The following is a 144179-nucleotide window of genomic DNA, read 5'->3' as shown; positions in this document are numbered from 1 at the left end:
CAACATTGGTTCTGTGAAGGCTGGATACTCCAGTGTAGGAGAATGTGAGGATGGGGAGGTGGGAGTGGTTATATGAGTTGGGGAGCACCCTCATAGAAGCAGGGGTGAGGGGTGTGTGATAGGGGGTTTTCAGAGGGGAAACCAGGAAGGTGGATAACATTTGAAATGTTAATAAATAAAATAATGAGTAAAAATTTAAAAAAAAGAAAAGCCTACTGAAAGCATTATACTGAATGGAGAAAAACTAAAAGTATTTATTTTAAAATGAGGAGTGATACAAAACTATTCACTGTTCCCTGACTTATAAAATTATTTTAAAGCTAGGCAGTGGTGGCACTATAATTACAGCACTCAGAGACAGAGATGGCCAGTTTCTGAGTTCTAGGAAAGCCAGGGCTACACAGAGAAACCGTGTCTTGATGTTCCCCTGACCCCCAAAAAGAAAAGAAAATTACTTTAGAATGCATTGTATAATCTAATCTAATCTCAACCTGAACCAGTATGAAATTTAAAAAAAGAAAAGTCTATCAAAGGGATCCAGTTATAACCCAAGAAATCTAAATCAGCATCCAATAGACATGACTTCCCACCAATATTTACTGCAGTTAGATTTGTGCTAGCCAAGGTAAGAAATAAGCCTCAGTTCTCACCACCTCAAAGGTGTGTGTGTGTGTGTGTGTGTGTGTGTGTGTACTAATGAATAAATAAAAAGAAACCAACTTCACTAAGCTAAGTATTTATAACAGTGTCTAACAATGTTTAAACTCTTTGGAGCAAGAAGACAATAGCTTACTTGATATAAACAATGACTGGAAAGATCAAGCATGGTGGTGCAAACTATAATCCCAGCCCTTGGGAAGCAGAGGCAGAAGGATCGGGGTTCCAGGCCTGCATCAGCTATGTAGGAAGCTATATATGGCTATTTGAGACACTGTCAGAAATAAAATCAAAACAAAACAAAGAAACACCTTCTACTATTCAAGACACTATTCTATTAAGAAAGAGGCTAGCAAACAGAACACGAGAAGGGGAAATAGTGTTTAATGAGCCTATACATAAACAGAAGTCATTAACGATAGCAAACATTGTACAACAATGGCAGAAATTACATGACTCAGGGACAAACAATTGTGGGACTGTGAAAGGATAGCTTGGTTTCTGGTGGAGCACTGGCTAGAGATGGCCAGAGACCCTGCAAGGGATGGCATACATTTTACCACACTCCCAGACCCCAGGTTCCTAACACAAGGCAAAAGACCTCCATTGACCCATGCCTTTCAGTCACATAGGGCAATGCACCTACCAGCCCCTCCACAGGTAAAGGGCATGACTACAGGCCTCAGCCTCAAGAGATTTCCATATTAATGAGATACCTGAAGGTCAGAGGGTGTAGCCAGTTAAGCATTCCTTCACAGACTGTCCTCCCTCCTCCTTCCCTATTTAACTCAGGTCTGCTCTGAGTTTCCGGGAGTACAGCCAGATTCATCTACTTTCTTTTATGACAATAAACCCTTTAAAAGCATGTACTTCCTTGTGTCTTTGGGGCCTCCACATGGGGAACTGTGGAGAAGGCCTTTAACTAATGAGCTCTTGCCGCTGCCAAATCTCCTACCTGAGGACCTCTCTATGTTCCCACCATGGAGGCCACCAATTCAACCAAGCTAGCCGAGCCTTGATCCAGCCAAGCGAGTGCTGCACCCAAGAGTCCTAACCTGCAGGGCTCTGTCAGGGGCTTTCCTCCCCCTTGTTCCTCTCAACTGCAGGCCAGCCCTATTCTCTGTTCTTCCGAGGCCCTCAGAGGTATCTGGGGGCCCAAAGACAGAGGCCACTGGTCTCTGGGTCAGCCATTGGCCGGGAGACCCTCTCTCAGAAGCCCTGCCCCCATGGGACCTCAGAATGAGATCTCCCTAGCCCAGGCAGAGCATGATGGGTGATGGGGACAGAACTCAACAGGTTTCATAAGGGAATACTACTATCAACGGGGCTAGAGACAGTTCTTATGACATTTTGGCAAAGGATGTGGCTGTTTTCTGCTTGTGTTTGGGAGTGTATGCCGGTGCTCACGAGGCCAGAAGAGGACACTTCACTTGGAGCCAGTGTTATTGGCATTTGTGAGATACCTGTCTTAATTTTATTTAATTTTTCCTATTGCTGTGATAAAAACACCACAACTGAGGCAAGTTATAAAAGAAGGCAATTAATTGAACTTGTGGTTTCAGAGGGCTGGTAGTCCATGGTGGTGAAGCAAAGGCATCATGGTAAGAACAGCTGAGAGATCCCTCCCTCCCTCCCTCCCTTCCTCCCTCCCTCCCTCCCTCCCTCCCTTCCTTCCTTCCTTCCTTCCTTCCTTCCTTCCTTCCTTCCTTCCTTCCTTCCTTCCTTCCTGAGACAGGGTTTCTCTCGGTAGCCCTGAGTGTTCTCAAACTCACTCTGTAGACTAGGCTGGCATCAAACTCAGATATTCATCCACCTGCCTCTGCCTCCGAAATGCTGAGGTTACAGGTGTACACCACTACTGCTGGAAGAAACCCCACAACACTGTTTGTCAGTAGGAGGTATATCAAGTCACACCTCCCATCTTCCAGTCCTTCCCAAACTGTCCCATGAACTGGAGACCAATTATCCAAAGATATGGGAATATGGGGGCTCTTCTCATTCAAACTACCACATCCTACTTCCTGGCCTCAATAGGCTTGTGGTCATCTCATAATGTAAATACATTCAGCCCAAATTCAAAAGTTTTCATAGTCTTTTACATTCTCAAAAGTGTCTTCTGAGACTCAAGGCTATCTGTTACTTAACTGTAGTCTCTGTTAAATAAAGAAACAAATTACATACTTCCAACATACAATGGTACAAAATATACATTACTGATCCCAAAGGGAAGAATGAGGGTATAGTGAGGAAATACTGGATAGAAGCAAGACTGAAACCCAGCAGGGAAATCTCCAAATCCTGTAGCCCTGTGGCTAGTGTCAGAGACTTAGACGACCAGCTCCTTTGGCTTTGCTCTCCACAACACACTTCTCTCGCTAGGGCTGGCTTCACTCTTCTTGGCAGATATTCCATGGCTCTGGCACCTCTAACATCTATCCAGGCTTCACTTCCACAGCTCCACATCATGGTCCCCCAGGGCCTCGATGCAGGCACTCCCTTGCCATATACTTGCCTTTGTGGTTCTCCTTAACCTCATAGGAAGCTCCAAATCCCTTTACTTGTTACTGTAAAACCAGAACTGTATGGACCACATTGTCACACTAAGCAGTAGAGAACAAGAGTCCTTGCCTTGAATAAGGTGGGAGGTGAGGACCAACACCAGAGGTTGTCCTTCAATTGATATGTGCATGCCTACACTCACACATACACCAAGATTAAAAGAAAAGTTAAGGAAAAAAAAAATCACCTAATGGTCAAGTATAGGAAATACCAGGAGTGGCCACAGCCTATGTATTCACTGGTAGGATGATACCATGTATATACACATATTGTCATTTAAAGTATTATTGTATTAAAATTTTAAGATTTTTTTCAGCACTGGGGATTCAAACCACATCTTCCTTCATGCTAGGCAAGTCTCCTTTCAGCTATATCTCAGGAATACCCCACACCCCAGCTTCCCCCCAACCTTCTCCCCCATGTCACCCAAACAGCCTCATTCTGTCTATTCAGGATCCAACCAAGAACATCACCATTTTACATTCAAATGATAAAATGAATTCTAAGATGGTTTTTATAAAACTGGTTCATTATATTATCAACATTTTAAAAAGGAAACAAGAGATACACATAGGAGAAACAGTTTGATTTACCCATAGTTCATAGGAACCCACATTTAAGTTAGATTAACTTTGTTCCTGAGCTTTAAAACCATCTCACTGGGGCTGGAGAGATGGCTCAGTGGTTAAGAACACTGGCTACTCTTTCAGAGAACATGGGTTCAATTTCCAACACCCACATGGCAGCTCATAACTGTCTGCAACTCCTGTTCCAGGGTATTCAACACCCTCACACAGTCATACATGCAGTCGAAATACCTAACCCTAACCCAATGTACATAAAATAAAAATAAACAAATTATAAAAACAATTCTCACTGTTCTGATTTGTCCCATGGTAGATCATTGACATGGACTGAAAGTTAAGCAGATAGGAAATTGAATTGTGAAACCTGCAAAAACCTTTACTGCTTCTGTAAGATGCTAGGGAGCAGAGCCTTAGTTTACTGGAGACCCCCTGAGAAAACCACATGGAGATGAGAGATCGATGGAAAATGCGAGAGGAAATTTTAATGTTCCAGCATGCTGGGGTCATCCTGCATCCCAAAAGTAGAGGTGACCCCACACAGCTTGTTCAGCGAACATTCATACAGTCTCTAGGGGAAACTCGCATCAGAGGAAATCTTTGATCTCTTGGATGCTCTGATGAAGCCAGCAACTGTGAGTACTATTCATTGCCCAGGACACCAGAAGGAAAGAGACTCAGTGGCCTGAGGCAAATAACCAGGCAGATCAAGTGGCTCGAGAAGTGGCTATGCAGGAGCCTATCTAGGTTATGGGCCTGCAAGAGACACCCGCTGGGGAATGGAACTAGATTAAGAGATGGCCTCACTTAAAACACATGGAAGAAGAAAGGACTCAGCTTGCTAGCCACTCTACCAACTATTACCTACAGTATAAAGGGCAATGGTGCATACAAGAAGGAAGAACTATGCTCCCCAGAAAGCAAGCAAAAGACTTACTAGGCCAAAGGCACAGATGGACTCATTTGAGAGATAAGTGCATCCAAGCAGTCAAGGGATCTAAGATGTATAATGGACCTCAGGTTTTGTGCCAGGGAGATAGTAGAACAGTGTAAGGTATGCCAGCAGGTAAATTTTTGTTTCTAAAGTAAGTCAGGAATTGGCAGAGATATTGGGGACTAATTGGAAGCTCCATTGTTCATACTGTCCCCAAAGCTCAGGGCAGGTAGAGAGAATGAACAGAACCCTAAAAAAGACATTAACTAAATTGCCCTTGGAAACTGGAGCTGGCTGGGTGGTGCCCCTTGTCCTGGCCCTATTCTGAGCCCAGAACACCCCTCCTGTGTAGATCCCCCACTCCCTTGACCCCAGTTCTTGACTCACCTCCAGAAATGACTTTTCAGACTGACAAGGATCTATGGTAAGCTTTCCAGATCAGCCACCAGGAACTGTGGCCTACACTTAGTGCCCTGTATAACGCAGGTGCCCCAGAGGTTCCACACAAGTGAGCAAAGTGGAAAGGGCCATTCCTGGTGCTGTTGACCACCCCAACCTCCATTGAAGTAGAAGGAGTAACTGCCTGAGTTCACATAACTCAGACCAGCACCTGCACCTGATGCCAACTGGAGAGCAGCCAGACACCTGAGCAACCCCCTCAAGCTCAAGATCACCTGCTGTTCTGCAAGGACAAAGAAACCATTAAATAGCTATGGTGTATCTTCCTTCCCATGCTAAGCCTCAGCATCCCCCCACAACCCTACCAAAGTGACTTGGCAAGTACTCTCAGCCACTGGAAATGTGACTTGGTCCACTACAGTGGAAGGCCACATTGTGCCTGGTGGCCAGACCTTGTCTTTGATCTCTGTAAGTTAGCAGCAGGCCTTGACTCTGGGATATCCTCACCCTAGAGACACAGGGGTGGAGATTACCCAAATGTCAGGGACAAGGGACTTTTGAATCTAAATCGTGTTCCAGAAGCAGCCTTAGAGGGTTGGGCTAAGGGTGTGTGCATCCAAAGATGAGAAGTGTCCTTCAAGAAACTCTATACATGTGTGCTCCCGAGATGAGAGAAGCCAGCAGCAGGCCCATCAGTGTATGTGTGTAAAGGGACAGCTACTTTTTCTATGCTACCAAAGGGTGTAGAAAATTGAGAAGTACATACTGGAGACCATCCAGGGGGTGGGAGAAAGATAGAAAGATAGTTAATGATTCAATGGCAAAGGTACTGAAGGGACTAGCCGAGAGAGAGAGAGAGAGAGAGAGAGAGAGAGAGAGAGAGAGAGAGAGAGAGAGAGAGAACAAGCCCAGAGATGGTTTGAGTCTTGGTTTAACAACTAACTCCCCTTGGTTTACTACCTTAATTTCTACATTGTTAGAACCCCTGATAATTTTGTCCTGCCTCTGACTTTTGGCCCTTGCATTTTAAATCCGCTTAGTTGCTTTTATTAAAGATTGTATAGGTGCAGTACATTTGATGGTCCTGAGACAAAGATATCAAGAGCTAGGTACAGAGGACCAGAGATATAAGCTGCATAACTACCCAATAGCTTCAGGATTGAAGTATGCACAAAGAGAAAAGGGGGGAATGAAGAGGAACTTTGGAACACTTGTTCCCCACCCCACCTCCATGGGAGAGGCTAATTAACATTCTTTAGTCAGAGGACACTTGCTGGATTAACAGTCAGAGGAGGAAGGGAGAGGCTGATTAACATCCTCAGACCACATGGAAGGGAACCCACCTGTGGGTGGGGAAGGCCCAGAGCATGTAGACACATTCTACAGGAAGGACCACCCCTTGCCACCTACAGACAAGGAAGGTCATTGCCGCCTCATTCCCTAAAGACCAATCAGTTTTAAAAAGTCACACTGTTCTGCCAATCACATTGTGCCTAATGTCTGCTACCCATAGAGACTGTATAAATGTCCACTGAACAAGGTGTGTGTGGGGCCTCTTCTTTTGGGATGCAGGATGGCCCCAGCATGCTGGAACGTTAAAAATTTCTCTTGCATTTTGCAAAAATCTCTCATCTCCATGTGGTTCACTCAGGGGGTCTCCAGTAAACTAAGGCTTGGCTCACTAGAGTCTTACACTTCCCCACCCCAAATGTGAACAGGCTCAATTATAACCATTAATTGAAAGTAGGTTCTAACCTGTGATCTCTCCCCTACATCATTTCTTTGTAAAAAGTTATGTGTGTGTCTTAGTACTTATGAGACTACATGCTGAAAGACCCCCATGGAGGGGAGATCCTCACTCAAGTCTTGGGGTATCGCGGCCACCCAATAACTCACAAGACACAAAACTCGATGCAAGTGCAAGAGGTTTATTTCAGGATCAGAATCAGCATGCTGAGGCCGAGACTCCAAGGAGTGTCGACCCTGAGGCAGGGGAGTACAGGGTATTTAAAGGAAAAAAAAACACAAACCCGGGGAGGGGTGAGGGGGAAACCAAGGAAGAATATTATAAAAATAGCAAAAATTACCAGCCTATACCATAAAAATAATGGTAAGTCCCATTATCCAGGGCGTGTGTGTATGTGTGTATGTGTGTGTGTGTGTGTGTGTGTGTGTGTGTGTGTGTGAGAGAGAGAGAGAGAGAGAGAGAGAGAGAGAGAGAGAGAAACATCCTTTACATATTTTTCAAGAATTTAACCTTGTTCAACTATATATTTTGTAGTCAGCCAGTTCCTGGACCGACCCAGCTGACCTGTATTCTTGGTTCTGCCGCTTTGTGGTCAGCTAGGTTCCTGGAACCTAGCTGGCCTGGCTTCATTCTATCTGCTAGGGGTCTCAAAAATTTTTCATTCCTTTCATTCCCTACTTTCTCCCTCCTGGAATGTGTCTCTGTGCTTTGGGCCTTCCCCACCTGCAGGTGAGTTCTCTTCCCTGAGGTCTGAGGAATGTTAATCAGCCTCTCCCTTCCTCTCCTGAATGTTAATCCAGCAAGTGTCCTCTGACTCAGGAATAATGTTCTCTTCCTGGAATGCAGAATGTATCCCAGGGCAGTGAATTCTAAGACCTAAAAATCTCACATTTTTAGTGGTGGCACATGCCTGTAATCCCAGCACTTAGGAGGCAGAGGCAGGTGGATTTCTGAGATCGAGGCCAGCCTGGTCTACAGAGTGAGTTCCAGGATAGCCAGAGCTGCACAGAGAAACCCTGTCTCAAAAAACCAAAAAGAATCTCACATTTAGTTCTGCTTTCTTTGTGGAACTAGTGAACTGACTGGTCTACATTTTTGGCTCAGGTCTAGGGTTCATAAAAACTTTCCACACTTTTCATAAGTTTTCTATATCTTTCATTGCCACACATATACTTGTGCCCATGGAGGGAGGAAGGCATCCTCTAGTGCAGGAGTTATAAGTGGTTGTGAGTTGCCTGACATGAGTGCTGGCAACTGAACTCAGATCCTCTGGAAGAGTGGTGAGTACTTTTAACTCTTGAGCTATTTCTCACATAGTTTCCGATATCAGATGTGTGGTGTTTGTAGTCTCTCACAGAGTCCTTACCTTCCTTGTTTTTAATTTACTTACATAGGTATGATGTGCATGTGAATATACATTTATGTGAATGTGGGTCCACTATGGAGGTCAGAGGATGTACTCAGATATTGGTCCTAACTTTTCAATTTGTTTGAGACAAGAGTTTCTTCTTTCTGTTGCTCACTGCTCTAGTATGTGCTAGCTGGCCTGTGAGTGAGTATCAGGGATTGACCTGTCTCTGTCTCCCATCGTGTGGTAGTACTGCAGAGGTTACAGAAGTGTAATTGACACTGTGTGAATTACGCTCTGCTTTCATGTGTTGTGGTAAATATCATTTTAGGGTTTCTGTTCCACCTTAGATCATTTAGTTCCCAAATAAAAGACACAAAACCTGTGTCAAGGCCCACATTGCCTGGCTTGGGGGCCACTGTGTTCCAGCCCGAGCTGCTGCTCTGGTCCATGGATCAGGGTCTAGCAAGAGAGAGAGTGGGGATGGAGGGGAAGAGACTCGAAGAATGGAGACAAGACAGAGGTTCTGATCAAGTCTCCTAGTCTCCTTTATTGAAAGGAAATCCTGGGTATTTATACGCTTTGCCATGTGCCTTGTAGGTTTGGATATCACGTGTGCCTTGCAGCTGGGGGCACTAAACAGCAAAACAAGATATGTGGGATAAACAAGATATTTATCAGAGTGTGCTCAGCCGTTGTAGGCTGTTGAAAAACAAGTCTCTTGTCAGGGTATATGGCTCAAGATGTCTGCAAAGATGATAGCCGCTTTCTGCTAGGAGTCAGCTCCCAACAAACCTTCATATTTATAATAAGCTTTAAAGCACTAGAGTTGGGCAGATGTCAACCCTCTAAGCTATTTTGTTGACTTTCCTGTCAATAACCTAGAGATATCACTTGCCGATCCTCCTTTAACTGGCTGACCCGCATGGCCATGTGCTCACAACCCACCTACCCCATGGCACCTTATTCCTTCTCTTTCCTTCCCTTGTGGTCTCTCCTCAGATCCAAGCCCAGAAACTGAAGCCCTCTCTTCTGCCCAGATACCGGATTTAGGCATCTTTATTAACCAATCACAGATATCCCTGGGGGGCAAGGTTTATACAACAAAAGCTGATATATGTGACAATCTGCTTGCCTTTGAGCAAACAGATCTTGGGGGCCAGTATTTAGCATTTGAATACACGAAGCCGCAGACCAATCTTCCACATCTGTGTAGGTACTGGGGATTCAAACTCAGGGCCTCACATTTGCATGGCTGCTGCTTTACTCACTGAGGCATCTTCTATGGTTGCTTTTTGGTTTCATTTGCTTTTTTTTTTTTTGAAACAGCATGTGGCTGTGGCATGTCAGCTCAGGCTGTCCTGAATTCTGACCTTCCTGCCTCCATCTGTTTACTGCAGGTATATATATATATATATATATATATATATATATAGTCCAAGAGATCTACGATGGGGGAGGTTCCCAGGACTCAATGTGGGTGACCTTAGCTGAAATGCCCAACAGTGGGGAGATGGAACCTGAAGAGACCACCTCCAGTAGACAGACAGGGCCCCCAGTGAACAGATGGGGACACTAACCCACCTTCAAAAATTTTGCTCCCAAATTGTTCCTGTCTAAAAGAAATCCAGGGACAAAAATGGAACACTGAATGAATAACCAATCAGTGATCGGCCCAACTTGGAATCCATCCCATGGGTGGGCACCAAACTCTGACACTATTACTGATGCCATGTTGTGCTTGCAGACAGGAGCTTAGCATGGCTGTCCTCTGAGAGGCTTAGCAGCTGACTGTGACAGATGCAGATACTCACAGCCAAGCATTGGATTGAGGTCCAGACACCTATGGAAGAGTTGGGAGGATTGAAGGAACTGAAGGGGATGACAACCCCATAGGAAGATCAAGTGTGTCAACTAACCTAGACCTCTAGGAGCTCCCAGAAACTAAGGCACCAAATAAAGAGGATACACAGGCTAGTCCAAGGCCCCTGGCAAATATGTAGCTGAGGACTGCCTTGTCTGGCCTCATGGGGAGAGGATGCTCCTAATTCTGTAGAGACATGATGCCCCAGGGATGGGTGATGCCCAAGGTGGGTACCCTCTCAGAGGCAAAGAGGATGGCAGGTGGAGGGGGAAGAATTTTGTGAGGAGGACTTGGAAGGGGCAACACTTGAGATGTAAATAAATAAAATAATAAAATAATTTTAATATGTATGGTTGTTTTGCCTGGGGCCTGCAGAATCCAGAAGAGAGTGCTGGACCCCCTGGAACTGCAGATAACTGTGATGTGGGGGTGGGATTTAGACGCAGGTGCTCTGGAATAATAGCCCATTCTTAGAAGGGGGAACAAAATACTCACAGGAAGAAATAGACAGGAAGAAATAGAAAGAGAGAGTGTAGAGCAGAGACTGAAGAAAAGGCCATCCAAAGACTGCCCCACCTGGGGATCCATCCTATGTAGTCACCAAACCAGGACGCTATTGTGGATGCTGAGAAGTGCTTGCTGAGAGGAGCCTGATAAGGCTGTCCCCTGAGAGGCTCTGCCAGAGCCTGACAAATACAGAGGTGGATGTGAGCACAGGGTTCCTGATGGAGGAGTTGGAGAAGGGACTGAAGGAGCTGAGGGCGTTTACAGCTCCATGGGGGGAGCAACAGTATCAACCAGCCAGACTCCCCTGCAACTCCCGGGGACTGGACCACCAAACAAAGAGTACACATGGAGGGACCCATGGCTCCTGCTGCAAATATGGCAGAGGATGGCCTTGTTGGACATCAGTGGCTCTTGGGCCTGAGGGTGTTCCATGCTTCAGTGTTGGGGAATTCCAAGGTGGGAAGATGGGAGTGGGTAGGTGGGTGGGAGAGCACCCTCATAGAGGCAGGGGGCAGGGGGCAGGGGGCAGGGGGCAGGGATAGGGGTTTCCAAAGGGGAGACCTGGAAAGAGGAAAACACTTGAAATGTAAATAAAGGAAAATATCTAATACAAAAGGAATCAGTTACACACACACACACACACACACACACACACACACACACACAGAGAAATACTAAGTACTAAAGATCTATGTTCACAACTACAGTGTAGCCAGGCACGTGTCTCACCATGTTTGATATCAGTATAGTATGGGTGACATTTCATGTTTAGTACCAAGTGATACCTCTAAAACAAATCCTTCAGAAATTTAAGAATGACTTTCAAGCAGGCTTGGGCCTGCTATCCTTGAAATAAGAGTGAATTACAGGCTAACCTGGGTTCAGAGTAAGATATTGTCTCAAAAACCAAAACAGATTAAAAGGGAAAAAGTGATTTTAATGACAAAACACATGGTCACTTATGGTTACAGACAGATTTAGAAGCATAATTCATTAGCTATTAGTCCACAAACAGTAAGGTCCCTGCAGCCTCTGGTAAAAAGGCACTTAAACTCTGTATGCGAGTAAAGCACAGTGAGAAACAAAAGTGACAACACAAGCCTGAACTGAAATTAACACGAGGAGAGGTGTAAACACTATTTGTAAGCACGTGACAATGACTTGACACTAAAGGTAAGTATCAGCAGCCATATATGCTATCTAACCTATGATTATGGTATATGCTATCTAACCTATGATTATGGTACGATATTTGCAGGTATCTTTTAATTTTTGGTAATCTGTAAATTGGTCAAAATAGTTCAGAACTTTCAGAGCTCTAATGTGCGAAGTCTTCAAGAAAGCATATATCAAAGTGTAAAACATCAAATATAAAATGCCATCTGACCTGAGAAATCAACTGGCCTTCACTGTGAGGTGCTAGGGTTGAAGTAGCACAGCTATGCCTTGTCATTTCCTGAAATGATTCACTCAACAGGGCCCTATCCTCACCAAAGGACTACCCTCCGCATATGTTCATGAGGTACAGCTGGGAGACGTAAAATGCAGCAGGTATGACATAATTGGAGGAAGTAGGTCATTGGGAAAAACGTGAAATGGTCTATTGGTTCCTTCTTATAATGCACACTAGTTTCTAGTGTCCACAAAATGATATAAACACCTGTACTTGATGACTTTCTTGCCATAATGAACTGTGAGCCAAATGAAGAAATTCTCCCCTGCTTAATCTGTTTCAAGTATTTGGCATTAACAATGAGAAGAATAGAAAAGATACAGCATAAACATCAAAGATAAAGCCCAGCATGGTGGCACACGTCTTTACTCCCAGCACTTGGGAAGCAGAAACAGATAGATCTTGAAGTTTGATGCCAGCCTGGTCTAAGGAACCAGTTCCAGGATAGCCAGGGCTACACAGAAACTCTGTCTCAAAAGAAAATCCAACAAAACAAAAACAAGACAAAACCAAAAATATCAAAGATAAAAAGTTCCCACAGGATGCTAACAGAGAAAGCCTAAAAATAAAACTTCATTTTTCAACAGCTCATTAGTAACATTACTTTAAAAACATATTAGGAATATATTTCATTTGAATCCAACACAAAAACAGAAGAAATGGACATGACCTGTAAAGACACAACCCTTTAAATTCATGCCTTACTGCTTAAAGACACTTAGACACTTATAGGTTACCTGAAAATTTATTTACAAGAGTCAAAATTAGAAGTAAACTTTCTAGATATTTATCTTCTGAATTATTGACCAGTTAATGTTTATTCACGGTGATCTTAAAAAGAATTAATGAATTTTGTTACTTAAGGGATTTTCATAAAGCTTTGTAAACTGTTTTGATAACTTTGTTATAACTTTTGATACTGGGGACTTTCTCAGAGGTTAGCCAACTGCAGACTTCTATCTACATCCATTTAAGGTATGCATCTCTATTGACATCATGTGGGGTCTTCTCACTATGGTATGAACTATTATGTTAGTGAATGCCATCAAGATGAGTAGAGGCATTCCTACAGACAACATGGCCCTGGTTCTCTGCCTATGCACTGTCATGTTAAGAATGCCTTTCCATGGTCTACACTTAGGGATTTCTTCTACTGTGAGTCTTCTCATGTATTTTAAGGGAACTGGACCGGGTAAAAGCTTTCCCACATTGCTTGCAAATGAAAGGTTTCTCACCAGTGTGGATTTGTTCATGTCTTTGACAATCACTTAAAGTATAAAAGGATTTCCCACACTGTTTACATACAAAAGGTTTCTCTCCACTGTGAATCCTTTCATGACGTCGAAGGGAACTGTGACCAGTGAAGGCTTTCCCACATTGCTTACACTTATATGGTTTTTCTCCAGTGTGAATCCGTTCATGTATTTTAAACTTACTAAAAGAAATAAAACCCTTCCCACACTGCTCACATACATAGGGCTTTTCACCACTGTGAATCCTTTCATGATTTCGAAGGGCACTGGGATTAGTAAAGGCTTTCCCACAATTCTTACATACATAGGGTTTCTCACCGGTGTGAATTTGTTCATGTCTTTGACAGCCACTCAAAGAAGAGAAACCTTTCCCACAATGCTTACATACATAGGGTTTTTCTCCACTGTGAATTCTTTCATGGCGTCGGAGTGAACTATGACCAGTGAAGGGCTTACCACATAGTTTACATACACAGAGTTTCTCTCCAGAATGAGTCCATTCATGTTTTCGAAAGTTACTGGAAGAAATAAAACCTTTCCCACATTGTTTACATATATAGGGTTTCTCCCCACAGTGAATCCTTTCATGGCATCGGAGGGAGGTATGACGCGTGAAGGCTTTCCCACACTGCTTACATACATAGGGCTTCTCTCCACTGTGAATCCTTTCATGGCATCGGAGGGAACTGTCAACACTAAAGACTTTTCCACACTTCTTACATTTATAAGGTTTCTCTCCAGTGTGAGTCCTTCCATGTATTCGAAGGGTACTGGAAGAATTGAAACCTTTCCCACATTGCAAACATACATGGGGCTTCTCACCACTGTGAATCCTCTCATGATATCGAAGAGAACTGAGAGTAGTAAAGGCTTTATCACACAGCTTACATGCATAGGGCTTCTCTCCAGTGTGACAACGTTTATGTGTTTGAATGGAATTGTAATAACTGAAGGCTTTTCCACATTGCTTACATACATAGGGTTTTTCACCAGTGTGACATCGTTTATGTGTCTGAAAGGAATAGTAGTAAGTGAAGGCTTTCCCACACTGTGTGCACACATAAGGTTTTTCTCCAGTATGAGTTCTTTCATGGTCTTGAAAGTTTGTCAAATAACTGAAAGCCTTCCCACAGATATTACATCTGTATGGTTTCTCTCCGGTATGAGTACGTTCATGTCTTCGAATGTTACTCAGAAAAGAAAAGGATTTCCCACATTGTGTACATAAATAGGGTTTCTCTCCAGTGTGAGTTCTTTCATGTTCTTGAAAGTTAGTTAAACAAGTGAAGGCTTTGTTACATATATTACATCTGTAAGGTTTCTCTCCAGTGTGAGTTCGTTCGTGCCTTCTAATGTTACTCAAAAAGGAAAAGGTTTTCCCACATTGTTTACATGCATAGGGTTTCTTTCCAGTGTGGATCTTTTCAACATACTGAAGGAAATCAGGATAAGCCAAGGCATTATAATGCTGCTTATCTGTACATATTTCTTCTCTAGTTTCATCATTCACATGTATTTGAATGTAATCATTACTTTTGAAGATTTTCTCACATGGGTTAAACACATAGGATCTCTGTCTAGTGGCACTGTCTTCATGCTTCAGAAAGCATTCTGGATAAATGAAGGCTTTCTCACATTCTCCAAATTTACAGAGGTTCTCTCCATGTAGTTCATATTCATGAGGTTTGTGTGTAGTCTGAAGAGGCATAGATACACTAAGAGATGAATGACTAATGAGTATGCTGTCCTTGTACACATGGTTTTCACAAAGCATTGTTCTATGAGACATTTTCTTGTTCACAATGGTGTTTGGAGTCTGTTTGAAGATTTCTTTACATTCACTACCTTTGCTATGTTCCAACAGTCTTTCCACAACTTCATTTCTGTTTAAAATAAAGAAAAAGAAAAAGTAAAGTATACTAATAGAGTTATAAATTTCCTACCAGCAGAATTCCTGAGAATTTTTGAATATGATTGAAGGTTCTACAGGATGTGGAGACAGGTAATATTAAGGTACTATATTCACATAGGATTTCCTTTTCTGTTAACGTTTGTTTATTTACTATTTGTGTGTGCACATGCTATGGTGGGCATATGGAAGTAGAATGACAGCTTTGAGGAGTTGGTTCTCTTCTTCTACTATATGAGTCCCAAGGACTGAACTCAGGTCAGACTTGGCAGTGAATGCTTTTACCTGATGAATCATTTTGTAGCCTAATCATATTTTTTAGGTCAATCTCTTGCTATGATACATGGGCTACCTTCAAATTCAACTTCTAATAGCTGGGTTCATATTTGCTTCTATATCCAAGTACTTGAGTATTCCTCACGCAAAATATTAAAGCAAAAACTATTTTCTATGTTAAATTTTTTTTGTATACATAAAGTATCTTGAAGGCTGTTCTCAGAACAAACATAAAATTCCTTTATATTTTCTCTATATTCCATACTTAAAGCTTGAAGGAAGGTACACACATTATTTTTTATTAACTTTATGCTTGGATACAACTTTGTGTATATAAAACCATCAGAAAGTATCACTTGCATCTCATGTCAATATTGTAAATATTTCCAGTTCTATATGCACTTTATTGGAAAGAAATGTTTTAAATTACATCACCTTGAAGTTGGGCTTATTTGGATAGTTGTCTTAATTTTAAAAACTACTGGAAAAGAAAACAAAACAAAAAACAAAAACAAAAAAACCCTACTGGTCATTACCGGATCCTTGAGCTACATCATCATGAATTGGTAAATTACCTTTGAGTTCTTCTAGAATATCTATGGTCATCATCTATGTTCTGGTCTTCTTGTGTTTTTCCTAGAATATAGACCCAGAGAAATCTGATTTAGTCATAACAGAAAAAAAACCAAAAAACAAAAAACAACCCAGATTCTACATAGACTCATGGTATAGCATGACTATGCCTGATAAAACCACCTAATTTACCTTCCCATATTACAAATCAGGAAGCAACATTTTGAGCAAGACAGACTTATAATCTGATTGACCAAGTAAAAATATGATCTTGATCATACCTACAGCAGCCAGGTTCCTGAAGGTTTCCTCCATTACATCTTTGTGTAGCTCCTTCTGGGAAGAATCTAGTAAAGCCCATTCCTCCACCGTGAAGTTGACAGCCACGTCTTCAAAGGTCACAGAGCCCTAAAATAGCCAAGGTATTTTCAGAAGAAAAGATGAGACTCACAACACTGAGAATCTGTGAGTGTTCTCTAAATGTTCAATATATATCCCAGCCATCACACCCCATCTTACATTCATAACTGTACTCTCTAACACAAAAATCCTCAAGTTATCTTTGAATCAACACAACAACAACAACAACATATACCAACTATGCTGCTGGAACTTACAATTTCTACTAGTGCACAAGTCTTCACCATTTTCCCCACAAAAATACTACTACAGAGCAGACAAGTGTTAACACCGGCTGCCTTAAAATTGCATGTTTTTAGAATAGATTACGAGGGTGAGTGTCTTTATCCAATACTAGTTCATAAGGCCATAATGTTCTGCCTCATCACAGACACAAAGCAATGGAGCCAAGAGACAACAGAATGAATTATCTGAACCATGACACAAAATAAACCTTTCAACTTTGTATAAGTTACTTTTCTCAATACTGTGACTATGTAGCAATTCATGAGAAGTAAGATTTACTTTGGATCATGTCTTGAAAGGGTAGAGCCTATCACTGGGGGGAAGGTCATGGAAGAATTCATGGGGATAGGACCATGCAGCAGGGAGTTCAAATCAGTGAAGATCAGAAACAGAGCAGGGAATGCTGGTTTCCACTTGAATTCTTCCTTTTTCCTTCTGTATTCAGCCTGGGATCCCAGATCATGTTTATATATAATGGTTAGTGTTGAACAACAGGTGTTGGCACACCTGTAGGGATTTATCTTGATTATGTTAACTGACGTGAGATGATTCATTTTAATTGTCAATGAGACCATCCCCTGGGCAGGGGATTCTGGACTGAATGAAATTGAGAAAATGAGCAGGATACAGCAAGCATTCACTACGTTCTTCTTCTGACTTCAGATGTAATATGACCAGCTGCTTCAAGTTCCTGCTCTCTTCACTTCTCCAACAGGAAGAATTGTATCTTGAATTGTGAATTAAACCCTTCCGTTCTTGTATTACTTCATCAGGGTACTTCATGATAGCAACCTGAAAAGAAACTGAGACTGGTACCACACAGATTCAGAGTGGGTATTCCTTCCTTATATACCTTTCTGCAAACACTGTCAGAGACACTCCTCTGTGGTATGTTTCCTAGATGATTTCAAATTATGTCACCCTAACTAGGAGACTAACCATCACAAAAACCTTCAGTTGCTTTTCCCTGGTATATTGTAATAGGAATGCAAAGCTACTTAACATACTCCACTATCTAAAATAACATTAACAGACTGGTTAAGACTAGATCATGGTTGGTGCCTGGTTAATTATAATTAAAGGGACTTCCTGTGGCAGCTGATGGGAACAGATACAGAGACTTGAAGCCAAATATCAGGCAGACAGCCCAAATTGGGGATCTTCATTTCCAAGTTAAGTGAACCCCATGGAAGAGGGGCAGGAAGAATTGTAGGAGCCAGAGGGGTTGAGGATACCAGGAGAACAACACAGCCCACAGGATCAACTAAGCAGGGCTCATAGAGGCTCACAGAGACTAAAGCAGCAATCACAAAGCCTGCATGGGCTCCTCTGCATATAGTTGTTATCTTGTTGGTTTGTGAGACCCCTAACAGTGGGAGCAGGTGTGTCTCTGAGTCTTGCCAGCTCTTGGGACCCATTTCCTCCTACTGGGTTGCCTCATCCAGCCTTGACATGATGAGAATTTGTGCCTAGTCTTACTGTATCTTGCTTTTTATACTGTGTTTGGTTGACGTCCCTGGGAAGCCAGCTCCTGGAGGAGAAATGGCTATGAGAGAGAGGGAAGGTGGGAAGGGGAGAGGGAAGAGTGGAGGGATGTATAAGGAAAGAAAAAAAGTTCATGGAAGGGTCTAGGAGAAGGCTCAGTGTATAAAGCATCCCCTGTGTAAGCTGGAGTTTGAACTGCCAGAATTCAAGGAAAGCCAGGGATGGTAAGGCATATTCATAATGTTAACTGTGGAATCTTACAAAATCAAAAATAAAGTTTAAATGCTTTCTTACTTGAAACAGGTAGAATCAGGGCATAATAACAATAAAATCAAATAAAAAACCCAAAGTCCAGCAGTGCAAAACAAATCTTGTGGTTCAGTGTCCAAGGTCTAGGAATGCCTACGACTAGATGGCAGGCGGAGCCAGGAGAATCCCTGGAAACTGATGGGCCAGTTAGCCTGGGATATGCAGTAGTGAACAACAAACACTGTCCTTTGACTTCTATCTTAGTCAGGGTTTCTATTTCTGCACAAAACACCATGACCAAGAAGCAAGCTGGGGAGGAAAGGGTTTATTTAGCTTATATTTCTGCATTGCTGTTCATTACCAAAGGAAGTCAGGACTGGAACTCACACAGGACAGGAACTTGGAGGAACTTGGAGGAGCTGATGCAGAGGCCATGGAGGGGTGCTGCTTACCGGACTGCTTCCCCTGGCTTGCTTAGCTTGCTTTCTTATAGAATCTAGGAATACCAGATGAGGGATGGCACCACCCACAATGGGCCCTCCCCACTTGACCACTAATTGAGAAAATGCCTTATAGCTGGAGCTCATGGAGGCATTTCCTGAAAGGGCGGCTCTTTTCTCTGTGATAACTCTAGCTTGTGTCAAGTGGACACACAAACCATCCAGTACAACTCCCAAACACAATTGTATGTGAGCATGCAGTGTGTGCACACACATGTACACACATGCACACACACAAACACACACACACACACACACACACACACACAGAGAGAGAGAGAGAGAGAGAGAGAGAGAGAGAGATCACAGAAAAAGTTAACTGTATTTAACTGGCTCAGATGTAAGCAAACAGTTGATTTATCACATAGATGGCATTGTACAATGATGTCATAAATCTCAATCACTTTAATATAGAATAAAACCTCCCTGACATTTGGGAAGATGTCTTGTATTTCCTCTTTCCACCAGCAGGTATCAAGCTATCCATTAAAATAGAAAAAAAAAAAAAAAAAAAAAAAACCAACAACTTTAATATTTTGAGATCACAGTTAAGTTTTGAATTTTAGACCATAAGAAATTGATGCAGCCATTTAAATCTATGAATGTGGCCTTATGCTTCACAGGAGGCATAGTCAGCCCTAGTCTGATTCTGTACAGGATGAAACGAGGCAACCAACAAAAGACAGTGGCTGTGGTTGACAGCTCAGAAAATCAGAGTTGACAGACTTAAGAGACTATGGAGAAAAACAACGCAGGAGAAGCAGAAGAAGCAGAAGAAGCAGAAGAAGCAGAAGATGCAGAAGATGCAGAATTCCCCACCCTGACGTCTGACGCACCAGGACTTGTAGAAGGAGGTTCTTCTCTGTAGCGGTTAGATGAAAGAGAAAACTACAGCCCAGCGAAGAAAGGTGCGGGGTGCAGGTAAACAACACAGACAGCTGATCACAGGGAACACTTAACCAAAATGATATTATAATCCTAAACATATGCAACAGACTCTGGTGCTCCCAATTTTATAAAAAGCACAGCAGAGGCTGGTTCCCAGAACTCACACGGTGGCTCACAACCACCCCTAACTTCAGTTCCAGGGAACGCCCTCTTCTGACCTTCACAGGCATCAGTCATGCATGGAATGTATACATACATGCAGACTATACGCTCATATGTGTGTGTGTGTATCTTAAAAAAACATACTAGTGGAATTAAAGACACAGATTATTACTAATCCAGTATTAGGTAATTTTAATACCTGACTGTCTCCAATTGACAGGTTATCTGGATAAGAAATAGAGAAACATCAATATTCCACCCAAATATCAAAGAATATACATTCTATATAACTGTCCCTAAGCTTAGAGTCCATGTTACCACATAGGCACAGCTCATAAAATATATCACTCCAGAATCTGAGTAGAGGGACTCTTGCTGGACAAGAGATCTCATTTGGGGATCTCCACATACCGTTTTTCCTCCTTACATTTCCCTTTTGATAAATAGCACCGACTACAGGCCATCTCACAATGCCTTCTCTTCTTCAGGAACCTTTCTCCTTGTTCTTACAATATCTATCCATTTTTTAAAACCAATTACTCAGCAGGGTACAAACTAACTAAAGGCCCACTTTTACCTCAAAACAATGACCTCATCGATAAAACGAAATCCTTACTAAGCAATGTTTCTGCAAGTTTCTCTCCTTTTTTCCAGTATCCCAGAGATGCTAGCACATCTTATAGTTGGGGCTTCCCCATCTATTGCAATTCTTCTTTGAAACAGTCATGTCCTACCTCGCCCTTAGTTCTACTTTAAGTCACTGCCCACATCATTTCTAGGACAAGACATTTGTTATTTCTCCCGCCCCAATTACATGTGTATGAGGATACCCTCTTTTAATGAGTTTGTCAAACCGTAAATATCTAAACATTTAGGGACGTTTAGGCCTAAGAAGTACTGGAATGGGGGTGGGAGAAGCAAAAATCATGATTTTTGATGTTGTTTCTAAAGACCATCGGAGGCTCTCAGGAACCTGGGTACTGGTGGATCCCTGGCCCCAGAGCCTGAGGCCCCTTGGCTCTCTGCACCGCGCACTCAGGAGTCCCAGGTGCAGACCTGCAGCTACGAAGGTGAAGAGGACGCCGGGGTCCAGCCACTCCGGGAGCAGAGGGGCCGAGGGCTCCCCCGCAGCCCTGCCCACCCGCCTCGTTCTCCTGGGGCTCACCATGCCTGCGCCCAGGGCCTCCAGCGGCCCTGCGGTGGCTCCTGGGCTCGCCTGTCTCGCGGCCGTGGAGAATCAGTCACCCCCGGCTCTCTCAGCTGACTTGACAGCACCGCGCCGGAAGAGAGCGGGCGGCAGAGGCACTTCCGCTTTGCCCGCAGGCGCTCCTGATGGGACCGCGCACGCCCCCAGCGCAGCGCGGCTCTCGGCACTACGTCTGCGCCCGCGCTTCCTTGCGGCCCCTCAAAACTGTTCCTGCTAAAGTGTCACATGGCTAGGGAGGTCCCCTTGTGCCAGTACAGATCTGCGGTGCGAAGGCACCAGAACAAAAGATGGCTGGGGAAGGACTTCCGCCCGCCCGTACCCAGGTTCCGACAGCTCTCGTCCACCCAAGGCCTTCACCGATGCCCCTGGGGTTGGCGAGCCCACAGCTACAGAGGCTGAGCGACTCCTACTACCTCAGCTGCCACGACAATGCAATCCTGCGACCATCCTGGCTCAGGGGGAAAGGATGGTGGTTGAGGAACTTCCTCTCTGCTCTCTGTCCTCATTGGACAGCTCACATCGCTTTCTGCCTTTTGATGAGTGTCCACATATTGAGTAACAGAATAAGTGATTCTTTTGCTCCCCGACTGAGGAGAACCAAAATGACAAATCCCAACTATAATCCTTTCTAGCTAGGTTTCTTTTCTTGTCGAAGACCAGCCCAGTTTGATAGATAAATGTCATTAAAGCGGAAATCTCCTGGCTTTCCCGAGAAACAATCCGTTTCTATCTGTACTCTAAAGACCTTTCTGGTTGCCGATTTCTGGAGATGACCTAGTGTCTCACAGAGACAGCCCTCTACCTCAGAGAAACAGAAAGTGTTTACCACCTGCTCCAGGGATTCTTTCAGAGACATCCATTCAGGCAAAGGCAGGACACACACACACACACACACACACACACACACACACACGTTGCTGGAGAAAAATTTTAGGCTGAATTAGTATGAAGCAAGACTAAAGTTTAAAAAGATTTTTAATATAGATTAAACAGTAGCATTACGAAAGGCGTAATGGGCCTGGAGAGACGGTATGACGATTAAGAGCACTGGCTGATCTTACGGAGGACCTGGGTTCATTTCCCAGCTCACACAGAATGTATCAAGTCCAATTCCAGGGGCTCTTAACACCTTCTGGCCTCTGAGAAAGCAGGCAGGTATGTGGTACACAGACACATATACAGGCAAAATACTCATAAGTATAATATAAAAAAATCTGCCTTCCTATTAGGGTTCTCAGCTCACAGAACTTATGGAATATCTCTCTATATTAAGGGAATCTATTGTAATGACTTACAGTCTGTAGTCTAATTAACCCAACAATGGGCACCTGTGAATGGGAAGTCCATGAATCTAGCAGTTGCTCAGTCCCACTAGGCTAGTTGTTTCAGCTGGTCTTCTGTATAAGCTGGAATTCTGAAGAAGTAGGTGCCAACAGATGTGCTGGCATCTGTAAGTAAGTGTAAGCAGACAAAGAAGAGTGAGTCAGCCTTCTTTCAATGTCCTTTTGCAGGACTCCAGCAGAAGGTGTGGCCCAGATCAAACGTGTGTACTACCATGCCTGGATTTGGAAATTGCTTTGTCCCAGGCTGACCTTGAACTCAGAGATCTGCTTGCCTCAGTTTTCTGGGACTAAACATGTGTGTTACCTTGCTTGGGCCTAAGCTTTTCATGGACACTATGGCTCAAGATCTCCATGTCAAGATCCAGGTTAGAAGCTTGAGTCTTTAGCTTCAAGATCTGGATCATAGGTGTGTTCTCCATTTCTGGATTGTAGTTCCCTTTGCCCACTGGGTTCTCAGTTTATTTTATACTTCCCTTCATGTACCTGCAAATTTTGTGATTTCCCTTTCTTTAGAGCTGAATAGAATTTCCATTGTGTTTATATACCACGTTATCCACTCATAAATTGATAGACATTTGGTTGCTTCTATTATGAATAGAACAGCAATGAACATACCTGAACGGATTCTATGGAGCAGGATGTAGAGTCTTTTGGGCGTATGCCCAGGAGTGGTATAGCTGGATCATTTTCTTCACAAGATTTTGATCTCTAGTATACTAAGATACAAATGTATTAAATGAGACTATTTTTACAGTAATTCTTCCCCAGTTGTCAGTTTTCTGACATGTTCCCATTTCCATATGAATGTCATAGCTGATTTATGATCTGCCCAATTTAATGAAAGTTATTCCTTCTTGTACTCTGCTTCCTCAGCAGGACTTATGACCTCTGCTAACCTGAGGGTTTCCTTCAAAAGTACTTCCAGATTAAGAGCCTTGCTGAGTGACCCACTACTACAATTGGAGTGTCTTACTGCTCCACAAACACCCCTAAGAACAAGTGCTGTGAATACAAAGAACAGGACATGTAGGTTAAAGCAATCCCCAAGAGGCTGTCAAAAGCCAGACATGTGACTCCTTCCTGGAGGCACTGACTTTGCTCCGTGCTGGCACACTGATCATCCGGACACTTCATGCACTGCTTCATGTCTGATGCAGGTACCAACACCATTTCAGCATGTTTCTATTGACAGTACACTTCAAATAAATATTTTGGTTCAGGAGGAGCTGAGAGTTCGACATCTTCACCTGGAGGCTGCTACAGAATACTGGCTTCCAGGTAGCTAGGATGAGGGTCTTGAATCCTTTGTCCACAAGTGACACACCTACTCCAACAAGGCCACACCTCTCTACCAGGGCCATATCTTCTACTAGTGCCACTCCCTGGGACAAAAATCTTACTAACTCCTTAAAAAACAAGTATATTTACAATATAAGTACAAGTAAAACATTATCTATTAAGCTTCACCTCTACTTAGTAGCATTCAAGATACACAAGGTACTCTGCATGCTACCAGAACAGAAATGTAAACATGGTTATCCCAAAGCTACAGACACTTCGAACTAAAATAGTGACTTGCCTGTAGGATATTCTGGTTCAGTATTGGAACAAATGTTATGGAAATTATTATATTTCCTGATTATATTTAAGACACACTCCATACCTGAAACTCATACCTGAAACTGCTAAAGCAGCCACAATCTTAAGATTAGATATTTCTTGAGCCAAGACAAAAACCCAATACTATTACCATGTTAAAGTACCCTATCAATAAAATGACTCTCATACCTATATATCTACATTTCAATCAGCTCTCACTAGAAAAGCATCATCTTCTGGCAGAATGTGGAAACTAACACAGAGACCCCAAACTGGAAAGTGTACAAAGAAGGTGGGAGCCCAATTTTAAATGGGATGACTTCTTCAAGTCTCTCCCTCAAGACTCCATTTTCTCTATAGAAAAGGAAACAGAGATTCTAAGAGCAGAGGTGATAGATTACTCTAAGGGTACAGGGCCTTCCAGACATAATAGCATATCAAGAAACATTTTCCAACCAAGTCGCCAGGAAAAAGAAAAGAAAAGAATAACATAGAATCTGTGAGGCAATACTGAGAAATCAATAGGATTCAAATAATGGATTACTCAGCAAATGATGGTAGAGGTCAATACATTCATTTTAGTGTATTCAGAGGACGTGAGATAGATCCACGAAGGACAGCACCCTGTGCACCAACCTGTTTTCCCTTTATTTATGCGAGCAGAGGTCAATATGCATGTACCAATTCAAGTATTTTATGTGAGTAATTTCTGCAGTTAAATGAATATAAATGTCCTCCACTTCAGAAGACAGATGTGATATTTGGCTGACACTGATATTAGATGTATGGTAAAAGCTATTCTGACTGGAATGTGTCAGGTCTACAACTGAGGATTCACTGGCATTCACTGTGTTTTGGTGAACAGGTTCTCTCTGTGTGAGGAGAACAATTCCCTCTCAGGCATTTACCAGATAGTACAATTCAAAAGACTTGAACCTTGATCAAGGAGAATCCATGTAAGGCATGTCTGTGTGGCCACAGTATCCTGAAACTGACCCATTTTCCTGTTTAGCGATTAGGCAGGTAGCAGGCTAATAGCACGACAATCGATATATCCACAACAAATGTAATCCCCAATGAAATTCAAGTGAGATTTGTTCAGAGGTAAGTGGCATAGCAATGGTGCAGCAGCATGAACAGAAGATGACCGTTGGAGAGATGACCATTTATGGAGTCTGGTTTCTGTATTCTGTAAAGTTATGAAGGAAAGCCAGCACAGCAATGTTAGAAAGTGTCCAAGAAACACCAAGGACCCAGATGTGAAACAATGCAGCTGCAAGGCCAGGGTTTCCACAGAGGTCAATGTGTTGCATTGTTGAGGCAGTAGCCCTGTCTCCCTGTGTACAAAAGTCAGATGCTTCTTAAGCTCATGTCACTGCTTTCTCAAGACTTGCCTCTTTCCTGAGGAAAGTTGTCAGTGTCCTCAGCCTGTGCTAAGCCAACCTTATCAATCAGGACACTGTTCAGGATTCATTTTCATCTCTCAGCTGCTGCCTGGTCCACTGCTTTGTAGCTTCCCAGCACAGATGTGCCCTTCTTGCCTTTGGCTGTTGGCAGGTACTGCGTCCATCTTTCTGGTTTGCTCTCTCTTCAGAGCACTATACTAGAAAATGTATAAATAGACATAAAATATGCAATGTTATATTTTTACTTATTCACTGTATCTCTCTCTCTCTGCCCCTTTCCAGTCACCACATTCCACAATATTTTCCCCTCACCTTCACCTTTGATTGGGTGGGGAGCCCCTTGCTATCCCCCCACTCTGGCATATCAAGTCTCTGTGAGGCTAGGTGCATCCTCTCCCACTCAGACCAGACAAGGGAGCCCAGCTAGAAGAACATAGCACACAGACAAGCAGCAGCTTTTTGGACAGGCCCTGCTCCAGTTGTTCAGGACCCACATGAAGATCAAGCTGCACATCTGTTATACATGGACTGGGAGGCTTAACTCCAGCCTCTGTATGTTCTTTGGTTGGTGGTTGAGATTCTGAGAAGCAGAAGTGTCCAGGTTAGTTAACTCAGCTGGTCTTCCCATGGAGTTCTAGTCCCCTTAAGGGCTGCAATCTTTCCTCTGATTCTTCCATAGGCGTCCCCAAGCTCCACCTACTGTTTAGCTGTGGGTGTCTGCATCTGTCTGCATCATCTGGCAGGTGAAGTCTTTCAGAGGACAGCCATGCTACATACCTGTCTGCAAGTATAACAGAGTTGTCCTGAATTGTCAGGGAGTGGTGCTTGCCTATGGGATGGGTCTCAGGTTTGACTAGTTATTGGTTGGTCATTCCCCCAGTCTTTACCCTCAATCCCTGATTTTTTTCTTCCAGGTTGTTTATATGGCAGATTACTTTGATGAAGTTTTGTAAACTGAACCATCTCCACATCCCTGGGATGAGGCCTACTTGATCATGATGGGTGGTGGTTTTGATGTGATCCTGCATTCAGTCTGCAAGTACTTTATCGAGTTGTTTTGTGGAGACTTCAATACCTCAGTTCATAGAGCAGTGGACTGGAGTTGACAAATATGTTTCTTTTTTTAATTTTTATTTTTTATTAGATATTTTATTTACACTTCAGATGCCATCCCCTTTCCCCATTCTCCCCCTTAGAAAACCCCTATCCCATGTCCCCTTTTCCTTTTTGCATTTATACATTTTTTTAAAAAAAATGTTAATCACAGGTTTTATAAGTTTGGTATTGTTCAATCAGAGGTGTAACCCACTGAGCAACCTAGATATAACAACTATCTTTGACTGGTGGAGATACTTGAACATCTGCCTCCCTGTCTCCCCCCTCTTTCTCTCTTTCATCACCTAGCTTCTCCTCTCTTTCTTCTTCTCCTCTTCTTACTCCTTTTCTTCACTCAGTACTCCTCCTACCTTAGCTCCTCCTACACATCACCCTTCCTGTTAAAATGAAACTTTTCTCTCAAAATACAATTAGAGCATAATTATGCCCATTTGTACCCGTGAGGTACAAGATAGTCCTAATACCCAGTCCATCCTTTTGTTGACTAACCTGCACCTCTGTCATCTATCCTAACTAAAACATTTAGTTCTGAACCTGGCTTTAGGATGAATGTCAGCTGACGACCATCCACTCAAATCATTTCTCTCAAGGTAAATAGCTATAAGTTTTCAACCCCTTCAGAAATCCAGAATGACTGAGTTAACTATAATTGTGGGAAGCACAAAGCATAGCTTCTAAAACTTAGCCAATTTATAGAGACCTCTGAACACCTGAACACTCACTCTACTTCAAAACGTTGGAGCATCTGTTCTTCTGCCTTCTGGCCCAGGAAAAGTAGTGGTTTTGTGGGAATAGAGAGGATTAGCTAGGGATTAATTGCATAGCCATAACCTATTAGTAGAAATCTGTATAATTAATATCAAGATGAAGATATAAATTCTTAAATGGCACCAATTTACTTTGATTACAAATTTTAAGGTTTTCATTGGCATGAGCTTCTTAGTGATATAAGAGTGAGATGAATATTGTTACTCTCATAGGCATTGTACCAGTATAACACATTTAGGAATACAAAGCTTAGACCCAGTTCTTTAACTTTTTTTTTAAACTGATTTGAGATGGTCAGTCTGTGAGTTAAGGGACTATAGCAAATTCATGGCTTGGAGTTTATTATAAGGGTGTTCTCTATGTTTTATTTAGAAATAGTTGATTGGAGTTAACAGGCAACAGTCCAGATTACCTTACATGGACAAATATATTTTATACATAGTTTTATAAAGTTATCACTTACATATAACATATGTATATATGCTGAGCATGTAGGTCAGTGGTGGAGCACTTGTCATCTACAAGTGCTAGAGCACATGTGAGACTATAAAGGAACTGAGAACTGGGAACCTTCTTATTCCTGTTGGAACTGTAAATATGAAATAGTAGAGCCTCGAGCACCTGAATGTGCATAGAAGTTATAAAAGACAAAAGAGAGAAACCCAAAACAACACAGCGTGATGAATGGGTAACCAAAGTGGGGTGTATTAATACAGTGTACTAGTATCTAGATATGGAAAGAGGTATTGATACTATCCTATAACACAAATAAAGATTACAAACATTAAACTCTGGGAAAGAATCCAAACACCAAAAAAGGGGATATTTCTATATTAGATGATTTCATTTCTATTAAATACCCAGAAGGAGCAGGGTGGCGATTCCTCATAACTTTAATCCCAGCACTCAGGAAGCAGAGGCATGTATGTCTCCATGAGTTTGAGAACATTCTGGTTTCCAGAGCTAGGTTCAGGACATCAAAGGCTATACACACACACACACACACACACACACACACACACACACACACACACAAACTCTCTCTCACACACACTTTCTTGAAAATAAATCAAACAAACAAAAATTACCTAAACCAAAACCCAACAATCAATCAAACAGCAGCAACAACAAAAACCAAAAGAATAAGAAATCTAAAGCAGAAGTTAGATTGGGTTACAGCCTATTTACTCATTAACCAAAGGACCCACAGAAACCCCTACATATCACAGGCTACTGTGAAAGCTATTGGTGCTCTACACAACCTGATTTTAAGGTCCTATTGTTGAAGGTAACACTTCTGTCATCAAAGAGAGTTAGGTTGAGCTGACTAACAACTTGATAGGGGGTAGGGTCTGGAGGAATAAAGAGTAGCTTCTAAAGACCACAGAGTATCTTCTCAAAGACAAAAATGTTTTCTAAAACAAATAATATGATGGGTGCGTAATTTCAATGTCATACTAAGAAAGCACTACTAGATTGTATAGCAGATTGTGTACTTTTCAAGAATGAACTTAGTACATAAGTGTACTACCAACCTGTAAACCTATTATTATTGAAAGATTATATTTATTTCATGTGTATGTGTGTTTTGCCTACATGTAAGTGTGTACTCTGTATATGTCTGGGCTTGTGATGATACAAGAGGGTTCTGGATCTCCTATAATTAGTTTTGAAGATGGTTGTGGTCTGCCTTGTAGGTGTTATTATAAGTTGCAGGGATTGTAGTTGACGGATATTGAGGCTTACCTTTGTCCTCCAGTAGCATACACGTCACCTTCCAGTATTACGAACTCTGGTTAGTAAGCTGAAGAGTCAAGACAGACCCCAGCTCAACCTATTCCACTGTGATGACAGAAATGTTACCTTCAGAAATCAGTCTTTAACATCACATTATGTAGACCAACCAATAGTCTTGTCGCTAGCCTGTGATAGTTGAAGCTTCCTGTAGGACCCTTGGTTAATGTCTCAATGGGTTGTAACCTATTCCTGTTACTGGAGGTGTAACTTGGTGGCACAATCTAGTTGGAACCTTGTCTCCTGTTAGTTTTTGACTCCATATGGATTCCTTGCATGTGCACGTGCACACACACACACACACACACACACACACACACACACACACTCACACACAGAGGAAGCTTCTAGAATAGCTGATTTCTATATACTTTTCCAAAGGGCTTTTAGTGTTTGTTGTCCCTCCTTTTATTTCCTCCTTTACCTAGGCCTGCATGCCATGGTTGTGTGAGTGCTTGTATAACCAAAAGAAACTGAGCCTCTGCCTTATCAGATATGAATGCATGGGCCCATACCAATGGGCTGCCAGCATGGATGACCTGGATACAACGGAGACACTCATCAACTCCAGTCAACACCATCTTGAGGAATATAATAGGATAAATATAATAGGGCAGGTAATGGGGCCTAAAACAGGCGATGGAGGTGGAAGGGTGTACGCTATGCCTCTACCTGTCTCTCCCAATTACCTCTTATTAAACCCTCCTATTCTAGCTTTTCTTTATCTCTTCATAACACTATACACTACTTCCTCTTCCTTGGAAGATATTCTTCTCCCCACTGGTTTCTTACCAGGTAGGAATCCACTGTGGTTACTCAGATTATAGTTCTCATATAAGATCCTTAAAAACTAACATCCTTGGGCTGGTAAGATGGCTCAGCAGTTAAGAGCACTGCTGCTCTTCAGGATATCATGAGTTCAAATCCCAGCAACCACATGGAGACTCACAACCATCTGTAATGACATCTGATGCCCTCATATGGGTGTCTGAACAAAGCTACAATGTACTTTGGGCAGGAGAAAGCAGGGCTGGAGTGAGCAGGGCTTGGAGCAAGCAGGGGCATAGTGAGTGAGGCAGGAGCAAGAGGGACAAGGGAAGGATTAAAAAACCCAAACATCCTTAAAGAGAACACATAAAATATTTGTGGTATTGGGTCTAGGTTTACTAACTCAGGATGATTTATTTTTTTGCTTCATCAGACTGGTCTTAGAGCTACATTTTGCCAGGGCTACACAGCTGCAAATAACCTGAACCATCCCCTAAGTCCCCTCAGTATTCCCTTTGAATGCAGGCCATTCAGGTAAATCTATTGCAGAGTCAAACATGACAGAGATTTGCCAAGGCACCGAGGATGGTGGTCAACTGCCACTGCAGTCTGAGGCCAGCATTCTTAGAGCAGAAGCATAGAACCATTGTGTGCTCAGAGCCACCATTGTGTGCTCACAGCGTGTCACAGGTGGTGCCAGGACAACTGTACTGCTAGGTGCTGAAGCATAGTTCAATAGCCACTGAACTGGCAGGACGTACCTGTGTTTCACTAGTAAAAATTTGGTATTTTTTTGAACAAACTTTTTCAGTTGAATTTGGGAGGCAGCAATCAGCTAAAAGGTAGAGAAGGGAGGGAAAGGAGGGCCTGGGGGGGCCCTAGGCCTCAATAATGGAGGAAGACCTCAATTACAATGGGCAGACAACAACATTGCCCAGAAGGCGACGCTGGTACACCCGCCTGTGGAGTTCTTGTCTGGGCTGTAGTTGCATGAAACATCAGAAAAAGAAGAAATTTGTCGTGTACCACAATGGATATGACCCAGTCGGTCCACTGCAACGAGCAGCCACTGTGGGTGACCTGGATACACTGGAGAGATTAATCCACTCCAATGAACATCATGTGGATGAATCTGATAGGAGGGGCAGGTAATGGGGCTTGAAATTGGTGAGGGGGGATTGGTATACAGGGGTGGGAATTGTCAGGGACAATCAGGGCCAAGTGAGGAGAAAAATCAACTGTCAGGGCTCAATCCTAATAGTCATGCTTAGGTTCCTTTTCATTGTATTCCCGCTTAATGCTCTAAGCGTATGAGACCTGCACACCATGGAACAGCATCTCCCAGGCCTTAATGAAACTACATCAATTTATTATGACATTTACACTGAAATTTAGTAGACAGAAACACACACACACACACACACACACATACACAGGCGTTTTTGCCTATATGCAGTTTTGATACATCATGTGTGATAGAATCTGGTGCTTGATGCCCTGGAACTGGAGCTATACACAGTTGTGAGCTGCCATGTTGGAGCTAGGAATCAAAACTCAGTGCTCTACAAACAAAACTAGAGCTGTTATCAGCCAAGCCACAAGTCTAGATTTCTCTTAATATAGAGGCCATTAACACTAATGTACAACACTGGAAAATTAATCATAAGATAAATGATAGCTGGATTTGCTAACTCGGGATTTTTTCCATCAGTCCAGTCCCTTTGTGTGTGCGTTTGTGTGTGTGCGTGTTTTTTGAACATTTTATTTACTTACATTTCAAATGTTATCCCCCTTTTCAGTTTCCCTACCAGGAACCCCTATATTATCTCCCCCTACACTGCTACTATAAGGGTGCTCCCCGACCCACCCACCGTCTACTGCCTACCTGCCCTTACGTTCCCCTACCCTGGAGCATCAAGCCTTCACAGGACCAAAGGCCGCTCCTCTCACTGAAGCCCAACAAGGCCGTCCTCTGCTACATATTCAGCTAGAGACATGGGTCCCTCCATGTGTACTCTTTGGTTGGTGGAATAGTCCCTGGGAGTTCTGGGGTGTCTGGTTGGTTGCTGTTGTTGTTCTTCCTATGGGGTTGCACATCCCTTCAGCTCCTCCAGTCATTTCTCTAACTCCTCCATTAGGGACCCCAGGCTCAGTCCAATGGTTGGCTGTTAACATCCTCCTCTGTATTTGTCATGCTCTGGCAGAGCCCCTCAGGAGACAACTTTATTAGGCTTCTGTCAGCAAGCAGTTCTTGGCCCCCAAAATAGTGTCTGGGTTTGGTGACTTTATATGGGATGGGTCCCCCGGTGGGGCAGTCTCTGGATGGCCTTTGCTTCTGTCTCTGCTGAGCATATACCCAAATGATGCTCCAACATATAACAAGGACACATAATATGTTCATAGAATCCTTATTTATAATAGCCAGAAGCCAGAAATAACTCAGATGTCCTTCAGCAGAGAAATGGATACAGAAAATGTGGTACTTTTAAACAATGAACTACTACTTAGCTATTAAAATCAATGACTTGATGAAATCCTTAGGCAAATGGATGGAACTAGAAAGTATCATCCTGAGTGAGGTAACCCAGTCACATAAGAATACACATGCCATGCACTCACCGATAAGTGCATATTAGCTCAAAAGCTCAGAATACACAAGGTACAATTCAAAGACCACGTGAAACTCAGGAAGGAGGAAGACCAAAGTGTGAATGCTTAGGTCCTCCTTAGAAAGGGGAACAAAATACTTCTGGGAGGAAATACCATCAAGCTATTCTTGGGGTCACATGTTCCCAGGGCTACAGAGCTACTAAGTACCTGAACCATCACCTAATTCCTCTCACTATTCACTTTGAAGGCCATACAGGTAGATCTACTGAACAGTTGAAAATGACAGTGCTTTGCAGATGGACCAAGGAGGGTGGGCTCCTGGCCCTGGAGACTGAGGCAGGCATGCACAGAGCATAAGCATAGGGTCCAGCTGCTAAGCCAGCACCATTGTGTGCTCACAGCATGTCACTGTGGTGGTGCCAGCACAGCTGTACTGCTAGGTGCTGAAGCACAGTTCAGTTCATACTGAACTGGCAGGACTCTCCTGTGTTTCACTGGCAAGACTTGCCTTTTTCTTCTGCAAACTCTTATTGTAGAACTTGGGAGGCAGCGATCAGCTAAAGGGGAGGGAAGAGAGGGAAATGTCTTAGGTGGCCCTAGGCCCTAATAATGCAGAACAATCTCAATTACAATGACCAGTCAATACAAGTCCCCAAAAGGTGATGCTGGTACACCTGCCTGTGGCATTCATGTCTGGGCTTTAGAAGCATGCATCATCAGAAAAAGAAGAAATTTCCCCTCTACCTGATCGGTTATTACCCCATGCGTTCACTACAATGAGTGGCCAATGTGGGTGACCATGATATAATGCAGAGATTAATCCAGTCCAGTCAACATCATGTGGATGAATATGATAGGAGGGGCAGGTAATGGGGCATGAAATTGCTTGAGGGGCATGTGCAGAGGGGGTGAAAAATGTTAGGGGCACTCAGGGCCAAGCAGGGAGAGAAATCAGCTTCCAGGGCTACATCCTTAGAAAGGAAAGAGGTCATACTTAGACTCACTTTAACTGGGGACCCCTGTGTTTTATATTGTGAAATGGTCTTAAGCATATGAGACCTGCACATCCTGGAACAGCAGCACCTGGGCCTTAATGAAACTTCATCATTTTATTATTATGTTTACACTGAAATTTTGTACACACACACACACACACACACACACACACACACACAAAGGACTTTTGTCTATGTGTATTTTCTGTGCACCATGTGTGATAGAACCTGGTGCTACATTCTCTGGAACTGGAGTTATAGACAGTTGTGAGCTGCCATGTGGTTCCTGGGAATGGAGTCATGAAGCTCATAGAAATCCCAAGTAGTAACTAGTAAGAGCCAGATATTAGAGTAGGATTTAAATTCAAACTGAGATCAATTTACTGGGAACTCTTCTAGGAGTCAGACAGACTGCTTTGTGCAGGGATGAAGGTAGTGATAGAACACCTCCCTTAAATGGGGACAGCCATGCACTATTTCCCTAGCACACACAGCAAATGAACATTTGAGTAGACAGAAATAAATAAGGAAATTCTGGTTACTTTCTTACATCAGAAGGAAATTATCTTCATACTATGTAGTAGTTAAAGGTGATGGGCTTCTTATTTAGCATTCAAAAATGTCCCTAAATGTCCTTTCCATTGCAGGACATCCATACACTATGCATGTGCCCACAACCATCCTGAAGCAGTGATACTGTTACTAGAAAACGAATCCAATATTAACATCCAGGATGATGAAGGCAGCACACCCCTGATCAAGGTAACTATTGGCCATCTGTTTTGACATGTAATGGATTAGAGTGTGTCCTTGTTTGGTTTCTGTTGCTGTGATAAAACACTGACCAAAACCAACTCAGGAAAGGAAATGGTTATTTGGCTTACATTTACACATCACACTTCATTCTCAAGGGGAGCCAAGGCAGGAGCTCCAATCAGGAACCAGAGGGAAGAACTAAATCCCAAGATCACAGGAGAATGCAGCTTGTCCATGGCTTTTACCAAGGCTTGCTCAGCTTTTTTTTAAAAACAAGTGAGAACTTTCTTCCCAGGTGTGCCCCACCCCTAAGATCCTAGGCTTTCCTACTTCTATCTGAATTATATAAAAAAAAGATACTCCACATAGTTGGCCAGAGGCCATCTGCTTGAGGCAATTCCTCAAGTGAGGATCTTTTCAGGTGTGTTAAGCCTATGTCAAATTGGCAAAAAGAACAAAACCTAACCAGCTAACCAATCTCTGCACTGTAGCAGCCAACCAGCACAGACCTGAATTTTTAGAATATCTAGGTGTGTTGGCAGAATCCTTAAATTCTACCACTTGTAAAGAGATATGATGGGGAGATTATCTAATTAGGCAAGCCTGGAGTCCTTAAGAAGACCTTGTGTCAAAATAGAGGGATAATATGCATAACTGAAGCTCTATGTTTGATTGAAGGGAACCTATTAAGTGCAATGGTAGACATATCTGTCTTGACTCTTTTGAATTGAACATGTATTTCTTTGCTCAATTTCCACAGGCTACCCAGCAAGAAAATGTGGATTGTGTTTCTTTATTGCTCAGCCACAATGCTGATCCAAACCTGATAGATGTCAACGGAAATACAGCTTTCCACCACGCTGTATCCAGGGGTAACATACCAATTGTAAAAATGTTCCTTGAGCACAACGTAGATTTTGAAGCCAAAAATCGGGTAAAGATCTTTCAACTTCGTTCCCAATACACTTTTAGCAGTGACATTCAGACCTATTTTCTACATGCAGAAGCTCAAGCATTCTCACTAAGTATCTTCAGAGGAATGCTATTTTCTTTAAATAGGGTTTTTCATAAATTTTGGTACTTAGTTCAAAAAAAAAAACAAAACAAAACAAAACAAAAAAAACATAGCACAGCATATTTTGTCTCAGAATTGGAGTTGATTTTAAAATTCAAAAATAAAGTATTTAGGACCACATGGGCACACACACACACACATCATATATACACAGACAATACAAAGAAATTCATTGCAAGTTAAATGATTGTAAAATAAATTAAAATGTCTTGCAGCAAAGAAGGTACTGATGTGGGTTTTGCTCAGGGATGAGGGTAGACAGGAAAACGAGAGAGGTGATAGGCAAATTAGGAAATTTGATCATTGGAGAAACTATGCAAAAAGCATTATTTAATTTTTAAAAGGTGTTGGTGTCCATAGGAGATGCTGTTGAGATTGTGAGATAATTCTTAGTTTAGAAAAGAAATGTATTTGAAATACAGATTGAGAAACTCTGCTCCAGACACCTCTTGAGCACACTCCTTCAACAGGGGCCTACCAAACTGTACTCTCTGTCTCAGGGCTGTGGCAATGGAGGCCCTACTCCATGGATCTAAGATGACTGGAGCCATTGAGTGTTTGGGGAGAGTTCTGGAAGGGAGTGGTGTTCATAGACAATGTTGGGCAGGGAAAAGGTGTGTCAAAGGGAAGAAGACAGCAGTGTGTGAGAAAGTGACAGGTGTTGTAGCATAAATGGTCTCTTGTGACTCTTTCCAGTGTGTATTTATGTTCACAAAATCTGTGATGAACTTTCAGTTGAGAAACAAGTCGTTTTGTAAAATGTGATATTTTTTTTCTTTACAGTTTGGCATAACACCTGTGGAACTTGCAGCTTTTAACAATAAACCTGAAATGGTAAAATTTTTAGAAACAAATTATGCAAATGCATGTGCAATGTTAAACAGGTACTGTTTCTTCTCTTCTTCAATCTTAGTGCTGTTCTTGAGGGTGACAATTTTGTAAGTCGGGAATATTAAAATGATAGGAAGATTGCGAGAAACTCAGAGGCATGTAGTTAGAAAGCTTAGCACACATGAAGTGTGAGCTGGAGAAGAGACTGTTTGACCACAACCAAAGAACAGCATGCCCCAGGGATCTCTAGTTGAGTAGTTCACCTCATGCACCATCAACCAAGCCAAAGGACAAACTAGATCAATTGTTGCTTCACTGAGGTATTTTTGCTTGTGACAGTGTTTGTCACTGAATTAAGGGTCATAGGTGTCATTGGCAAGTGGTCTAACATGGATAAACACCCACTGTTTCTATGTCTGAAATTGTATAACCTAGGACCCCAAAGATGACAGCATAAGACATTTTTAAGAATTATACCATACATAATCCCAGGCAACAAATAGTGTTTCCTAATGGTCTGAGTTTTGAAATGTCTAACTCAGCAGAAAACTACCTTTCGCTGGGAGAAAGATGGTCTCTAAACTGTCCTTATACAAGTACCCAGCAACTTTGGTGATTCTACAGTTCAAGATATTTTTCTTCCACATTCAAATGGAGCTTTCAAAGTGGATGTACTTAGTTCATTTCTTTCCACAGAGTCTGGTACTTTAGCATTATAAATCTTGTTTTGAATTCTGTGAATGTTTATCTCTGAAAAAGGTTGTTCTTACAATGCCATATGCCCTTTCCATAGGAAATACACTTGTTTATGCTGAACGTTTCTGTTTAGTACACATCTGTATCTGTTTCTGTTGAGCCATTATTTCTATCTTAAAGCACATAGCTCTGTGCTTTATGGCGAGCCTTGCTAGAGATAGCTCACTCTATTTCAAATCTTTAATTCTTTTTGCAAAAATTTAATTTAATTTTTTTCTTATTTCTGTTACATCTAGCTCACTGAACCTCTCCTGGTCACCCCATTCTACAGTCTTTCCCTGTCCCTTCTACAATACACCTCTGAGCAGTTGGGGACCCCCTATGTATCCACACCCTGGCACTTCAAGTCTCTGCAAGGGTAGGCACTCCCTCTCTCTCAGAGGATGGACAAGGCAAAGCCGCTAGGATATATCCTATGTACAAGCAACAGTTTTTTTAAATAGCCCCCATCCCAGTTGATTGGGACCCATATGAAGACCTAGCTGCACATCTGCTACATACATGCAGGGAGGTGTCTATCCATCCCATGTTTGTTCTTTGGTTGGTAGTTCAGGCTCACAGAGCCCCCAAAGGTCCTGGTTATTTGATTCTGTTGGTCGTCCTCTGGAGTTCCTAGCTCCTCCAGGCCTGGAATTCTTCCTCCTAGTCTTCCAGAAGAGTCAAGAGCTGTTCCACCCTGAGCCTGCCCAATCTTGTCTTTAAAGGTTTGCCTTGTGTGTGTGTGTGTGTGTGTGTGTGTGTGAGAGAGAGAGAGAGAGAGAGAGAGAGAGAGAGAGAGAGAGAGAGAGAGAGAGAGATAGGGGGGGAGAGACCATAGTCAATTGCTGAAAACTGAACTCAACATTGTTTGTCTAGTTCTGTTGGCCCATGCATTTCATCCCAGAACTTGGGAAGTAGAAGATACACAGATCTCTGTGAATTAAAGCCAACATGGTCCATAGAGTGGTTTTCAGTCCACCATGGCTAGAGTGAGATCCTGTTTCAAAAAATATTGTTTGTAAACATCTAAATTAAGATACAGTAGGGAATCATATATAAAGTACTTAAAACACTAGCTAAATGTTTTTCTTATGAAGAGCAAAATAATGATAACTTTAAAACCTTTGCTTCAGGACAAGTAAGAAAAGAAGAGAGAAGAGAAGACTGACACATGTCAGGTTCAAAAATGGTAAGGTTTTTATAGTGAATATAAATGTAGTATACAGTAGCTGGCCCTATTACCCTAAATAAGAGTACAGATTTTAGCTCCTCTCCCACTGAGACCAGACAGGCAAATCGCAGAAAGGAATCCAAATGCAGGCAACAGAGTGTGAAACAGTCCTCACTTCATTTTTAGGGAAACCACATGAGGAACATTCTGCATATCTGCTACATATGGGGAGGGGGGTCTATGTGTAGCCCATGCATGCACTTTGATTGGTGGTTCAATCTCTGTGTGCCCTCATGGGCCCAGATTCGTTGATTCTTTAGGTTTTCTTGTGGTGTCCCTGACCCCTCAACCACACTGTCCTCCTTTGAGTTCAGTGTCCTTCCCCCAACTCTTCCAAAGAGTCCCCAAATGCCTCCTGATGTTTGGCTGTGGGTGTGTACATCTGTTTCCAGCCTCTGCTGGATGAAGCCTCTCAGAAGAGTTATCCTAGGCTCCTGTCTGCAAGCATAGCACATTATCATTGATGATGTCAAAGACTGGCTCTCTCCCACAGGGTAGGTCTCAAGTTGGGCCAGTTATTGGGTGGCTATTCCCTTCATCTCCGTTCCATTTTAATCCCTGAATATCTTGTAGGTAGGATGTTTTTGTGAGAGCATGGGTATCCTCCTCCTTCCGCTGGAAGTCCCTCCTAGCTAGAGGAGATGACCACTTCAGGTTCCATATCACGTGCTGCTAGTAGACTCAGCTAGACTCACCAATAGAGATTCCTGAGAGTCCCCATGGACTCTGGTCTTTGTCTCATCACAGAAATGCCTCCCATGTGGTATCTCTTCTCCCTGCTCTCACCGTACACCTGTTCCCCACCTCAGTTCCTCTAACCATCCTCCACAAATTTCCCTCCCTAAATCGACCCCTGATGTCTATTTTATTTTCCCTTCTGAGTGAGATTCAAGCATCTTACTTCAGGCCCTCATTATTTACCTTTTTTAGGTCTGTGGATTTTAGCATGATTATTCTATACTTTATGCCAAAAAAACCACTCACTTCTTTTTTTTTCTTAATGTGCATATTCCTTTTCTTTTTTATTTATTTATTTTTTATTTTATATTTTATTTACATTTAAGATGCCATCCCCTTTCCCCATTTTTCCTCCCTAGAACACCCCTGTTCCATGCCCCCCTTTCCTTTTTGCTTTTATACGATTTTTTAAAAATGTTAATCAAAGGATTTATAAGTTTGGTAATGCTCAATCAGAAGCGTAACCCAATACCCAACCTAGATATAAAAATTATCTTTGACTGGTGGAGACATGTGAACAACTGCCTCCATGCCCCCTCTCTCTTTCTCTCTCTCATCACCTAGCTTCTCCTCTTCTTCATCTTCTCTCCTTGTTCCATCTCTTCCTCTCAGTACTCCTTCCCACTTAGCTCCTCCTACATATCACTCTTCCTGTTAAAGTAGAACTTTTCTCTCAAAATACAATTAGAGCATACTTATTACTAATTGTACCAGTGAGGTACAAGATAGTCCTAATACCCAGTCCATCATTCTGTTGACTAACCAGAACCTCTGTCATCTCTTCTAACTAAAACACTTACTTTTGATCCTGGCTTTTTGAAAGCACTCACTTCTAAGTGAGTGTACACCATGCCTGTATTTCTGGATTTGGAAAACCTCACTCAGGATCATATTTTCAAATCCCATCCATGGATCTGCAAATTTCACGGATTCCTTGTTGTTAAGGATAAGGTATCCACTGCTCTGAGTGCAGTGGCTCCTCTAGGATGTCTCGGGATATGTTGTCTGTCGCTCTGAGTTCAGTGATTCCTCTGCCCCTCTGGGTTCAGTGGACCCTCTAGAATGTCTTGGGATCTGGTGTTCACACAGGAGCAGACCAGGCAGGGGTCTGCTCCAGACCTCAGATCCGAGAGAGGGGCAGAAGAAAGGTGGTATTCCGCAGGGGTGGGGTTTGGGTGTCTGCTGGAATCTGAGCACTCCCGAACGCAGCTATGGGTAGGGCAGTGTGGGGGTGTTCTTACCTATAGCTCTGGGTTCAGTGGACCCTCTAGGATGTCTCAGGAGGGATCCGGTGTTCACACAGGAGCAGCCCAGGTGGGGGAGGGGGGATCTGTGCCAGGCCTCAGATCCGGCAGAGGGGTGGAAGGGGACATCACATTTTGTTAATCCATTGTTTTCAGTTGAAGGCCATCTAGGTTGTTTTTTGTTTCTGGCTATTACAAATAAAGGTTTTATGAACACAGTTATGCAAGTGTCTTCGGGGTGGTTTGGTAGAGCATCTTTAGGGCGTATGCCCAGGAGTGGACTAGCTGTGTCTTGAGGTAGAACTATTCCTAATTTTCAGGAAAAAAAAACCTGCCAAATTACTTTTCAAAAGGGATTGTAAAAGTGTGCCCTCTCACCAGCAATGAAAGAGTGTTCCCCTTGCTTAGTATGCTTGCCAGCATGTGCTGTCACTTGAGTTTTCTATTTTAGCCATTGTGACTGGTGTAAGATGGTATCTTTGAGTCCTTCTGACATTCATTACACTGATGACTAAAGACTGCACATTTAGGTGTTTTTCAACCTCCTGGGATTCCTCCATTGAGAATTGTCTGTTTAGCTCTTTACCCCATTTTTAAATCGGTTTATGAGTGCCTAACTTCTTGGGTTCTTTATATATTTTAGACATTAGTTCTCTGTCAAGTGTGCTGTTGGTGGGTATCTTTTCCCAAAATGTAGGCTTCCGTTTTATCCTATTGACTGTGTTCTTTGACTTGCAGAAGGTTTTCAGTTTCATGAGTCCCCTTTCTTCAATTTTTGATCTTAGAGCCTAAGACATTGGGTGTTCTGCTTATGAAATTGTCTACTGTACCAAAGTATCCAGGCTATTTCCCACCTTCTCTTCTAGTAAATTTAGTCTGTCCTGTTTATGTTGAGGTCTTTGGTGCATGTGAACTTGAGTTTTGTGCAAGGTGATAACTATGGCTCTATTTGCATTCATCCTCATGTAGACATCCAGTTAGACTTGCACCATTTGTTGAGGATGTTTTCTTTCTTTTTTTATTATTGTATGCTTTTACCTTCTTTGTCAGAATCAAGTGTTAGTGGGTATGTGAGTTCATGTCTGGGTCTTTGATTTGATTCCAGGCATCAACTTGTTTGTTCCCATACTAATACCATGCGGTCTTTACCATGATTGCTCTGTGGTACGTTTGAGATGAGGGATAGTGATACATTCAGAAATTATTTTATTATTTAAGGTATTTTTAGCTATTCTGCATTTTGTTTTTGATAGGAAGCTAAGAATTGCTGTTTCAAGTTCTGTACATAATTGTGTTGGAATTTTGATGGGAAATGCATTGAATCTGAAAAGGATTTTTGTAAGATGGCCATGTTCACCATGTTAATCCTGTCCATCCATGAGCATGGGATCTTTCCATCTTCAGATGTCTTCTTCAATTTCTTTTTCAGAGACTTGAAGCTTTTGATAGACAGGTCTTTCAGTAGCTTGGTTAGAGTTATATTGGGGTATTTTGTATTATCTGTGGCTATTGTGAAGGGTTTTGTTTCACTAAATGTTTTCTTGTCCCATTTATCTTTTATATAAGGGAGGGCTACTGATATTTTTGCGTTAATATTTTATCCAGCCATTTTGCTGGAGGTGTTTATCCCCTTTGGTGTAGGAGTTCTTTGGTCGATTCTTTGAGGTCTCTTATGTAGGCGGCCAGTCTTGTTTAGCTTCTGATTTTAAGTTTCTCTTCATTTAAGTGGTTGTTGGCCATTGGCTTGTCGTATATTGGCTTTATTTTGTTGAGGTATGCAAATGTTAGCACCAATGTCTCCAAGACTTTTAACATGAAGAGGTGTTTGATTTTATCAAAGGCTTTTTCAGCTTGCAATGTGACAAACATGTGAATTTTCTCTCACAACCGCTACCACTGCCACCTGCATTCTTTCCCATTCATTCTCATGGCCATCAGGACATCTTCCCTGCACCTCCACACACCTGATACTGAAACACCCCATTTCCATAGCCATCCCCACTCCCACCTAGTTCCCTCCCTCCATCTGCCTCGTATGACTATTTTAGTCTTTGTTCTTAGTCACAATCAAACAACCTTGCCTTGGTTCTTACCTCTTGTTTATCTTCCTCTGGTCTCTGGAGGATAGTATGGTCATCCTGTACTTTATTGCCAATATGCATTTGTGAGTGAGTACATGCCATCCTTCTTTTCTGAATCTGGGTTACTTCTCAAGTTCTATCAAATAGACTTCAAAATTCATTATGTCTTTGTTTTAATAGGTGAATAAAATTCCATTGTATACATATACCAGGTTGTCTCTTTTCATTTTTAAATAATAATTTTATTTTTAAAATTATATATGTATACGTGACCCTCAAGGCCACAGGAAGACATTCTCCTAGAATTGGAGTTGGAGTTTTGCAGACAGTACTGATAACTGAACTGTAGTCCTCTGGAAGAGCACCAATGTGCCTAACTGTAGAGCTATGTCTCAGGTTTATGCATTCTTCTTTTTTAATTGAATTCAAAGTTTTTTTTTTTACTTACTCCCTTCAAATCCAGCTCACTGCCTGTCTCCCAGTCACTCCCCTCTCACAATGCTTCCCCCATAGCCCACTCCCCTTTTGTTCTGCAAGGGTAGGGCCAGTCTGTGTATCTCCCCAAACATTCACTTCACATGTCTTCCAGGCTAGGTGCTTCCTTTCCCATTGAGTCCAGACAAGTCAGCCCACTTAGTACATCATATCCTATAGACAGACAATAGCTTTTGGGATAGCCCTCGCTCCAGTTCTTCAGGACCCACACAAAGACCAAGCTTCATATATGCCGCATGGGTACTGGAAGGACTAGGCCCAACCCATGTATGTTCTTTGGTTGGTGGTTCATATCCTGAGAGCTTCGAGGGTCCTTGTTAATTTATTCTGTTGGTTTTCCTGTGGAGTTGCTATCCCATTTTGGGTCCTCAATCGTTTCTCTTATTCTTCCATATAAATCTCCAAGTTGACTCCACTGTTTGGCTGTGTGTATCAGTATCTGTCCAAGTGAGCAACTGGGTGGAGCCACTCAGAGGACAACTCTGCAAACATAACAGAATATCAATAATGTCATGGACTGATGCTTGCTCATGACATGGATCTTGATTTGTGCTGCTTATGGTTGCTCATTCCCTCAGTCTCTGCTTCATCTCTTGTGCCTGAATGTTTTTTGTAGACAAAATAAATTTTGGGTCCATATCCCCAATGTGGTGAGTCACAGCTAAGGTCATCCCAATTGTTTCTTGGGTGCCTTGGGTGGATTTTTCTGATTAGTATGCAGTATCCTTCCTCATTTCTTTTGCTTACTTTTAGTTGAAAGTCTATTTTCTTAGGTATTAGAATGGTTACTCCAGCTTGGATCTTAAGGCCATTTGATTTTTAATCCTTTTGACAGCCCTTTATTCTGTGATAGTGTTTATCTTTGTTGCTGACATGTGTGTTTATATGCAACAGATTGATGAATCCTGTTTATACATCCACTCTGTTAGACTGTGTCTTTTTATTTGGTAAGTGAATCCATTGATGTTGAGATGTATCAGTGATTAATGATTGTTTGTTCTTGTTGTTTTGTTGTTGTTTGTTGTTGTTGTTGTGTGTTTCTCTTCTGTAGGTTTTGCTGTGGGATGATTAACTTCTTGGGTTTTCTTCAGTGTAGTTACTCTCCTTGTGTTGGAGTTTTGAATCTAGTGTCCTCTGTAGTGACACATTAGTAGAAAGGTATTGTTTCCATTTGGTTTTGTCATGGAATATCTTTTAGTCTCCATCTATATTGAATGGAAATGCTGCTGGGTATAGTAGCCTGGGCTGACAGTTGTAGTCTCTTAAGGTCTGGAAAACATCTCTCCAACCCTTTTGGCTTTTAAGTCTCTGTTGAGAAGTTTGGTGTAATTGAGATTGGTCCTCCTTTATATGTTTTGTGTCGCTTGCCTTTTTCTCCTTATGGCTTTTTGATATTCTTCCTTTCTTCTGTATAGTTGGTGTTTTGATTATTTTGTGGCTGGAAAATTTCATATTCTGGGGTAATAATCTCTTGGTTGTACTATAAACTTCTTTAGGCATCTTTCTCTTTAGGTTAGGGAAGTTTTCTTCTGGGATGTTGTTGAAGATACCTTCTGAGCCTTTTATCTGGGAATATTTTCCTTGTATTACTATTTTTCTTAGGTTTGGTCTTTTCATAGTATCCCAAATTTCCTGGATGGTTTGTGTCTCAAGTATCTTGGATGATTTGTGTTAGAAACTTTGGATTGCACATTTTTGACTGATGTATGAATTTCCTCGATTGTACCTACTGTGCCTGAGAGTGTCTCTTTTATCTATTGACTTCTGATGGTGATACTTGCATATGTATTTCCCTTTCTCTTTTCTTGATTTTCCATCTCCATATTACACTGCCTTTTGTTGATTGTATTCTTGTTCTTGCCATTAGCCATCCCGTTGTCTCTGGTGTTGGTTGGCCTTCTCAACCTTGGTAGTAGCAGGGAAATTTGTCTGAAATCCTCTTTCTTGGTTGAGTCTTAATTTGGTTAACACATCAGGGTGATTGCGGCCTCATAAAATGGTTTTGGTAATGTTACTTCTGTTAAGAGTTAGAAAGAATCACAAGAAGTTGTTTTTGAACCAGTTGATTATCCTGGTGAGGATTGTGCTCTCTATCAGTCTGAGAGAGTTCATTTAGGATCATCACAATTGTGTATGGGTATTTATTTTTAGGCATTAATGTTTAATAAATTACTGCCATCTTTGATTTGAAATATACAGGGAATAGAATAGTTCTACATGAAGTAATTTGCTACAAATGAATATTTACTCTAGAATAGTCTCTAGCTTGTTCTCATAGAAATTGATGCTAACAATGAGTCTGATCATTATTATATGTAATGTTTTTCTATACTTGTAATAAAAGATATTTTGTTTTTATTCTCAGAAGACATTGTTTTTAAAGATCAGAGGCCTTTGTCCTGGTAAGTTTTAATAATACATTAATACTAGGTAAATTCAAAGATAAGAAGCAAATTCTAGTTGGGAGTACTTTGAGACCTGTGTCTTACATGTCCCACAGGATTATGAATGTATGTTTAGCACGCTCAGGGTAGTCCATATGAACATGAACATTTATACTCACCCACCATTTCCAAGAACCAACTCGCCAGTTTGGATAAAGAGCCTGCTGGGATTAACTATGCACATTGATGTCCATCTAAGGTTCTTTGGCTTTTCAAAGCCTTACTGAATTCAATTTGTGAACTTGTAGTTATCATTTCAGATACTTTTCTTGTCTGAGAGCTTGCATAATTTGGGATGATTCTCAGTTATCAGTCATTTCTACAGGATGCCAACAAATTTCTTTCCTCCTTTGACACCAGCTGTACATGTAAAGGACCTTTTTGTCAGGTGCAGCATCTTCCATAGATGTTGAGAGACACCCATGTCTTTCAGAATGCTCCATCTATCAATGATCTATTCCCATGATCTGTTTTCAACAGTATTGAATCTTTTGACTCCCAATAGATTATCTGAATACACAGAGCTAAATGACACTCTGACTATTATTTAACTCTCTATCAAAGGGGCTTTTGTCTTTCACATGAGATGGCCATGAACATAGAGGTGAAGGTCCATCCATTCCTTTCCAGGAAGCTAGGTTAGACAATGGTGTGGTAGAAAATTAAAAGTTGTATTTCAAGCTAATTCTGTGCTCCTTAGGATTAATGACTTCCACAAGAGAGGACAGCTATATTGTCCTCTTTATTTGGGCCGTGTATCAACAAAATATTTTCTAAACATTATTAAATTGCTTTTTGATTCCATGTTTGAAAATACCACAAATCCCCAAAACCAATATCAAAAGTAAAGTTTCAAAAATTTTCAGTACACAAAACTGTTCAAAGACTTCTTGCAAAATACACATGTTAACTTCTCTTTGGAATTCTAAACAGTTCCACAGAAACCTGCAAATGTCCACTAAGTTTTATTATTCTTTGCTCTTATTATTTTATTGAGTTCATAGAAATGCTTGTTTGGCATAGAAACGGGCAGATTGTTGTTTCAAGATTCATTCATGCATGAGTTCTGATGGAGAAGTTTGAACATTACAAAATCTATGGTGGGTTTTTAAGAGTTCTAGCAGTAACAGAAATCTATTTGATAATCCACAAATGGACCTCTAGGGTGGTAACACCATCATTAGTGAAATATGCACAAAGTAACAAAGTATCATGAGATAGGCTGATGTGCTGCTACAGGGGCACAGACTGACACTGAGTCTGTAGATAAAAACCATCAGTCAGTACAGCCTCTAAAACAAAGGATGAAGTGGTACTAGTGTCTTTACATGTGTGAGTGTGTGTGTGTGTGTGTGTGTGTGTGTGTGTGTATCTGTGTATGGTTTTGTTGGTCTAAGTTTTGTGGGCTAAATTCTCCTTCTTTCAAATGAGAAAAAATGGTAAGGAAAGTGTCCCTAAACAAAATCAATAGTTTGAAGAACAAATTAATAGATTTTTTTATAATTTATGATGTAATATAAATTAGGAAATTAAACAATATAGAATTCAAAGCGTTTGATTGATGTTTTTTCTGAATATGAAAATAACACTCTTAAAATACACCGCAGTGCAGTAAGATCACCAGGACGGCTAAAATCTATCTTGAAAAAACCTTTCCAGTATGAGACAGGTAAGATTAAGAGTGAGTACTCTATTGATTCTACATATTCTATTATAAAAAGAGGTTTATTCTTGCTAGAATAGTCACTAAGGAAATCAAATACGCATGTAGTTATATCCTTTCTTAATTTGCTTCCAAACATTTTTAGGATTCAGATTTAATTAAGGAATTATTTCTAAGAAATTTCCAATTCAAATTATATCACCTGAAAGATCTTTGTTTCTTTAAAATGAACTGCTGATGCATGTAGTGTGTTTTTATAAATGAAAAGATTTTTAACCTATTCCACAATATGTTTCCTCTCGAATCACATAACAGCAATTTGACTTTGTTATAAATTGGATTTTTATTTAGGTCTTTATAATCAATATATCATATTATTGGCTACATGTCACTATATGGGCCAGTGTCCATAAATTGTGATCATGTTTAAAAACAACAAAAATACAGTGTTCAATGACTTTCATTATGTTTTGAGAACTAAATATCAGGGCAATCTGGATTTTTTTTCCTTCATAGAATTTCTCAGTTTCAACTTATTTGATAATTCATGTATTATCTCATGGTTATTAAATCTTTCATTTAATGTGAATATCTTGAAATAATAAATAACTGGCTCACTCAGAAACTTTTAAAAATAATGAATGATGTCTGAGTTTTGTAGGGAGCGCAGGGGAATGAAAACTGCCATTCTAAGCATTCTGTGCAAGCAGCCTCCATATGGGCTACTCTGACAGCACCTTTTCCCTGTAGTTCTATTAATTACCAAAGATATAATGATGCTTGATTTATATGCTACAAGACATAATTTGCAGAAACAACTGCCACAGTAGAAAGAAAGTTGAGAGAAATCACGTCATTTTTTAGTACACAGCTTGGATGCATCTTATATTCAGTCTGAATATGATGCTTACAGTGGGAGAGACACCACAGAGTTTATGCTTTCAGCAGCTCTCACCACAGCATCTGACACCTACTTTACCTTTGGAAAGCACAAGGCAGAGAATAGTGTAGAGGAGTCTAAAGGACCCTCTTCTCATAAGCATGAGGTGAAATAGTATTATTTTTAATGGGGTGAGTTTCTTTTAAATTATTTCAGCAGTGGAGTTTTCTTTGTGGTGATGAGGATTGACAGGGGCCTCACACATGTCTAGCATAAGGTCTACCATAGAGCCACTTTCTCAAGCCCATTTCCTCCATGCTTCTCTCCTTAGAGTCATTTTCAGTTTGCATAACTACCAAGAGGGTCTTTCCAGTAGCTATTGCCATAGGAGGCAAGGGAAGTTGATGCTGAACTTCTTTGTACTGCACATGAGCTAGGGACCAATGCTAGAACTGAGGGTCTTTAGCCTCTTCCTAAGAAGATCTTGAGTAGAATAACGCACTGGTCTCTCTAGAGCTTTGTCACACTGGCAGCTGGAAATTCTTTGTAAAGGTCTTTGGGTCTCCTGTGTTTGGCTGTGTTGCAATGACAGTCACCATAGACTGAGCTTCCCTGTGCTAGGAATGAATCTTCTTCTTCAGTGAAGTAAGTTCAAGTCAACACTTGGAGAAGCCCCTTTCACTTCTGTATGAGATGAGTATGCTCACTTAGAGTTCTGCCAGCATCCCTAGGGCAGAGACTACAAGCAGCCATGGCAACAAGATGCTATCCTGTTAATAATTCACTATGGTATAACAATTCAGGCTAAGTTGACCCTTCTTGTGTCTGATAGTGCTCAGAATCATAGATATCTTGCCCGACAATTAATATAAGTAGTAACTTTTGATAAAATTTTCTCTTCCTAGTTTAACAATTCAAGGAAGTGGAAAGGAAGAGTTCCCCATATATGTATTGCTTACCAATCGATATTCACTTTAAAGGCTTTTCATAAATGGTGTCACAGCATATAGGGGCACAAAATAGTAGCCTCATCCCACTATAATCATGTTTCCTACAACTGTTGTTTAATGACAGATTCGCCTCCCTCATTAAAAGCTAGTGAGAAAATTACAAGAAGAACAGCAGTGAGGTAAGAATGTGTGCATTTCCAATACATTAATCTGTAGAAAATATAACCTTTGACACTGTCTTTGCCTCTGTCTAAGACAATGCCAGCTTCTTTATTTCTTCTACAATCATGAGCTGAATAATTATTTACAGAGCAAACCATGTTGAAATTAGTGAGTACCTCTCTCATACAGCATGAAATGCTGAAAAGAATCCAAGCCAGGAAGATGATCCAATGGATAAAATGCTTGCCATGCATGTGTGAGAATGGGAGTTTGGATGTTCAAAGTCCACATGAGGTCTGATGGTCTCATGTGCTACTGTATCCTGGGGCACTTATACTGAGACAGGAGGTGGTGACAGAGAATCCCCTGAAGTTTACTGGATAGTTAGCCTGGGGATTGCATTCATGAACAAGAGATCCATCCACAAAACTAAGATTGAAAGAAGACTGCATGTTTTTATTCTAAAGGCTCCCTGACAAACCTACCATTGTCATTCCTAGGTCTACAAAAGGGGACAATGTCAGCTACACCTCATTTTCCAAGGTAAAGTGCTTCTTTCTGAATCTAATGTTCTTATGAATTTTGTCATAATTCATCAGTAGTCTAACTGTCCTAGTTTTATCTGGAAAGGTGGCTCAGAGGAACCCATATTGTCGATGTGGAACTTTTTATAAATTGCAGGTAAACAGTCAGTCCTTGTGGGATATGGTGGCCCAATATGAGAATGGACTTAAAAGCCATACTTGGCAGAAGACTGACTGTAGTCCTCACGTAATAGAAGATGTATGACAAATTATTGTTTGCAGAAATAAATACACATTAGAGTGATTTAAAACCATGGCTGTGATAGTAAACCAGAATACCTTTTAATAAGTCCAGATATTTCAATGACCCAGGAATCTCCTAAGTGCCTTCACCCTCAGCAAAATGCACATCATTTTTATCTACCCTCAGACGCTCCTATTTCTGAGAGAATCTCCTTGGTTTCTCACTTTCGTTTGTATTTAGACTGAGAAAAAATTGTGGGTATTTAGCAATTTGTAATATGTTGATCATATTTGCCTTATGAAGAGATTAGAACTTTTTCTATTTGATTCTTATATGGGTATGTTGAAAGCCCTTCACCTAGTTAAACAATAAGTGTCTTTCCCCAATTAGCCTGCATTTCTAGAAGCAGAGATGCAATTACTATATAGTTCCATTTAAGTTCTTCTTTTTGTATTTTAAAATAGTATGCACTTCTATTTTTGTGCCACATTCCAAACACTTAAAATATTGTAGTGTTTTACTTAGATTCTTCTGTATTCAGTATGAAGATACTTTATCACTGTGAGCTGCTGGAGGTTAGGAAACCTGTTTCTGTATAACCTGTAGCCCTTGAGTGAGGGGCTGTGTGAATGAAAATTGGTATTTTAATGATTTCTGAATGTGGCTCAATGTACCAATGTGTTTCTATACAGCAGTTTTTCCGGTACCAAGACGTGGATAGCACTAACAGTTTCATTGGCATTTATTTATAAATGGAATAATGTGCATTTTGTGGAGCCATGCCTAACTTCCCCCTGGAGGAACCCACAAAGTTCCCAGCCACCCAACCCACAACTGGATGGACACCCTGCACATCCAGCCACAACTACCCACAACCTGGAGGAACCCAGAGCATTCCCAGCCAACTACCTATAGCCTGGCCTGAGGAACCCTGCCTTCTCCAGTCACAATTACCCACAGTGGAGCAGTCTCTGGACCGCCCCTCCTTCAGTTTCTGTCTCATAAGTTGTCTCCATATTTACTCCCATGAATATTTTGTTACTCCTTCTAAGAAGAAGCGAAGCACCCACACTTTGGCCTTTAAAGAAGGCAGAGAGAGAGAGAGAGAGAGAGAGAGAGAGAGAGAGAGAGAGAGAGAGATTAAAATTTTCCATTATCAGAAAGCAAACTCAAATGTTTGTTTCTTTTAAGCCTAGTTATATTTGGTTTCCACATTAATTTTACCTACAATATGTGATGAACCTGAGTAATCTTTTTTCTAGAGAGAACTGAGCAAGGAGGTAGAACTCAGGTACTTTTAATAAGCAGAAATTCACTTGGCAATCATCTTTATTTCAGTGAAAAGTTATTAGAATTTTTGAACCTAATATTCCTGATACAAACACATTTTACCCTAAAGAGGATTTTTATGATGAAATAAAACTTACATTGTAATGGTGATGATGAATATGGTAACCATGGTGATGATGAGTATGGTAACCATGGATTATTTACTGTTGGCTTGAAAAAAAAGCAACTTCTTTTATATGCTAATGATTAGAATACAATCCACAATATCATTACAGCATTGAGATATGCCAGGTAAAGGTAGTTTTTGTTCTTCAAAGGAATAAATTGTGTGATTGAAATAAAATAGAACTTATTTTCTGATGTTAACTTTGTGGAAATGGCACCAGTCTACTGAAATCTTAAAGCCCATCCCAGCGACACATATCCTACAAAAAGGCCACAACTCCTAATCCTTTCCAAAATAGTTCAGCCATCTGGAGAGCAAGCATTACATGAGCCTATGGGGCTGTTGTCATTCAAGTCGCCACAGAGGTGCTGGATCAGGTCATTGGATACATCCTCTAGGTGTAACAATAGTTATGGTGTTGCAGGATATTTGATCATGCTGTGCACCCTGAGATTGTGTAGTTTACTCAGTAAACTCGTTTCTAGTTACTGTGTGGCTCAGCCTTTGCACAGAACTCAAATAATTCTAGCCAGAATACAGACACTTCCTTAGTAAACACCTTTCATACTAAACAACCAAGGTAAAGGTGGTTTGTGCAATGAAGCACCTTGTCTGAAAGTGATTTCTAATTACATGGCAGAGAAAGTGATGAACCAGAGAAAGATTTGATAGAATAAGCTATGCCCAACTGTCTCATGAAGAAAAAGAAAAGGGATGCGACTTGTGGGGTAGAGCACAGACAGAGAGACAGAGAGAGACAGAGAAACAGAGAGAGACAGTGAATCAAAGAGAGAGACAGAGCGAAGAAGAAGGAAGAGGAGGAGCAGGATGAAGAGGAAGAGGAAAAGGAGAAAGAGGAGGATGAAAAGGGGAGGAGGAAAAGGAGGAGGAGGAGGAAGACAAGAAAGAGGAGGAAGAGAATGAGAAGGAGGAAGAAGGGGAAGAGGAGGCTTATTTACCAGGAGAGTTTTAGAAAGACATATTGAAGAGAGAGCAAGCAAGACACAGGTCAAGGCAGAATGAATCAGACAATAAAACATTGCTACTTCGTTTGAGGCCGAACAGAGCAAAACATCAGAGGCCAAGAGAGAATCCAGACTGAGTCAGCATGGAGAGGAGCCTGGAGTCAGAACACCTGAGTTGAACCAGTCAGTCAGAGATGGAAAGAACTAGATATAATGGTGTGCTTACTCAGCAATAAGTATTCTAGGCCTACGCTAAGTTCACAGAGGCTGGAAGCTTCCAGGACCAGACCCTGGTTAGCACTCGGATGCTGCAAGCCTTGGAGATTACAATTACACCTAGTGAATAAAAGTCACTTTAACATAGAGTTGATCAGGGAGCTTTTGGAAGGCATATACAGAATCCATACATGGAACTCAGCATTTTCCCTCTGCTATGGAGAGTGGCATGCTTTGTTCCTACATTTCAAAATTCACCTTGACTGTTCTGACATCCCAGGTACCTAATGGGCAACAGTGAAAGGCCATTCATTGGGAAGGGTTGATGTAGTGCAGGAGAGAGATTCATTTTGTTCTCAAAGCACCTCACTGTCCCCTTCTCTTAATCTGGCTGGAATTCGAAATTCAGGTCACAAAGACAGGAGAGGATACATTTTTCCATTTGTTTTTATATCTTTCCATTTTACAGAGAGTGACAGTGTCAGGTAGCAAAGAGCAGAAGAAAGGAAACATGAACCTAAGCAGGTCCCCATGAAAGAATTACAGAGACTCTGAGCCTTTTACGCCCGTAAAAGAAGCAGAGGTTACTGAATATCAGTGAGTGCACTTAGTGATAAAGTTGGTCTGAATACAGAAACATTTTGGGGACTATAAATCAAGATTCTGACATTAGCAGACAGATGATAAAATGAATAAAATCAGTGAAATTTTAAATCAAAAGTAACATTGCCAATTTTCTTTGTAAGTTGAAGATATTAAACCAGATATTTTCCTTCACATGCAGCAGGATCATGGAAATTCTGGACGTGAGGCTCCGGCTGCCATTGATCCAGTTCCTTCCACCACTGCTGCTGACAGTGGGGCTCCCGATGCCATTGATACAACATTTTCCACCTCTGCTGATGAAGAATCCACTCTTGTTCGTGACCTAGATGACAAGCTGGCCCATAGTCAGGAGGCTGAGGTTTTTTTCGATGCTTCAGAGTCAATCGCTCACTCTGACCATTGCAGGACCATTGTCAGAGCTCCAGATGTTCTTCTGGCACCAAGGATGCTGCTGCTGCTGCTAATGCCCTTGATTATTAGTAACACCAGCCCATGGTTTCTGATGTTCCTCTTAGCGGTGGTTACATGGATGCGAAATCCATTTCAACAAATGTGGCATGAAGAAAATGGCCATGGACCTCCAACTAACAAAACAGATGAACCAGGTAAGTTAGACCACAGCAGTTGCTTAAAATAGACAAACTTTATTTTAGATAGAAATCTAGATCTCCTTGGTACTAATAATCATAATTAATACATTTCATGCTAATATAGGGATATTTAAGTGTTACCTAGAACCAAAAAAATGTTTCCTTTTTTCTACTTATTGCACATACTTCACATAGTGTAAGAAAACCAGCTGAGACCAACACAACTGACCAAGTAAAGTTGGTTGGTACATGGTTGTCTCTCATTCTGAAATGAGGAAATTTTTTTCACTCCCAGTGTTTTCCACCTTGTGTTTTCTGAATGACCAAGCATAGAAATCTTTCTGTTCAACATTAGTGTCTATCTATCTCTGTTTTTCTGAACTCTGACTTGTGAGGATAGCTTCAGCCTAGAAACAAACATTCCAAAAGAAGGCACATCTGAGAATAAAATTAACAAAACAAGCCTCCACCTTCTCACTGTTTCTCATTGCATTGATCCTGATGATTATGGCACTGATGCTGCTGATGCTGACCCTGACAATACCGCCAATGATGAGCTGATGATACTATTGATAATTCTTGCTTTTCTCCTAGTTGCTGCTGCAGCTGACCAGTACAGCCTTAAGAAGGGGTCAAGACCCACAGTGTAAGAAAGAATTTCATGATATATATAAATTTTAAAGTAAAATGTTTTATTTGATAATAAACCAAAATAAAAATTTATTGTTGTGTTGGAGTCTCAGTTGTGCCACGTGATGTTTTCTGGAATAAATTTTTCATTTATTTTTATTTTTTCCTATTTACTTTACATTTTGTGTACTGCTCCCTCCCAGTCAGCCTCTCCTTCAATCCTTCCCCCTTGTTAACTTTCTGGTGTCCTCTGAGTGGTTGGGGCCACCTGGTTATCTCCCCACACTCAAATATGAAGTCTCTGAGGCTAGGTGCTTCCACTCCCACTGAGTCCAGAAAAAGCAGTCCAGCCAGAAGATACCCCACATACAGGCAACAGCTTTGAGATCGTATCTGCTTCAGTCCTTTGGGTCCCATAGGAGGACCAAGCTGCAGATCTGTGTGCATGGAGGCTTAGCACTAGCCTGTGTGTGTTCTTTGGTTGGTTGTTCAGTCTCTGAGAGCCCACAGATTCCATGTCAGTTGATTCTGTTGTTCTTTGAAGTTTCTTTCCCTTTAGGGACTGCCATTCTTCATATTCTTCCATAAGAGTCTCCAAGGTCCATCCAATGTTAAGCTGGGGTGTCTACATCTATCTAAGTCAGCTCCTGGGTGGATACTCTCATAGGACAGCATGTGCTAGACTCCTGTCTGCAAGCAAAAGGGTGTATGATTAACAGTGCTGTGGATTGATATTTGTCCATGGGATGGGTCTCCAGTTGAGCTGGTTGTTGGTTGGCCATTCCCACAGTCTCCACTCCATTCCTTGTTTCAGAATTGCCTGTAGACAGGAAAACTTTTGGGTTGAAAGTTTTGTGAGTGGGTTGGTGTCACTGTTGCTTCATTGGGGTTCCTGCCTAGCCAGAAAAGGCAGCCTCCCCAGGCTCCATATCCACAATGCTGTGAGTCATAGCTAAGCACACTCACATTGATTCTTGTGTGCCTCCCCTCTCCCAGCTCTCTGTCTCTTCCTGAAGTTGTGCCCTCCCTTACCACCCCATCAGTTGCAGATTTCCATTCATCATCATGACTCCTGCCTCTCCCCACACTGAATCCTAAAACCCCCTTCTCCCTTTTTATCTCCTTTCCCACCCAGTTCCCTCCATCAATCTGCCTTCCATGACCATTCCATAGAATCAAACATCCTTTCTTGTGCCCATCTTCCTGTCTAGCCTTCTTGGGTCTTTGGAAGGTAGCATGGACATCCTGTATTTTATGGGACACATTCTGAGAGGGGAGAGGTCATTCATCGACTCTTTTTCACTAAGCCACTGGATTATATTCCTGCTTTAGGCTCCTGAGTATATGTGATGTACATAACTTAAGAAAGCAGCTCCTAGGCCTTCTATAAAAAAAGCAAAACAAAAGCTTCTGTTAGTTTATCAATACTTTTCCATTGTCTCTTTTAAAGCACTCTTTTGGATACTTTAACATAATTTAGTTAAAGAAATTACAATCATTTTTTCTTTGTTTATGCTTAAATTTTGTAGATTTATATATAGAAGTCTTTGGCTACTGTGTATTTTCTATGTACCATGTGCTAGAAATTGAGTGCTCAATCCTTTGTAAATGGAGTTATAGATAGTTTTGAGCTGCCATGTGGGAGGTAGCAATCAAAACTGAATGGTCTACAAATAAAACTATAGCTCTTACCTGCTGAGCCAGCTTCCCATAATATTTATGTTATTTATACTATGTTATACATAATATGGAAAATTTTATCATAAGATCTATTGTCAATTTTAAGGCAAAAAATTCACTAAAAATATTAGATCAATATGACTTGTGTTTGCTAATAGAAAAAACAAAGTCATTTTGAACTGGAACTATGACCCTGCTCCCCTGTACTCAACTTGAGTACATGTTGTATGTGTATTGATACACATGTGAAGGACAGAGACTGACATTGTCTTCCCCTCATTTTCCTGTGACCCACACATATGAGCTAAGTGTGTGGTGGTCATAGGAGTCACCACTTGACAGTTCTGTCCTGCCACATTGTGGGTCCTAGGGACTAAGCTCAGGCCATCAGGCCTCCCTGAGTGTTCCACTCCATGCTCCCTCAGTTTTGGAGACACATTCACTCATCCAAATCCCTGGAGTGTTTGATTTACTCTCTTGGAGCACACTGACTCTCAGACTTGCAGGCAAGTAAGCTTTGGGGATCCCCTTATCCCCACACCTGCACTCAGGTTTTCAGGGCAAGTGTTTTACCAATTGAGTTTTACCAACTACTCCAGCTCCTCATTCTTGTATCCTATTCTTATGCCTTACTAGTTTATCAAGTGGAACCAATGACACGACAGCAGATTTTCCAGAGTCCACATGTTTCTTGATCATTTTGTAGTTCTAAAGGATTAATAATTCTTTAAGTTGTGGCTTCATGTAAATAATAGAAAGATAAATTTTAAATTGCAGTTTCAAAATATTCTTTTGCTTTTCAACATTGTCCTTAAAAACATTGAATTGTCCCACTGCAGTTTTTCATTCTGTCAGTCCATTTATTCCCTACATGTAACTTAGATATCTCCTGTGTAGAATACACATTCTACTATCTATCCAGATCTTCCCAGTCTCATACCTTAGTTTCTCTGCCCAGCCAAGCTTTCTTACATTCTATAAATTTAATATTAAATGAAAGGTACCATACTCTTTGGAACCCTAATTTCATGTTGCTTAAAGCTTTTTAAATGTCAAGCATGGGAGCTAGGATGGAATAGGTTATCACCTTGTAAGGATATTTACCCAAATTTGGTGTGAGTCCGGGGCACATTGACCACTTTATTGAAATGAACAAGGTCCTGGTTTGCTACCATTTAGCACCTGGATTACCATAAATACTTTATCTATTGTATTAGAAGTATGTTGTGGTCCTGCTGGCAGCCAATATAGAAACATTACTCATGGGCATTAAAAAATGAAATGTGGAAATGAAAAAAACCAACCTACTGATGACTGAGGGTTAAGACTTCATTTGTTGCTAAAAATTTACATAGATACAAGTGATCTGTAGAATCACATCTGTAGGTCATGCCTACACTTTATCAATCACACAGCAGAAAACCTACAGCCTGTGAGTCATCCACAGGTCACATAGAGCTTCTCAAAAATATGTCCCTCCACTCCCAGACAGAGTTATTACATAAACAGGCTGGCTAGCCAAGGACCAGTAAGATTCTGCCCAGGGCCTTACCAACCTAAGACAGAAGTGCATTGCTTTTGATAATGCATATTCCATGACAGGTAAGGAAGACCTTCTTGGCAGAACGACCTAAGACAGGCTCAGTCTTGTTAATGAAATAAAAAAGGGGGACAGGCAGAGGTCATTTAGGGTTGCTTGTCAAGAATCTGACTTGGGCCAAGGATAAGGAAATGGGCTGCTTGGCAGGAATATGACATTGGCCAAGGACAAGGAAGTAGGCTTCAGGCAGGAATGTGACATTAGGCTAGAACAAAGAAGTAATTTTAGGCAGAAATCTAAATCTTAGGCTAGAGCAAGGAAGTAGGCTTCAGACATGAAAATGCCCTAGGGCTAGGACAGGGAAGTAGGCTCAGATACTTTGGTCATCCTGATAAACCCTTAGAAACAGTGATCACAGGAGTGCTCTCAGAATTCTGTTTAATGCCTTGCTTTTTTTGACTATTTGTGTTTATTGTTTTGCTTGTTCCTTGACTATTTCCATCTTTTGTATTGCTAGACCCTCAACCTAGAACTGACCTTAATACATGCAGGTAATAAAAATGGTATAAAATCATAAGAAGGAGGGAGGGTAGGTTACGGTGTTCTAGGGAGGGGAAATGAGGAAAGGGGATGACATCTGTGTTGTAAATAAATAAAATATCCAATAAAAATGAAATTAAAAAATTTAAAAATCTGTCTAACAACACCCACAACCTGTTAATTATGCATAAGAAAAGCCCACAGCCTGACAATCATCCATAAAAAAATGTTCAAATCCTGTCAAATGTCCACTGGAAATGTCCCCAGCCTGTCAATCATCTGCAAGCAACTCACAATGCCTGTGAGTCATCCGGAAGAAATTATCACAGCCTGCCAGTCATCAACAGGAAACTCCCACAGCTTGTCATTCATTCATATGACATGCCAACTGCCTGTCAGTCATCCACAGAAAATGCCCACAGCCTGTCCATCATGCATAAAAATTGGCCATAGTCTGTTGATCATTCACGGAACATTTCCACAACCTACCAGTCTTACATACAAAGCACTCAAAGCCTGTCAGTCATGCATTGGAATCTACCATAGCCCATCAATCATCCAATGGAAACACCCACAGCCTGTCAGTCTTTCATAGGATATCTCAAAGCCTGTCAATCATTCACAGAAAACACATACCGACCCTGTCACTCATCCAAAGGACAAGCCACTACACTCTCTTAATCATCCATAAGAAATGCTGTCAATCATTCACAGGAAATACCCAAAGCCTGTCAACCATACATCTACAACTTTTCAATATGCATAGTAAACATGCACAGACTTTCAGTCATCCACAGAACACATCCACAGCCTGTCAGTCATCCATAGGAATGAGCACTCCCTGCAAATCATCCATAGGAAAAGTCCACAGCTTGTCAATCATGCATAGAAAATGCCCAAAGCCTGTCATTCACCCACAATGTATGCCCAAAGCTTGTTAATCATCCACAGGAAATGCTCACAGACTTTCATCATTTGTAGGATATACCCATATCCTGTCAATTATCCTTAGGTCATTCCCACAGCCTGTCACACGTAGGTAACAACTACAGTTTGTCAATTATCCATAGGAAGTACCTACAACCTGTTAGTCATCCATAGGAAATAGCTATAGCCTATTAGTCATCCACATGGCATACCCCAAGCCTGGCAATCGTCTGGAGGAAAAATCTACATCCTATCAGTCATTCATAGGAATTGCACATAGCCATTAACCCAAGAATTTCTCGAATTCATTGTTTTTAATAGCTGAGCGATATTCCATTGTGTAAATATACCAATTTTCTGTATTCCTTCCTCTGTTGAAGGACATCTGGAACTAGAAAATATCATCCCGAGTGAGGTTATCCAACCACAAAAGAACACACATGGTATGTACTCACTGATAATTGGATATTAGCCCCAAAGCTAGAAATATCCAAGATACAACTCACAGACCACATGAAGCTCATGAACAAGGAAGACCAAAGTGTGGGTACTTTGGCTCTTCTTCGAAGGGGTAACAAAATACTCATGGGAGCAAAGATGTTGACAAAGCATGGGACAGAACCTGATGGAAGGGCTGTCCAGAGACTGCTCCACCTGGGTATCCATCCCTTGTGCATTCACCAAAGGTAGACACTGGTGTGGATGTCAGGAAGTGCATGCTGACCGGAGCCTGATATAGCTGTCTTCTTAGAGGTCTGCCAGAGCCTGAAACATGCAGAGGTGGAAGCTCACAGCTAACCATTGATCTGATCATGGGGTTCCCAATGGATGAGTGAGAGAGAAGACTGAAGGGGCTGAAAGGGTTTGCAGTCCCATGAGGAAAGCAACAATACCAACCAACTAGAGCTACCAGGGCCTAAACCACCAGCCTGGGACCACATATGGAGGGGCCCATGGCTTCAGCTCTATATGTAGGAGAAGATAACAGTGTCAGGCATAGGTGGGTGATGAAGTCCTTGGTCCAGTGAAGGCTGCATGGCCCAGTGAGGGGGAAATCATAGGTGGGGAGGTGAGAGTGGGAGGGTGGGTGGGGACATATCCTCATAGAAGCAGGAGGAGTGGGGATGGGATGGGGGGAGAAGGAGGATCACATTTGAAATATAAATAAAATATCCAATAAAATTTTTGAAAAAAGAATAGAATGGAATAACCTCATGTTAACTCAAATAAAACAGACTTACAACGTTGAAAAAATGGAATTGCACAAAGCCTGAGAATCATCCATGAGAAATGCACATAGCCTGTCAATAATCCACAAGAAACACCAACATCCTTTCAATCACCTGTAGTAAACACACACATCCTGTCAATTATCCAAAGAAAACACCAACAGCAAGTCAATCATCCGATGGAAATTCAGGCGCCAGTCAAATATCTATAGGAAATGCCTACGAACTATCTATCATTCTCAGAAAATGGCCTCGATCTGTTACCTGTATGAAGGAAACACCACAGCCTGTCAACCATCCCTAGAAAACACAGTCTGTCAACAATCCATAGGACATGCCCACAGCCTGTCAGCCATTCACATGACACAACCACAGCCTGCAAATCATCCGGAGGAAACACCCATGGTCTGTCAATAAGCAACAAGAAACACCCACAACATGTCTATCATTCATAGGAAATTCCCATAGCATGCCATTCATCCATAGGAAAGGCCCACATCTTGCTAGTCAACCAAAGGACACACCCACAGCCTGTCAATTATCCATACTAAATGCCCACAGCCATCCACATAACTATCCACATAATACTCCCACAAGTATGTCAGTCATCCCCAAGATATTCACGAAGCCTGTCAGTCATACAGAGGAAACACTCACAGCCTGTCAGTCATCCATAGTAAACACCCACAGCCTGTCATGCACACATGGCGATGGAACACAGCCTGTCAATCCTCCATAGGAAATGCCCTCAGTCTGTCAATCCTCCAGAGGACAAACCTACAGCCTGTCAATCATTTAAAGGACAAGGTTACAGCGTGTTTGTCATCCAGAGGAGAAGAACACAGCCTGAGATTTGTCCATAGGACAAGTCCCAAGCCGGTTGGTCATCCATATTAAATAACCACAGTCTGTCAATCATCTGTAGGATGGGCACACAGCTTGTTAATGGACAACAGTACACTGAAGTGGAAACGTCTAGTTCTTTGAAATTCAGTTATGTCAAATGATATTTTGCTGCCTCAAACAGTTAAAAGTATGTCTTGGTAAAGCAAACACGTGAAAGAATGCTTTCCTGAACCAGACCCAGGTGAAAAGATGTTTTGATATGGCAGATATGTGAAAGGACCTGTGATGAAGGAGTATAAATATGACCACCCCAACAGTGGGACATGAGCACTGAGCCTTGATTTGGGTTGCTTCGCCTTGCTATAGCTTTGCTGAGCTCAACTTGCAATAAAACTGCTATTGAGAGAAACTTGCCCAAGAGCTGCTCCTGACACTTCTGTAGCAGCTTGCTGCTTCCAGGGCCTTGCCTTAGGTTGGTGGGTGAGCCTGCTGGTTTCTTCAGGCTTGAACTAGAGCTTCCTGGTGTCTGCTTGCTGAAAGGAATGGACTGTAGCTGCTGGTTTGTGCCTGGTGTCTTCCTGCTTCGAGGACTGGTTTGCAGCTGCTTGGTTGTATTTGGTGTTTGTTACAGGAATGAACTGCTGCCAAAGAAGATCAAGTTCACCCCCAAAGAACTATTGCTGAACAGGTCCACTTCCCTCATATCCATAATTTTTTTCTTCCACTGCCTCTGCTGGGTGGTAGGCTAGAGGAGAGGTCGAACACTTATTAAATGTAGGATGGAAAAGGATTTATGCTCCCACTGTGGTTTAGGTGTAATGGGTAACTCTGCTTCTAGTGTGGTAGAAGAAATGGCAGATTATGAGGGGATAGCAATGTTGCTTAAGGAAGTTGACAACAAGGCAGCTACTGTCCCTGGGTGGTCTACTCCGGTGTTCCCAGAGGGGTTTTCTGCTTTTTCTTTGTAGAGTTCACATATACTGTTCTGCAAATGATTGGAGGAAAATTATTTTGAAATCATTTTATCTGAGAGCTTCACTATGTATATATTTTTTGAAATCTTCTTCCCAGACAACACAGACTATCAGATGTAACTACTGGATAACTCTTCTTACCAGTAATTAACAAAACACACGTTCTGCTTCTTCTTGTCCATCTGAGTGTGTCAAGTCAGGAAGGGTAGTCATTTACCAGCACACATTTACTCAGAAGAAGAAACTTTACAGTTGAGACATAAACATAACCCACTATCATGTCTTAATAAGAGCAAAATATGATTCTAAGAAAAACAGTTTTATATGTTATTTTGGTTTCAAAGTAGCTACAGCCCCACTGGCAGCTAGAATAATCCTAAAATCATTTCCCTCTGTAGTCATAAATAATTCATCATCAACCCATACCTTGTCCTCTTTCTTCTTCATATCTTCATAGTTTTAATTTCCAGACTCTGGTAGAATAAATATCTCCAACACTAAACTCATAGAACTCTTTCAAATTCTTAAGGATTATGCCTCTTAGAAACATACCACGGGTCTGCAGATTCAGCTCAGTAGTGGACCCTGTTATACAGTCCTGGGTTTTATTTTCAGCATTGATAAAAATGAAAAAGTAAAAAAAAATCATATTGGTCATACACCATCTTTGCTCTTTATGGTATAATCGTAATATTTTGTAAATAGAAATAATTTGGAGGGAAACAAATCATATCTTGTGTGCACTATCATGTTATCAGAAATAAAAAGGCAAAATTAAATATACAAAAATTACAAAAAACATCCAAACACAAACACTCACAAAATAAATAGGGATACAATAAAGCTGGGAGACAGGACATAATGAATCATGCTGATAGCACTGATTTGTCCCTGCCTCAGGCTCCTGCTTCTACCTCATTCAGAACACAGGCTTCCCATGCAGAGCTCATCCTGTTACCATTCCTACTTGAAATCAAATGGGAAGATGTTTCTGATGACGAACGTCATGAATTTTTTCCTAATAGCTTTATAAAAAGCAATGTAGGGAATGGAAGCAGGAAGTTTTGTTTCTGTTGACAGCACTGTGTCAGAAGGATTTAGTCCACTGTTTCTCTGCACACTGATAGCTCCTTCTTCAGAGCTCCTGATAAAGCAGAAGATGGTGTAATGTGGAAATAAAGGCAGCAAATGATTGTCCATTCAAGAGTCCAGTCCACGTTATTTCAATTATACTGACAATAGAAACAAGAAACTTCAGGAAAAATATAGGAAAATATTCATTCTGTATGGGATTACTGGTGACCATGGACACACACACCAATGTTCTGAACAATGTGAGTGTAGAATGAACATTTAACAAACAAATCCCGGAGGCAGGTCCACTACCTGCCTTAATGGTTTATGTTCCTGAATGAAAGACACACACAAAGGCTTTACTTTTGAGATGCCTTAATCAGCACAATAGCTGGGCCACTGCCTAATCTCCACACACTTGATCCACCTCCCACCAATAATCCTGAGTTTTCCCTTACTAGACTCCATATTCAATCTTGGCTGCTCTGGATCGAGAGGGCTGCCCAACTGAGACACTCTGGGCAGTGCTCTCCTGGCTCCTTCAGCATGTAGAAGAATGCAAATCAATGCATTCTTATCTTCTTGTACAAAGAACTCAAGGAATCAGACTCCAGACAATCTAATAACCCTATTAAAAGTGGGGTACAGAGCTAAACAAAGAATTTTCAACTGAGAAAACTCGAATGATCAAAAAGCACTTAAAGAAAGGTTCATGGGGCTGGAAAGATGGCTCAGTGGTTAACGGTACTGACTGCTCTTCCAGAGGTCCTGGGTTCCATTTCCAGCAACCACATGGTGACTCACAACCATCTGTAATGTGGATTCGATGCCCCCTTCTAGTGTGTCTCAAGACAGTGACAGTGTACTCACATTCTTAAAATAAAACTTTAAAAAAGAAAAAAAGATATGTTCATCTTTAATCATCAGAGAAATGCAAATCAAAACAACCCTGAGATTCCACCTCATATCAGTCAGAATGGCTAAGATCAAAAACTCAAGTGACAGCAGATGCTGGCAAGGATGTGGAGAAAGAGGACCACTCCTCCATTGTTGGTGGGATTGCAAGCTGGTACAACCACACTGGGAATCAGTCTGGTGATTCCTCAGAAAATTGAACATAGTATTACATGAGGACCCAATTATGCCATTCCTGGGCATATACACAAAAGATGCTCCAACATAAAACAAGGACTCCACTATGTTCATAGCAGCCTATTTATAATAGCCATTAGCTGGAAAGAACCCACATGTCCTTCAACAGAGGAGTGGATACAGAAAATATGGTACATTTACACAACGGAGTACTACTCAGCTATTAAAAATTATGAATTCATTAAATTCTTAGACAAATGTATGGAACTAGAAAATATCATCCTGAGTGAGGTAACCCAGTCACAAAAGAACACCCATGGATTGCACTCACTAATAAGTGGATATTAGCCCAAAAGCTCAGAAAACCCAAGATACAACTTACAGACCACACAAAGCTCAAGAAGAAGGAAGGCCAAATATGGGTGCTTCGGGTCTTCTTAGAAGGAGTAACAAAACATTCAAGGGAGCAAATATGGAGACAAAGTGTGGAATGGAAACTGAAGGAGAGGCTGTCTGAAGACTGCCCCACTTGGGGATCCATCCCATATACAGTCACCAAAGGCAGACACTGTTGTGGATATTAAGATGTGCTTGCTGACAGGAGCCTGATATAGCTGTGTCCTGAAAGGCTCTGCCAGAATCTGACAAATAGAGGTGGATGCTCACAGCCAACCATTGGACTGAGCATGGGGAGCATTCACTAACTTAAGTGTGTTCTGAAGTAACTGGCAGGGTCCAGTGGAGACCACATAACTTGTATGGATGTTGATCTTTTGCCTAGTTGATTCCTCAACCATAAGAGAAGCTCTGTAGGTAGTTCCCCATTGTCTAGCATAGTTCATATTCCTAGAACAATGGCACATGTCATCTCTGCGCAGATATTGGATGAAAGGAGAGTGTGTGGACACTGCCCTGACATGTTACGTCCAGTGCCAAGCAGCAGGCTGGCCTTTGCCTAACTCTCCTACCCTGCAGTTTCTCATTTGCCTGTGCTCTACTTCACCACATATAAGTCCTCATGATACCATAGTTAGAAAGTATCCCTGGAGCTAAATCCTCAGCAATGTGCCTCATGCTGCGATGGTAGTCATGAATATTTAGTGAGACAATAATGTAAGGTATATTATCTATACATAAGAAACATCACTCGAGACAATTCACAAGCTCGTTAGTGTCCATTGAAACGTTAGTGTCCAAAGAAATATGTGAACTCTATGCCGAAGCAAAAGATAGTAAAAATGAGAGAGACAATCAAAGCTCCCTGGAGAGTGAACAGAAATCAAGATTCCACTAAGACAATCAGATGAGTGAAACATAGAAGGTTTTGTGTGTGGATACTTCAGAGTGAGAGTCACAGAGACAATTCAAAGAAGGCTGAGCATACTGAGCTAGGTCTAACAGTAACTATTACAATGGGTGTGACTTTAGTGTGGCTTCACAAAGTGCATGCAGGGGGGAAAACAAGATCACATTAGGGGAGACTGTTCTTACTGCAGCTTTGCACTGGCTCCTTGCCAGGCAGGTCATTCTTCTTCAAGTTCACTTGAATGGGCTACATTCATTTTCCTACACAAGGTTTTGATGTTCTTTGCCTGGAACATACTCTTTTGTCTCTTTCCCCTGATTCATACAAGTTTCCTTTAAGTTCTCCTTAGAAACATTACTCCTTCAAAAATAAATTCCCTGGATCTAGTCTGTTCCTCTCATACCAACAGCCACTGACTTTAGGCTGCCTGGCCAGCTTTTCTTTAAAAAACTTCTTGGGATATTTATCATGGCTGTAACTATAGTTAGTTACAATGTATTTTCAATCTATTGTTCATAATCTTAATGTTTTTATCCCTTTCTGATGGCTATCCCAGCAGGCCCACTGATGTCCACATCCTAAAATTCCCTAATGGAACTAAATTCCAGTATACTTGGTCAAGCTGCATGTACAGTGGAGAGTCTTTTAAAAGTGGAGGGCCATTTCTACAAAAACTGAAAATCAAAGGAACTAAATCATGTTCTGACAGCAGTTTACAGAAGTAAATGGTGGTGGAAACTTTAGAAGATGCTAAGACATCTCAAAACATTCCACTTTGAATAATAAACAGAGTTTTGTCTTCTGAATTCTGAAGTTCACACTTTTTACCTGACTGCCACCATTCTTTATCCTGTAGGAGAGTGAGGTCCACCTAATTCCTTCTCTGTCTGTCATGCTTACTGGTCAAGAAAAGAGCTCTGTCTTGTTAAATTCCCTATGCTCATGAGTCTAGAACAAGTTTGTTGTTTCTTTGGTTGTAAATACTCCATGCTCCAACACTCCTATGAAACTCTGAGATTTTCTGTGTACTTTTAAAATTGATCCTATGGTATTTTATCCTTTAAATATTTTTAAGACTGGAGATATGGATCAGTAGTAAAGCCACTGACTAACGGCTCTTCTTCAAGACCTGAGTCCAATATCTAGCTCTACATGGTAGCTAAGAACTGTCTGTAAGTACAGTTTGAAGGAGATCCAGCATCCTCTTCTGGATTCCATAGGCACTACATTCATGGGGTACACAGAAATACATGCAGACAAAATGTCCATACAGGGCAAAAATCAAAATAGTAAACAAAAGTTATTTATCCATGTGTGTCTGTGTTTGCCACCTATGTTACATCTATGTGACATTACTGTGTCACAGTGTAATAACCATCTTTTGTTTCCTTCCATGGCAATTGGAGCTCTTCAAGATGGTGCTAAGTCCCAGGTCAGAATTTCTGGCCCCTGAGTTTTTCATTAAAAATGGGGTACAAAGCTAAGCAGAGGATTCTCAACAGAGGAATCTCAAATGGCCAAAAAACACTTAAAGAGAGCTTCAAAGTGTTGCGGTAAATCTCTTGCCCATAGGGAGTCCATAGAATAAAGACACAAGTCAATAAATATCAAATGAATGCTGCATGCCTAGATTGGGCAGATTTACCATTAAACTACACTATTCCCGGCTATGAGAGCTCTTAACAACTTGCGGTTTCCTAGGTCAAGGTCTTCTTCGTCTTCTCTCTCTCCACCAACTGCTCTCTCTTCCACCAACTGCTACTCTTCCCTTCAACTGCTCTCCTGGTCTTCTCCTCTTTCCCTGCCTCTGGCTCCTCCCACTCCTCTTCCACTGCCCAATCACTGGCTGTAGCCTTTATTTAACAAATTTGATTGGACAGAAGGTTTACAAGATTCACTCCTCCTTCGCAGCCCCTCCCAGGAGTGGAATTACCATGACAACAAGAGGCTAGGGCTATCCACCACATCAAAGTGGAATTGTCTTGGAAATGAGAATCAAAATGGCCCTTTGCACTCCATTTACACTCCTTAGAATGGCTAACTTCAAAAACTCAATGATAGTACTTGTTGGTAAGGATGCAGAGTACAGAAAACATTTCTCCATTGTTGCTAGGAGTGGAAACTAGTACAATCAATTTGGAGATTTCTGAGAAAACTGAAGATGATTTTCACTTAAGACCCAGCTATACCACTTCTGGGCATATACACAAAACCTACTATAACCTACTATACAACAGGGACACTTGTTCAACTATGTTCATAGCAGCTGTGTTCATAATAGCCAGAAACTGGAAAGAACCCAGATACCCCTCAAACAAAGAATGAATAAAAAATATGTGGTACATATGCACAATGGCTTCCACACAGATAGATGAGGGTCTTAATGCCCACACCCACAGTGACACACCTACTCCAACAATGCCAAACCTACTCCAACAGGGCCACACCTTCTAATAGTGCTACTTCCTGGGCCGAGCATATACGAACCATCATACCCAGGATACAGTTCAATATAATAAAGACAACATAAGAAAGCCATACAGCCCCTTCTGCACCTCTCCAGATTCCGGTAGCAGGAGCAGACACCCAGCAGGTCTGCCCCCTTGTGGAGACTGTATCCTGAGACATCCCTGAGAGGCCAGTGTCCTCAGGGAGGCAGGTAAGGCCAGTTGTGCACCACCCTATGCACCAGAGCCACAGCTGGGAGTAGGAAGCTCGTACGACGCCCCCCCCCCACCCCAGGTACCCAAACGCTGCCCCTGTGGAACTCCACTCCTTTTCTGCTCCTCTACGGATCTTGGTGGCAGGAGCAGACACCCAGCAGGTCTGCACCCTTGTGGAGACTGTATCCCGAGAAATCCCTGAGAGGCCAGTGTCCTCAGGGAGGCAGGTAAGGCCAGTTGCACACTGCCCTATGTACCAGAGCCACAGCTGGGAGTAGGAAGCTTGCAGTATCCCCCCGTCCAGGTACCTAAACCCTGCCCTTGCAGAACTCCACTCCCCTTCTACCCTCCTCCGGATCCCAGTGGTGGGAGCAAACACCCAGCGGGTCAGCACCCCTGTGGAAACTGTATCCTGAGACAACCCAGAAAGGCCAGTGTCCTCAGGGAGGCAGACACCCAGCAGGTCTACACCATTGTGGAAACCATTTCCTGAGACATCCTAGAGAGGCCACCAAACTTAGAGCAGTGGACACCATACCCAGAGTCATCCTAGAGGAGCCACGGAACCCAGAGCAGCGGACACCTTATCCTGAGACATTCTAGAGGAACCACTGCACTCAGAGCAGGGAATACCAAGCTGGTCTGCTCTCAAGATGACACCTTACCCTGAGACATCCTAGAGGAGACACTGCACTCAGAGCAGCTGGAGCTCAGGAGCTCAGGATCACAGAGTTATCTGGACCCTGAGGAGTTCAAGAAAACAAGCAGGATAACTGGAAAGACAGTCCCCAGTCAGAACCAGTGAGAGAGGGTAGCACTAGAGTTAAACAAATGGTAAAAGGCAAGTGCAGGTTCTTCACGGAAGCTTTACTTGAGAATGCGCCTGCGCATGGCGCGAAAACAGAGTATGACAATTGGATGAAAGATTTGAGCCAATGAGGGATCTGCACGTCTCACAAAGCTCTATTTAAGCAGCGGGCTTTCTGAGCTAGGGGTCCTTCCTCCACCTCACTATTAAGAGAGCTGTTTAATAAATGCTGTCAGAAGAATCATGAAGTGTGGCGTGCTCCTTATCGGCGAGGCTGCGCGCTACATGTTATATAAACAACATAAACCAAAGTTACTTGGCATCACCAGAACCCAGTTCTCCCACCATAGCAAGCCCTGAACACCACATCACACCGGAAAAGCAGGACACAGAATTAAAATCACTTCTCATAATGATGTTAGAGGACTTTAAGAAGGTCATAAATAACTCTCTCAAAGAATTTGAGGGGAACACAGGTAAACAGATAGGAACCATTAAAGAGGAAAGACAAAAATCCCTTAAAGAATTGCAAGAAAACACAACCAAACAGGTGAAGGAATTAAACAAAACCGTCCAGGATCTAAAACTGGAAGTAGAAACAATAAAGAAATCTCAAAGGGAGACTGCCCTGGAGATAGAAAACCTAAGAAAAAGACCAGGGGTCATAGATGTAAGCATCACCAACAGAATACAAGAGATAGAAGAGAGAATCTCACGTGTAGAAGATACCATGGAAAACATTGCCACAACTGTCAAAGAAAATGTGAAATGCAAAAAAGCTCCTAACCCAAAACATCCAGGAAATCTAGGACACAATGAGAAGACCAAACCTAAGGATAATAGGTATAGATGAGGGTGAAGACTCCCAAGTTAAAGGGCCAGTAAATGTCTTCAACAAAATTATAGAGGAAAACTTCCCTAACCTAAAGAAAGAGATGTCCTTAAATATACAAAAAGCCTACAGAACCCCAAGTAGACTAGACCAGAAAAGAAATACCTCATGTCACATAATAATCAAAACATCAAATATACAAAACAAAGAAAAAATACTAAAAGCAGTAAGGGAAAAAGGTAAAGTAACATATAAAGGCAGACCTATAAGAATTACACCAGATTTCTCACGAGAGACTATAAAATCCAGAAGATCTGATATCATACAGACCCTAAGAGAACACAAATGCCAGCCCAGACTACTATACCCAGCAAAACTCTCAATCAATATTGATGGAGAAACTAAGATATTCCATGACAAAAGCAAATTTACACAATATCTTCCCATAAATCCAGCCCTTCAAAGGATAATGGATGGAAAACTCCAAAACAAGGAGGGAAATTATAACGTAGAAAAAACAAGAAAGTAATCTCCCAACAACCCCAAAAGAAGAAAGTTACACAAACATAATTCTACCTCCAACAACAAAAGTGACAGGAAGCAACAATCATTTTCCTTAATATCTCTTAATATCAATGGACTCAACTCTCCAATAAAAAGACATAGGATAGCAGACTGGACACATAAGCAAGACCCAGAATTTTGCTGCATACAGGAAACACACCTCTGTGACAAAGACAGACACTACCTCAGAGTAAAAGGATGGAAAACAATCTTCCAAGCAAATGGTCCCAAGAAACAAGCTGGAGTAGCAATTCTAATATCAAATAAAATTGATTTTCAACCAAACCTAATCAAAAAAGATAAGGAAGGACACTTTATACTCATCAAAGGAAAAATGTACCAAGATGAACTCTCAATTCTGAACACCTATGCCCCAAATGCAAGGGTACCTACATACATAAAAGAAACTTTATTAAAACTCAAAGCATACATCACACCTCACACAATAATAGTGGGGGACTTCAACACCCCACTCTCAGCAATGGACAAATCATGGAAACAGAAACTCAATAGAGACACAATGAAACTAACAGAAGTTATGAACCAAATGGATTGAACTGATATATATAGAACATTTCACCCTAAAACAAAAGAATATACCTTTTTCTCAGCACCTCATGGTACCTTCTCCAAAATAGACAATATGATTGGTCACAAAACAGGCTTCAACAGATACAAAAAGATTGAAATAATTCCTTGCACCCTATCAGACCACCATGGACTAAGGCTGGTCTTTAATAATAACAAAAACAATGGAAAGCCCACATACACATGCAAACTGAACAACACTCTACTCAAGGATGAAAATTGATTGTACTAGTTTCCACTCCTAGCAACAATGGAGAAATATTTCCTGTACTCTGCATCCTTACCAACAAGTACTATCATTGAACTAAATTCCAGTATACTTGGTCAAGCTGATTGTACAGTGGAGAGTCTTTTAAAAGTGGAGGGCCATTCCTACAAAAACTGAAAATCAAGGGAACTAAATCATTTTCTGACAGCAGTTTACAGAAGTAAATGGTGGTGGAAACTTTAGAAGATGCTAAGACATCTCAAAACATTCCACTTTGAATAATAAACAGAGTTTTGTCTTCTGAATTCTGAAGTTCACACTTTTTACCTGACTGCCACCATTCTTTATCCTGTAGGAGAGTGAGGTCCACCTAATTCCTTCTCTGTCTGTCATGCTTACTGAAAATCTAGAAAAAATGGACAATTTTCTAGACAGGTACCAGATACCAAAATTAAATCAGTTGTTAGAACAAACATCTTTAATAAAAGGTCAGCCCTCTAAAAAATTATCTTCATACTAAAACTTGTTTTGAGAATTGTATATTGCAGAATTCACAGTCTTGGTGTATCTATTCATCAAGCAAACTGAGCAGACCTGCTCAGACCTCTGATGTCCTGGAATTCCATCTGGATGCAGTGAAGACACAGTGTCAGAAGCTTATCAATTTACTCTTCCCCCCAACCCACTTCTAATATCTCAACACCCATAATCAGCTTGAAAAAATTAATGAAGAGTCAGCGCCCCAATTCCCTGGGCTTGGGGACTAAGGTGGTTAATATTGGGCTGTCTTCCTAGGGAAAAGTAGTGGTTTTGTTGGAACAGGGAGGATTAGCTAGGATTTACTACATATCCATAACCTGTTGGTAGAAATCTGTATAATTATTATCAAGATGAAGTTATAATTTCTTAAATAGTACAAAATTTACTTTGATTTCAAATGTAAGGTTTTCATTGGTATGAGCTTCTTATTGATATCAAAGGGAGATGAATATTGATGCTCTCATGGGCCTGTATAACACATTTAAGAATACAAGGCTTAGACCCAGTCCTTCTTTAACTTTTTTAACTGATCTGAGATGGTTAGCCTGTGAGTTAAGGGACTATAGCAAATTCATGGCTTTGAGTTTATTGTTAGGGTGTTTTCTATGTTTTATTTAGAAATAGCTGAGAAGAGTTAACAGACAACAGTCCAGATTACATTACATGGATAGTTGGTTTTCAAAATGTCAGAAGTACACAGAATTGACGTTACAAACATTTCTATATTAATGTTCATATTGATTAGAGACCTGCTTGCTCCTGACAGCTTCCTGTATTGGATTCTAAGAAGAAATTGAGCATCTTTGGAGTTACTCCAGCTGTGTGGAGACAGCCACTAGGCAAGAATTGCCTCTTTCCATCTACAGACAAATTACTGTTCAGAAAAGGACACACTTGCAGAATAGTCGACTTATCATGTCTGCCTAGACAGAGTAATCAGCCCTTAATAATTCTGCATCACTAAGGTCTGTCAGATGATTCTGGGCCAGAAGGCTGAAGATTGGATGCTCCAACGTTCTGTAGTATAGGGACTGTCCAGGTGTTCAGAGGTCTCTATAAATTGGCTAAGTTTTAGAAGCTATGCTTTGTGCTTCCCATAATTTGAGTTAACTCAGTCATTCTGGATTTCTGACAGGATTAAAAACCTATAGTCTCATAGCCAATCCTGGCTATTCACTTTGAGAGAAAAGATCTGAGAGGATGTTTTTCAGCTGACATTCATTCTAAAGCCAAGAAAAAAAACAGGTTCAGAACTAAGCGTTTTAGTTAGGAGAGATGACAGAGGTTCTGGTTAGTCAACAAAATGATGGACTGGGTATTAGGACTATCTTGTACCTCACTGGTACAAATAGGCATAATTATGCTCTAATTGTATTTTGAGAGAAAAGTTTTATTTCAACAGAAAGGGTAGGATATGTAGGAGGAGCAAAGAGGGAAGGAGTACAGAGAGAAAGAGAAGGAGTAAGAAGAAAATAAGAAGAAGGAGAGGAGAACTTAGGTGATGAGAGAGAGAAAAAGAGAGAAAGAGGAGGGGGCATGGAGGCAGATGTTCACGTGTCTACACCAGCCAAAAATAGTTGTTATATCTATGTTGGGTAGTGGGTTACACCTCTGATTGTACAAAACCAAACTTATAAAGCCTATGATTAAGATTTTTTCAAAAATGTATAAATGCAAAGAGGAAAAGGGGGCATGGGATAGGGGTTTTATAAGAGGGGGGAATGGGGAAAGGGGATGGCATCTGAAGTGTAAATAAAATATCTAATAAAAAATAAAAATTAAAAAAAAATATATTTGTCAACTCCAGTCCACTGCTCTATGAACTGAGGTATTGAAGTCTCCACAAAACAACTCGATAAAGTACTTGCAGACTGAATGCAGGAACACATCAAAACCACCACCCATCATGATCAAGTAGGCCTCATCCCAGGGATGTGGAGATGGTTCAGTTTACAAAACTGCAACAAGGCAGAGCAACCCAAAGCAAGGCTCAGTCCTCATGTCCCACTGTTGGTGTGGTCATATTTATATTCCCTCGTCACAGGTCCTTTCACATATCTGCTATATCAAAACATCTTTTCACCTGGGTCTGGTTCAGGAAAGCATTCTTTCACGTGTTTGCTTTACCAAGACATCCTTTTACCTGTTTGCTGCAGCAAAACATCATTTGACATAACTGAATTTCAAAGAACTAGACGTTTCCACTTCAGTGTACTGTGATCCATTAACAAGTTGATTAACAGATGATTGACAGACTGTGGTTATTTAATATGGATGACCAACAGGCTTGGGACTTGTCCTATGGACAAATCTCAGGCTGTGTTCTTCTCCTCTGGATGACAAACACGCTGTAACCTTGTCCTTTAAATGATTGACAGGCTGTAGGTTTGTCCTCTGGAGGATTGACAGACTGAGGGCATTTCCTATGGAGGATTGACAGGCTGTGTTCCATCGCCATGTGTGCATGACAGGCTGTGGGTGTTTACTATGGATGACTGACAGGCTGTGAGTGTTTCCTCTGTATGACTGACAGGCTTCGTGAATATCTTGGGGATGACTGACATACTTGTGGGAGTATTATGTGGATAGTTATGTGGATGGCTGTGGGCATTTAGTATGGATAATTGACAGGCTGTGGGTGTGTCCTTTGGTTGACTAGCAAGATGTGGGCCTTTCCTATGGATGAATGGCATGCTATGGGAATTTCCTATGAATGATAGACATGTTGTGGGTGTTTCTTGTTGCTTATTGACAGACCATGGGTGTTTCCTCCGGATGATTTGCAGGCTGTGGTTGTGTCATGTGAATGGCTGACAGGCTGTGGGCATGTCCTATGGATTGTTGACAGACTGTGTTTTCTAGGGATGGTTGACAGGCTGTGGTTTTTCCTTCATACAGGTAACAGATCGAGGCCATTTTCTGAGAATGATAGATAGTTCGTAGGCATTTCCTATAGATATTTGACTGGCTGCCTAAATTTCCATTGGATGATTGACTTGCTGTTGGTGTTTGGATAATTGACAGGATGTGTGTGTTTACTATAGGTGATTGAAAGGATGTTGGTGTTTCTTGTGGATTATTGACAGGCTATGTGCATTTCTCATGGATGATTCTCAGGCTTTGTGCAATTCCCTTTTTTCAACGTTGTAAGTCGGTTTTATTTGAGTTAACATGAGGTTATTCCATTCTATTATTTTTTCAAATACTTTATTGGATATTTTATTTGTATTTCAAATGTAATCCTCCTTCTCCTCCCATTCCATCCCCACTCCTCCTGCTTCTATGAGAATATGTCCCCACCCACCCTCCCTCTCTCACCTCCCTACCTATGATTTGCCCCTCACTGGGCCAAGGACTTCCTCACCCATCTATGCCTGACATTGTCATCTTCGCCTGCATATAGAGCTGAAGCCATGGGTCCCTCCTTATGTGGTCCCAGGCTGGTGGTTTAGGCCCTGGTAGCTCTGGTTGGTTGGTATTGTTGCTTTCCTCATGGGACTGCAAACCCTTTCAGCCCCTTCAGTCTTCTCTCTCACTCATCCATTGGGAACCCCATGATCAGATCAATGGTTAGCTGTGAGCTTCCACCTCTGTATGTTTCAGGCTCTGGCAGACCTCTAAGAAGACAGCTATATCAGGCTCTGGTCAGCATGTACTTCCTGGAATCCACATCAGTGTCTACCTTTGGTGAATGCACAAGGGATGGATACCCAGGTGGAGCAGTCTCTGGACAGCCCTTCCATCAGGTTCTGTCCCACGCTTTGTCTCCATCTTTGCTCCCATGAGTATTTTGTCACCCCTTCGAAGAAGAGCCAAAGTACCCACACTTTGGTCTTCCTTGTTCATGAGCTTCATGTGGTCTGTGAATTGTATCTTGTATATTTCTAGCTTTTGGGCTAATATCCAATTATCAGTGAGTACATACCATGTGTGTTCTTTTGTGGTTGGATAACCTCACTCAGGATTATATTTTCTGATTCCAGATGTCCTTCAACAGAGGAAGGGATACAGAAAATTGGTACATTTACACAATGGAATATTACTCAACTATTAAAAACAATGAATTCGAGAAATTCTTGGGTAAATGGCTGTGTGCAATTCCTATGTATGATTGATAGGATGTGGCTCAGCAGGTAAGAGCTCTAGTTTTATTTGTAGAGCATTCAGTTTTGATTGCTAGCTCCCACCTGGCACCTCACAACTGTCTATAACTCCAGTTCCAAAGTACTGAGCACTCAATTTCTACCACATGGTGCATAGAAAATACACAGTAGCCAAAGACTTCTATATATGAATCTACAAAGTTTAAGTATAAACAAAGAAGAAAATGATTGTAATTTTTAACTAAATCAAGTTAAAGTATACAAAACAGTGTTTTAAAAGAGACAATGGAAAAGTATTGATAAACTAACTGAAGTTGTTTGTTTTGCTTTCCTTATACAAGGCCTAGGAGCTGCTTTCTTAAGTTATGCGCATCTCACATACCCAGGAGCCTAAAGCAGGCATATACTCCAGTGGCTCAGTGAAAAAGAGCCAGTGCATGACCTCTCCCCTCTCAGAATGTGTCCCATAAAATACAGGATGTCCATGCTACCTTCCAAAGACCCAAGAAGGCTGGACAGGAAGATGGGCACAAGAAAGGATGTTTGATTCTATGGAATGGTTATGGAAGGCAGATCGATGGAGGGAACTGGGTGGGAAAGGAGATAAAAAGGGAGAAGGGGGTTTTAGGATTCAGTGTGGGGAGAGGCAGGAGTCATGATGATGAATGGAAATCTGCAACTGATGGGGTGGTAAGGGAGGGCACAACTTCAGGAAGAGACAGAGATCTGGGAGAGGGGAGGCACACAAGAATCAATGTGAGTGTGCTTAGCTGTGACTCACAGCATTGGGGATATGGAGCCTGGGGAGGCTGCCTTTTCTGGCTAGGCAGGAACCCCAATGAAGCAATAGTGACACCAACCCACTCACAAAACTTTCAACCCAAAAGTTTTCCTGTGTACAAGCAATTCAGGAACAAGGGATGGAGTGGAGACTGAGGGAACAGCCAACCAACAACCAGCTCAACTGGAGATCCATCCCATGGACAAATATCAGTCCACAGCACTGTTAATCATACACCCTTATGCTTGCAGATAGGAGTCAAGCACATGCTGTCCTAGGAGAGGATCCACCCAGCAGCTGACTTAGATAGATGTAGACACCCCAGCTTAACATTGGATGGACCTTGGAGACTCTTATGGAAGAATATGAAGGATGGCAGTCCCTAAAGGGAAAGAAACTTCATATGAAGAACAACAGAATCAACATGGATTCTGTGGGCTCTCAGAGACTGAACAACCAATCAAAGAACACACAAAGGTTGGCGCTAAGCCTCCATTCACATAGGTAACAGATGTGCAGCTTGGTCTTCCTATGGGAGCCAAACAACTGGAGCAGAGACTATCTCAAAGCTGTTGCATGTATGTGGGGTATCTTCTAGGTGGACTGCTTTTTCTGGACTCAGTGGGAGTGGAAGCACCTAGCCCCACATAGACTTCATGTTCCAGTGTGGGGAGATAACCAGGTGGCCACCACCCACTCAGAGGACACCGGAAGTGTAACAAGGGGGAATGATTGAGGGAGACGCTGACTGGGAGGGAGCATTATACAAAATGTAAAGTAAATAGGAAAAAATAAAAATAAATGAAAAAAACTTTCCAGAAAACATCACGTGGCACAACTGAGACTCCAACACAACAATAAATTTTTATTTTAGTCTATTATCAAATGAAACATTTTACTTTAAAATTTATATATATCACAAAATTCTTTCTTACACTGTGGGTCTTGACCCCTTCTTAAGGCTGTACTGGTCAGCTGCAGCAGCAACTAGGAGAAAAGCAAGAATTATCAATAGTATCATCAGCACATCATTGGCGGTATTGTCAGGGTCAGCATCAGCAGCATCAGTGCCATTATCATCAGGATCAATGTAATGAGAAACAGTGAGAAGGTGGAGGCTTGTTTTGTTAATTTTATTCTCAGATGTGGCTTCTTTTGGAATGTTTGTTTCTAGGCCGAAGCTATCCTCCCAAGTCAGAGTTCAGAAGAACAGAGATAGATAGACACTAATGTTGAACAGAAAGATTTCTATGCTTCGCCATTCGGAAAACACAAGGTGGAAAACACTGGGAGTGAAAAAAATTTCCTCATTTCAGAATGAGAGACAACCATGTACCAACCAACTTTACTTGGTCAGTTGTGTTGGTCTCAGCTGGTTTTGTTACACTATGTGAAGTATGTGCAATAAGTAGAGAAAAGGAAACATTTTTTGGTTCTAGGTAACACTTAAATATCCCTATATTAGCATGAAATGTATTAATTATGATTATTAGTACCAAGGAGATCTAGTTTTCTCTCTAAAATAAAGTTTGTCTATTTTAAGCAACTGCTGTGGTCTAACTTACCTGGTTCATCTGTTTTGTTAGTTGGAGGTCCATGGCCATTTTCTTCATGCCACACTTGTTGAAATGGATTTCGCATCCATGTCACCACCGCTAAGAGGAAGATCAGAAACCATGGGCTGGTGTTACTAATAATCAAGGGCATTAGCAGCAGCAGCAGCATCCTTGGTGCCAGAAGAACATCTGGAGCTCTGACAACGGTCCTGCAATGGTCAGAGTGAGCGATTGACTCTGAAGCATCGAAAAACACCTCAGCCTCCTGACTAGGGGCCAGCTTGTCATCTAGGTCACGAACAAGGGTGGTCTCTTCATCAGCAGAGGTGGAAAATGTTGTATCAATGGCATCGGGAGCCCCACTGTCAGCAGCAGTGGTGGAAGGAACTGGATCAATGGCAGCCGGAGCCTCACGTCCAGAATTTCTATGATCCTGCTGCATGTGAGGGAAAATATCTGGTTTAATATCTTCAACTTACAAAGAAAATTGGCAATGTTACTTTTGATTTAAAATTTCACTGATTTTATTCATTTTATCATCTGTCTGCTAATGTCAGAATCTTGATTTATAGTCCCCAAAATGTTTCTGTATTCAGACCAACTTTATCACTAAGTGCACTCACTGATATTCAGTAACCTCTGCTTCCTTTTTGCGTGAGTAAAAGGCTCAGAGTCTCTATAATTCTTTCATGGCGACCTGCTTAGGTTCATGTTTCCTTTCTTCTGCTCTTTGCTACCTGACACCGTCACTATCTGTAAAATGGAAAGATATAAAACAAATGGAAAAATGTATCCTCTCCTGTCTTTGTGACCTGAATTTTGAATTCCAGCCAGATTAAGAGACAGGGACAGTGAGGTGCTTTGAGACCAAAATGAATCTCTCTCCTGCACTACATCAACTCTTCCCAATGAATGGCCTTTCACGGTTGCCCATTAGGTACCTGGGATGCCAGAACGGTGGAGGTGAATTTTGAAATGTAGGAACAAAGCATGCCACTCTCCATAGCAGAGGGGAAATGCTGAGTTCCATATATAGATTCTGTACATGCCTTCCAAAATCTCCCTGATCAACCCTATGTTAAAGTGACTTTTATTCACTAGGTGTAATTGTAATCTCCAAGGCTTGCAGCATCCGAGTGCTAACCAGGGTCTGGTCCTGGAAGCTTCCAGCCTCTGTGAATACTTATTGCTCAGCCTAGAATACTTATTGCTGAGTAAGCACACCATTATATCTAGTTCTTTCCATCTCTGACTGACTGGTTCAACTCAGGTGTTCTGACTCCAGGCTCCTCTCCATGCTGACTCAGTCTGGATTCTCTCTTGGCCTCTAATGTTTTGCTGTGTTCGGCCTCAAACTAAGTAGCAATGCTTTCTACTCTGATTCATTCTGCCTTGACCTGTGTCTTGCTTGCTCTCTCTTCAATATGTCTTTCTAAAACTCTCCTGGTAAATATGCCCTGTCTTCCTCCTTTTCCTCCTTTTCTTCCTCCTCTTTTTCCTCCTCCTCCTCCTCCTTCTTTTTCTTCTCTCTCTGTCTCTCTCTTCCTCTCTCTCTGTCTCTCTCTGTTTCTCTGTCTCTCTGTGTCTCTTTGTCTGTGCTCTACCCCACAAGTCACTTCCCTTTTCTTTTTCTTCATGAGACAGTTGGGCATAGCCTATTCTATCAAATCTTTCTCTGGTTCATCACTTTCTCTGCCATGTAATTAGAAATCACTTTCAGACAAGATGCTTCATTGCACAAACCACCTTTACCTTGGTTGTTTAGTATGAAAGGTGTTTACTAAGGAAGTGTCTGTATTCTGTCTAGAGGGATTAAAGTTCTGTGTAAAGGCTGAGCCACACAGTAACTAAAAATGAGTTTATTGAGTGAACAACACAATCTCGGGGTGCACAGCATGATCAAATATCTGCAAAACCATGACTGTTGTTACACCTAGAGGATGTATACAATGACCTGATCCAGCATCTCTGTGGCGACTTGAATGACAACAGCCCCATAGGCTCATGTAATGCTTGCTCTCCAGATGGCTGAACTATTTTGGAAAGGATTAGGAGTTGTGGCCTTTTTGTAGGATATGTGTCGCTGGGATGGGCTTTAAGATTTCAGTAGACTGGTGCCATTTCCACAAAGTTAACATCAGAAAATAAGTTCTATTTTATTTCAATCACACAATTTATTCCTTTGAAGAACAAAAACTACCTTTACCTGGCATATCTCAATGCTGTAATGATATTGTGGATTGTATTCTAATCATTAGCATATAAAAGAAGTTGCTTTTTTTTTTCAAGCCAACAGTAAATAATCCATGGTTACCATACTCATCATCACCATGGTTACCATATTCATCATCACCATTACGATGTAAGTTTTATTTCATCATAAAAATCCTCTTTAGGGTAAAATGTGTTTGTATCAGGAATATTAGGTTCAAAAATTCTAATAACTTTTCACTGAAATAAAGATGATTGCCAAGTGAATTTCTGCTTATTAAAAGTACCTGAGTTCTACCTCCTTGCTCAGTTCTCTCTAGAAAAAAGATTACTCAGGTTCATCACATATTGTAGGTAAAATTAATGTGGAAACCAAATATAACTAGGCTTAAAAGAAACAAACATTTGAGTTTGCTTTCTGATAATGGAAAATTTTATTTTCTCTCTCTCTCTCTCTCTCTCTCTCTCTCTCTCTCTCTCTCTCTCTCTCTTTCTCCCTTCTTTAAAGGCCAAAGTGTGGGTGCTTCGCTTCTTCTTAGAAGGAGTAACAAAATATTCATGGGAGTAAATATGGAGACAACTTATGAGACAGAAACTGAAGGAGGGGCGGTCCAGAGACTGCTCCACTGTGGGTAATTGTGACTGGAGAAGGCAGGGTTCCTCACACCAGGCTATAGGTAGTTGGCTGGGAATGCTCTGGGTTCCTCCAGGTTGTGGGTAGTTGTGGCTGGATGTGCAGGGAGTCCTTCCAGCTGTGGGTTGGGTGGCTGGGAACTTTGTGGGTTCCTCCAGGGGGAAGTTAGGCATGGCTCCACAAAATGCACATTATTCCATTTATAAATAAATGCCAATGTAACTGTTAGTGCTATCCATGTCATGGTACCGGAAAAACGGCTGTATAGAAACACATTGGTACATTGAGCCACATTCAGAAATCATTAAAATACCAATTTTCATTCACACAGCCCCTCACTCAAGGGCTACAGGTTATACAGAAACAGGTTTCCTAACCTCCAGCAGCTCACAGTGATAAAGTATCTTCATACTGAATATGGAAGCATCTAAGTAAAACATTACAATATTTTAAGTGTTTGAATGTGGCACAAAAATAGAAGTGCATATTATTTTAAAATACAAAAAGAAGAACTTTAATGGAACTATATAGTAATTGCATCTCTGCTTCTAGAAATGCAGGCTAATTGGGGAAAGACACTTATTGTTTAACTAGGTGAAGGGCTTTCAACATACCTGTATAAGAATCAAATAGAAAATGTTCTAATCTCTTCATGAGGCAAATTTGATCAACATATTACAAATTGCTAAATACCCACAATTTCTTCTCAGTCTAAATACAGATGAAAGTGAGAAACCAAGGAGATTCTCTCAGAAATAGGAGCGTCTGAGGGTAGATAAAAATGATGTGCATTTTGCTGAGGGTGAAGGCACTTAGGAGATTCCTGGGTCATTGAAATATCTGGACTTATTAAAAGGTATTCTGGTTTACTATCACAGCCATGGTTTTAAATCACTCTAATGTGTATTTATTTCTGCAAACAATAATTTGTCATACATCTTCTATTACGTGAGGACTACAGTCAGTCTTCTGCCAAGTATGGCTTTTAAGTCCATTCTCATATTGGGCCACCATATCCCACAAGGACTGACTGTTTACCTGCAATTTATAAAAAGTTCCACATCGACAATATGGGTTCCTCTGAGCCACCTTTCCAGATAAAACTAGGACAGTTAGACTACTGATGAATTATGACAAAATTCATAAGAACATTAGATTCAGAAAGAAGCACTTTACCTTGGAAAATGAGGTGTAGCTGACATTGTCCCCTTTTGTAGACCTAGGAATGACAATGGTAGGTTTGTCAGGGAGCCTTTAGAATAAAAACATGCAGCCTTCTTTCAATCTTAGTTTTGTGGATGGATCTCTTGTTCATGAATGCAATCCCCAGGCTAACTATCCAGTAAACTTCAGGGGATTCTCTGTCACCACCTCCTGTCTCACTATGAGTGCCCCAGGATACAGTAGCACATGAGACCATCAGACCTCATGTGGACTTTGAACATCCAAACTCCCATTCTCACACATGCATGGCAAGCATTTTATCCACTGGATAATCTTCCTGGCTTGGATTCTTTTCAGCATTTCATGCTGTATGAGAGAGGTACTCACTAATTTCAACATGGTTTGCTCTATAAATAATTATTCAGCTCATGATTGTGGAAGAAATAAAGAAGTTGGCATTGTCTTACACAGAGGCAAAGACAGTATCAAAGGTTATATTTTCTACAGATTAATGTATTGGAAATGCACACATTCTTACCTCACTGCTGTTCTTCTTGTAATTTTCTCACTAGCTTTTAATGAGGGAGGCGAATCTGTCATTAAACAACAGTTGTAGGAAACATGATTATAGTGGGATGAGGCTACTATTTTGTGCCCCTATATGCTGTGACACCATTTATGAAAAGCCTTTAAAGTGAATATCGATTGGTAAGCAATACATATATGGGGAACTCTTCCTTGTATTTTTAAACTAGGAAGAGAAAATTTTATCAACAGTTACTACTTATATTAATTGTCGTGCAAGATACCTATGATTCTGAGCACTATCAGACACAAGAAGGGTCATCTTAGCTTGAACTGTTATACCATAGTGAATTGTTAACAGGATAGCATCTTGTTGCCATGGCTGCTTGTAGTCTCTGCCCTAGGGATGCTGGCAGAACTCTAAGTGAGCATTCTCATCTCATACAGAAGTGAAAGGGGCTTCTCCAAGTGTTGACTTGAACTTACTTCACTGAAGAAGAAGATTCATTCCTAGCACAGGGAAGCTCAGTCTATGGTGACTGTCATTGCAACACAGCCAAACACAGGAGACCAAAGACCTTTACAAAGAATTTCCAGCTGCCAGTGTGACAAAGCTCTAGAGAGACTAGTGCGTTATTCTACTCGAGATCTTCTTAGGAAGAGGCTAAAGGCCCTCAGTTCTAGCATTGGTCCCTAGCTCATGTGCAGTACAAAGAAGTTCAGCATCAACTTCCCTTGCCTCCTATGGCAATAGCTACTGGAAAGACCCTCTTGGTAGTTATGCAAACTGAAAATGACTCTAGGGAGAGAAGCATGGAGGAAATGGGCTTGAGAAAGTGGCTCTATGGTAGACCTTATGCTAGGCATGTGTGAGGTCCCTGTCAATCCTCATCACCACAAAGAAAACTCCACTGCTGAAATAATTAAAGAAAAACTCACCCGCATTATAAATAATACTATTTCACCTCATGCTTATGAGAAGAGGGTCCTTTAGACTCCTCTACACTATTCTCTGCCTTGTGCTTTCCAAAGGTAAAGTAGGTGTCAGATGCTGTGGTGACAGCTGCTGAAAGCATAAACTCTGTGGTGTCTCTCCCACTGTAAGCATCATATTCAGAGTAAATATAGGATATATCCAAGCTGTGTACTAAAAAATGACGTGATTTCTCTCAACTTTCTTTCTACTGTGGCAGTTGTTTCTGCAAATTATGTCTTGTCGCATATAAACCAAGCATCACTATATCTTTGGTAATTAATAGAACTACAGGGAAAAGGTGCTGTCAGAGTAGCCCATATGGAGGCTGCTTGCACAGAATGCTTAGAATGGCAGTTTTCATTCCCCAGCACTCCCTACAAAACTCACACACCATTCATTATTTTTAAAAGTTTCTGAGTGAGCCAGTTATTTATTATTTCAAGATATTCACATTAAATGGAAGATTTAATAACCATGAGATAATACATGAATTATCAAATAAGTTGAAACTGAGAAATTCTATGAAGGAAAAAAATCCAGATTGCCCTGATATTTAGTTCTCAAAACATAATGAAAGTCATTGAACACTGTATTTTTGTTGTTTTTAAACATGATCACAATTTATGGACACTGGCCCATATAGTGACATGTAGCCAATAATATGATATATTGATTATAAAGACCTAAATAAAAATCCAATTTATAACAAAGTCAAATTGCTGTTATGTGTTTCGAGAGGAAACGTATTGTGGAATAGGTTAAAAGTCTTTTCATTTATAAAAACACACTACATGCATCAGTAGTTCATTTTAAATAAACAAAGATCTTTCAGGTGATATAATTTGAATTGGAAATTTCTTAGAAATAATTCCTTAATTAAATCTGAATCCTAAAAATGTTTGGAAGCAAATTAAGAAAGGATATAACTACATGCGTATTTGATTTCCTTAGTGACTATTCTAGCAAGAATAAACCTCTTTTATAATAGAATATGTAGAATCAATAGAGTACTCACTTTTAATCTTACCTGTCTCATACTGGAAAGGTTTTTTCAAGATAGATTTTAGCCGTCCTGGTGATCTTACTGCACTGTGGTGTATTTTAAGAGTGTTACTTTAATATTCAGAAAAACATCAACCAAATGCTTTGAATTCTTTATTGTTTAATTTCCTTATTTATATTACATCATAAATTATAAAAAAATCTATTAATTTGTTCTTCAAACTATTGATTTTGTTTAGGGACACTTTCCTTACCATTTTTTTTCTCATGTAAAACAAGGAAAATTTAGCCCACAAAACTTAGATCAACAAAACCATACACAGATACACACACACACACACACACACACACACACACACACACACACACACACACACAAAGACACACTCACACATGTAAAGACACTAGTACCACTTCATTTTTTGTTTTAGAGGCTGTACTGACTGATGGTTTTTATCTACAGACTCAGTGTCAGTCTGTGCCCCTGGAGCAGCACATCAGCCTATCTCATGATACTTTGTTACTTTGTGCATATTTCACTGATGATGGTGTTACCACCCTAGAGGTCTGTTTGTGGATTATCAAATAGATTTTTGTTACTGCTAGAACTCTTAAAACCCACTATAAATTTTGTAATGTTCAAACTTCTCCATCAGAACTCATGCATGAATGAATCCTGAAACAACAATCTGCCAGTTTCTATGCCAAACAAGCATTTCTATGAACTCAATAAAATAATAACAAGAGCAAAGAATAATAAAACTTAGTGGACATTTGCAGGTTTTTATGGAACTGTTTAGAATTCCAAAGAGAAGTTAACATGTGTATTTTGCAAGTAGTCTTTGAACAGTTTTGTGTACTGAAAAATTTTGAATCTTTACTTTTGATATTGGTTTTGGGGATTTGTGGTGTTTTTAAACATGGAGTCAAAAACTATTTAATAATGTTTAGAAAAGTTTTGTTGATACATGGCCCAAATAAAGAGGCCAATATAATTGTCCTCTCTTGTGGAAGTCATTAATCCTAAGGAGCACAGAATTAGCTTGAAATACAACTTTTGATTTTCTACCACACCATTGTCCAACCTAGCATCCTGGAAAGGAATGGATGGACCTTCACCTCTACGTTCATATCCATCGCATGTGGAAGAAAAAGCCCCTTTGATAGAGAGATAAATAATAGTCTCAGTGTCGTTTAGCTCTGTATATTCAGATAATCTATTGGGAGTCAAAGGATTCATTACTGTTGAAAACAGATCATGGGAATAGATCATTGATAGATGGAGCATTCTGGAAGCCATGGGTGTCTCTCAACATCTATGGAAGATGCTGCACCTGACAAAAAGGTCCTTTACATGTACAGCTGGTGTCAAAGGAGGAAAGAAATTTGTTGGCATCCTGTAGAAATGACTGATAACTGAGAATCTTCCCAAATTATGTAAGCTCTCAGACAAGAAAAGTATCTGAAATGATAACTACAAGTTCACAAATTGAATTCAGTAAGGCCTTGAAAAGCCAAAGAACCTTAGATGGACATCAATGTGCATAGTTAATCCCAGCAGGCTCTTTTTCCAAACTGGCGAGTTGGTTCTTGGAAATGGTGGGTGAGGGTAAATGTTCATGTTCATATGAACTACCCTGAGCATGCTAAACATGCACTCATAATCCTGTGGGACATGTAAGACACAGGTCTCAAAGTACTCCCAACTAGAATTTGCTTCTTATCTTTGAATTTACCTAGTATTAATGTATTAAAACTTACCAGGACAAAGGCCTCTGATCTTTAAAAACAATGTCTTCTGAGAATAAAAACAAAATATCTTTTATTACAAGTATAGAAAAACATTACATATAATAATGATCAGACTCATTGTTAGCATCAATTTCTATGAGAACAAGCTAGAGACTATTCTAGAGTAAATATTCATTTGTAGCAAATTACTTCATGTAGAACTATTCTGTTCCCTGTATATTTCAAATCAAAGATGGCAGTAATTTATCAAACATTAATGCCTAAAAATAAATACCCATACACAATTGTAATGATTCTAAATGAACTCTCTCAGACTGATAGAGAGCACAATCCTCACCAGGATAATCAACTGGTTCAAAAACAACTTCTTGTGATTCTTTCTAACTCTTAACAGAAGTAACATTACCAAAATCATTCTATGAGGCCGCAATCACCCTGATATGTTAACCAAATTAAGACTCAACCAAGAAAGAGGATTTCAGACAAATTTCCCTGCTACTACAAAGGTTGAGAAGGCCAACCAACACCAGAAACAACGGGATGGCTAATGGCAAGAACAAGAATACAATCAACAAAAGGCAGTGTAATATGCAGATGGAAAATCAAGAAAAGAGAAAGGGAAATACATATGCAAGTATCACCATCAGAAGTCAATAGATAAAAGAGAGACTCTCAGGCACAGTAGGTACAATCGAGGAAATTCATACATCAGTCAAAAATGTGCAATCCAAAGTTTCTAACACAAATCATCCAAGATACTTGAGACACAAACCATCCAGGAAATTTGGGATACTATGAAAAGACCAAACCTAAGAAAAATAGTAATACAAGGAAAATATTCCCAGATTAAACACTCAGAAAGTATCTTCAACAACATCCCAGAAGAAAACTTCCCTAACCTAAAGAGAAAGATGCCTAAAGAAGTTTATAGTACAACCAAGAGATTATTACCCCAGAATATAAAATTCCCCAGCCACAAAATAATCAAAACACTAAAAGTACAGAATAAAGGAAGAATATCAAAAAGCCATAAGAAGAAACAGGCAAGCAACACAAAACACATAACGGAGGACCAATCTGAATTACACCAAACTTCTCAACAGAGATTTAAAAGACAAAAGGGTTGGAGAGATGTTTTCCAGACCTTAAGAGACTATAACTGTCAGCCCAGGCTGCTATACCCAGCAACATTTCCATTCAATATAGATGGAGAATAAAAGATATTCCATGACAAAACCAAATGGAAACAATACCTTTCTACTAATGTGTCACTACAGAGGACACTAGATTCAAAACTCCAACACAAGGAGAATAACTACGCTCAAGAAAATCCAAGTAGTTAATCATCTCACAGCAATACCTACAGAAGAGAAACACACACACACAGACACACACACACAACAACACAACAAGAATAAGCAATCATTAGTCATTGATACCTCTCAACATTGATGGATTCACTTACCAAATAAAAAGACACAGTCTAACAGAGTCAATGTATAAACAGGATCCATCATTCTGTTGCATATAAACACAAGTCAGCAACAAAGATAAATACTACCACAGAATAAAGGGCTGGCAAAAGGGATTAAAAATCAAATGGCCTTAAGATCCAAGCTGGAGTAACCATTCTAATACCTAAGAAAATAGACTTTCAACCAAAAGTAAGCAAAAGAAATGAGGAAGGATACTGCATACTAATCAGAGAAAATTTCACTTGGATGATGTCTCAATTCTGAATAGCAATGCCTGAGATGCAAGGGCATTGCACCTTCAGAAGGAAACATTACCAAAGATTAATCACACATCAAACTCCACACATTAATAGTAGAGGTCATAAACACCCCACGCTCACCAATGGACAGGTCACCAAAAGAGAAACTAAACAGAAAAATAAGGCAACTGATAGATGTCATGAATGAAATGGACTAAACAGATGTCTACAGAACCTTTCACACAAACACAAAAACGTGTATATTCTCAGCACTTCATGACACCTTGCCTAAACTGACAATATACAGATACAGATCTGCATCAACAGATATAAGAAGATAAAATAATCCCTTGCATCATATAAGGTCACCATGGATTAAAGCTGGGTTATAGCAACAACAGAAACAATGGACAGCCTATGATCTCATGGATACTGAAAAACTCTATGCTCAATGACCACTGGTGAAAAAAGAAAGCAAAGACTCTCTAGAATTCAATGAAAATGAAGGCACAAAGTATTCAAGCTTATGGGACACAATAGAAGCAGTGCACATCGGAAAGTTCATAGCACAATGTCCCTTCAAAAGAAATTGGAGAGATTTCATACTAGCACCTTAACAGCACATCTTCACTCTGAAGAAAAAACAGAAGCAAACACATTCAAGAGGAGTAGAATGCATGAAATAGGAAAACATATAAACAAAGAAAACAATACAAAGAATCAAAAAAACCAAGAGCTGCTTAATCAAAACAACTCTGACATTCCATTTCACACCCCTCAAAAAAGCAAAGATCAAAAAGTCAAGTGAAAGCACATGCTGGTAAGGATGTGGAACAAATTGAACAGTCCTCCATCACTGCTGGGAGTGAAAACTTGTACAACCATGTTGGAAATCCCTTCTGTGTTTTCTCAGAAAACTGAGAATAGTTCTACCTCAAGACCCAGCTATGACTCTCCTGGGCATAGACACAAAAGATGTCCCACTATAGCAAGGGATATTTCTTCAACCATGTTCATAGCAGCTTTATTCATAATAGCCAGAAACTGGAAACAATGCAAACATAACAGAATATCATTAATGTAAGAGATTGTTGCTTGTTCATGATATAAGTCTTGATTTGTGCTGCTTATGGTTGCTCATTCCCTCAGTCTCTGCTTCATCTCCTGTGCCTGATTGGTTTTTGTATTCAAAATAAATTTTGGGTCTCTATCCCCCAAATTAGATGTTTCTCAACTGAAGAATGTATAAAGAAAATTCTGTACAGCTACACAATGGAATACTATCCAGCTATTAAACAAAGACATCCTGAATTCTGCAGGCAAATAGATGGAACTTGAGAATATCATTCTGAGCTCCAACAGGACATGTGTGGTATGTACTCACTTATAAGTGCTTATTGTTCAAAAATTACAGGTACATTCCAGAGACCCAGAGAAGCTAAACAAGAAGGAAGGCACAAGTGAGGATGCCTGAATCTCACTTAAAAGAGGGAATAAAATCGTCATAAGAGGCAGATGGAGGGAGTGAACTGGAGAGGAAAGGACACAGGGAGGGGAATTGGAGGGGTTCAGGATCAGGTATGGGGAGGGAGAAGAGAGATGGCTAGATGGCCATGAAAATGAATGGAAATCTGCAACTGACGATGGTGAAGAGGTGGGGGTATCTCTGATGAGACTGAGATCTAGGATAAAGGAGGCACCCAAGAAACAATTGGGATGACCTTAGCTGTGACTCACCACATTGGGGATATGGACCCAAAATTTATTTTGTCTACAAAAAACATTCAGGTACAGGAGATGAAGCAGAGACTGAAGGAATGAGCAACCATAAGCTGCACAAATCAAGACCCATGTTACGAGCAAGCATCAGTCTGTGACACTATTGATATTCTGTTGTTTGCAGAGTTGTCCCTTGAGTGGCTCCACCCAGTTGCTGACTTGGACAGATACTGATACCCACAGCCAAACAGTGGAGTCAACTTGGAGATTTATATGAAAGAATAGGAGAAACGATTGAGGACCCAAAATGTAATAGAAACTCCACAGGAAAACCAACAGAGTAAATTAACGAGGACCCTCGAGGCTCTCGGGATATGAACCACCAACCAAAGAACATACATGGGTTGGGCCTAGTCCTTCCAGTACCCATGCGGCATATATGAAGCTTGGTCTTTGTGTGGGTCCTGAAGAACTGGAGTGAGGGCTATCCCAAAAGCTATTCCCTGTCTTTAGGATATGATGTGCGAGGCTGACTTGTCTGGACTCAATTGGAAAGGAAGCACCTAGCCTGGAAGACATGTGAAGTGAATGTTTGGGGAGATACACAGACCGGCCCTACCCTCTCAGAACAAAAGGGGAGTGAGGTATGGGGGAAGCATTGTGAGAGGGGAGTGACTGGGAGACAGGCAGTGAACTGGATTTGAAGGGAGTAGTAAAAAAGACATTGGATTCAATTAAAAAAAGAAGAATGCATAGACCTGAGACATAGCTCTACAGTTAGGCACATTGGTGCTCTTCCAGAGGACCACAGTTCAGTTCTCAGTACTGTCTGCAAAACTCCAGCTCCAACTCTAGGAGAATGCCTTCCTGTGGCTTTGGGGGTCACATATACACATACAATTTTAAAAATAAAATTATTATTTAAAAATGAAAAGAGACAACCTGGTATATGTATACAATGGAATTCTATTCACCTATTAAAACAAAGACATAATGAATTTTGAAGTCTATTTGATAGAACTTGAGAAGTAACCCAGATTCAGAAAACAAGGATGGCATGTACTCACTTACAAATGCATATTGGCAATAAAGTACAGGATGACCATACTATCCTCCAGAGACCAGAGGAAGATAAACAAGAGGTAAGAACCAAGGCAAGGTTGTTTGATTGTGACTAAGAACAAAGACTAAAATAGTCATAGGAGGCAGATGGAGGGAGGGAACTAGGTGGGAGTGGGGATGGCTATGGAAATGGGGTGTTTCAGTATCAGGTGTGTGGAGGTGCAGGGGAGATGTCCTGATGGCCATGAGAATGAATGGGAAAGAATGCAGGTGGCAGTGGTAGCGGTTGTGGGAAAAAATTCACATGTTTGTCACATTGCAAGCTGAAAAGCCTTTGATAAAATCAAACATCTCTTCATGTTAAAAGTCTTGAAGACATTGGTGCTAAAATTAAAATCAGAGACTAAACAAGACTGCCCGCCTACATAAGAGACCTCAAAGAATCGACCAAAGAACTCCTACACCAAAGGGGATAAACACCTCCAGCAAAATGGCTGGATAAAATAGTAATGCAAAAATATCAGTAGCCCTCCCTTATATAAAAGATAAATGGGACAAGAAAACATTTAGTGAAACAAAACCCTTCACAATAGCCACAGATAATACAAAATACCTGGATATAACTCTAACCAAGCTACTGAAAGACCTGTCTATCAAAAGCTTCAAGTCTCTGAAAAAGAAATTGAAGAAGACATCTGAAGATAAAAAGATCCCATGCTCATGGATCGACAGGATTAACATGGTGAACATGGCCATCTTACAAAAATCCTTTTCAGATTCAATGCATTTCCCATCAAACTTCCAACACAATTATGTACAGAACTTGAAACAGCAATTCTTAGCTTCCCATCAAAAACAAAATGCAGAATAGCTAATAATACCTCAAATAATAAAATAATTTCTGAATGTATCAATATCCCTCATCTCAAACGTACCACAGAGCAATCATGATAAAGACCACATGGTATTAGTATGGGAACAAACAAGTTGATGCCTGGAATCAAATCAAAGACCCAGACATGAACTCACATACCCACTAACACTTGATTCTGACAGAGAAGGCCAAGGAATACAATAACTTAAAAAATAAAGAAAACATCTTCAACAAACGGTGCAAGTCTAACTGGATGTCTACATGAGGATGAATGCAAATAGAGCCATAGTTATCACCCTGCACAGAACTCAAGTTCACGTGCACCAAAGACCTCAACATAAACCAGACAGACTAAATTTACTAGAAGAGGAGGGAAATAGCCTGGATACTTTGCTACAGTAGACAATTTCATAAGCAGAACACTCAATGTCTTAGGCTCTAAGATCAACAATTGAAAAATGGGGACTCATGAAACTGAAAACCTTCTGCAAGTCAAAGAACACAGTATATAGGACAAAACGGAAGCCTACATTTTGGGAAAAGATACCCACCAACAGCACACTTGACAGAGAACTAATGTCTAAAATATGTAAAGAACCCAAGAAGTTAGGCACTCATAAACCAATTTAAAAAATGGGGTAAAGAGCTAAACAGACAATTCTCAACAGAGGAATCCCAGAAGGTCGAGAAACACCTAACTGTGCAAAGTCTTTAGTCATCAGTGTAATGAATGTCAGAAGGACTCAAAGATACCATCTTACACCAGTCACAATGGCTAAAATAAAAAACTCAAGTGACAGCACATGCTGGCAAGCATACTGAGCAAGGGGAACACTCTTTCATTGCTGGTGAGAGGGCACACTTTTACAATCCCTTTTGAAAAGTAATTTGGCAGGTTTTTTTTTCCTGAAAATTAGGAATAGTTCTACCTCAAGACACAGCTAATCCACTCCTGGGCATACGCCCTAAAGATGCTCTACCAAACCACCCCGAAGACACTTGCACAACTGTGTTCATAAAACCTTTATTTGTAACAGCCAGAAACAAAAAACAACCTAGATGGCCTTCAACTGAAAGAAATGGATTAAGAAAATGTGGTGTCCACTTCCACCCCTCTCTTGGATCTGAGGCCTGGCACAGATCTCCCCTCCACCACCTGGGCTGCTCCTGTGTGAGCACCGGATCCCTCCCAAGACATCCTAGAGGGTCCACTGAACCCAGAGCTGTAGTAGGTAAGAACACCCCCACACTGCCCTAAGCCCATAGCTGGGTGCGGGGAGTGCTCAGATTCCAGCAGACACCCAAACCCCACCCCTGCAGAATACCACCTTTCTTCTGCCCCTCTCTCGAATCTGTGGTCTGGAGCAGACCCCTGCCTGGTCTGCTCCTGTGTGAACACCGGATCCCAAGACATTCTAGACGGTCCACTGAACCCAGAGGGGCAGAGGAATAACTGAACTCAGAGCAACAGACAACATATCCTGAGACATCCTAGAGGAGCCACTGCACTCAGAGCAGTGGATACCTTATCCTTAACAACAAGGAATCCGTGAAATTTGCAGATCCATGGATGGGATTTGAAAATATGATCCTGAGTGAGGTTTTCCAAACCCAGAAATACAGGCATGGTGTGCATTCACTTAGAAGTGAGTGCTTTTTTAGTCAAAAAGTACAGAATAATCATGCTAAAATCCACAGACATAAGAAGGTAACTAGTGAGGGCCTGAAGTAAGATGCTTGAATCTCATTCAGAAGGGAAAATAAAATAGACATCAGGGGTCGATTTAGGGAGGGAAATTTGTGGAGGATGGTTAGAGGAACTGAGGTGGGGAACAGGTGTACGGTGAGAGCAGGGAGAAGAGATACCACATGGGAGGCATTTCTGTGATGAGACAAAGACCAGAGTCCATAGGGGCTCTCAGGAATCTCTATTGGTGAGTCTAGCTGAGTCTACTAGCAGCACGTGATATGGAACCTGAAGTGGTCATCTCCTCTAGCTAGGAGGGACTTCCAGCGGAAGGAGGAGGATACCCATGCTCTCACAAAAACATCCTACCTACAAGATATTCAGGGATTAAAATGGAACAGAGATGAAGGGAAGACACCCAATAACTGGCCCAACTTGAGACCTACCCTGTGGGAGAGAGCCAGTCTTTGACATCATCAATGATATTGTGCTATGCTTGCAGACAGGAGCCTAGGATAACTCTTCTGAGAGGCTTCATCCAGCAGAGGATGGGAACAGATGTACACACCCACAGCCAAATATCAGGAGGCATTTGGGGACTCTTTGGAAGAGTTGGGGGAAGGACACTGAACTCAAAGGAGGACAGTGTGATTGAGGGGTCAGGGACACCACAAGAAAACCTAAAGAATCAACAAATCTGGGCCCATGAGGGCACACAGAGATTGAACCACCAATTAAAGTGCATGCATGGGCTACACAAAGACCCCCCCTCCACATATGTGGCAGATATGCAGATTGTTCCTCATGTGGTTTCCCTAAAAACTGAAGTGAGGACTGTTTCACACTCTGTTGCCTGCATTTGGATTTCTTTCTGCGATTTGCCTGTCTGGTCTCAGTGGGAGAGGAGCTAAAATCTGTACTCTTATTTAGGGTAATAGGGCCAGCTACTGTATACTACATTTATATTCACTATTAAAACCTTACCATTTTTGAATCTGACATGTGTCAGTCTTCTCTTCTCTGTTCTTTTCTTACTTGTCCTGAAGCAAAGGTTATAAAGTTATCATTATTTTGCTCTTCATAAGAAAAACATTTAGCTAGTGTTTTAAGTACTTTATATATGATTCCCTACTGTATCTTACTTTAGATGTTTACAAAAAATATTTTTTGAAACAGGATCTCACTCTAGCTATGCTGGTCTGAAAACCACTCTATGGACCATGTTGGCTTTAATTCACAGAGATCTGTGTATCTTCCACTTCCCAAGTTCTGGGATGAAATGCATGGGCCAACAGAACTAGACAAAGTTGAATTCAGTTTTCAGCAATTGACTATGATCTCTCTCTCCCCCCTTTCTCTCTCTCTCTCTCTCTCTCTCTCTCTCTCTCTCTCTCTCTCTCTCTCCCTCTCCCTCTCTCTCTCTCTCTCTCTCTCTCTCTCTCTCTCTCTCACACACACACACACACACACACACACACACACACACACACTTTGCAAACCATTAAAGACAAGATTGGGCAGGCTCAGGGTGGTACAGCTCTTCACTCTTCTGGAAGACTAGGAGGAAGAATTCCAGGCCTGGAGGAGCTAGGAACTCCAGAGGATGACCAACAGAATCAAATAACCAGGACCTTTGGGGCTCTGTGAGCCTGAACTACCAACCAAAGAACAAACATGGGGTGGACAGACACCTCCCTGCACGTATGTAGCAGATGTGCAGCTAGGTCTTCATATGGATCCCAATCAACTGGGATGGGGGCTATTGAAAAGATCTATTGCCTGTATGTAGAATATATCCTAGCTGCTTTGCCTTGTCCATCCTCTGAGAGAGAGGAAGTGCCTTCCTTGCAGGGACTTGAAGTGCCAGGGTGTGGATATATAGGGGGTCTGCTCAGAGGTGAAGTGGAGGAGGGTCAGAGAAAGACTGTGGAATGAGGTGACCACGAGAGGTTCAGTGAGCTAGATGTAACAGAAATGAGAAAAAAATTAAATTAAATTTTTGCAAAAAGGATTAAAGATTTGAAATAGAATGAGCTATCTCTAGCAAGGCTCGCCGTAAAGCACAGAGCTATGTGCTTTAAGATAGAAATAATGGCTCAACATAAAAAACAGATACAGATGTGTACTCAACAGAAACGTTCAGCATAAACAAGTGTATTTCCTATGGAAAGGGCATATGGCATTGTAAGAACAACCTTTTTCAGACATAAACATTCACAGAATTCAAAACAAGATTTATAATGCTAAAGTACCAGACTCTGTGGAAAGAAATGAACTAAGTACATCCACTTTGAAAGCTCCATTTGAATGTGGAAGAAAAATATCTTGAACTGTGGGATTCCCAAAGTTGCTGGGTACTTGTAAAAGGACAGTTTAGAGACCATCTTTCTCCCAGTGAAAGGTAGTTTTCTGCTGAGTTAGACATTTCAAAACTCAAACAGCTCATTAGGAAACACTATTTGTTACCTGGAATTATGTATGGTATAATTCTTAAAAATGTCTTATGCTGTCTTCTTTGGGGTCCTAGGTTATACAATTTCAGACATAGAAACAGTGGGTGTTTATCCATGTTAGACCACTTGCCAATGACACCTATGACCCTTAATTCAGTGACAAACACTGTCACAAGCAAAAATACCTCAGTGGAGCAACAACTGATCTAGTTTGTCCTTTGGCTTGGTTGATGGTGCATGAGGTGAACTACTCAACTACATCGAGATCCCTGGGGCATGCTGTTCTTTTGTTGTGGTCAAACAGTCTCTTCTCTAGCTCACACTTCATGTGTGCTAAGTTTTCCAACTACATGCCTCCGAGTTTCTCACAATCTTCCTATCATTTTAATATTCCCGACTTACAAAATTGTCACCCTCAAGAACAGCACTAAGATTGAAGAAGAGAAGAAACGGTACCTGTTTAACATTGCACGTGCATTTGCATAATTTGTTTCTAAAAATTCTACCATTTCAGGTTTATTGTTAAAAGCTGCAAGTTCCACAGGTGTTATGCCAAACTGTAAAGAAAAAAATACCACATTTTACAAAACGACTTGTTTCTCAACTGAAAGTTCATCACAGATTTTGTGAACATAAATACACACTAGAAAGAGTCACAAGAGACCATTTATGCTACAACACCTGTCACTTTCTCACACACTGCTGTCTTCTTCCCTTTGACACACCTTTTCCCTGCCCAACATTGTCTATGAACACCACTCCCTTCCAGAACTCTCCCCAAACACTCAATGGCTCCAGTCATCTTAGATCCATGGAGTAGGGCCTCCATTGCCACAGCCCTGAGACAGAGAGTACAGTTTGGTAGGCCCCTGTTGAAGGAGTGTGCTCAAGAGGTGTCTGGAGCAGAGTTTCTCAATCTGTATTTCAAATATATTTGTTTACTAAACTAAGAATTATCTCACAATCTCAACAGCATCTCCTATGGACACCAACACCTTTTAAAAATTAAATAATGCTTTTTGCATATTTTCTCCAATGATCAAATTTCCCAATTTGCCTGTCACCTCTCTTGTTTTCCTGTCTACCATCATCCCTGAGCAAAACCCACATCAGTACCTTTTTGCTGCAAGACATTTTAATTTATTTTACAATCATTTAACTTGCAATAAATTTCTTTGTATTGTCTGTGTATATGTGATGTGTGTGTGTGTCCATGTGGTCCTAAATCCTTTATTTTTGAATTTTAAAATCAAGTCCAATTCTGAGACAAAATATGCTATGCTGTGGTTTTTTTTTTTTTTTTTTTTTTTTTTTTTTTTTTTTTTTTTTTTTGAAGTAAGTACCAAAATATATGAAAAACCCTATTTGGAGAAAATAGCATTCCTCTGAAGAGACTCAGTGAGAATGCTTGAGCTTCTGCATGTAGAAAATAGGTCTGAGTGTCACTGCTAAAAGTGTATTGGGAACGAAGTTGAAAGATCTTTACCCGATTTTTGGCTTCAAAATCTACGTTGTGCTCAAGGAGCATTTTTACAATTGGTATGTTACCCCTGGATACAGCGTGGTGGAAAGCTGTATTACCGTTGAGATCTATCAGGTTTGGATCAGCATTGTGGCTGAGCAATAAAGAAACACAATCCACATTTTCTTGCTGGGTAGCCTGTGGAGATTGAGCAAAGAAATACATGTTCAATTCAAAAGAGTCAAGACAGATATGTCTACCATTGCACTTAATAGGTTCCCTTCAATCAAACATAGAGCTTCAGTTATGCATATTATCCCTCTATTTTGACACAAGGTCTTCTTAAGGACTCCAGGCTTGCCTAATTAGATAATCTCCCCACCATATCTCTTTACAAGTGGTAGAATTTAAGGATTCTGCCAACACATCTAGATATTCTAAAAATTCAGGTCTGTGCTGGTTGCCTGCTACAGTGCAGAGATTGGTTAGGTGGTTAGGTTTTGTTCTTTTTGCCAATTTGACATAGGAATAACACACCTGAAAAGATCCTCACTTGACAAATTGCTTCAAGCAGATGGCCTCTGGCCAACTATGTAGGGTATTTTTCTATTTAGATGGAAGTAGGAAAGCCTAGGGTCTTAGGGGTGGTGCACACCTGGGGAGAAAGTCCTCACTTGTTTTAAGAAAGCTGAGCAAGCCTTGGTAAAAGCCATGGACAAGCTGCATTCTCCTGTGATCTTGGGATTTAGTTCTTCCCTCTGGTTCCTGATTGGAGCTCCTGCCTTGGCTCCCCTTGAGAATGAAGTGTGATGTGTAAATGTAAGCCAAATAACCATTTCCTTTCCTGAGTTGGTTTTGGTCAGTGTTTTATCACAGCAACAGAAACCAAAGAAGGACAAACTCTAATCTATTTCATACCAAAACAGATGGCCGATAGCTACCTTGATCAGGGGTGTGCTGCCTTCATCATCCTGGATGTTAATATTGGATTCGTTTTCTAGTAACAGTATCACTGCTTCAGGATGGTTGTGGGCACATGCATAGTGCATGGATGTCCTGCAATGGAAAGGACATTTAGGAACATTTCTTGAATGCTAAATAACAGCCCCATTACCTTTAAGTACTACATAGTATGAAGATAATTTCCTTCTGATGTAAGAGAATAACCAGAATTTCCTTATTTATTTCTGTCTACTCAAATGTTCATTTGCTGTGCTGGGGATATAGTGCATGGCTGTCCCCATTTAAGGGAGGTGTTCTATCACTACCTTCATCCTTGCACAAAGCAGCCTGTCTGACTCCTAGAAGAGTTCCCAGTAAATTGATCTCAGCTTGAATTTAAATCAGGCATCAAGCACCTGATTCTATCACACATGATGTATCAAAACTGCATATAGGCAAAAACGCCTGTGTATGTGTGTATCTGTCTAGTAAATTTCAGTGTAAATGAAATAATAAATTGATGTAGTTTCACTAAGTCCTAGGAGCTGCTGTTCCATGGTGTGCAGGTCTCATACGCTTAAGAGCATTAAGCAGGAATACAATGAAAAGGAACCTAAGCATGACTATTAGGATTGAGCCCTGACAGTTGATTTTTCTCCTCGCTTGGCCCTGATTGTCCCTGACAATTCCCACCCCTGTATACCAATCCCCCCTCACCAATTTCAAGCCCCATTACCTGCCCCTCCTATCAGATTCATCCACATGATGTTCATTGGAGTGGATTAATCTCTCCAGTGTATCCAGGTCACCCACAGTGGCTGCTCGTTGCAGTGGACCGACTGGGTCATATCCATTGTGGTACACGACAAATTTCTTCTTTTTCTGATGTTTCATGCAACTACAGCCCAGACAAGAACTCCACAGGCGGGTGTACCAGCGTCGCCTTCTGGGCAATGTTGTTGTCTGCCCATTGTAATTGAGGTCTTCCTCCATTATTGAGGCCTAGGGCCCGCCCCCAGGCCCTCCTTTTTCCTCCCTTCCCTACCTTTTAGCTGATTGCTGCCTCCCAAATTCAACTGAAAAAGTTTGTTCAAAAAAAATACCAAATTTTCACTAGTGAAACACAGGTACGTCCTGCCAGTTCAGTGGCTACTGAACTATGCTTCAGCACCTAGCAGTACAGTTGTCCTGGCACCACCTGTGACACGCTGTGAGCACACAATGGTGGCTCTGAGCACACAATGGTTCTATGCTTCTGCTCTAAGAATGCTGGCCTCAGACTGCAGTGGCAGTTGACCACCATCCTCGGTGCCTTGGCAAATCTCTGTCATGTTTGACTCTGCAGTAGATTTACCTGCATGGCCTGCATTCAAAGGGAATACTGAGGGGAGTTAGGGGATGGTTCAGATTATTTGCTGCTGTGTAGCCCTGGCAATGTGTGGCTCTAAGACCAGTCTGATGGAGCAAAAAAATGAATCATCCTGAGTTAGTAAACCTAGACCAAATACCACAAGTATTTTATGTGTTCTCTTTAAGGATGTTAGGGTTTTCTAATCCTTCCCTTGTCCCTCTTGCTCCTGCCTCACTCACTAGGCCCCTGCTTGCTCCAAGCCCTGCTCACTCCAGCCCTGCTTTCTCCTGCCCAAAGTACATTGTAGCTTTGTTCAGACACCCATATGAGGGCATCAGATGTCATTACAGATGGTTGTGAGTCTCCATGTGGTTGCTGGGATTTGAACTCATGATATCCTGAAGAGCGGCAGTGTTCTTAACTGCTGAGCCATCTTACCAGCCCAAGGATGTTAGTTTTTAAGGATCTTATATGAGAACTATAATCTGAGTAACCACAGTGGATTCCTACCTGGTAAGAAACCAGTGGGGAGAAGAATATCTTCCAAGGAAGAGGAAGTAGTGTATAGTGTTATGAAGAGATAAAGAAAAGCTAGAATAGGAGGGTTTAATAAGAGGTAATTGGGAGAGACAGGTAGAGGCATAGCATACACCCTTCCACCTCCCTTGCCTGTTTTAGGCCCCATTACCTGCCCTATTATATTTATCCTATTATATTCCTCAAGATGGTGTTGACTGGAGTTGATGAGTGTCTCCGTTGTATCCAGGTCACCCATGCTGGCAGCCCATTGGTATGGGCCCATGCATTCATATCTGATAAGGCAGAGGCTCAGTTTCTTTTGGTTATACAAGCACTCACACAACCTTGGCAAGCAGGCCTAGGTAAAGGAGGAAATAAGGGGAGGGACAACAAACACTCAAGGCTCTTTGGAAAACTACATAGAAATCAGCTACTCTAGAAGCTTCCTCTGTGTGTGTGTGTGTGTGTGTGTGTGTGTGTGTGTGTGTGTGTGTGTGTGTGCATATGCACATGCAAGGAATCCATATGGAGTCAAAAACTAACAGGAGACAAGGTTCCAACTAGATTGTGCCACCAAGTTACACCTCCAGTAACAGGAATAGGTTACAACCCATTGAGACATTAACCAAGGGTCCTACAGGAAGCTTCAACTATCACAGGCTAGCGACAAGACTATTGGTTGGTCTACATAATGTGATGTTAAAGACTGATTTCTGAAGGTAACATTTCTGTCATCACAGTGGAATAGGTTGAGCTGGGGTCTGTCTTGACTCTTCAGCTTACTAACCAGAGTTCGTAATACTGGAAGGTGACGTGTATGCTACTGGAGGACAAAGGTAAGCCTCAATATCCATCAGCTACAATCTCTGCAACTCATAATAACACCTACAAGGCAGACCACAACCATCTTCAAAACTAATTATAGGAGATCCAGAACCCTCTTGTATCATCACAAGCCCAGACATATACAGAGTACACACTTACATGTAGGCAAAACATACATACACATGAAATAAATATAATCTTTCAGTAATAATAGGTTTACAGGTTGGTAGTACACTTATGTACTAAGTTCATTCTTTAAAAGTACACAATCTGCTACACAATCTAGTAGTGCTTTCTTAGTATGTCATGGAAACTACGCACCCATCATATTATTTGTTTTAGAAAACATTTTTGTCTTTGAGAAGCTACCCTGTGGTCCTTAGAAGCTACTCTTTATTCCTCCAGACCCTACCCCCTATCAAGTTGTTAGTCAGCTCAACCTAACTCTCTTTGATGACAGAAGTGTTACCTTCAACACTAGGACCTTAAAATCAGGTTGTGTAGAGCACCAATAGCTTTCACAGTAGCCTGTGATATGTAGGGGTTTCTGTGGGTCCTTTGGTTAATGAGTAAATAGGCTGTAACCCAATCTAACTTCTGCTTTAGATTTCTTATTCTTTTGGTTTTTGTTGTTGTTGCTGCTGTTTGATTGATTGTTGGATTTTGGTTTAGGTAGTTTTTTGTTTGTTTAATTTATTTTCAAGAAAGTGTGTAAGAGAGAGAGAGTTTGTGTGTGTGTGTGTGTGTGTGTGTGTGTGTGTGTGTGTGTGTGTAGCCTTTGATGTCCTGAACCTAGCTCTGGAAACCAGAATGTTCTCAAACTCATGGAGACCTACATGCCTCTGCTTCCTGAGTGCTGGGATTAAAGTTATGAGGAATCGACACCCTGCTCCTTCTGGCTATTTAATAGAAATAAAATCATCTAATATAGAAATATCCCCCTTTTGGTGTTTAAATTCTTTCACAGAGTTTAATGTTTGTAATCTTTATTTGTGTTATAGAATAGTATCAATACCTCTTTCCATATCTAGTTACGAGTCCACTGTATTAATACACCTCACTTTGGTTACCCATTCATCACGCTGTGTTATTTGGGGTTTCTTCCATTTGTCTTTTATAACTTCTATGCACATTCAGGTGCTCGAGGCTCTACTATTTCATATTTACAGTTCCAACAGGAATAAGAAGGTTCCCAGTTCTCAGTTCCTTTATAGTCTCACATGTGCTCTAGCACTTTTAGATGACAAGTGCTCCACCACTGACCTACATGCTCAGCACATATACATATGTTATATATAAGTGATAAAGTTATAAAACTATGTATTAACTATATTTGTCAACTCCAGTCCACTGTTATATGAACTGAGGTATTGAAGTCTCCACAAAACAACTCGATAAAGTACTTGCAGACTGAATGCAGGATAACATCAAAACCACCACCCATCATGATCAAGTAGGCCTCATCCAAGGAATGTGGAGATGGTTCAGTTTACAAAACTTCATCAAAGTAATCTGCCATATAAACAACCTGGAAGAAAAATCAGGGATTGAGGGTAAAGACTGGGAAAATGACCAACCAATAACTAGTCAAACTTGAGACCCATCCCATAGACAAGCACCACTCCCTGACACTTCAGGACAACTCTGTTATACTTGCAGAAAGGTATGTAGCATGGCTGTCCTCTGAGAGGCTTCACCTGCCAGATGACTCAGACACATGCAGATACCCACAGCTAAACAGTAGGTGGAGCTTGGGGACTCCTATGGAGGAATCAGAGGAAAAATGCAGACCTTAAGGGGACTGGAACTCCATGGGAAGACCAGCTGAGTTAACTAACCTGGACACTTCTGCTTCTCAGAATCTTAACCACCAACCAAAGGACATACAGAGGCTCGACTTAAGCCTCCCAGTTCATGTATAACAGATGTGCAGCTTGATCTTCATGTGGGTCCTGAACAACTGGAGCAGGGGCTGTCCAAAAAGCTGCTGCTTGTCTGTGTGCTATGTTCTTCTAGCTGGGCTCCCTTGTCTGTCCTCAGTGGGAGAGGATGCACCTAGCCTCACAGAGACTTCATATGCCAGGGTGTTGGGATAACGAAGGGCTCCCCACCCAATCAAAGGAGAAGGTGAGGGGAAAATATTGTGGGAGGGGGTGACTGGAAAGGGGAAGAGAGAGATATACTGTGAATAAGTAAAAATATAACATTGCATATTTTATGTCTATTTATACATTTTCTAGTATAGTGCTCTGAAGACAGAGCAAACCAGAAAGATGGATGCAGTACCTGCCAACAGCCAAAGGCAAGAAGGGCACATCTGTGCTGGGAACCTATAAAGGAGTGGACCGGGCAGCAGCTGAGAGATGAAAATGAATCCTGAACAGTGTCCTGATTGATAAGGTTGGCTTAGCACAGGCTGAGGACACTGACAACTTTCCTCAGGAAAGAGCCAAGTCTTAAGAAAGCAGTGACATGAGCTTAAGAAGCATGTGACTTTTGTACACAGGGAGACAGGGCTACTGCCTCAACAATGCAACACATTGACCTCTGTGGAAACCCTGGCCTTGCAGCTGCATTGTTTCACATCTGGGTCCTTGGTGCTCCTTGGACACTTTCTAACATTGCTGTGCTGGCTTTCCTTCATAACTTTACAGAATACACTAACCAGACTCCATAAATGGTCATCTCTCCAACGGTCATCTTCTGTTCATGCTACTGCACCATTGCTATGCCACTTACCTCTGAACAAATCTCACTTGAATTTCATTGGGGATTGCATTTGTTGTGGATATATCGATTGTCATGCTATTAGCCTGCTACCTTCCTAATCGCTAAACAGGAAAATGGGTCAGTTTCAGGATACTGTGGCCACACAGACATGCCTTGCATGGATTTTCCTTGATCAAGGCTCAAGTCTTTTGAATTGTACTATCTGGTAAATGCCTGAGAGGGAATTGTTCTCCTCACATAGAGAGAACCTGTTCACCAAAACACAGTGAATGCCAGTGAATCCTAGTTGTAGACCTGACACATTCCAGTCAGAATAGCTTTTACCATACATCTAATATCAGTGTCAGCCAAATATCACATCTGTCTTCTGAAGTGAAGGACATTTATATTCATTTAACTGCAGAAATTACTCACATAAAATACCTGAATTGGTACATGCATATTGATCTCTGCTCGCATAAATAAAGGGAAAACAGGTTGGTGCACAGGGTGCTGTCCTTCGTGGATCTATCACACGTCCTCTGAATGCACTAAAATGAATGTATTGACCTCTACCATCATTTGCTGAGTAATCCATTATTTGAATCCTATTGATTTCTCAGTATAGCCTCACAGATTCTATGTTATTCTTTTCTTTTCTTTTTCATGGCGACTTGGTTGGGAAATGTTTCTTGATATGCTATTATGTCTGGAAGGCCCTGTACCCTTAGAGTAATCTATCACCTCTGCTCTTAGAATCTCTGTTTCCTTTTCTATAGAGAAAATAATGTCTTGAGGGAGAGTCTTAAAGAAGTCATCCCATTTAAAATTGGGCTCCCACCTTCTTTGTACACTTTCCAGTTTGGGGTCTCTGTGTTAGTTTCCACATTCTGCCAGAAGATGATGCTTTTCTAGTGAGAGCTGATTAAAATGAAGATATATAGGTATGAGAGTCATTTTATTGATAGGGTACTTTAACATGGTAATAGTATTGGGTTTTTGTCTTGGCTCAAGAAATATCTAATCTTAAGATTGTGGCTGCTTTAGCAGTTTCAGGTATGAGTTTCAGGTATGGAGTGTGTCTTAAATATAATCAGGAAATATAAATATTTCCTTAATATTTGTTCCAATGCTGAACCAGAATATCCTACAGGCAAGTCACTATTTTAGTTTCGAGTGTTTATAGCTTTGGGATAACCATGTTTACATTTCTGTTCTGTACCATGCGGAGTACCTTGTGTATCTTGAATGCTACTAAGTAGAGATGAAGCTTAATAGATAATGTTTTACTTGTATTTATATTGTAAATATACTTTTTTAAGGAGTTAGTTAGACTTTTGGCCCAGGGAGTGGCACTAGTAGAAGATATGGCCCTGGTAGAAAGGTGTGGCCTTGTTGGAGTAGGTATGTCACTTGTGGACAAAGGATTCAAGACCCTCATCCTAGCTACCTGGAAGCCAGTATTCTGTAGCAGCCTCCAGGTGAAGATGTAGAACTCTCAGCTCCTCCTGAATCATGGCTGCCTGGAGGCTGCCAGGCTCCTTCCTGATGATAAAGGACTGAACCTTTGAATCTGCAAGACAGCTCCAATTAAATGATGGTAGAGGCATCCTTTTCAGTCAAATGATGGTGTCTTTGGTTTATGTGAATGTTTTGGTTTCATGAGGTCTGCTTTATGAATTTTTGGGTTTACTCTCTATACTATTGGGGTACTGTTCGGGAAATACTATTCTGTCCAATGAGCTCAAGCATATTTTCTACTTTCTCTTCTGTCACATTTGTGCTATCAATGGTCATGTTCTGCTCCTTAATGCATGTGGAATTGACTTTTGTGCTTGGTCTGGGTAAAGGACTAAGTTTCTTTCTTTCCCATGTAGCTATCTGTATTGATCAGTATAATTTGTTAAAGTTGCTGTCAGTTCTCCATATACTGTGGACTTTTTTCTTAAATGACCGGTGGGTGCATGGGCACAAGTTTATGTATAGATGCTTAGTTATATTTCACTAGTCAATGAATCTTGTTAATGATGCTATTACACATTTTTTATTCCCAAAGCTCTGTGGCGTAACTGCAAATCTGAGATGGTAATACCTCTAGCATCATCATTGTTCATGACTACTGCAAATCTGTGATGGTAATACCTCTAGCATCATCATTGTTTATGACTACTGCAAATCTGTGATGGTAATACCTCTAGCATCATCATTGTTCATGACTACTGCAAATCTGTGATGGTAATACCTCTAGCATCATCATTGTTCATGACTACTGCAAATCTGTGATGGTAATACCTCTAGCATCATCATTGTTCATGACTACTGCAAATCTGAGATGGTAATACCTCTAGCATCATCATTGTTCATGACTACTGCAAATCTGTGATGGTAATACCTCTAGCATCATCATTGTTCATGACTACTGCAAATCTGTGATGGTAATACCTCTAGCGTCATCATTGTTTATGACTCCTTTGAGTAATATCGCTTTTGTATTGACATATAAAATTAAAGATTGAAATCTAAATTTCTTTAAAGAATTGTGTTTGAATTCTTAGGGAATGCATAGAGTCTCTAGATAAATTTTGGTGGAATGGCCAGTGTTGTACTCAGGACTTTCGTGCTGGGAACAGACACCATGACCAAGGCAACTCTTATAAGGACATCATTTAGTTGGAGCTGTCTTGCAGATTCAGAGGTTCAGTCGTTTATCATCAGGAAGGAGCCTGGCAGCCTCCAGGCAGCCGTGATTCAGGAGGAGCTGAGAGTTCTACATCTTCACCTGGAGGCTGCTACAGAATACTGGTTCCTAGGTAGCTAGGATGAGGGTCTTAAATCCCTTGTCCACAAGTTACACACCTACTCCAACAAGGCCACACCTACTCTACCAGGGCTATATCTTCTACTCGTGCTACTCGCTGGGCCAAGCATATACACACCATCACAGCCAACTTCACCATATTAATCCTGCTGGTCCAAGAGCTTGGGATCTTTCCAACTTACTTTATCTCCTTCTATTTATTTTCATTAAGCTGAGGCTTTTTATTGTACAAGTCATTCATTTCCTTGGTTATATTTAATCTATGATATTTGTGAGAATCTCTATATAGTATTGTTAGCGTGCTTATTTTCTCAGTGTGTTGGGTATTTGTATGTAGGTAGGCAGGTCTGTTTTATGTCTTGCTTTTTCCTCTAATGCACTGCTTAGTAATCTGCTAGCTGCAGGAGAATTTTGGTGGATGCTTTAGAGACTTTTGTGTGTATAAACCACTCATGCCCCAATAGACCTTGGCTTCATTCTTTCATGTGTGTACATCTAAGTCATTCACTTGTGCTGTTATTCAAGCTAAGACTTCAATTATTTTATAGAGCAGGGTTAAGATGAAACACAGCTTTCATATTTCTGATTTCTAATTTAATGTGAATGTTTGAGGGTATATTTGTTTAGGATGATGTTTGCTGTATGGTTTTCTTTTTTCTTTTTTCTTTTTTATTGGATATTATGTTTACATTTCAGATGCCATTCCCTTTTCCCATTTACCCACACCCCCAGAAAACCCCTATCCCATGCCCCTTTTTTGCTTTTATACACTTTTAAAAAATGTTAATCAAAGGCTTTATAAGCTTGGTAATGCTCAATCAGAGATGTAACCTCATACCCACCCTAGATATATCCACTACCTTTGACTGGTGGAGACACGTGAACATCTGCCTCCATATTCCCCCTTTCTTTCTCTCTCTTTCTCTCTCTCATCACCTAGCTTCACCTCTCCTTCTTCTCTTCCTCTCTTTACTCCTTCTCTTTCTCTCAGGACCCTTCCCACCTAAGCTCCTCCTACACATTACCCTTCCTGTTAAAAAAAAAGGTTCTCTCAAAATACAATTAGAACATCTTCTGGGTATATGCCCAGGAGTGGTATAGCTGGGTCCTCAGGTAGTGCTATGTACAGTTTTCTGAGGAACCACCAGACTGATTTCCAGAGTGGTTGTACCAGCTTGCAATTCCACCAACAATGGAGGAGTGTTCCTCTTTCTCCACATCCATGCCAGCATCTGCTATCACCTGAGTTTTTGATCTTAGCCATTCTGACTGGTGTCAGGTGGTATCTCAGGGTTATTTTGATTTGCATTTCTCTGATGACTAAGGATGTTGAGCATTTCTTAAGGTGCTTCTCGGCCATTCGAGTTTCCTCAGTTGAGAATTCTTTGTTTAACTCTGTACCCCATTTTTAATGGGGTTATTTTGTTGTCTGGCGTCTAATTTCTTGAGTTCTTTGTATATATTCAATATTAGCCCTCTATTGGATGTAGGATTGGTAATGATCTTTTCCCAATCTGTTGGTTGCTGTTTTGTCTTATTGACAGTGTCCTTTGCCTTACAGAAGCTTTGCAATTGCATGAGGTCCCATTTGTCAATTCTTGATCTTAGAGCATAAGCCATTGGTGTTCTGTTCAGGAACTGTTCCCCTGTGCCTAGATATTCAAAGGTCTTCCCCAACTTCTCTTCTATTAGTTTTAGTGTATCTGGTTTTATGTGAAGGTCCTTTATCCACTTGGAATTGAGCTTTGAACAAGGAGATACGAATGGATTAATTTGCATTCTTCTACATTCTGACCTCCAGTTGAGCCAGCACCACTTGCTGAAAATGCTGACCTTTTTCCACTGGATGGTTTTAGCTCCTTTGTCAAAGATCAAGTGACGATAGGCATGTGGGTTCATTTCTGGATCTTCAATTCTATTCCACTGATCTTTCTGCCTGTCTCTGTACCAATACCCTGCAGTTTTTATCACTACTGCTCTGTAGTACAGTTTGAGGTCAGGGATGGTGATTCTCCCAGTAGTTCTTTTATTGTTGAGAATAGTTCTCGCTATCCAGGTTTTTAGTTATTCCAAATGAATTTGCAAATTGCTCTTTCTATCTCTATGAAGAATTGATTTGGAATTTTGATGGGAATTGCGTTGAATCTGTAGATTGCTTTTGGCAAGATGGCCATTTTTACTAAGTTAATCCTGCCAATACAGGAGCATGGGAGATCTTTCCATCTTCTGAGATCTTCAATTTCTTTCTTCAGAGACTTGAGGTTCTTGTCATACAGATCTTTCACTTGCTTGGTTAGATTCACTCCAAGATATATTATATTCTTTGTGACAATTGTGAAGGGTGTCATTTCCCTAATTTCTTTCTCAGCCTGTTTATCCTTTAAATAGAGGAAGGCTACTGATTTGTTTGAGTTGATTTTATATCCAGCCATTTTGCTAAAGTTGTTTATCAGGTTTAGGAGTTCTCTGGTGGAAGTTTTAGGGTCACTTAAGTATACTATCATATCATCTGCAAATAGTGAAATTTTGACTTATTCCTTTCCTAGTTGTATCCCTTTTACTTCCTTTTGTTGTCTAATTGTTCTAGCTAGGACTTCCAGCACTATATTAAATAGGTAAGGTGAGAGTGGACAGCCTTGTCTAGTCCCTGATCTTAATGGGATTACTTCAAGTTTCTCTCCATTTAGTTTGATGTTGGCTGCTGGCTTGCTGTATATTGCTTTTACTATGTTTAGGTATGGGCCTTGAATTCCTGATCTTTCCAAGACTTTTAATATGAAGGGATGTTGAATTTTGTCAAATGCTTTCTCAGCATCTAGTGAGATGACCATGTGGGTTTTTTCTTTGAGTTTATTTATGTAGTGGATTACATTGATGGATTTCTGAATATTGAACCATCCCTGCATTCCTGGGATAAAGCCTACTTGATCATAATGGATAGTTGTTTTGATGTGTTGTTGGATTCGGTTTGTAAGAATTTTATTGAGTATTTTTGCATCAATATTCATAAGAGAGATTGGTCTGTAGTTCTCTTTCTTTGTTCGGTCTTTCTGTGGTTTGGGTATGAGTATAATGGTAGCTTCTTAGAATGAATTGGGTAGTGTTCCTTCTGTTTCTATTGGATGGACTGGCTTGAAGAGAATTGGTATTAGGACTTCCTTGAAGGTCTGATCGAATTCTGCACTAAAACCATCTGGTCCTGGATGTTTTTGGTGGGGAGATTTTTAATGACTGCTTCTATTTTTTAGGGGTTATGGGACTGTTTAGATGGTTTATCTGCTCCTGATTTAATTTTTTATTGGATATTTTATTTACATTTCAGATGCCATCCCCTTTTCCCATTTCCTCTCCCTAGAAAACCCCTATCCCATGCCCCCTTTTCCTTTTTGCTTTTATACAATTTTTTTTAAAAAATGTTAATCAAAGGCTTTATAAATTTGTTATTGCTCAATCAGAATCCCAATACCCAACCTATATATATCAACTATCTTTGACTGGTGTAGACACGTGAACATCTGCCTCCATGCCCTCTCCTCTTTCTCTCTCTTTCTCTCTCTCATCACCTAGGTTCTCCTCTCCTTCTTCTTCTTTTCTTCTTACTCCTTCTCTTTCTCTCTGTACTCCTTCCCTCTTTGCTCCTCCTACATATCCTACCCTTTCTGTTGAAATAAAACTTTTTTCTCAAAATACAATTAGAGCATAATTATGCCTATTTGTACCAGTGGGGTACAAGATAGTCCTAATACCCAGTCCATCATTTTGTTGACTAACCAGAACCTCTGTCATCTCTCCTAACTAAAACACTTAGTTCTGAACCTGGCTTTTTTTCTTGGCTTTAGAATGAATGTCAGCTGAAAATCATTCTCTCAGATCTTTTCTCTCAAAGTGAATAGCCAGGATTGGCTATGAGACTATAGGTTTTCAACCCCATCAGAAATCCAGAATGACTGAGTTAACTCAAATTATGGGAAGCACAAAGCATACCTTCTAAAACTTAGCCAATTTATAGAGACCTCTGAACACCTGGACAGTCCCTATACCACAGAACGTTGGAGCATCCAATCTTCAGCCTTCTGGCCCAGAATCATCTGACAGACCTTAGTGATGCAGAATTATTAAGGGCTGATTACTCTGTCTAGGCAGACATGATCAGTCGACTATTCTGCAAGTGTGTCCTTTTCTGGACAGTAATTTGTCTGTAGATGGAAAGAGGCAATTCTTGCCTAGTGGCTGTCTCCACACAACTGGAGTAACTCCAAAGATGCTCAATTTCTTCTTAGAATCCAATACAGGAAGCTGTCAGGAGCAAGCAGGTCTCTAATCAATATGAACATTAATATAGAAATGTTTGTAACGTCAATTCTGTGTACTTCTGACATTTTGAAAACCAACTATCCATGTAAGGTAATCTGGACTGTTGTCTGTTAACTCTTCTCAGTTATTTCTAAATAAAACATAGAAAACACCCTAACAATAAACTCAAAGCCATGAATTTGCTATAGTCCCTTAACTCACAGGCTAACCATCTCAGATCAGTTAAAAAAGTTAAAGAAGGACTGGGTCTAAGCCTTGTATTCTTAAATGTGTTATACAGGCCCATGAGAGCATCAATATTCATCTCTCTTTTATATCAATAAGAAGCTCATACCAATGAAAACCTTAAATTTGAAATCAAAGTAAATTTTGTACTATTTAAGAAATTATAACTTCACCTTGATAATAATTATACAGATTTCTACCAATAGGCTATGGATATGTAGTAAATCCTAGCTAATCCTCCCTGTTCCAACAAAACCACTACTTTTCCCTAGAAAGACAGTCCAATATTAACCACCTTAGTCCCCAAGCCCAGGGAATTGGGGCGCTGACTCTTCATTAACTTCTTCAAGCTGATTATGGGTGTTGAGATATTAGAAGAGGGTTGGGGGGAATAGTAAATTGATAAGCTTCTGACACTGTGTCTTCACTGCATCCAGATGGAATTCCAGGACATCGGAGGTCTGAGCAGGTCTGCTCAGTTTGCTTGATGAGTAGATACACCAAGGCTGTGTATTCTGCAATATACAATTCTCAAAACAAGTTTTAGTATCAAGATAATTTTTTAGAGGGCTGACCTTTTATTAAAGATGTTCGTTCTAACAACTGATTTAATTTTGGTATCTGGTACCTGTCTAGAAAATTGTCTATTTTTTCTAGATTTTCAGTAAGCATGACGGACAGAGAAGGAATTAGGTGGACCTCACTCTCCTACAGGATAAAGAATGGTGGCAGTCAGGTAAAAAGTGTGAACTTCAGAATTCAGAAGACAAAACTCTGTTTATTATTCAAAGTGGAATGTTTTGAGATGTCTTAGCATCTTCTAAAGTTTCCATCACAATTTACTTCTGTAAATTGCTGTCAGAACATGATTTAGTTCCCTTGATTTTCAGTTTTTGTAGGACTGACCCTCCACTTTTAAAAGACTCTCCACTGTACAATCAGCTTGACCAAGTATACTGGAATTTAGTTCCATTAGGGAATTTTAGGATGTGGACATCAGTGGGCCTGCTGGGATAGCCATCAGAAAGGGATAAAAACATTAAGATTATGAACAATAGATTGAAATACATTGTAACTAACTATAGTTACAGCCATGATAAATATCCCAAGAAGTTTTGTAAAGAAAAGCTGGCCAGGCAGCCTAAAGTCAGTGGCTGTTGGTATGAGAGGAACAGACTAGATCCAGGGAATTTATTTTTGAAGGAGTAATGTTTCTAAGGAGAACTTAGAGGAAACTTGTATGAATCAGGGGAAAGAGACAAAAGAGTATGTTCCAGGCAAAGAACATCAAAACCTTGGGTAGGAAAATGAATGTAGCCCATTCAAGTAAACTTGAAGAAGAAAGGTCTGCCTGGCAAGGAGTCAGTGAAAAGCTGCAGTAAGAACACTCTCCCCCTAATGTGATCTTCTTTTTCCCCCTGCATGCACTTTGTGAAGCCACATTAAAGTCACACCCATTGTAATAGTTACTGTTAGACCTAGCTCAGTATGCTCAGCCTTCTTTGAATTGTCTCTGTGACTCTCACTCTGAAGTATCCACACACAAAACCTTCTATGTTTCACTCATCTGATTGTCTTAGTGGAATCTTGGTTGTTGTTCACTCTCCAGGGAGCTTTGATCGTCTTTTGCTTTGGCATAGAGTTCACATATTTCTTTGCAAACACCAGGTTTTCAATGGACACTAACGAGCTTCTGAATTGTCTTGAGTGACGTTTCTTATGCATAGATAATATACATTATATTATTGTCTCACTAAATATTCATGACTACCATCGCAGCATGAGGCACATTGCTGAGGATTTAGTTCCAGTGATACTTTCTACCTATGGTATCATGAGGACTTATATGTGGTGAAGTAGAGCACAGGCAAATGAGAAACTGCAGGGTAGAAGAGTTAGGCAAAGACCAGCCTGCTGCTTGGCACTGGACGTAACATGTCAGGGCAGTGTCCACACACTCTCCTTTCATCCAATATCTGCGCAGAGATGACATGTGCCATTGTTCTAGGAATATGAACTATGCTAGACAATGGGGAACTACATACAGAGCTTCTCTTATGGTTGAGGAATCAACTAGGCAAAAGATCAACATCCATATAAGTTATGTGGTCTCCACTGGACCCTGCCAGTTACTTCAGAACACACTTAAGTTAGTGAATGGTCCCCATGCTCAGTCCAATGGTTGGCTGTGAGCATCCCCCTCTGTATTTGTCAGGTTCTGGCAGAGCCTTTCAGGACACAGCTATATCAGGCTCCTGTCAGCAAGCACTTCTTAGCAACCACAACTGTGTCTGCCTTTGGTGACTGTATATGGGATGGATCCCCAAGTGGGGCAGTCTTCGGACAGCCTCTCCTTCAGTTTCCATTCCACACTTTGTCTCTGTATTTTCTCCCATGAGTATTTTGTTACCCCTTCTAAGAAGACCCAAAGCACCCATATTTGGCCTTCCTTCTTCTTGAGCTTCATGTGGTCTGTAAGTTGTATCTTGGGTTTTCTGAGCTTTTGGGCTAATATCCACTTATTAGTGAGTGCAATCCATGGGTGTTCTTTTGTGACTGGGTTACCTCACTCAGGATGATATTTTCTAGTTCCATACATTTTCTAAGAATTTAATGAATTCATAATTTTTAATAGCTGAGTAGTACTCCGTTGTGTAAATGTACCATATTTTCTGTATCCACTCCTCTGTTGAAGGACATGTGGGTTCTTTCCAGCTTCTGGCTATTATAAATAGGCTGCTATGAACATAGTGGAGCATGTGTCCTTGTTTTATGTTCGAACATCTTTTGTGTATATGCCCAGGAATGGCATAATTGGGTCCTCATGTAATACTATGTTCAATTTTCTGAGGAATCACCAGACTGATTCCCAATGAGGTTGTACCAGCTTGCAATCCCACCAACAATGGAGAAGTGTTCCTCTTTCTCCACATCCTTGCCAGCATCTGCTGTCACTTGAGTTTTTGATCTTAGCCATTAGCTTGACTGATATGAGGTGGAACCTCAGGGTTGTTTTGATTTGCATTTCCCTGATGATTAAAGATGAACATATCTTTTTTTCTCTTTTTTTTAAAGTTTTATTTTAAGAATATGAGTACACTGTCACTGTTTTGAGACATACTAGAAGGGGGTATCGAATCCACATTACAGATGGTTATGAGTCACCATGTGGTTGCTGGAAATGGAACCCAGGATCTGGAAGAGCAGTCAGTACTGTTAACCGCCGAGCCATCTCTCCAGCCCCATGAACCTTTTTTACATGCTTTTTGATCATTCGAGTTTTCTCCGTTGAGAATTCTTTGTTTAGCTCTGTACCCCATTTTTAATAGGGTTGTTAGATTGTCTGGAGTCTGATTCCTTGAGTTCTTCATACAAGAAGATAAGAATAGATTGATTTCCATTCTTCTGCATGCTGAAGGAGCCAGGAGAGCACTGCTCAGAGTGTCTCAGTTGGGCAGCCCTCTCGATCCAGAGCAGCCAAAATTGAATATGGAGTCTAGTAAGGGAAAACTCGGGACTATTGGTGGGAGGTGGATCAAGTGTGTGGAGATTAGGCAGTGGCCCAGCGATTGTGCTGATTAGGGTATCTCAAAAGTAAAGCCTTTGTGTGTGTCTTTCATTCAGGAACACAAACCATTAAGGCAGGTAGTGAACCTGCCTCTGGGATTTGTTTGTTAAATGTTCATTCTACACTCACATTGTTCAGAACATTGGTGTGTGTGTCCATGGTCACCTGTGATCACATTCAGAAGGAAGATTTTCCTATATTTTTCCTGAAGATTCTTGTTGCTATTGTCAGTATAATCGAAATAACGTGGACTGGACTCTTGAATGGACAATCATTTGCTGCCTTTATTTCCACATTACCCCATCTTCTGCTTTATCAGGAGCTCTGAAGAAGGAGCTATCAGTATGCAGAGAAACAGTGGACTAAATCCTTCTGACACAGTGCTGTCAACAGAAACAAAACTTCCTGCTTCCATTCCCTACATTGCTTTTTATAAAGCTATTAGGAAAAAATTCATGACGTTCATCATCAGAAACATCTTCCCATTTGATTTCAAGTAGGAATGGTAACAGGATGAGCTCTGCATGGGAAGCCTGTGTTCTGAATGAGATAAAAGCAGGAGCCTGAGGCAGGGACAAATCAGTGCTATCAGCATGATTCATTATGTCCTGTCTCCCAGCTTTACTGTATCCCTATTTATTTTGTGAGTGTTTGTGTTTGGATGATTTTTGTAATTTTTGTATATTTAATTTTGCCTTTTTATTTCTGATAACATGATAGTGCACACAAGATATGATTTGTTTCCCTCCAAATTATTTCTATTTACAAAATATTAAGATTATACCATAAAGAGCAAAGATGGTGTATGACCAATATGATTTTTTTTTACTTTTTCATTTTTATCAATGCTGAAAATAAAACCCAGGACTGTATAACAGGCTCTACTGCTGAGCTGAATCTGCAGACCCATGGTTTCTTTCTAAGAGGCATAAGCCTTCAGAATTTGAAAGTGTTGAGATCTGTGAGTTTAGTGTTGGAGATATTTATTCTACCAGAGTCTGGAAATTAAAACTATGAAGATATGAAGAAGAAAGAGGACAAAGTATGGGATGATGATGAATTATTTATGACTTCAGAGGGAAATGATTTTAGGATTTTTCTAGCTGCCTGGTGGGACTGTAGCTACTTTGAAACCAAAATAATATATAAAACTGTTTTTCTTAGAATCAAATTTTGCTCTTATTAAAACATGATAGTGGGTTATGTTTATGTCTCAACTGTAAAGTTTCTTCTTCTGAGTGAATGTGTGCTGGTAAATGACTACCCTTCCTGACTTGACACAGTCAGATGGACAAGAAGAAGCAGAACGTGTGTTTTGTTAATTACTGGTAAGAAGAGTTATCCAGTAGTTCATCTGATAGTCTGTGTTGTCTGGGAAGAAGATTTCAAAAAATATATACATATTGAAGCTCTCAGATAAAATGATTTCAAAATAATTTTCCTCCAATCATCTGCAGAACAGTATATGTGAACTCTACAAAGAAAAAGCAGAAAACCCCTCTGGGAACACCGGAATAGACCACCCAGGGACAGTAGCTGCCTTGTTGTCAACTTCCTTAAGCAACATTGCTATGCCCTCATAATCTGCCATTTCTTCTACCACATTAGAAGCAGGGTTACCCATTACACCTAAACCACAGTGAGAGCATAAATCCTTTTCCATCCTACATTTAATAAGTGTTCGACCTCTCCTCTAGCCCACCACCCAGCAGAGGCAGTGTGTTGGAGTCCACACTAGCCCCACGTTGGGCGACAAAATAATGTTGGGGTCCACACTAGCCCCACGTTGGGGTGGCAGACAGGGTGTGATTCAATCCCATTTATTCTTCAGTCTCTCTTCCTCTAAGTGTCTCCTTCTCTGTCTCCTCTGTCTGCTGTGTCTGTCTGGAGCCAAGTGTCTTCTATGTAATGTCTGATGTGTCTGATTCTGATCTGTTCTGTCTCTGCCTTTTATATGTCTTACTTCTAAGTCACGCCTCTAAGTTACACCTTTAATCATGCCCTTAGGTCTTGTCTCTAACTCTGATCTCTATACTTCTAAGTTATACTCTTAAGTCACACACCTTTAATCTCACACACCTTTAATCTCACACACCTTTAATCTCAAGGTATCTAAACCAAGATTATCGGAGTGTGCTCAGCTGTTGTAGGCTATTGTAATCCAAGTCTCATGTCAGGGTATATCGCTCAAGATGGCTGCAAAGCTGATAGCCGCTTTCTGCTAAAAGTCGGCCCCCAACAGCAGTGGAAGAGCAAAATTATGGATATGAGGGAAGTGGACCTGTTCAGCAATAGTTCTTTGGGGATGAACTTGATCTTCTTTGGCAGCAGTTCAGTCCTGTAACAAACACCAAATACAACCAAGCAGCTGCAAACCAGTCCTCGAGGCAGAAAGACACCAGGCACAAACCAGCAGCTACAGTCCATTCCTTTCAGCAAGCAGACACCAGGAAGCTCTAGTTCAACCCTGAAGAAACCAGCAGGATCGCCCATCAACCTAAGGCAAGGCCCTGGAAGTGGCAAGCTGCTGCAGAAGTGTCAGGAGCAGCTCTTGGGCAAGTTTCTCTCAATAGCAGTTTTATTGCAAGTTGAGCTCAGCAAAGCTACAGCAAGGCAGAGCAACCCAAACCAAGGCTCAGTGCTCATGTCCCACTGTTGGTGTGGTCATATTTATACTCCTTCATCACAGGTCCTTTTCACATATCTGCTATATCAAAACATCTTTTCACCTGGGTCTGCTTCAGGAAAGCATTCTTTCACGTGTTTGCTTTACCAAGACATCCTTTTACCTGTTTGCTGCAGCAAAACATCATTTGACATAACTGAATTTCAAAGAACTAGACGTTTCCACTTCAGTGTACTGTGGTCCATTAACAAGCTGTGTGCACATCCTACAGATGATTGACAGACTGTGGTTATTTAATATGGATGACCAACAGGCTTGGGGCTTGTCCTATGGACAAATCTCAGGCTATGTTCTTCTCTGGATGACAAACACTCTGTAACCTTGTCCTTTAAATGATTGACAGGCTGTAGGTTTATCCTCTGGAGGATTGACAGACTGAGGGCATTTCCTATGGAGGATTGACAGGCTGTGTTCCATCGCCATGTGTGCGTGACAAGCTGTGGGTGTTTACTATGGATGACTGACAGGCTGTGAGTGTTTCCTCTGTATGACTGACAGGCTTTGTGAATATCTTGGGGATGACTGACATACTTGTGGGAGTATTATGTGGATAGTTATGTGGATGGCTGTGGGCATTTAGTATGGATAATTGACAGGCTGTGGGTGTGTCCTTTGGTTGACTGACAAGCTGTGGGCATTTCTTATGGATGAATGGCATGCTATGGGAATTTCCTATGAATGATAGACATGTTGTGGGTGTTTCCTGTTGCTTATTGACACACCATGGGTGTTTCCTCTGGATGATTTTCAGGCTGTGGTTGTGTCATGTGAATGGCTGACAGGCTGTGGGCATGTCCTATGGATTGTTGACAGACTGTGTTTTCTAGGGATGGTTGACAGGCTGTGGTGTTTCCTTCATACAGGTAACAGATCGAGATCATTTTCTGAGAATGATAGATAGTTCGTAGGCATTTCCTATAGATATTTGACTGGCTCCTGAATTTCCATTGGATGATTGACTTGCTGTTGGTGTTTTCTTTGGATAATTGACAGGATGTGTGTGTTTACTATAGGTGATTGAAAGGATGTTGGTGTTTCTTGTGGATTATTGACAGGCTATGTGCATTTCTCATGGATGATTCTCAGGCTTTGTGCAATTCCATTTTTTTCAATGTTGTAAGTCTGTTTTATTTGAGTTAACATGGGGTTATTCCATTCTATTTTTTTTCAAATATTTTATTGGATATTTTATTTGTATTTTAAATGTAATCCTCCTTCTCCCCCCATCCCATCCCCACTCCTCCTGCTTCTATGAGGATATGTCCCCACCCACCCTCCCACTCTCACCTCCCCACCTATGATTTCCCCCTCACTGGGCCATGCAGCCTTCACTGGACCAAGGACTTCCTCACCCACCTATGCCTGACACTGTCATCTTCTCCTACATATAGAGTTGAAGCCATGGGTCCCTCCCTATGTGGTCCCAGGCTGGTGGTTTAGGCCCTGGTAGCTCTGGTTGGTTGGTATTGTTGCTTTCCTCATGGAGCTGAAAAACCCTTTCAGCACCTTCAGTCTTCTCTCTCTCACTCATTCATTGGGAAACCCATGATCCGATCAATGGTTAGCTGTGAGCTTCCACCTCGGTATATTTCAGGCTCTGGCAGACCTCTAAGAAGACAGCTATATAAGGCTCCAGTCAGCATGCACTTCCTGGCATCCACACTAGTGTCTACCTTTGGTGAATGCACAAGGGATGGATACCCAGGTGGAGCAGTCTCTGGACAGCCCCTCCATCAGGTTCTGTCCCACGCTTTGTCTCCATATTTGCTCCCATGAGTATTTTGTTACCCCTTCTAAGAAGAGCCAAAGTACCCACACTTTCGTCTTCCTTGTTCACGAGCTTCATGTGGTCTGTGAATTGTATCTTGGATTATTTCTAGCTTTTGGGCTAATATCCAATTATCAGTGAGTACATTCCATGTGTGTTCTTTTGTGGTTGGATAACCTCACTCAGGATGATATTTTCTAGTTCCAGATGTCCTTCAACAGAGGAAGGAATACAGAAAATTGGTACATTTACACAATGGAATATTACTCAACTATTAAAAACAATGAATTCGAGAAATTCTTGGGTAAATGGCTGTGTGCAATTCCTATGTATGATTGATAGGATGTGGCTCAGCAGGTAAGAGCTCTAGTTTTATTTGTAGAGCATTCAGTTTTGATTGCTAGCTCCCATATGGCAGCTCACAACTGTCTATAACTCCAGTTCCAAAGGATTGAGCACTCAATTTCTAGCACATGGTGCATAGAAAATACACAGTAGCCAAAGACTTCTATATATAAATTAACAAAATTTAAGCATAAACAAAGAAAAAATGCTTGTAATTTCTTTAACTAAATCATATTAAAGTATCCAAAACAGTGCTTTAAAAGAGACAATGGAAAAGTATTGATAAACTAACTGAAGTTGTTTGTTTTGCTTTCCTTATACAAGGCCTAGGAGCTGCTGTCTTAAGTTATGCACATCACATATACCCAGGAGCCTAAGGCAGGAATATAATCCAGTGGCTCAGTGAAACAGAGCCAATGCATGACCTCTCCCCTCTCAGAATGTGTCCCATAAAATACAGGATGTCCATGCTACCTTCCAAAGACCCAAGAAGGCTGGACAGGAAGATGGGCACAAGAAAGGATGTTTGATTCTATGGAATGGTCATGGAAGGCAGATCGATGGAGGGAACTGGGTGGGAAAGGAGATAAAAAGGGAGAAGGGGGTTTTAGGATTCAGTGTGGGGAGAGGCAGGAGCCATGATGATGAATGGAAATCTGTCACTGATGGGGTGGTAAGGGAGGGCACAACTTCAGGAAGAGACAGAGAGCTGGGAGAGGGGAGGCACACAAGAATCAATGTGAGTGTGCTTAGCTGTGACTCACAGCACTGGGGATATGGAGCCTGGGGAGGCTGCCTTTTCTGGCTAGGCAGGAACCCCAGTGAAGCAATAGTGACACCAACCCACTCACAAAACTTTCAACCCAACAGTTTTCCTGTCTACAAGCAATTCAGGAACAAGGGATGGAGTGGAGACTGAGGGAACAGCCAACCAACAACCAGCTCAACTGGAGACCCATCCCATGGACAAATATCAGTCCACAGCACTGTTAATCATACACCCTTATGCTTGCAGACAGGAGTCTAGCACATGCTGTCCTATGAGAGGATCCACCCAGCAGCTGACTTAGACAGATGTAGACACCACAGCTTAATATTGGATGGACCTTGGAGACTCTTATGGAAGAATATGAAGGATGGTAGTCCCTAAAGGGTAAGAAACTCCATACGAAGAACAACAGAATCAACTAACATAGATTCTGTGGGCTCTCAGAGACTGAACAACCAACCAAAGAACACACACAGGCTAGCGCTAAACCTCCATGCACATAAGTAACATATGTGCAGCTTGGTCTTCCTATGGGACCCAAACAACTGGAGCAGAGACTATCTCAAAGCTGTTGCATGTATGTGGGGTATCTTCTGGCTGGACTGCTTTTTCTGGACTCAGTGGGAATGGAAGCACCTAGCCCCACATAGACTTTATGTTCCAGTGTGGGGAGATAACCAGGTGGGCACCACCCACTCAAAGGACACAAGAAAGGTAATAAGGGGGAAGGATTGAGGGAGAGGCTGACTGGGAGGGGGCAGTACACAAAATGTAAAGTAAATAGGAAAAAATACAAATAAATGAAAAATTTATTCCAGAAAACATCACGTGGCACAAATGAGACTCCAACACAACAATAAATTTTTATTTTAGTCTATTATCAAATGAAACATTTTACTTTAAAATTTATATATATCACAAAATTCTTTCTTACACTGTGGGTCTTGACCCCTTCTTAAGGCTGTACTGGTCAGCTGCAGCAGCAACTAGGAGAAAAGCAAGAATTATCAATAGTATCATCAGCACATCATTGGCGGTATTGTCAGGGTCAGCATCAGCAGCATCAGTGCCATTATCATCAGGATCAATGCAATGAGAAACAGTGAGAAGGTGGAGGCTGGTTTTGTTAATTTTATTCTCAGATGTGGCTTCTTTTGGAATGTTTGTTTCTAGGCCGAAGCTATCTTCCCAAGTCAGAGTTCAGAAGAACAGAGATAGATAGACAATAATGTGGAACAGAAAGATTTCTATGCTTGGCCATTCAGAAAACACAAGATGGAAAACACTGGGAGTGAAAAAATTTTCCTCATTTCAGAATGAGAGACAACCATGTACCAACCAACTTTACTTGGTCAGTTGTGTTGGTCTCAGCTGGTTGTGTTACACTATGTGAAGTATGTGCAATAAGTAGAGAAAAGGAAACATTTTTTGGTTCTAGGTAACACTTAAATATCCCTATATTAACATGAAACATATTAATTATGATTATTAGTACCAAGGAGATCTAGATTTCTATCTAAAATAAAGTTTGTCTATTTTAAGCAACTGCTGTGGTCTAACTTACCTGGTTCATCTGTTTTGTTAGTTGGAGGTCCATGGCCATTTTCTTCATGCCACACTTGTTGAAATGGATTTCGCATCCATGTCACCACCGCTAAGAGGAAGATCAGAAACCATGGGCTGGTGTTACTAATAATCAAGGGCATTAGCAGCAGCAGCAGCATCCTTGGTGCCAGAAGAACATCTGGAGCTCTGACAACGGTCCTGCAATGGTCAGAGTGAGCGATTGACTCTGAAGCATGGAAAAAAACCTCAGCCTCCTGACTAGGGGCCAGCTTGTCATCTAGGTCACGAACAAGAGTGGATTCTTCATCAGCAGAGGTGAAAAATGTTGTATCAATGGCATCGGGAGCCCCACTGTCAGCAGCAGTGGTGGAAGGAACTGGATCAATGGCAGCCGGAGCCTCACGTCCAGAATTTCTATGATCCTGCTGCATGTGAAGGAAAATATCTGGTTTAATATCTTCAACTGACAAAGAAAATTGGCAATGCTACTTTTGATTTAAAATTTCACTGATTTTATTCATTTTATCATCTGTCTGCTAATGTCAGAATCTTGATTTATAGTCCCCAAAATGTTTCTGTATTCAGACCAAGTTTATCACTAAGTGCACTCACTGATATTCAGTAACCTCTGCTTCCTTTTTGCGTGAGTAAAAGGCTCAGAGTCTCTGTAATTCTTTCATGGGGACCTGCTTAGGTTTATGTTTCCTTTCTTCTGCTCTTTGCTACCTGACACCGTCACTCTCTGTAAAATGGAAAGATATAAAAACAAATGGAAAAATGTATCCTCTCCTGTCTTTGTGACCTGAATTTTGAATTCCAGCCAGATTAAGAGACAGGGACAGTGAGGTGCTTTGAGAACAAAATGAATCTCTCTCCTGCACTACATTAACCCTTCCCAATGAATGGCCTTTCACGGTTGCCTATTAGGTACCTGGGATGTCAGAACAGTGGAGGTGAATTTTGAAATGTATGAACAAAGCATGCCACTCTCCATAGCAGAGGGGAAATGCTGAGTTCCATATATGGATTCTGTATATGCTTTCCAAAACCTCCCTGATCAACCCTATGTTAAAGTGACTTTTATTCACTAGGTGTAATTGTAATCTCCAAGGCTGGCTCCATCTGAGTGCTAACCAGGGTCTGGTCCTGGAAGCTTCCAGCCTCTGTGAACTTAGCGTAGGCCTAGAATACTTACTGCTGAGTAAGCACACCATTATTTCTAGTTCTTTCCATCTCTGACTGACTGGTTCAACTCAGGTGTTCTGACTCCAGGCTCCTCTCCATGCTGACTCAGTCTGGATTCTCTCTTGGCCTCTGATGTTTTGCTCTGTTCGGCCTCAAACTAAGTAGCAATGTTTTCTTCTCTGATTCATTCTGCCTTGACCTGTGTCTTGCTCTCTCTTCAATATGTCTTTCTAAAACTCTCCTGGTAAATAAGCCTCCTCTTCCTCCTCTTCCTCCTTCTCCCTCTCCTTCTCTTCCTTTTTCTTCTCTCTCTTTGTCTCTCTCTTTGTCTCTCTGTTTCTGTGTCTCTCTCTGTCTCTCTGTCTGTGCTCTACCCCACAAGTCGCTTCCCTTTTCTTTTTCTTCTTGAGACAGTTGGGCATAGCCTGTTCTATCAAATCTTTCTCTGGTTCATCACTTTCTCTGCCATGTAATTAGAAATCACTTTCAGACAAGGTGCTTCATTGCACAAACCACCTTTACCTTGGTTGATTAGTATGAAAGGTGTTTACTAAGGAAGTGTCTGTATTCTGTCTAGAGGGATTAAAGTTCTGTGCAAAGGCTGAGCCACACAGTAACTAAAAATGAGTTTATTGAGTGAACAACACAATCTCGGGGTGCACAGCATGATCAAATATCTGCAAAACCATGACTGTTGTTACACCTAGAGGATGTATACAATGACCTGATCCAGCATCTCTGTGGCGACTTGAATGACAACAGCCCCATAGGCTCATGTAATGCTTGCTCTCCAGATGGCTGAACTATTTTGGAAAGGATTAGGAGTTGTGGCCTTTTTTAGGATATGTGTCTCTGGGATGGGCTTTAAGATTTCAGTAGACTGGTGCCATTTCCACAAAGTTCTCTCTTTCCTGTGTAAGTCAAAATGTGGTCTCTCAGCTGCTGCTTCAGCACCATGCCTGTCTGTCTGAACCATGATGGTGAGGTGGGTATCCAGCTGGAACCAGGAGCCCTACTTCAAACACACCCTTTCTTCTAGAAGTTGTCTTTCCCATGGTGTTTTGTTACAGCAATAGAAAGCAACTAACATAACCATTTGCAGTAGGAGTCACATGAACAGAGTCTGAAACACTCATTCCAAGTTGTGAAGTCATGTTACCCAGTGGATTTGGTCACAAAACAAGTGATCAAATTCCATAATACTAGCTTAGGTAGGATGCCCACAACACACATTGATTTACCAGATAAATTTAGGAAATGTGAGTGTAGAAAATGAACTTGCTGCTGCATGGCAAATGGGAAGCCTCATCGACTTTTATAAGATAACAAACAAGGTCTCCACATATTTGTTATTCCTTACATCTCTGTGAAACTCATAACTTGGCAGCTGACTTTTGCCTTTCAGTACCAGGTCTGAGGATGTTATATGCTACTTACATGAAACCCTCACCCTCCAAAACATACTCTGCATCATCCAACAATATAACACAGAGAAGATTCAACAAAATCAGTTAAGAAGCACTGTTGATCAAAGAAGAAGAATGAGGAAGCATACATTTTACATGTGTGCTCAAACTGTTCCAATGGATCATGTGAGAATTTAAGTTCATTGGATTCATTGAGAAAGCTGGGCTTGAACACAGCAAAGCATGTGGTCTTTTTCAGACACAGACATCTTTTCAGATGCCATGTGTTACCTGACTTATTACTTCCTCCTCATTGCATAAATATGCTTGAGATAGTTATAAAAGAAGAACAAAGAGCCATATGATGCAAGTTAAACTTCCAGGACATTTGCCACATGGAACAACAAAATACTGAAGATAAATGAGAAGACCCAGAAGAGATTTTCCTGAATTGTTAGTCACACAACAGGAGTGTATTAACAGCATTTATTTACCAGTATACATAAACTCATGATTCAAAATATTCTTTACTGTGGGGGATTGTGTACATGTGTGCATGTTATTCTGCTTGTTTGTGCTCTCTCTCTCTCTCTCTCTCTCTCTCTCTCTCTCTCTCTCTCTCTCTCTCTGGCTCTCTGGCTCTCTCTTCCTCTTTCTGTGTAGACTGAAGGAAAATTTCAGGATCTGCCTCTCTTCTGCCACAGAATTAAAAAGAGGCTTTCATTGTTTCTACTGCTCTGTATGTTCTGATCTGGCTAGCTTGTGAGTTTCAGGGCTGTTTTACTCTCTTGAGCTCCAGTCTGCATTAAGGGTTTCATGGATTGTATGCCTACTACTTTTACTTTTTTGGGGGAATGAAATTCAGGTTATTAGGCTTCCAAGTGCACTAACCCATTGAACCATCTGGTTGGTACATTCTATGTGTATACACATGCTTATGTAAATATATGTGTGTGTATATAATGTACATATATGTGTATACAAGTTGGGGTGTATACATGTGTATACATATACATATATATGCATATGTAAATAGATTCATTTAAAAATAAAATGAGAGAGGGAGAAAGAGGGAAAGAGAAAGAGAGGGAGAGGGAGACATTGGGTGTTGCTAGCTCAGAATGAAAATGAAATGGAGAGTAGTATGAATTTCTCATTGACATGAGAGCTTTTTTTTTTCTCCCAAAGTAGGATGCATCTTTGAAACATGCCTGTGTCATTGTAAACATTGTCTGGCTGTGCCTTTTCATAAAGACTTTTTCGGATATTCTGTTAGCATGTGTTAGAGAACTGATTATCTAGCTCAAATCAATGATTTTTTTTTTAATTTTATACTTATTATACTGCAATTGCCTCATATGCTTCTGGGAAGTCTTGTGTTAGTATTGTTTTATGCAATTTTAACATCAGAAAATAAGTTCTATTTTATTTCAATCACACAATTTATTCCTTTGAAGAACAAAAACTACCTTTACCTGGCATATCTCAATGCTGTAATGATATTGTGGATTGTATTCTAATCATTAACATATAAAAGAAGTTGCTTTTTTTTTCAAGCCAACTGTAAATAATCCATGGTTACCATACTCATCATCACCATGGTTACCATATTCATCATCACCATTACAATGTAAGTTTTATTTCATCATAAAAATCCTCTTTAGGGTAAAATGTGTTTGTATCAGGAATGTTAGGTTCAAAAATTCTAATAACTTTTCACTGAAACAAAGGTGATTGCCAAGTGAATTTCTGCTTATTAAAAGTACCTGAGTTCTACCTCCTTACTCAGTTCTCTCTAGAAAAAAGATTACTCAGGTTATCACATATTGTAGGTAAAATTAATGTGGAAACCAAATAGAACTAGGCTTAGAAGAAACAAACATTTGAGTTTGGTTTCTGATAATGGAAAATTTTAATTTCTCTCTCTCTCTCTCTCTCTCTCTCTCTCTCTCTCTCTCTCTCTCTCTCTCTTTCTCTCTCCTTTAAAGGCCAAAGTGTGGGTGCTCTCCTCCTTCTCAGAAGGAGTAACAAAATATTCATGGGAGTAAATATGGACACAACATGTGAGACAGAAACTGAAGGAGGGGCGGTCCAGAGACTGTTCCACTGTGGGTAATTGTGACTGGAGAAGGCAGGGTTCCTCAGGCCAGGCTATAGGTAGTTGGTGGGAACTCTCTGGGTTCCTCCAGGTTGTGGGTAGTTGTGGCTGGATGCACAGGGTGTCCCTCCACTCCAGCTGTGGGTTGGGTGGCTGGGAACTTTGTGGGTTCCTCCAGGGGGAAGTTAGGCATGGCTCCACAAAATGCACATTATTCCATTTATAAATAAATGCCAATGAAACTGTTAGTGCTATCCACGTCTTGGTACCGGAAAAACGGCTGTATAGAAACACATTGGTACATTGAGCCACATTCAGAAATCATTAAAATACCAATTTTCATTCACACAGCCCCTCACTCAAGGGCTACAGGTTATACAGAAACAGGTTTCCTAACCTCCAGCAGCTCACAGTGATAAAGTATCTTCATACTGAATACGGAAGCATCTAAGTAAAACACTACAATATTTTAAGTGTTTGAATGTGGCACAAAAATAGAAGCGCATATTATTTTAAAATACAAAAAGAAGAACTTAAATGGAACTATATAGTAATTGCATCTCTGCTTCTAGAAATGTGGGCTAATTGGGGAAAGACACTTATTGTTTAACTAGGTGAAGGGCTTTCAACATACCTGTATAAGAATCAAATAGAAAAAGTTCTAATCTCTTCATGAGGCAAATTTGATCAACATATTACAAATTGCTAAATACCCACAATTTCTTCTCAGTCTAAATACAGATGAAAGTGAGAAACCAAGGAGATTCTCTCAGAAATAGGAGCGTCTGAGGGCAGATAAAAATGATGTGCATTTTGCTGAGGGTGAAGGCACTTAGGAGATTCCTGGGTCATTGAAATATCTGGACTTATTAAAAGGTATTCTGGTTTACTATCACAGCCACGGTTTTAAATCACTCTAATGTGTATTTATTTCTGCAAACAATAATTTGTCATACATCTTCTATTATGTGAGAACTATACTCAGTCTTCCGCCAAGTATGCCTTTTAAGTCCATTCTCATATTGGGCCACCATAACCCACAAGGACTGACTGTTTACCTGCAATTTATAAAAAGTTCCACATCGACAATATGGTTTCCTCTGAGCTACCTTTCCAGATAAAACTGGGACAGTTAGACTACTGCTGAATTATGACAAATTTCATAAGAACATTAGATTCAGAAAGAAGCACTTTACCTTGGAAAATGAGGTGTAGCTGACATTGTCCCCTTTTGTAGACCTAGGAATGACAATGGTAGGTTTGTCAGGGAGCCTTAGAATAAAAACATGCAGCCTTCTTTCAATCTTAGTTTTGTGGATGGATCTCTTGTTCATGAATGCAATCCCCAGGCTAACTATCCAGTAAACTTCAGGGGATTCTCTGTCACCACCTCCTGTCTCAGTATAAGTGCCCCAGGATACAGTAGCACATGAGACCATCAGACCTCATGTGGACTTTGGACATTCAAACTCCCATTCTCACACATGCATGGCAAGCATTTTATCCATTGGATCATCTTCCTAGCTTGGATTCTTTTCAGCATTTCATGCTGTATGAGAGAGGTACTCACTAATTTCAACACGGTTTGCTCTGTAAATAATTATTCAGCTCATGATTGTAGAAGAAATAAAGAAGCTGGCATTGTCTTACACAGAGGCAAAGACAGTGTCAAAGGTTATATTTTCTACAGATTAATGTATTGGAAATGCACACATTCTTACCTCACTGCTGTTCTTCTTGTAATTTTCTCACTAGCTTTTAATGAGGGAGGCGAATCTGTCATTAAACAACAGTTGTAGGAAACATGATTATAGTGGGATGAGGCTACTATTTTGTGCCCCTATATGCTGTGACACCATTTATGAAAAGCCTTTAAAGTGAATATCGATTGGTAAGCAATACATATATGGGGAACTCTTCCTTTCCACTTCCTTGTATTGTTAAACTAGGAAGAGAAAATTTTATCAAAAGTTACTACTTATATTAATTGTCGTGCAAGATACCTATGATTCTGAGCACTATCAGACACAAGAAGGGTCAACTTAGCCTGAACTGTTATACCATAGTGAATTGTTAACAGGGTAGCATCTTGTTGCCATGGCTGCTTGTAGTCTCTGCCCTAGGGATGCTGGCAGAACTCTAAGTGAGCATACTCATCTCATACAGAAGTGAAAGGGGCTTCTCCAAGTGTTGACTTGAACTTACTTCACTGAAGAAGATTCATTCCTAGCACAGGGAAGCTCAGTCTATGGTGACTGTCATTGCAACACAGCCAAACACAGGAGACCAAAGACCTTTACAAAGAATTTCCAGCTGCCAGTGTGACAAAGCTCCAGAGAGACCAGTGCGTTATTCTACTCAAGATCTTCTGAGGAAGAGGCTAAAGGCCCTCAGTTCTAGCATTGGTCCCTAGCTCATGTGCAGTACAAAGAAGTTCAGCATCAACTTCCCTTGCCTCCTATGGCAATAGCTACTGGAAAGACCCTCTTGGTAGTTATGCAAACTGAAAATGACTCTAGGGAGAGAAGCATGGAGGAAATGGGCTTGAGAAAGTGGCTCTATGGTAGACCTTATGCTAGGCATGTGTGAGGTCCCTGTCAATCCTCATCACCACAAAGAAAACTCCACTGCTGAAATAATTTAAAAAAAACTCACCCGCATTATAAATAATACTATTTCACCTCATGCTTATGAGAAGAGGGTCCTTTAGACTCCTCTACACTATTCTCTGCCTTGTGCTTTCCAAAGGTAAAGTAGGTGTGAGATGCTGTGGTGACAGCTGCTGAAAGCATGAACTCTGTGGTGTCTCTCCCACAATAAGCATCATATTCAGACTGAATATAAGATGCATCCAAGCTGTATTCTACAAAACGATGTGATTTCTCTCAACTTTCTTTCTACTGTGGCAGTTGTTTCTGCAAATTATGTCTTGTCGCATATAAATCAAGCATCATTATATTTTTGGTAATTAATAGAACTACAGGGAAAAGGTGCTGTCAGAGTAGCCCATATGGAGGCTGCTTGCACAGAATGCTTAGAATGGCAGTTTTCATTCCCCTGCGCTCCCTACAAAACTCAGACATCATTCATTATTTTTAAAAGTTTCTGAGTGAGCCAGTTATTTATTATTTCAAGATATTCACATTAAATGGAAGATTTAATAACCATGAGATAATACATGAATTATCAAATAAGTTGAAACTGAGAAATTCTATGAAGGAAAAAAATCCAGATTGCCCTGATATTTAGTTCTCAAAACATAATGAAAGTCATTGAACACTGTATTTTTGTTGTTTTTAAACATGATCACAATTTATGGACACTGGCCCATATAGTGACATGTAGCCAATAATATGATATATCGATTATAAAAACCTAAATAAAATCCAATTTATAACAAAGTCAAATTGCTGTTATGTGATTCGAGAGGAAACATATTGTGGAATAGGTTAAAAATCTTTTCATTATAAAAACACACTACATGCATCAGTAGTTCATTTTAAATAAACAAAGATCTTTCAGGTGGTATAATTTGAATTGGAAATTTCTTAGAAATAAGTCCTTAATTAAATCTGAATCCTAAAAATGTTTGGAAGCAAATTAAGAAAGGATATAACTACATGCGTATTTGATTTCCTTAGTGACTATTCTAGCAAGAATAAACCTCTTTTATAATAGAATATGTAGAATCAATAGAGTTCTCACTCTTAATCTTACCTGTCTCATACTGGAAAGGTTTTTTCAGGATGGATTTTAGCCGTCCTGGTGATCTTACTGCACTGCGGTGTATTTTAAGAGTGTTATTTTAATATTCAGAAAAAACATCAATCAAACGCTTTGAATTCTATATTGTTTAATTTCCTAATTTATATTACATTAAAAATTATTTTAAAAAATCTAATTTGTTCTTCAAACTATTGATTTTGTTTAGGGACACTTTCCTTACCATTTTTTCTCATTTGAAAGAAGGAGAATTTAGCCCACAAAACTTAGACCAAGAAAACCATACACACACACACACACACACACACACACACACACACACAGACACACACAGAGACACACTCACACATGTAAAGACACTAGTACCACTTAATCCTTTGTTTTAGAGGCTGTACTGACTGATGGTTTTTATCTACAGACTCAGTGTCAGTCTGTGCCCCTGGAGCAGCACATCAGCCTCTCTCATGATACTTTGTTACTTTGTGCATATTTCACTGATGATGGTGTTACCACACTAGAGGTTCGTTTGTGGATTATCAAATAGATTTTTGTTACTGCTAGAACTCTTAAAACACACCATAGATTTTGTAATGTTCAAACTTCTCCATCAGAACTCATGCATGAATGAATCCTGAAACAACAATCTGCCCGTTTCTATGCCAAACAAGCATTTCTATGAACTCAATAAAATAATAAGAGCAAAGAATAATAAAACTTAGTGGACATTTGCAGGTTTCTGTGGAACTGTTTAAAATTCCAAAGAGAAGTTAACATGTGTATTTTGCAAGAAGTCTTTGAACAGTTTTGTGTACTGAAAAATTTTGAATCTTTACTTTTGATATTGGTTTTGGGGATTTGTGGTATTTTCAAACATGGAATCAAAAAGCAATTTAATAATGTTTAGAAAATATTTTGTTGATACACGGCCCAAATAAAGAGGACAATATAGCTGTCCTCTCTTGTGGAAGTCGTTAATCCTAAGGAGCACAGAATTAGCTTGAAATACAACTTTTAATTTTCTACCACACCATTGTCTAACCTAGCTTCCTGGAAAGGAATGGATGGACCTTCACCTCTATGTTCATGGCCATCTCATGTGGAAGACAAAAGCCCCTTTGACAGAGAGTTAAATAATAGTCAGAGTGTCATTTAGCTCTGTATATTCAGATAATGTATTGGGAGTCAAAGGATTCATTACTGTTGAAAACAGATCATGGGAATAGATCATTGATAGTTGGAGCATTCTGGAAGACATGGGTGTCTCTCAACATCTATGGAAGATGCTACACCTGACAAAAAGGTCCTTTACATGTACAGCTGGTGTCAAAAGGAGGAAAGAAATGTGTTGGCATCCTGTAGAAATGACTGATAACTGAGAATCATCCCAAATTATGCAAGCTCTCAGACAAGAAAAGTATCTGAAATGATAACTACAAGTTCACAAATTGAATTCAGTAAGGCTTTGAAAAGCCAAAGAACCTTAGATGGACATCAATGTGCATAGTTAATCCCAGCAGGCTCTTTTTCCAAACTGGCGAGTTGGTTCTTGGAAATGTTCATGTTCATATGAACTACCCTGAGCATGCTAAACATACATTCATAATACTGTAGGACATGTAAGACACAGGTCTCAAAGTACTCCCAACTAGAATTTGCTTCTTATCTTTGAATTTACCTAGTATTAATGTATTATTAAAACTTACCAGGACAAAGGCCTCTGATCTTTAAAAACAATGTCTTCTGAGAATAAAAACAAAATATCTTTTATTACAAGTATAGAAAGACATTACATATAATAATGATCAGACTCATTGTTAGCATCAATTTCTATGAGACCAAGCTAGAGACTATTCTAGAGTAAATATTCATTTGTAGCAAATTACTTGATGTAGAACTATTCTGTTCCCTGTATATTTCAAATCAAAGATGGCAGTAATTTATCAAACATTAATGCCTAAAAATAAATACCCATACACAATTGTAATGATTCTAAATGAACTCTCTCAGACTGATAGAGAGCACAATCCTCACCAGGATAATCAACTGGTACACAAACAACTTCTTGTGATTCTTTCTAACTCTTAACAGAAGTAACATTACCAAAACCATTTTATGAGGCCGCAATCACCCTGATGTGTTAACCAAATTAAGACTCAAGCAAGAAACGGGATTTCAGACAAATTTCCCTGCTACTACAAAGGTTGAGAAGGCCAACCAACACCAGAGACAACGGGATGGCTAATGGCCAGAACAAGAATACAATCAACAAAAGGCAGTGTAATATGCAGATGGAAAATCAAGAAAAGAGAAAGGGAAATACATATGCAAGTATCACCATCAGAAGTCAATAGATAAAAGAGAGACTCTCAGGCACAGTAGGTACAATCGAGGAAATTCATACATCAGTCAAAAATGTGCAATCCAAAGTTTCTAACACAAATCATTCAAGAAACTTGAGACACAAACCATCCAGGAAATTTGGGATACTATGAAAAGACCAAACCTAAGAAAAATGGTAATACAAGGAGAATATTCCCAGATTAAAGGCTCAGAAAGTATCTTCAACAACATCCCAGAAGAAAACTTCCCTAACCTAAAGAGAAATTTGCCTAAAGAAGTTTATAGTACAACCAAGTGATTATTACCTCAGAATATAAAATTCTCCAGCCCTTGCATCTTATAAGGTCACCATGGATTAAGCTGGGCTATAGCAAAAACAGAAACAATGGACAGCCTACGATCTCATGGATACTGAAAAACTCTATGCTCAATGACCACTGGTGAAAAAAGAAAGCAAAGACTCTCTAGAATTCAATGAAAATGAAGGCACAAAGTATTCAAGCTTATGGGACACAATAGAAGCAGTGCACATAGGAAAGTTCATAGCACAATGTCCCTTCAAAAGAAATTGGAGAGATTTCATACTAGCACCTTAACAGCACCTCTTCACTCTGAAGAAAAAACAGAAGCAATCACATTCAAGAGGAGTAGAATGCATGAAATAGTAAAACATAGAAACAAAGAAAACAATACAAAGAATCAAAAAAAAAAAAAAAAAAACCAAGAGCTGCTTAATCAAAACAACTCTGAGATTCCATTTCACACCCCTCAAAAAAACAAAGATCAAAAAGTCAAGTGAAAGCACATGCTGGTAAGGATGTGGAACAAATTGAACAGTCCTCCATCATTGCTGGGAGTGAAAACTTGTACAACCATGTTGGAAATCCCTTCTGTGTTTTCTCAGAAAACTGAAAATAGTTCTACCTCAAGACCCAGCTATGACTCTCCTGGGCATAGACACAAAAGATGTCCCACTATAGCAAGGGATATTTCTTCAACAATGTTCATAGCAGCTTTATTCATAATAGCCAGACACTGGAAACAATGCAAACATAACAGAATATCATTAATGTAAGAGATTGTTGCTTGTTCATGATATAAGTCTTGATTTGTGCTGCTTATGGTTGCTCATTCCCTCAGTCTCTGCTTCATCTCCTGTGCCTGATTTTTTTTTGTAGACAAAATAAATTTTGGGTCTATATCCCCAAATTAGATGTTTCTCAACTGAAGAATATATAAAGAAAATGCTGTACACCTACACAATGGAATACTATTCAGCTATTAAACAAAGACATCCTGAATTCTGCAGGTAAATAGATGGGACTTGATAATATCATTCTGAGCTCCAACAGGACATGTGTGGTATGTACTCATAAGTGCTTATTGTTCAAAAAATACAGATACACTCCAGAGACCCAGAGAAGCTAAACAAGAAGGAAGGCACAAGTGAGGATGCCTGAATCTCACTTAAAAGAGGGAATAAAATAGTCATAAGAGGCAGTTGGAGGGAGTGAACTGGAGAGGAGGGGAGACAGGGAGGGGAATTGGAGGGGTTCAGGATCAGGTATGTGGAGGGAGAAGAGAGATGGCTAGATGGCCATGAAAATGAATGGAAATCTACAACTGACGATGGTGAAGAGGTGGGGGTATCTCTGATGAGACAGAGATCTAAGATAAAGGAGGCACCCAAGAAACAATTGGGATGACCTTAGCTGTGACTCACCACATTGGGGATATGGACCCAAAATTTATTTTGTCTACACAAAACATTCAGGCACAGGAGATGAAGCAGAGACTGAAGGAATGAGCAACCATAAGCAGCACAAATCAAGACCCATATCATGAGCAAGCATCAGTCCATGACATTAATGATATTCTGTTATGTTTGCAGAGTTGTTCTCTGAGTGGCTCCACCCAGTTGCTGACTTGGACAGATATTGATACCCACAGCCAAACAGTGGAGTCAACTTGGAGATTTATATGGAAGAATAGGAGAAACGATTGAGGACCCAAAATGGAATAGCAACTCCGCAGGAAAACCAACAGAGTAAATTAACAAGGACCCTCGAGGCTCTCGGGATATGAACCACCAACCAAAGAACATACACCGGTTGGGCCTAGTCCTTCCGGCACCATGGAGCAAATATGAAGCTTGGTCTTCGTGTGGGTCCTGAAGAAGTGGAGTGAGGGCTATCCCAAAAGCTGAAAAAGCCTTTGATAAAATCAAACACCTCTTCATGTTAAAAGTCTTGAAGACATTGGTGCTAAAATTAAAATCAGAGACTAAACAAGACTGCCCGCCTACATAAGAGACCTCAAAGAATCGACCAAAGAACTCCTACACCAAAGGGGATAAACACCTCCAGCAAAATGGCTGGATAAAATATTAACGCAAAAATATCAGTAGCCCTCCCTTATATAAAAGATAAATGGGACAAGAAAACATTTAGTGAAACAAAACCCTTCACAATAGCCACAGATAATTCAAAATACCTGGATATAACTCTAACCAAGCTACTGAAAGACCTGCCTATCAAAAGCTTCAAGTCTCTGAAAAAGAAATTGAAGAAGACATCTGAAGATGGAAAGATCCCATGCTCATGGATGGACAGGATTAACATGGTGAACATGGCCATCTTACAAAAATCCTTTTCAGAATCAATGCATTTCCCATCAAACTTCCAACACAATTATGTACAGAACTTGATACAGCAATTCTTAGCTTCCTATCAAAAACAAAATGCAGAATAGCTAATAATACCTTAAATAATAAAATAATTTCTGAATGTATCACTATCCCTCATCTCAAATGTACCACAGAGCAATCATGATAAAGACCGCATGGTATTAGTATGGGAACAAACAAGTTGATGCCTGGAATCAAATCAAAGACCCAGACATGAACTCACATACCCACTAACACTTGATTTTGACAAAGAAGGTAAAAGCATACAATAATAAAAAAAGAAAGAAAGAAAACATCTTCAACAAATGGTGCAAGTCTAACTGGATGTCTACATGAGGATGAATGCAAATAGTGTCATAGTTATCACCCTGCACAAAACTCAAGTTCATATGCACCAAAGAGCTCAACATAAACAGGACAGACTAAATTTACTAGAAGAGAAGGTGGGAAATAGCCTGGATACTTTGGTACAGTAGAATATTTCCTAGCAGAACACTCAATGTCTGAGGCTCTAAGATCAACAATTGAAGAAAGGGGACTCATGAAACTGAAAGCCTTCTGCAAGCCAAAGAACACAGTCAATAGGACAAAACGGAAGCCTACATTTTGGGAAAAGATACCCACCAACAGCACACTTGACAGAGAACTAATGTCTAAAATATATAAAGAACCCAAGAAGTTAGGCACTCATTAACTGATTTAAAAATGGGGTAAAGAGCTAAACAGACAATTCTCAATGGAGGAATCCCAGAAGGTCGAAAAACACCTAAATGTGCAAAGTCTTTAGTCATCAGTGTAATGAATGTCAGAAGGACTCAAAGATACCATCTTACACCAGTCACAATGGCTAAAATAGAAAACTCAAGTGACAGCACATGCTGGCAAGCATACTGAGCAAGGGGAACACTCTTTCATTGCTGGTGAGAGAGCACACTTTTACAATCCCTTTTGAAAAGTAATTTGGCAGGTTTTTTTTTTCCTGAAAATTAGGAATAGTTCTACCTCAAGACACAGCTAGTCCACTCCTGGGCATATGCCCTAAAGATGCTCTACCAAACCATCTCAAAGACACTTGCACAACTGTGTTCATAAAACCTTTATTTGTAATAGCCAGAAACAAAAAAACAACCTAGATGGCCTTCAACTGAAAACAATGGATTAAGAAAATGTGATGTCCCCTTCCACCCCTCTCCCGGATCTGAGGCTTGGCACAGATCTCTCCTCCTCCCCCAACCTGGGCTGCTCCTGTGTGAGCACCGGATCCCTCCTGAGACATCCTAGAGGGTCCACTGAACCCAGAGCTGTAGGTAAGAACACCCCCATACTGCCCTATGCCCATAGCTGGGTGCGGGGAGTGCTCAGATTCCAGCAGACACCCAAACCCCACCCCTGCAGAATACCACCTTTCTTCTGCCCCTCTCTCAGATCTGCGGATCTGCGGTCTGGAGCAGACCCCTGCCTGGTCTGCTCCTGTGTGAACACCGGATTCCGAGACATTCTTGAGGGTCCACTGAACCCAGAGGGACAGAGGAATCACTGAACTCAGAGCAACAGACAACATATCCCGAGACATCCTAGAGGAGCCACTGCACTCAGAGCAGTGGATACCTTATCCTTAACAACAAGGAATCCATGAAATTTGCAGATCCATGGATGGGATTTGAAAATATGATCCTGAGTGAGGTTTTCCAAACCCAGAAATACAGGCATGGTGTGCACTCACTTAGAAGTGAGTCCTTTTTTGTCATAAAGTCCAGAATAATCATGCTAAAATCCACAGACCTAAAGAAGGTAAATAGTGAGGGCCTGAAGTAAGATGCTTGAATCTCACTCAGAAGGGAAAATAAAATAGACATCAGGGTCGATTTAGGGAGGGAAATTTGTGGAGGATGGTTAGAGGAACTGAGGTGGGGAACAGGTGTACGGTGAGAGCAGGGAGAAGAGATACCACAGGGGAGGCATTTCTGTGATGAGACAAAGACCAGAGTCCATGGGGGCTCTCAGGAATCTCTATTGGTGAGTCTAGCTGAGTCTACTAGCAGCACGTGATACGGAGCCTTAAGTGGTCATCTCCTCTAGCTAGGAGGGACTTCCAGTGGAAGGAGGAGGAGGATACCCATGCTCTCACAAAAACATCCTACCTACAAGATATTCAGGGATTAAAATGGAACAGAGATGAAGGGAAGACACCCAATAACTGGCCCAACTTGAGACCTACCCTGTGGGAGAGAGCCAGTCTTTGACATCATCAATGATATTGTGCTATGCCTGCAGACAGGAGCCTAGGATAACTCTTCTGAGAGGCTTCATCCAGCAGAGGCTGGAAACAGATGTACACACCCACAGCCAAACATCAGGAGGCATTTGGGGACTCTTTGGAAGAGTTGGGGGGAGGACACTGAACTCAAAGAAGGACAGTGTGATTGAGGGGTCAGGGACACCACAAGAAAACCTAAAGAATCAACAAATGTGGGCCCATGAGGGCACACAGAGATTGAACCACTAATCAAAGTGCATGCATGGGCTACACATAGACCCCCTCCACATATGTAGCAGATATGCAGATTGTTCCTCATGTGGTTTCCCTAAAAACTGAAGTGAGGACTGTTTCACACTCTGTTGCCTGCATTTGGATTCCTTTCTTTGATTTGCCTGTTTGGTCTCAGTGGGAGAGGAGCTAAAATCTGTACTCTTATTTAGGGTAATAGGGCCAGCTACTGTATACTACATTTATATTCACTATAAAAACCTTACCATTTTTGAACCTGACATGCGTTAGTCTTCTCTTCTCAGTTTTTTTCTTACTTGTCCTGAAGTAAAGGTTATAAAGTTATCATTATTGTGCTCTTCATAAGAAAAACATTTAGCTAGTGTTTTAAGTACTTAATATATGATTCCCTACTGTATCTTACTTTAGATGTTTACAAACAATATTTTTTGAAACAGGATCTCACTCTAGCCATGCAGGTCTGAAAACCACTCTATGGACCATGTTGGCTTTAATTCACAGAGATCTGTGTATCTTCCACTTCCCAAGTTCTGGGATGAAATGCATGGGCCAACAGAACTAGACAAACAGTGTTGAGTTCAGTTTTCAGCAATTGACTATGGTCTCTCTCTCTCTCTCTCTCTCTCTCTCTTTCTCTCTCTCTCTCTCTCTCTCTCTCTCTCTCTCTCTCTCTCTCTCACACACACACACACACACACACACTTTGCAAACCATTAAACACAAGATTGGGCAGGCTCAGGGTGGTACAGCTCTTGACTCTTCTGGAAGACTAGGAGGAAGAATTCCAGGCCTGGAGGAGCTAGGAACTCCAGAGGACGACCAACAGAATCAAATAACCAGGACCTTTGGGGGCTCTGTGAGCCTGAACTACCAACCAAAGAACAAACATGGGGTGGGCAGACACCTCCCTGCACGTATGTAGCAGATGTGCAGCTAGGTCTTCATATGGGTCCCAATCAACTGGGATGGGGGCTATTGAAAAGATCTATTGCCTGTATGTAGAATATATCCTAGCTGCTTTGCCTTGTCCATCCTCTGAGAGAGAGAGAGTGCCTACCCTTGCAAAGACTTGAAGTGCCAGGGTGTGGATACATAGGGGGTCTGCTCAGAGGTGAATTGGAAGAGGGTCAGAGAAAGACTGTGGAATGAGGTGACCAGGAGAGGTTCAGTGAGCTAGATGTAACAGAAATGAGAAAAAAATTAAATTAAATTTTTGCAAAAAGGATTAAAGATTTGAAATAGAGTGAGCTATCTCTAGCAAGGCTCATCTTAAAGCACAGAGCTATGTGCTTTAAGATAGAAATAATGGCTCAACAGAAACAGATACAGATGTGTACTAAACAGAAACGTTCAGCATAAACAAGTGTATTTCCTATGGAAAGGGCATATGGCATTGTAAGAACAACCTTTTTCAGACATAAACTTTCACAGAATTCAAAACAAGATTTATAATGCTAAAGTACCAGACTCTGTGGAAAGAAATGAACTAAGTACATCTACTTTGAAAGCTCCATTTGAATGTGGAAGAAAAATGTCTTGAACTGTGGAATCACCAAAGTTACTGGGTACTTGTATAAGGACAGTTTAGAGACCATCTTTCTCCCAGTGAAAGGTAGTTTTCTGCTGAGTTAGACATTTCAAAACTCAAACAGCTCATTAGGAAACACTATTTGTTACCTGGGATTATGTATGATATAATTCTTAAAAATGTCTTATGCTGTCATCTTTGGGGTCCTAGGTTATAAAATTTCAGACATAGAAACAGTGGGCGTTTATCCATGTTAGACCACTTGCCAATGACCCTTATTTCAGTGACAAACACTGTCACAAGCAAAAATACTGCAGTGGAGCAACAATTAATCTAGTTTGTCCTTTGGCTTGGTTGATGGTGCATGAGGTGAACTACTCAACTACATCGAGATCCCGGGAGCATGCTGTTCTTTTGTTGTGGTCAAACAGTCTCTTCTCCAGCTCACACTTCATGTGTGCTAAGCTTTCTAACTACATGCCTCTGAGTTTCTCGCAATCTTCCTATCATTTTAATATTCCCGACTTACAAAATTGTCACCCTCAAGAACAGCACTAAGATTGAAGAAGAGAAGAAACGGTACCTGTTTAACATTGCACGTGCATTTGCATAATATGTTTCTAAAAATTTTACCATTTCAGGTTTATTGTTAAAAGCTGCAAGTTCCACAGGTGTTATGCCAAACTGTAAAGAAAAAAAAAATCACATTTTACAAAACGACTTGTTTCTCAACTGAAAGTTCATCACAGATTTTGTGAACATAAATACACACTGGAAAGAGTCACAAGAGACCATTTATGCTACAACACCTGTCACTTTCTCACACACTGCTGTCTTCTTCCCTTTGACACACCTTTTCCCTGCCCAACATTGTCTATGAACACCACTCCCTTCCAGAACTCTCCCCAAACACTCAATGGCTCCAGTCATCTTAGATCCATGGAGTAGGGCCTCCATTGCCACAGCCCTGAGACAGAGAGTACAGTTTGGTAGGCCCCTGTTGAAGGAGTGTGCTCAAGAGGTGTCTGGAGCAGAGTTTCTCAATCTGTATTTCAAATACATTTGTTTACTAAACTAAGAATTATCTCACAATCTCAACAGCATCTCCTATGGACCAACACCAACACCTTTTAAAAATTAAATAATGCTTTTTGCATAGTTTCTCCAATGATCAAATTTCCTAATTTGCCTGTCACCTCTCTCATTTTCCTGTCTACCCTCATCCCTGAGCAAAACCCACATCAGTACCTTCTTTGCTGCAAGACATTTTAATTTATTTTACAATCATATAACTTGCAATAAATTTCTTTGTATTGTCTGTGTATATATGATGTGCGTGTGTGTGTTCATGTGGTCCTAAATCCTTTATTTTTGAATTTTAAAATCAAGTCCAATTCTGAGACAAAATATGCTGTGCTGTGGTATCTTTTTTTTTTTTAAGTAAGTACCAAAATATATGAAAAACCCTATTTGGAGAAAATAGCATTCCTCTGAAGAGACTCAGTGAGAATGCTTGAGCTTCTGCATGTAGAAAATAGGTCTGAATGTCACTACTAAAAGTGTATTGGGAACGAAGTTGAAAGATCTTTACCCGATTTTTGGCTTCAAAATCTACGTTGTGCTCAAGGAGCATTTTTACAATTGGTATGTTACCCCTGGATACAGCATGGAGGAATGCTGTATTCCCATTGACATCTATCAGGTTTGGGTCAGCATTGTGGCTGAGCAATAAAGAAACACAATCCACATTTTCTTGCTGGGTAGCCTGTGGAGATTGAGCAAAGAAATACATGTTCAATTCAAAAGAGTCAAGAGAGATATTTCTACCATTGCACTTAATAGCTTCCCTTCAATCAAACATAGAGCTTCAGTTATGCATATTATCCCTCTCTTTTGACACAAGGTCTTCTTAAATACCCCAGGCTTGCCTAATTTTATAATCTCCCCACCATATCTCTTTACAAGTGGTAGAATTTAAGGATTCTACCAACACACCTAGATATTCTAAAATTTCAGGTCTGTGCTGGTTGGCTGCGGCAGTGCAGAGATTGGTTAGCTGGTTAGGTTTTGTTCTTTTTGCCAATTTGACATAAGCTTAACACACCTGTAAAGATCCTCACTTGACAAATTGCCTCAAGCAGATGGCCTCTGGCCAACTATGTAGTGTATTTTTCTATTTAGATGGAAGTAGGAAAGCCTAGGGTCTTAGGGGTGGGGCACACCTGGGGAGAAAGACCTCACTTGTTTTAAAACAGCTGAGCAAGCCTTGGTAAAAGCCATGGACAAGCTGCATTCTCCTGTGATCTTGGGATTTAGTTCTTCCCTCTGGTTCCTGATTGGAGCTCCTGCCATGGCTCCCCATGAGAATGAACTGTGCTGTGTAAATGTAAGCCAAATAACCATTTCCTTTCCTGAGTTGGTTTTGGTCAGTGTTTTATCACAGCAACAGAAACCAAAGAAGGACAAACTCTCATCTATTTCATACCAAAACAGATGGCCAATAGCTACCTTGATCAGGGGTGTGCTGCCTTCATCATCCTGGATGTTAATATTGGATGCATTTTCTAGTAATAGTATCACTGCTTCAGGATGGTTGTGGGCACATGCATAGTGCATGGATGTCCTGCAATGGAAAGGACATTTAGGGACATTTCTTAAATGCTAAATAACAGCCCCATCACCTTTAAGTACTACATAGTATGAAGATAATTTCCTTCTGACATAAGGGAATAACCAGAATTTCATTATTTATTTCTGTCTACTCAAATGTTCATTTGCTGTGCTGGGGATATAGTGCATGGCTGTCCCCATTTAAGGGAGGTGTTCTATCACTACCTTCATCCCTGCACAAAGCAGCCTGTCTGACTCCTAGAAGAGTTCCCAGTAAATTGATCTCAGCTTGAATTTAAATCAGGCATCAAGCACCTGATTCTATCACACATGATGTATCAAAACTGCATATAGGCAAAAACGCCTGTGTATGTGTGTGTCTGTTTGTGTGTGTTTCGGTGTGTGTTTCTGTCTTCTAAATTTCAGTGTAAATGTAATAATAAATTGATGTAGTTTCATTAAGGCCTGGGAGCTGCTGTTCCATGGTGTGCAGGTCTCATACGCTTAAGAGCATTAAGCAGGAATACAATGAAAAGGAACCTAAGCATGACTATTAGGATTGAGCCCTGACAGTTGATTTTTCTCCTCGCTTGGCCCTGATTGTCCCTGACAATTCCCACCCCTGTATACCAATTCCCCCTCACCAATTTCAAGCCCCATTACCTGCCCCTCCTATCAGATTCATCCACATGATGTTCACTGGAGTGGATTAATCTCTCCAGTGTATCCAGGTCACCCACAGTGGCTGCTCGTTGCAGTGGACCGACTGGGTCATATCCATTGTGGTACACGACAAATATCTTCTTTTTCTGATGTTTCATGCAACTACAGCCCAGACAAGAACTCCACAGGCGGGTGTACCAGTGTCGCCTTCTGGGCAATTTTGTTGTCTGCCCATTGTAATTGAGGTCTTCCTCCATTATTGAGGCCTAGGGCCCCCCCCCCAGGCCCTCCTTTCCCTCCCTTCTCTACCTTTTAGCTGATTGCTGCCTCCCAAATTCAACTGAAAAAGTTTGTTCAAAAAAAATACCAAATTTTCACTAGTGAAACACAGGTACGTCCTGCCAGTTCAGTGGCTACTGAACTATGCTTCAGCACCTAGCAGTACAGTTGTCCTGGCACCACCTGTGACACGCTGTGAGCACACAATGGTGGCTCTGAGCACACAATGGTTCTATGCTTCTGCTCTAAGAATGCTGGCCTCAGACTGCAATGGCAGTTGACCACCATCCTCGGTGCCTTGGCAAAGCTCTGTCATGTTTGACTGCAGTAGATTTACCTGCATGGCCTGCATTCAAAGGGAATACTGAGGGGAGTTAGGGGATGGTTCAGATTATTTGCAGCTGTGTAGCCCTGGCAATGTGTGGCTCTAAGACCAGTCTGATGGAGCAAAAAAATAAATCATCCTGAGTTAGTAAACCTAGACCCAATACCACAAATATTTTATGTATTCTCTTTAAGGATGTTAGGGTTTTCTAATCCTTCCCTTGTCCCTCTTGCTCCTGCCTCACTCACTATGCCCCTGCTTGCTCCAAGCCCTGCTCACTCCAGCCCTGCTTTCTCCTGCCCAAAGTACATTGTAGCTTTGTTCAGACACCCATATGAGGGCATCAGATGTCATTACAGATGGTTGTGAGTCTCCATGTGGTTGCTGGGATTTGAACTCATGATATCCTGAAGAGCGGCAGTGCTCTTAACTGCTGAGCCATCTTACCAGCCCAAGGATGTTAGTTTTTAAGGATCTTATATGAGAACTATAATCTGAGTAACCACAGTGGATTCCTACCTGGTAAGAAACCAGTGGGGAGAAGAATATCTTCCAAGGAAGAGGAAGTAGTGTATAGTGTTATGAAGAGATAAAGAAAAGCTAGAATAGGAGGGTTTAATAAGAGGTAATTGGGAGAGACAGGTAGAGGCATAGAGTACATCCTTCCACCTCCCTCGCCTGTTTTAGGCCCCATTACCTGCCCTATTATATTTATCCTATTTCTCATGATGGTGTTGACTGGAGTTGATGAGTGTCTCCATTGTATCCAGGTCACTCATGCTGGCAGCCCATTGGTATGGGCCCATGCATTCATATCTGATAAGGTAGAGGCTCAGTTTCTTTTGGTTATACAAGCACTCACAACCTTGGAATGCAGGACTAGGTAAAGGAGGAAATAAAAGGAGGGACAACAAACACTAAAAGCCCTTTGGAAAAGTATATAGAAATCAACTATTCTAGAAGCTTCCTCTGTGTGTGTGTGTGTGTGTGTGTGTGTGTGTGTGTGTGTGTGTGTGCATGTGCACGTGCACATGCAAGGAATCCATATGGAGTCAAAAACTAACAGGAGACAAGGTTCCAACTAGATTGTGCCACCAAGTTACACCTCCAGTAACAGGAATGGGTTACAACTCATTGAGTCATTAACCAAGGGTCCTATAGGAAGCTTCAACTATCACAGGCTAGCGACAAGACTATTGGTTGGTCTACATAATCTGATGTT

At 40.9% G+C, this 144179-nt stretch overlaps 5 protein-coding genes across 6 annotated transcripts; 2 read left to right on the top strand and 3 right to left on the bottom strand.

The window, feature by feature from the left end:
* Positions 1-11515: 11515 nt before the first annotated feature.
* On the bottom strand, positions 11516-21592 carry LOC117722055 (uncharacterized). 2 transcript variants are annotated; one of them, XM_076914443.1, is made up of 5 exons: positions 21158-21592; positions 16988-17500; positions 16345-16471; positions 16066-16126; positions 11516-15188 (listed from the first exon to the last, which is right to left on the bottom strand). In XM_076914443.1, the coding sequence occupies exons 3-5, from the start codon at positions 16376-16378 to the stop codon at positions 13190-13192; spliced, it is 2094 nt and encodes a 697-aa protein (XP_076770558.1). In that variant the 5' UTR covers positions 16379-16471; positions 16988-17500; positions 21158-21592; the 3' UTR covers positions 11516-13189. The 2 variants fall into 2 exon arrangements, with proteins under 2 accessions (XP_076770558.1, XP_034376892.1); XM_034521001.2 differs by lacking the exon at positions 16988-17500 and having other exon boundaries at positions 21158-21591.
* Positions 21593-30661: 9069 nt separating this feature from the next.
* On the top strand, positions 30662-48681 carry LOC117722068 (uncharacterized). The gene is made up of 8 exons (XM_076913737.1): positions 30662-31141; positions 34246-34360; positions 35115-35288; positions 36213-36313; positions 38129-38184; positions 45150-45186; positions 46836-46897; positions 48677-48681. Exons 1-8 carry the CDS (start codon positions 30885-30887, stop codon positions 48679-48681), a joined length of 807 nt encoding a protein of 268 aa, XP_076769852.1. The 5' UTR covers positions 30662-30884.
* A 24-nt stretch (positions 48682-48705) lies between these two features.
* Positions 48706-54134, top strand: LOC143434581 (uncharacterized). The gene is made up of 4 exons (XM_076913736.1): positions 48706-48900; positions 49384-49426; positions 53073-53499; positions 54079-54134. Exons 1-4 carry the CDS (start codon positions 48839-48841, stop codon positions 54132-54134), a joined length of 588 nt encoding a protein of 195 aa, XP_076769851.1. The 5' UTR covers positions 48706-48838.
* A 23206-nt stretch (positions 54135-77340) lies between these two features.
* Positions 77341-99306, bottom strand: LOC117722074 (uncharacterized). The gene is made up of 7 exons (XM_076913735.1): positions 98879-99306; positions 98142-98256; positions 97225-97398; positions 96195-96295; positions 81987-82029; positions 77975-78401; positions 77341-77396 (listed from the first exon to the last, which is right to left on the bottom strand). The coding sequence occupies exons 1-7, from the start codon at positions 99133-99135 to the stop codon at positions 77341-77343; spliced, it is 1173 nt and encodes a 390-aa protein (XP_076769850.1). The 5' UTR covers positions 99136-99306.
* A 21653-nt stretch (positions 99307-120959) lies between these two features.
* LOC117721359 (uncharacterized) lies at positions 120960-142610 on the bottom strand. The gene is made up of 7 exons (XM_076913734.1): positions 142354-142610; positions 141589-141703; positions 140672-140845; positions 139664-139764; positions 127491-127533; positions 121604-122030; positions 120960-121025 (listed from the first exon to the last, which is right to left on the bottom strand). The coding sequence occupies exons 1-7, from the start codon at positions 142608-142610 to the stop codon at positions 120970-120972; spliced, it is 1173 nt and encodes a 390-aa protein (XP_076769849.1). The 3' UTR covers positions 120960-120969.
* Positions 142611-144179: the final 1569 nt, after the last annotated feature.

This window comes from Arvicanthis niloticus, chromosome 16, assembly GCF_011762505.2.
Source record: "Arvicanthis niloticus isolate mArvNil1 chromosome 16, mArvNil1.pat.X, whole genome shotgun sequence".
Classification (NCBI taxonomy): Eukaryota; Metazoa; Chordata; class Mammalia; order Rodentia; family Muridae; genus Arvicanthis; species Arvicanthis niloticus.
Note: the sequence above shows the minus strand (reverse complement) of the source record. Positions and strands in the feature narration are given on the sequence as shown.

Coding starts and splice junctions, on each gene's coding strand:
- LOC117722055 (XM_034521001.2), bottom strand. Junction 16,127..16,344: donor CAGGAACCTGGCTGCTGTAG/GTATGATCAAGA, acceptor TCTATATTCTAG/GAAAAACACAAGAAGACCAG. Junction 15,189..16,065: donor TATTCTAGAAGAACTCAAAG/GTAATTTACCAA, acceptor TATTTTAAACAG/AAATGAAGTTGTGGAAAGAC.
- LOC117722068 (XM_076913737.1), top strand. CDS start 30,885: ATGGAGGAAGACCTCAATTACAATGGGCAGACAACAACATTGCCCAGA. Junction 35,289..36,212: donor ATTTTGAAGCCAAAAATCGG/GTAAAGATCTTT, acceptor TTTTCTTTACAG/TTTGGCATAACACCTGTGGA. Junction 36,314..38,128: donor GCATGTGCAATGTTAAACAG/GTACTGTTTCTT, acceptor CCTTTGCTTCAG/GACAAGTAAGAAAAGAAGAG.
- LOC143434581 (XM_076913736.1), top strand. CDS start 48,839: ATGACAGATTCGCCTCCCTCATTAAAAGCTAGTGAGAAAATTACAAGA. Junction 49,427..53,072: donor GCTACACCTCATTTTCCAAG/GTAAAGTGCTTC, acceptor CTTCACATGCAG/CAGGATCATGGAAATTCTGG. Junction 53,500..54,078: donor TAACAAAACAGATGAACCAG/GTAAGTTAGACC, acceptor CTTTTCTCCTAG/TTGCTGCTGCAGCTGACCAG.
- LOC117722074 (XM_076913735.1), bottom strand. CDS start 99,135: ATGGAGGAAGACCTCAATTACAATGGGCAGACAACAACATTGCCCAGA. Junction 97,399..98,141: donor GCAGCACACCCCTGATCAAG/GTAGCTATCGGC, acceptor CAATCTCCACAG/GCTACCCAGCAAGAAAATGT. Junction 77,397..77,974: donor TAACAAAACAGATGAACCAG/GTAAGTTAGACC, acceptor CTTTTCTCCTAG/TTGCTGCTGCAGCTGACCAG.
- LOC117721359 (XM_076913734.1), bottom strand. CDS start 142,610: ATGGAGGAAGACCTCAATTACAATGGGCAGACAACAAAATTGCCCAGA. Junction 127,534..139,663: donor GCACGTGCAATGTTAAACAG/GTACCGTTTCTT, acceptor TGTCATTCCTAG/GTCTACAAAAGGGGACAATG. Junction 121,026..121,603: donor TAACAAAACAGATGAACCAG/GTAAGTTAGACC, acceptor CTTTTCTCCTAG/TTGCTGCTGCAGCTGACCAG.